Source organism: Pomacea canaliculata, linkage group LG13 (genome assembly GCF_003073045.1).
Source record: "Pomacea canaliculata isolate SZHN2017 linkage group LG13, ASM307304v1, whole genome shotgun sequence".
NCBI classification, from domain to species: domain Eukaryota; kingdom Metazoa; phylum Mollusca; class Gastropoda; order Architaenioglossa; family Ampullariidae; genus Pomacea; species Pomacea canaliculata.
In genome coordinates this window covers 13,877,309-14,021,487 of record NC_037602.1, presented here as the reverse complement: position 1 = coordinate 14,021,487, position 144,179 = coordinate 13,877,309, and the positions used below count along the sequence as shown (strand labels likewise).

The window sequence follows — 144,179 nt, the reverse complement described above, 5'->3', positions numbered from 1 at the left end:
GGTACTTGTTACTCTCTAGAAAGTGATTGAAAACGAGGCTACAAGTGGTGAAAATGTAACCCTCCCATCCTAACCTATCCACCACGAAATTTCGGATTTCTGGGAACTAGGTGGACGGGAAGACGACAATGTTCAAATATTAAATTAGTCAGGCAAAATACGGGAAAGTAAATTGTTTCTCAGGACAGACTGGTTACTATGCAAAACAAAAGAAACACACCAAAAAAAAATTAAAACACATTTGCTCTCATTGAAGTAGATCCTCCCCACCTACCTAAATAAAGTTAAGTAAATATGAAGTATATAAACCTGAAGTAACGAACTACGATGTCCATCGACATGTTTTCTGTAAAGTTAACAAGTGAAACAATTATTAATGTAGGTCTTCATCTCTTTTACTATGATTCTTTTCTCTCTGTTTAAAAACCAGGATTTTTTTTTATTTCGGCGATGATTTATTAAATTATGGATTTAAATATGTCAGTGCTAAAACTATTTATTACGGTCTGTAGATTTCGCCCACTCTCGTTCCTCCTCATTAGAGAGGAGAGTTAGGTGAAAGAACAAAACCTTTTCAAACTTTTCTGGGTTAGAGTTCTTTTGGGTTTTCTGGAGTCCAAGCAGAAAGAGCCTTGAAAGGTCATCTTAGAATTCAGTAGGATTTTTGCTTTTTTGACATTTAATGTATTTTATTATTCCGGCAGCTAGCTTCATGTGAGAGAGAGAGATGGGAGAGAGAGAGACAGAGAGGGTATTGGCAAACGAAGAAGGAGTTGAAATTCAAATGAAAAAAGGTCATTTATATCCTGCATTGTTTTAAGGAAGAAAGAGAAAAGAGAAAGTGATCAGAAATAAAGGAAAGGAACGAATCACTTTAAGAAAGTGATTTTATGTGAGGTGATATTGCCAATTGTTTTCTATTTACAACTTTCTTTGGCTTGCTATTATTTGTTTTTATTTTTTTTTTTTAGGAACTTTGTCGATGCTCGACATGCACGTGTCTAGACACATTTATGCAGTAATTTTTGGGATATTAATTTGTTTAACTCACGTTTCTAAAAAGACTTTTGCTTTGGAAGACACAGCTCCCTTCATCTTGTCTAGTTGACTCGATAACTTTTCTCTTCTTCCATCTTGTAAACTTTCACTGCACCCACCTTAATGTTTGAGGATTGAGTGTTATCGAGAGTGCTTGTCACCCTGTCTGACCGTTCGTCATGCACACCCTGACACTTTATACTCTGTGTACATCAACACTCACAAAAAGCCGGTTTCTCCACACTCTCAATCACCAGAAACCGCGGATAACTTTTGCTTACAGACCTGATCAACAGTGAGAGTTGTCGTTGCTGTCCGTCTGAGCGGCGCTGGTAGCTCAGTGTTTCCCCTTCCTCTTCCCCTTCTCCTCCCTCCCCAACCTCTCCCGCCTCTTCAGACCACTTTCCCCGGCACGTGACATACGGTGAAGTGTGTGAGCAATCAACAAAAACTACCTGTTAGCCGCCTGGCCTGTTTAATGAAATTGGGAAATTGCCTTCTGTACGACACTAGTCGTCAACCACAGTTTGCTGCGCCGGCTTCTGTGTGGAAGGCCATGTGACAGGGGGGTGACAACTCGGGAGGATATGCAGACGCTTCAACTTTGACTCCTGACCTGGACCTCGGTGGTGGTGGTAGGGGTAGCGTTCAGATTGTCCTATTCTCTCTTTTCCGAGCCTTGTGTGTTTTAAGTGGTTTTTTTTTTCTCTTCTCCACAGTAAAAACGTTTTTTTTTCAAATGATTTCTGGCGTCTCGGGGACACATTTTTCAGTGACAGAAAAAAAAATGTAAAAAATTACTTTGTCACTCTTTTACAATGTGTTTTTTTTGTGTGGATTTTTTCCCCATCTCAGTAAGATCCTTTTAAATGGATTTGCTTCTCCTACTTTAAAAAAATTAAAAGTCTCGATCATGTGCTATTATATGCTTAGAGCCAATTAGTGGTGCCAGTATTTGACATGCCTTCCACAAAAACTTTTTAATGAAATAATACTTTTTATTTATTTTATCAGCAAACTCGTTTGTGACTGACTTCTAAGTAATAAAAAGTACAGAATGTTTAAAAACTTTACTTTTGTTACAATCTAAGGATTGCTCACATACTGATGATGTTTGTGTTCATGGTGTCATTTCTTACCATTAAGTTTGATTTATCAATTTACATGGTGTTATTAGTAGTCATCGGCCTATTTCGAATATGTTTTTTAATGAAAAAAAGTGGCGAGAGCACACAAACTTTCGTGAATTCTTCTGGTGACACGTTTTCAACATGTCACCTGTGCTGTGCAGCAAGCCGTTGAAGATTGCATCTTGCTGTGGAATCGGCAGCAAAGTTTGCAGTCATTGTCATACATCCTCATTATATAAGACATGGGCTATAACAAAATAAAGGAAAATCGGCATTGGATTTGTGACAACTCTACTATGTACATAATAATGAGAAGGGTGTTTACAAGCAGAAAAGACAATCACACACACAGAGCCAGTATCAGAAGATAAAATTTTATTCAAGCTTCTTTGACGGTGGATGGAAAGTTCAATAGGTTAGGAAGACCCTTTTCAGTTGCCCTTTTTCTTCCTTGCAATATTTTGTCTCACCCCTAAAGTAAAGAGGTTTTGTAGTTCATTCACAGTGAGGTGATCGACGCCATTGCTGTGCCCACAGTTGAAAGGGGAATGTATGGCACGTGCCACCGCTCAGGACCCGAGGTGGTAACCATTAGCAACGAGTCAAAGAAAACTTACAAAATAGAAGATAATAGATTCAAGTAGTTATCTCTGTTGTGTTATTAACAGTCACAACGTGGAATGTGCAAAATACATACATGCTCGACATACATGAGTTAATAGTAAGATGAAGAAGAAGTGTTTAATCAGGTTTTCCTCCCGCTGTTTCGTCACTGGTCCCGTATTGTCGGCTCACTCACCGTGTTTCCAGCTTGCTGTTTTCAATTTTCTCCAAGTACCCAAGGCACTCCTAGGGACAAGGAAGAAGTGTGCGAGGTATCAACTTGCTGATTTAATCCGATCGACTGCAAACTAAATTGGAGGAGCGTGGGGGAGGTGGAGGGCTGATGATGTGGAGGCAGGGGCAGTGAGCAGCCATTTTACAAACTGTCTTAGGACACGGGATCAATGGCAGCTCCTCAAGACCAAGGGATTCGGCCACGGAGAAGTTGCCAACCCGAGGTGTCAGAATGCGTTGGACGGTGTCTGACAGTGACCAGGTCTCGCAGGGTGTCATCACTGGCGTCCTCCTCGCTTTATCTGGAAGTGGCAAGCAGAGGGAGCGGGCAGGAGGAGGCAATTCTGTGAAGAGCCTGCTGCCGGTGTCCGAGGCGCCATTGTGAAGATTGAATGCTTCGGCTCCGGCCCAACGTCTGTCTTCGTGCGTCACATCATCGATGTTCACGATCTCGCTGTCAGCAAGAACATTAATGTAACTGACAACGAATGATGTGTTAAGGTCTCCGATGGTAAACTTACAAAAGCACTTTCTAGCGAAACATTTTTGCAGTGATGCTTTGGGCAAAGGCCATGTGGATCCGGTAAATTAAAGCCAAGCTGCACTAGTATTGTAAACAATTTATGTACTTTGCTCAATGCTAGAAATGTCTTTTGCTATGCTTAGGATATAAATTATTTCTCAAAATTCATTTGCAGGTTGAGTCAGGATAATGAGCTTTGATACAATGCAGAAAGAGAACAATAATATGATAAAAGAACATACATACTTTAACATGCGGAGAAACTGAGGTCACTAGCGACTGAGATCGAGACAAATGTCCGGTCGGTCCAGGGAGGTCCGATGGCACAATGGTTAGCACCTGTCACCAAGACATTGAGGACTGACTGTCTTGTGTTCAGATCTCGTCTCGGGCACGCTGTTCTTTTTTAGCACATGGCTTTTGTTTATAGGTCTGTATCCTTTCCCCTAAAATAGGATTAAATTCTGGCTCAAAGTAAAACACCCGAGACAAACGTCCTACAAATTATCATTTTAGTGAATCCTCCTGCTGTTGGCAGATTTTCGAATGAATGTTAATGATACACACTCACAAATCGAAAACATCAGATGATTAAGTCTGAAGCAACATTTATAGAAGGTGGATGGCAAGTTCAATAGATTAGTAAGACCGGGTAGACTTTAGTCATTATCTTCCACACTTCTCAGCAGACTTTAAGGAGTCTCTAAATGACTTTATTTCAAACTCAGTTGCCCCTATCCCCTCCCTCCCATCCCGTGCAGCTATCTTCAAACAAAAGTGGGCCGATTTCTACATCAGACACGAGATCAAACCGGAGAATAAAAACTCAACGAGGGTTTAAAAACAATATGACAAACGCGAGTCAACAAAGATCGCTCCTGGTGTCATGACATCATCGACCGAGACGTCACGGTTGGCACCCCCCTGTGATGTCACAAGACTGCTCGTGCGGCAGACTTTGCTCTTTGTCGTCTGTCTGCCTGTCGGACCCACCCGACGTACGGCCTGTCAATCTGCGAGGACGATGACCGACAGTGTACAGTGTCCCAAGATGCATCGCAGGTCCTGTCTGACAAGTTACCAAACCTCAAACCATGCGCAGTGCGCAGGACACACACGTCACTCAGGACCGGAAGTCCGTGTGGGTGAAGGACTTGTTGCCAACCTGACCACCCTGACGTGTAAAGGTCTGTGGAGGGTCTGCATAAAGCAAGCGGCCTGACATCTCGCCGAGAAGCGCAGGCTGAGATCAATGCTGGAACATTGATTCCAACAAACCTGCGTCCAGCGGGGGGGAGAGATGGGAGGGGCATCCTTTGCAAGAAATTAAAGCAGGGGGACGACTTGGCTTTCAGTTTATATGATAGATGCAGATTTTATTAAACTGTTTAAAAATATATTAAGTTTCTGCACTTTAATTAAAATTTTCTCATTGTGTTTGACATAACAAACAAACGAATTTATTTACCAGACTTTATGGGATTGGATAACTTTTAAGAAGATTAAAGTTAACATTGTATTTCTGGTTTGTTTGTTTGTTTGTTTGTTTGTTTGTTTGTTTGTTTGTTTGTTTTTTTTTTGCAAAAGGTTGCTACTTTAAAGACTAAAGATACGAACCAGACCCGTGTCCTTGCTTGATAATCCCCATTATCCTCCTCCTCCTCCTCCTCCTCCTCCTCCTCCTCCTTGTGTTTGTATCAACTGTTTTCGAGTTTCGTCTACTTGTTCCTTCTGCTCAGCTATTGTAGTCAACACAGTAAATTTAGTCGTTACGAAAACTCAATACATATACCAAAGCTTTCATGTTTGCAGTGTCATTATTACTTTTGTGATTAGTTTCCTTTTTTTAATATATATATTAAACGAGCTGTGTAGATTTTTCTAGGTTCGAAAAATGAAGTGAGATAAACGAATCTATAAAAATGCTTTTACCAGTATAACATTTATCTCGACATAACCCGACTTTTCATCCACAAATTCGATCTTCTTGGATGAATGTGAACAAGGACTGTGTCTGACCAGCAAGACGAGATCAGTGTTGTTTGGTGCCCGCGTCACGTGACTGGCACCAGGCCCAGAGTTTGGGTGCGACTGGTGCTGGAAACAAGTCAATCTTCTGTATGCACCGCCAGTGCACACGTGACAGGCTGAAAGCCGTGTGTAGCCTCATCACCAGCCGGCATCTGCCAAACTCTCAGTTTTCCTTGGGTCTGACTGGTGTGAAGCACGCACGCACTCTGCCTGTAACGGAAAGCACGCACGCACACTCAAACACTTAACCAGTTACCCGTCTTCACATCCACACTCTCACACACAGACACACATACACACAGACTGTGCAGCTTCCCTGTCTTTCTGGAGTGTCGCAATATTTGCATCCTGACAAGTCTCTTGCTTGCAAGTTCTCAAATTCGTGCGCATTTGTCCCCTGCACCGTCATCCGGGTGCTGACACCCTGTCATATCCCTCACACACTTGTCCATCAGTCAGTAAACCCCTGTTTAACAAATATCTTGTTTCTAAAGCAGCGATAACAACGGACCACCACGGACCAACACAGTCATCACCAGGTTGGCGTTAAAGGGAGGAAACTTTAGCCAGGGATTATCTCCCTTGCCGCGTCCACCCGTTATTAGTCCGGTCCTCTACCACGCGCTAATCTTTATACTACTACTACAACAGCATTCCCTTCTCCACCACCACCACTACAACTTTCATCCCGTCTTCCTCTGTCCTTTCCTTCCGCGATGGCTGTTGCCGGACAGCGCGGTATTAATTTCCAGCCATTGATCTGCTGTGGTGCAGGACATGCTGGTGTGTCGGGTGACTGACCGGCAGGGGGATGGAGGGCGTCGTCTTTCAGATGAACGGGGGAGGAAGGAGGAAGGTGGGGTGTAAAGGACGTCTGTATTTCAGCCTGGCGAGGTTCGAACCATAAATCGTGGGGTAGCAGTGGGTGGGTGGGATGGAGAGCGGGTGATGTCACGCAGACCGTTCGTCTGCCGTTTTTTATTTTATTTTATTTTTTGCAAACTGTCTCTTTTTCAATTTCCTGGGTCAGACGAGCGGAGGTCCGTCTCTGCTTTCTGGCACAAGAGTGAAGCTGATTGTTTGAGTCCTGCATTCCATGTAAAGCAAGCGAGAGTAGTTTTATTTTTGCCTTGGTATACCAATGTAAAGCAGATGCTGTCAAGTTTGTTCCTCCACGCAAAAGAGTTCAGTCTCTTGCGACTGGGGTAGCTCAAAGCCTTGGAATTGGGGGTGGGTGAGGGCTGCTTCATTTCGTTTGCTTCTTTGTGTGTTTATTTTTTTTTTTCTTTGCCAGAGAAAATGCTGTAAACAAGCTGACGAACTTAAAATGTATTATGTGCTGATTCCAGCGCAATAGCGATTCGGAGGAAATTAACCGTTGACCCTGTCTTAGCCTATGCACCTCCAGCTTCATCAGTGGCATACAAATAAGCATACATTCACACAAACAGACATGCACGCAGGTAACTCATGATAGTGTAATAGTGAGTACATGAGGGAGGTATACAGGAACAATTTGTTCACACTGGCTGACACTTCACGCAGTGCTCCACTCCCACACTGAACCTGACCACCTGCCCTGTATTCTCCGTTTCTAATTTTGATTGAGAACTTTTTCGTGGCTAAAGTAGTTCTTTTTTTCCCGAGATGTGTGAAGTGGACATAAGTGACATATTGGAAGGGTTCTTTAACTAGCCAGCACTGACCAAGATGTTCTCGTGTCTTCCAGAGAGTGTCCTGCACCTGTAGCCTCGTACTGGTTCTTGCCGATCTACCGTTCACTTGCAGGCTTGGTTAGAGTGAAGAGACTTCTATGTTACAATCTTGGTTAATTAGGGTGAACAGTATTCACTCACAGTTACAGACAGGAGTACTTAGCTTAAATATTGTTTTGGACCTTGGATGTGAGCTTGGCAACTCAGTTTGAAACGAATTTGTGGTCAGAAATCGGAATGCACTGTTTTTATTTTGGTAGATATTCCTTGAATATTTGTGTGTGAGTGTTTTTCCGTTTGTGTGCGCATGATAAGAAACACGAAGCAGTGACCACGACCAACACTCACCCAGCAATCATTTAAACAACAGTGACTAATGTTAAGAAGGCCAAATTTTTCTTTAATTTTCTGATATCGTGCTCGTTTCTTATTCACGCTTCCTGCGTGTACTGAGCTGTGCAATGCACGTGCATAGTCCTCGTGAGTGGCAGAATGAAAACACTGATAGTAAAGACCTTAAAGTCCAAGTACATCATGGCTTGTCTTGTGCTGTGATATCAATGCTTCACAGATAGCATTGCGATATTAAATTATCTTTCTTGCTTGTTTTTTCTTTATTTATTTCCCGCTATCTTTTTAATTTGATTTTTTTTCCTTTTTGAGATCAGTGGTCGATTAATCAGTCTGCAGTAAATGTTTTTTTTTTTTAAACGAGAGAGAAATATATTCGACTGTGTGACCACTCACAACAGCAGTCATTTACCTACACTTACCTCTCTCTCTCACACACACATCAGATAATTCTATTCTTACGTGTGTTACACACGTGACATATGTTGGCAAGAATCACATGTCCACTAAAATTATATTCTGCTTTTTGTTCAATTAGATGAACTTTGCAATGTTCGTCTATTATGCTATCTTCGTTTTTTACATTTACACCTTCATTATGTATTGAAAATTCGTCTGCAGTCTCTGGTTGATTGCCCTGCGTCACACAAGATCCATCTTCACAGCTCGACTCGTGCCAAAGGCTTAATGACCTTTGCAATTCACCTCTTTAGTTTCTTCACTTTGCTGTTTTTTTTTTTTTAAATGTAATTCGACATTTTTCCTCTTGCAAGTTTACGGCAGTTTTAACGATCGGGGGGCGAGAGGGAAGCCAGATTTATGAAGTATTTTGGGGGCGAGCTGTCATGTTTGGCTGAAACGAATGAATTATACTTAAGGTGGATCAGTTCTCGGCCCATCCTCGCAGCAAGCACGTGTAGATGTTGCATGACGTGAGTCATGTGACAGGACAGATGTGACGACACCTCACACTATGGCTGCTGTGTATATGCTGCCATTGGCTTCGCTGATCTACCAGAGCATTTTCTTTTGCCAGATACATGCATGTAAACGGTGTCCAGACACTTCATCCCCAGACACTTCATCCCCAACGCTTCATCCTTAAAATGAAATTTTAACTATAAAAATTATGAAGCCGGCGAAAAATTTAATTGAAATTCAAATAATTATCTTCATATAAACATCACAATAACTTTTACAATTAAAATACTTTAACTAATGTTGTAGAGGTTCAAATGACGTTGAAGTTAATAGCATGATTTGAATATTATTAATGTGTTTCAATACTTATTTTAATTGTAAAACTTATTGTGATGTTTATATGAAGATAATTATTTGAATTTCAGTTAAATTTTTCGCCGGCTTCATAATTTTTATAGTTAAAATTTCATTTTAAGGATGAAGCGTTGGGGATGAAGTGTCTGGGGATTAAGTGACTGGGAACCCATGTAAACATCACTGTGCAAAAACAAAACAAAACAAAATAAATAAATAAATTAATAAAAACAACAAAAAACAAAAAACAAAACAATCACAACACAAATGAACATGAAGAATGTTGTGTCGTCAAAAGTGGGAACCAATCGTTGATGAGGGCTATCGTTATTCGGTGATCAATCGTGTGTTTTATTCTCTAAATTTCAAAAAATATTGGTTTTGGGAAACGTTAGATTATTTACTGAGCTCTAGAGAAATAGTTTCATGCATTAGGCTCAACTCCATTATATCTAAAGAAATGAAAATGCACTACATGTTGACAATGAGAAGAATGGCTAAAGATGGAAGATCGGTACACAATCGACTTGGCCTCGATTTATTTAAACCGCATTTCTCCTTGACTGACTCCTAGTTCAGTGACAGAAGTGTTAGCTAAGGCTATAGTGTGACTATGTCGGTGTTGAGAACTTCCAGCCTCTTTCCCAGCACGGACTGCAGTGTCTGTAAGGGATGATGGGGGTCTGGAGGATGGGGAACTTTGGGGCAAGACAAGACGGCCCCGGCAAATGAGCGAAACCAACATCATTAGCCTTTCTGTATGTGAAATTACACCGTGGTTTACGGATATAAGCCCAGTGGCGGTTACGGAGTCGCAAGCCGCTCATCATCAGTCGGAGCACGACTCGGCGCCGCGGTGTCGCACGTGCAGACGCCAGGCCAGGGCCGCAGCACGTGCAACCCGCAAAGGGCAGCAGAGCTGGGACAACATGAGATGACAGGGGGACAGCCCAGCAGGCCGACCTGACGAGCACAGGCCGTGACTCTTGTGTACTCAAACCTCATTTACACGCTACGTGCGGCTGGCCGAGTCTGGGGTAGATAAAGTACTCACGAGAAGCAGGACGAGCAGAGGTGTGGAAGGGTCTTTGCTGGTAGACATTGATGGGCTGTAGCTCTAGGAATAACTCTAGGAATATCGCCAGGGAAGCATAAATGTACTCTTAATGTTACTTTATTTTGTGTAAGCGCGCACGCACACACACGTACGTACGCACTGAAAGCAAAGTGAACACAGCTTGCGGTCAATGATGAACTATTCTGAGGAAGAAGAATGTTCTGCTCTTTTCACAGTTCTGTGACTGCCATCTCACTGAGGTCTTGAACACCATGTCTCTGTGTCTGTGTCAATCTGTGTCAGTCTATCTTTCGATTCTGTCACTCATCAAAGCTTCACCCATGAGTAATATTTTTTTTTGCTTTTTGAGATCATAGCTATTTGCTTTTTTGTTCTATCTCATCTATTTCATTTCTTTTACCATAGTAACTACAGTTGTTGGATAGACTTTTAACCACATTATTCATATAAATATTAATTAAGTTTATGTTATTAATTATACAGCTAAGAAATCACCCTGTTTTAACCAACCTGATCACCATGAACTACATTTTTGAGACACACCACTGTGTCAACAAATAGTCTTGAATATTAAAGTTGAAGGTAATTAAGATCACATATTTTATGTTTTTTAATGAGAAGAAAAACACCATTAAAGAAATTCACATTTAAAGAGTTTTAGGCTTTTACTTGACCTTCTCAATGAGGTTGTAGAATATTTCTGACATTTATTCAATCTCCAGCTCTAAGACTGAAGAGTAGAATTCAGCTTGGTTGCTTCAACCTTCACCAGCGGGAATACACCAGTCTTGATGCTTCCTCTTCTCTCTCAATTTCTTTTTTAATTCTTCTCCTTTCTTTCTCATCTTTCCCCTTTTTGTATTATCTCTTCCTCGCTGAAACAAAAGGAAAGAAAATTGTGAGACTGGTGAATCGCGCATGCTCTTCATTAAGGGGTCAGCCCCTAGAGTGTTGGGGTCTTCACAGTACAGTGAGCGGGTTAATACGTCTATCAAATTTGCCGGCAAGACTGGTCGTAAAGTGAGGCAGAAGGCTGAAGTGGGTGTCAGAATGTGATGTTCTGTTCCAACATCACCACAGACTACTCGGGCACACTGGGCTGCTGGGTGGAACTGTTACACATGCAGCGTAGGGGCTTGCAAGTCAGGGTGGAGAAGCAGGCTCCTTGCTGTTATCATCCATGACATAGGTGCTATGGGATGCAGGTGTCCTGGTCGTAAACTTCTGACACTTTTAAGTCCCTTGAAGTCTTCCTTGCCTTTGTAAGACTGCTATCAAAATGTTTAATTGAAATTGGAGGCAGCTAAGACGGATCACTTGATCTGATAAAAATTGTGAACTGCACCCTGTAGCACGGGAGTAAACATCGGTTGTTTTCTGTCTGCGATCGTCGTTTGTAAAGTGAAGAAAGGTTATTTGATCTCGTCGACGGGGCTCGGAGCCATTCCTAGACACAAAGCAGAAATGGTTAGGAGACATCCACAACAACGAAATCAGATAATTTAATACTATACAACAGATCTTATATTTCGTTCAACGATAAATTATCAGCAGCTGTACGTCTAGAGTCGTCTCGTCGTCAACAGGGCAAAAACAAACTGAAAACTGATTTATCCTCGCCTTACTGACCACATGTTTCTGTTTTTAGTTTTATTTCACATAATAGTTCGCGCGGACGTACACACACACACATCCACCAAAACCAGGCATATGCATATATTTCTCAGTGCTCTATGGGCTCACTTCTTCCGTAATACGCGCGCGCACACAGACACACACACACACAAACACACATGCACGCGCGTTTTAACTTCTCTGTTTTTACACAATTTTTACAGCGCCCTCCACAACAAAATGTCTGACACGGAGCCGACACCTCACCAAGAAAGCCTGACACTAATACAAGACACTTTTCGCAAACACTTAGTACACTTTGATTCTTAATCAGATGTGTCGTTACATTTTTGTAAATGTTAATTCGTAAGAAAATTTAGCAGAAGAACATTTTGCTTTCCGGCAAAAAAAAGGTATAATTGTTGGAAGAAAGAAACTCTAATGCCGTAAAGATGCACTCCATTTTGGAGTCTTTATTCTTTTGGAATTTGCAGGTTTTTTTTTATTGTAGTCTGTTTCAAAATTACAAACTGATCATGCTTCATTTTAATTTTTTTGTTTTATTTTATTTTATTTTTTGCAGGAGACACTGCTTTGTACTCTTAGCAAAAAGCTTTCTGAATGTAAGATATTAAATGTATTTAAGAAACGTGCGAAGTGTGAAGTACAAGTCTCTTGATGAAAGGCGGATGGGTGAGGCAAAATGGCCAGTTGTCTCAACTCTTCCAAAAAGGTTCTTAAACAGCTGCTACAAAAGCAAGCATTGAGATGGTCTCACTGTATGACCATGTACACACATGTACACAAACAAATAAGTACACACAATCACAGTAAACCACATTGCCTTAACTCAGGTCCAGAAAGTCAACACAAAGCAGAAGCACAAAGTGTGAGAGCTCCCGTGTTGACAGAATCATGTGTTTCATCTTTATTGCACTTCATCGGTATTCTTCTTGATCGGCCTGCACGAGTTTCATTCCATTTCAGTCGTACAGGGGGAAGTCTAGTTTAAACATTTCTACACACTTTTAATGCTGCAAGTGAGATGAAGGAAGGACCTACACCTCTCTGACGGCTTCTTCACTGTCTGAGCATTTGAGTTTGTATGTTTCGAGACATCATGTTCGTGAGTTGCGAGACATACATCATGTTTCCAGACTTCATGTTTGCCAGGTCCCAGCCAGGACCTGCTAAAGCCAGGATCGTTCATCAAGACATATGTTCACATGGCTTGGTCATGTGTTTCTTTCAAACTGCTACCATCAGGGGAGCTTATCGTTAAATCCCACGTGTCCCCGCCATTATCTTTCCTGAAGGCGCTCCATGTATCAGACGTGACTTGTGTTTCAAACAATCTCCTTTATTTCACAGGCGTATATAGATATTTAACATGCTCATGAAGCCATCTGATAAGCATATCGCTAGTCACAGACATTCCTAAGCCCTATGTGTTTATTGCTAATCTTTTTAGGTTTTATTCTTAAGATACTGTGGTCGGTTGTGTTTTACTACGAGCCAGCAACTAAGGCTATATCATGGTGAGGGAAGATAATATAGAAAACCTCGAACTTGACGAACACATTCTTGAAAACTAATTTGCAAAGTAAAGATGTAGAGAGCAAGCAGATTCATGAATGATATTTTTTTAAAAAGGCACATTTATGAAGAAGAGGTTCAGAAGAGAAAGCCCACTAATTTTTAATGATGTGTGTTATTAAGGGTTTCTTAGATGAGTTGAGGTTTAAAAAAAATATTTTTCCAATACGCCAATGACATATCTTTTGGTTCACTTCAAAACAATTGTGTTCTCAGACTGACTACGACTCACTGCTGTGTGACAGGGAGTAGTTTTACATCCCACAAACAATGAATCGTATTTAAGGTAGGGGTCAGACCCTGTCTGACTGTAGCTAGCAGTTAGTCACAGGTCTTGTGGCAGTCAGCGTGAACTCTCGTCTGTGTCCGGATCTCACTCAAACTGCTGGATAACTCCTGCGACCGTTCTGTAAGACAGCTTCCTGAAATCCAAAACTAAATCAGCTGAAACAAACAAACAGACAAACAAAAACAGAGACATGGAAGTTTCTGGACAATACAATGATACAGCAGCAGGTGGGACTGAGGCAGCATCGTCTGTCAGTCGTCAGTCAAATGGCGGATGTTGGGTTCAGGCGGCACCAGCGAGGGTTTAGTCATTAGTTCCAGGTCACTGATTTGTACAACCTCCATCCTTCATCTCTGACTATCTCAGTGATGGTAACTTTCCGCTTATTTATTCGCAGTGCAGAAAAAATACCGATACTAGACTTGGACAGTCCACTGAGTGAATGGTTTGAACAATATTTTAAAATGATTTTCGAGTTTTCCTCCCTCTTATCTTTGAGCAGCACAATGTGTGGATAATATCGGTCCATGAATCTGGCATTGATGGGATCTGTGCTATAAATAATAGAATATTTCAGTAGAATAAATTAGTAATAATATAGCTGTAGCTAATTAGTCTTATTTCCGTCTTTATCATATTTTTAGATCCCTTCTAATTTCAATCCATCATCCAGCTTCCAACACTTTTATTCTTGTTTGTTTGCTTGTCTGCTTCTGATGTGCTGACTGACTCAAACAAATTATCCAGTGATGAAGAAAATGTTTTTCTAACCTATCCAAGTGGAATTTTATGCCGATTACAGCTCCTTGTCTAATAAATTAGAAATAAGATAACTTGCCAGAGATAAACCTCTTATCGTATAACGCATTGACAGCAACTTTAAGACGTGTTTTTATAAAATATAATTCGATTTGAAAATGAGAGTGGTGAAAGGTCGAGGCGCACCACGTATCTCATATTTGTGTCACGCTTCCAATTTTGAGTTGTTGCAGCTAGCTTAGTCACGTGACGAGTTCTTTATCCATTGATTGGTGTCCAGCCAACTGTCTGGGGGATACCTTGGTCTGTATTCACTGTAAATTCCTGATCCATGTGACCTATTGAGCTAGAAGTGTGTGTGTTAGAGTATGTATACAGTGCCGGAAAGTCAGCTACAGCTTCTGTGATAGCGACCCGTTGACGTCACTACCGGTTTCTGTAGAAGGAAAGACAACTCCGCTAACAAAATCTCTACGAGAGCAATTCTTGATATCACTTCTGTACATTCTCTGCATATAATAACTACTCAGAGTTGTTACAAATAATATTAATTAAACAAACTCCATTTGTCTCGGCCAAGAACTGCATGTCTCAGCGTTGTCTCATTGTGTAAGATATTCGTGTACAAGACAGTAAGAACAAGCACACGTTCCGCTGGTAATCCTCTTCATGTTGCATGCCTCCCTGTGTCAGGAATGCAAATTGTCTTTCGTGAATGTCAATAAAAAAAGAAACCGAGACTCCTCTTGACCTCTTGAGTAACCCGATCGTCTCTCCGGAAATTGTTGCCTGCATCACAGCCAGCATCTGTTTTTTTCTGACAACCATTCACAGTATAGATAGATAGACTTCTGTGTCAAGACAGATAATGTTTTTATTTAAATATGTTAAATATTCTGTCATTCAAAAAGCTCTTGAACATTACCGAGTGCTGTCAATGTTTCTGTAGCATCCATATAATGACATTTGATTCGGCAGTTTTGTGACCCTTAATCAAAAGCTGTGCATCATCATCATCATCGTCGTCGTCGTTGTCGTCATCATCTTCATCTTTTTTCTGTCTAAATTTTTTTATGCCTAAGAAGAGACTCTACTGAAAAGTAAGCTTTCTCTCCAACCATTAATTCGTACATTACAACTCAGCAATTTTAAACACTCTGCGGATGAAGGCTTTTCACCCAGATGTTCCCAAGGCTTGAAAGCCTTTGAACAGACGTTGCCATAGCAACTGACGAAGCCACCCATTAATTTTCCTTTTTTAAATCACAAGCTCGATGACGATTTGTTTCTATTTTATCGAGCTTTTTGAGGCAGAGATTTGGACACATGCAGGAAGGCAGTAGAAGACAGTCGGTAGAGTGTTAAGTCAAGATTTGCGAGAGAAACCAAAATGGCGGCGTGAAAGCAGTTAATTACCGCTTGTCTCGAGTTCACCTGGCCGCCATCAACCTCACGTGGTGTCTGCACTGCCACTAAATCACTCAGTGCCAAAGCTTCTCTCCTTCTGTGCGACTGTGGAAGTACCAGACCTCATGCAGCGGCAACAGAGTAACCTTTCGACACGGCGTCGGGGTTCTTGGGATTTTCGACGAAGCGGGATCGATGCTTGTCGCAATATTTCTTTTAAAATATGTCACGAGAATGGCTATACAATGGCTTGCCGCGCGTGACATCCACTGCAGCGTCGATAAGCCGAGATTTGAGGAAAGTGTCCTGAAAAGAGAGAAATTTTCGCCAACAAATAGTAACTTACTTTTATGTCAGGGAGTCAGTTTGTGCGCATGCGCAAAGCTAGTAATTAATCTCAACTTTTACTAGTATCATTCAGTGCAACAATTATAGGTTACGAGTTTAATGTCTGTATTTATTATTTTATACTTTGCGAACACCACTAATCAAAGACCAATAATATTATCTTATTCTAAAATCTTTTCTTTAAGGTGGCAATGCCAGCATGTGTTTGTGTACTTGACTGCTTGTATTATGTTTGCGCCTTCAAGATGTTTTGTTTGTCCATCAGCTAAAAGAGACTCGGTGGGGGAGGGGGAAGAGACATGGAGAAAGGGGGGAAGACAATTTTATGACAGAAAGTGTTTCCGGTGTAGAACCACGTAGCCAGAAAAAAAATGTCTGCCGTCTGAGACAAGAAGTGAAAAAGAGGCTTATGCCAACAGATAGTCGCGAGAGTGGTCTTCATGATCATTGGCTATCATCCCAGCTCAGCGCTGGATTACTTGCCCCTCTTTCGCGACAGCTTGGGATCAGGTGGAGATCCCTGCTAATCCCGCTAATCTCCATTGGTCGATAACTCTCACGCTGTTGACCGACGTTCTCGTGAAGCGCGAGACCAGGAAAGGAGCTGTCACGTGCCGGCGAGGGCTGCACAAACACGCGCTCATCCTACTGGCGAGTATGTCTATGTACTTGCGCCATGTGTCTTTAAATGTGCATGCCGGGAAGGGCTTAGCGAGCTAGGTGGGAGACAGAGGGTCAATGGTACCATCTTTCTCGCTCTAGTCTGGGCGCATGCGCGTGGGGAAACATGTCTGCGTCGCACGATCACGTGGACAGATTTGCATCTATTTTATTTCCTTACGTCTAGTAAAAAAAAAAAAAAAAGTTAGGAGATTTAAAATTTAAGTATGCCTGGGTCGAATAAGCATAAATATTCTTAAAATCTGTATCTAAGCAAGACTGTAAGAAGTGTAGAGGAAAGGGGTTATCATCATCCTCATCATCATTATCATCATCAGTCACAGTCGATGACGATGTATCTCCCAAATTACTTAAATGGAATCAAGTAAAAACTTTTTTTAATACAAAAGGATAGTCCTTCAGGGATAATTCACTAAGCAATAGGACTGGCCCCGGCTTTTTCGTGCTCACTGTGAGGTGGTGATGCTCACCGGCGAGTTTGCTCGTTTCAGTTTCCACAATAAAAATTTCAGAGTTATGTAAACAAGGCATACACGTTTGAAACTCTTTTTGTACAAAATACATTATAGATAAATATACAGACACAATACAAAGTTAGCATGAAAATGAAATAAGTGAAAAATTATGTTTCGGTTGGAATGTGATAGATCTTTTTTTAAAAATCCGTTTTCTTCTGACAAGAGAAGAGTACAGGAAGACTCGATCCACTTGATGAATATAGAATGGGGCCTGGTGTTGTCAAGGGGTAAGTGAAAAGCACTGTTCTAGCATCAAAAACGACAGCATTATCGGACTTGTGCACTTGGCATCGTCGTGTGTCAGCAGGGGGTCACAAAGGCCACATTTTTATTGTTTACGCCGAGGATTTCGGAGCAGAAAAAAGTGCAAACATGGGGGCTAGATATTCCTGCCTGGCTCCTTTTTCTGGCCTTGTCATTGGAAACATGGGGCAAAATGATGGACAGAGATGAAAACTGAAACTGGTTCGAACGAGTCAAACAAAGGGAAGGAAAGAGGTAAGAAACTTAGAAGCAGGAGATGGACAGTTAATGTGATTGTTGGGTGAAAGTGATGGTCGTAGTAGAAGAGCAGAGAAAAACGGCGATAAAAACGAGTGCTTGAGGTATTCTTGCGAATCTGGTCCAATAATAGTTCTGGGAAGGAGGAAACGACCGGAAATACACAGCTGCTGACAAGACTTGCCAGTTAGACCTATCTTGGTGAGCAGGTCTCGAATGGAACGACCGTCCACGTCTGCGTGTTTGGAATTCACGAGGGACACGTGCAGTCTGTCTATGGTAGCAGACCTGAGGACGCTGCTGTGTCAGATGCTGATAAGCCCGGTCATCGTCGCTATCGTTGCTGCCATCATAACACGGATGCTGGTGCAGCTGTCATCTTTGAAAAGGGTGGCTGCCAAATACTTAAAGCTGCTTACTTCCTCTAACTGCACTCTGTTCATGTCGGTCTCTACTTTGTTGTTGACGCCAGTGTTGACCATCACTCTGCTGTTGTCAGTGCTGGTCTCCCTTCTTTCCGTCTATCAGTCGCTAAGGTCTTGCAACTTGATGTTGGTCTCTATCATCGGATTCAAAGCGCATGTTGTATAAGGACTTCTCACCGATGGAAATGAAGGAGGGATTGTCGTGAAAAGTGTATTGCTGCTGTCTGAAAGAAGTCTTACACTTGGCTGTTGACTTTATTTAGCTCTTACGTCGATGACTTGGACAAGGCCGCCTTCGAGGTCGAATTTTCGCATCACTTGCCAACTGAGTCCTCGTCATCGCCAGGTAACTTCCTCCCTTTAAACTGCGAATAGTTCTCGCCTCGCTCCCTGAATGTCCTTCCGTAGTACGGATAGGTTTGAGTTTCTGGTTGTAGTCTGGCCTCTTTAGAGGACAACCGGAAGTTGTGTAGCGTGCTGCAATATTCATTCCATCAGCTTAATGCAGCAGTGCGTTCTGTGTGAAGGTTGCTTTTCAGAGACTGAAGTTTTGTGTTGAACTGTCTTGGAAAGGATGTTTAGTGGCTGGTAGACATTTCTGCTGTCGCCTTCTTGTATTTCCTCCTCTATGGTCTAGCACTTGTCCTCGAACCAGTTCTCCTTATCTTTCATCTTCCCTGTCATGAAATAAAAGTTCACTGCTTTGTACTGTGAAGTTGCTTTTCTTATCTGCTTTTCCCTTCATTTGTCAAGGCCCTGCGTGGGTGGCAAAGATCTAGGATGACATTTGTGATGCAGGACTGTTTCTGTTTCCTCCTCCTCTGTAGAACGTCTTCGGGTCCCAAAGGTAAGACATCTTTCTCATTTTCAAGGAAAGTGTCTACATATCAGTCTGTTGAGCCTTGAACTCAACTGGCTCCTGAAACTTTCAGAAGTCAAAGCGAATTCAGGAAGGTTAGGGTCATATTCCCTTCGGCGACAACTTCAGGCTCGTTAAGGATATGATCGCTGCCCATGTCCGCACCTGGACATGACCTAGTTGAGTACATTTGGTTATGGACCAAATCGTCTGAATAGTACCAATGTGCCTGGACTTTTTGTGGAGATGGGGGATAGCAGCTATCGTAAGTCAGTGGCTCTGTGTAAATTCAAGGTCTGTCAGGCCACACTCGCTGGTTTCAAGTAGACCAAATCGACCTACCGTGTCTGTCCACTTTGGTATGTAGCAGTAACCTATCTGTGAGTTCCAGTCACCGAGTACGACTAAAATATCTTCCTCGCTGCTGCCTTTAGGAACTTTCCCAATTGATCATAAAACTCCTCCACTTCGTCATCTTCGTATGTCAAGTCGGAATGTAAACTTGGACAATGGTGACATCGTGAGGCCTGGTAGAACTGCGAATGATCTATACCTGTTGGAAAAGGATATATACATGATGATTTCTGAGACCACTTCTGCAATACAAGAAAGCACTCGTCATCAGAATCCAGTCATACGGCAGAAGAATCCAATTCCTTGCGCTCGCAGATCATACCTCTTTCCGGCAGGACACCACGCGAACCCCACTTCCTGCCATTTTCTGGCAGAACTCTTTAATCTGGAAGTGGTACCCGCCACCCCTCGACGCCGCAAGTGTCTCCTGCAAGTCTCCTGCAAGTCTCCTGCAGGCCGGTCCCTGGCAGTCTGCATCGCCAGTCGTGTGTTCCACCATTCGTCATCAGTCGGGCCGGCCTGACGACAGTTCCCTGCTGCCAGCATTGCCCACACATTTATTCTCTTTCCTCTTTCGTCTCATTTTTCTTCTGCAGACGCGCGCGAGAGGAAACGGCTCGCACGAAGGTAGTTGGCGGCGATCAGCACAAATCTTCACATGGATGAGGGCTGTCATACAACCCTCTGCTTCCTGCCCTCCCCCTCATATTTATGTTTGGACGTAGGGGGCAAACCCTCATATTTTAGGGACACGTCTTTCGACCGACCAGTCCTTATCTTCTTATGAGGACAGGATAGAAATGAATTCTCCTCTGTGGCAGAAAAAAACAACAAGAGGAAGAAACATTTTTAATCAGAGAAGGCTAAAAAAAGTTGTCATTTTTGTCAGTAGAGAGGTCACTATTCATGAAACCTTGATACATTTTGTACTGATTAGTGTATGGTTCTCCTATCTTTGCTTCCATCAGACATTTACACTGCACGTTAAGAGGTTACAGAGAGGTCGTTAAATGTTTCTAAGCTGCGCAAAAATAAAGAACAAAACCTCCAAATATCAGTTATTGATTCAGTTCTGCAACTGGACAAAGAAAAACAAGTCAAAGTCGAAAGCTATACGGAAATGGAAGTCTTTTCTCTAGAAGTTGTGCAGGTGGATGAATATTGTTCAGAAAGGAACGCAAGAAGAGTTCCAGCCTGCATGGATTGTACACCAGCGAAGTTGCTACACACAGGACTGTGGAAATGACTTGGACAATATTGTGTTATTTGTTGAGCACAGACTTGGGCTGTTTCGGCCAAACAGTTTCGCCAGACAAACTCAGTTACTGTGGCCGACGGTTGAACAGATTCTTGACCGCTTCTTTTGTGGAAGCCACTTTGTGGGCGAGTGAGTGAGCCTGCGCCTGGCTGCCACCGTCTGGTGCGGGAAATTGGCCAAAGGATTAATCAGGAAACTCCCAGTTTCTTGATTTCTGCCGCATCCAGAATTTGTCCCCGTGTCTTCTCTGCCTTGTATGAAGGACTTTTGAGGACAGCGCTTGTGGCCAATGAATGCATAATTCCTCCAGAGTGTAGTCCAGAGTAGGGAAGTGTTTCACCCGCCGAAGATGTCTGAGAAATCTTATTATCAATCAAATTTCAAGGTTCAGACCTATGTGTATTTTTAATGTATTAAGCTGCTGACTATGATATGCCAAGTTTAGAAGGTAATTCATTCTGTATTCAGACATCTGCCTTACAGGGTCTTGGACACTCTTCATGGTAATACCACCAAATCTTTCATTCCGACATTTCTTTTCGTCGTATTCGTTGTGATTTGGTCTTGATGCTCAAAAAAGTCTTCGTCTGCCATTCCTCTCTCCCTTTTTCACTCTTTCTCATTCCATATCTCCCCCATGCCCATCATGGTTTTTTTTTTCTACAAGCTCTGTTATTGCTCTTTAAGTAAAATACGAGAAAATGGAACCCCTACGGCACGAAAAATTCGTCTAAAATATTACCTCTACCTTTTAATCGAGAGTCTTCTTTGAAAAATGAGTCCTGGTGTCACAGTCCACAGTGTGTCACGTGACACGTTATTGCTTCCAGTGTCACGCTTTTATTCTTAATTCTCCCATTGCGCATGTCTTTTTTTCTTTTTTCTCCATCCTCCATTTTTGCTTTTTTCCTCTTCCTCCACCCCGCCCCACACATACGCGCGCTTGCGCACAAGTCCGACCCAGGAAGGAAGGGTCACGTGTTCTCGACTCTGCCCACCCACCCCCGCCCTCCCGATCGCTTCTCTCCCCTTATTTCGCTCGCGTGCTTGCGTCCAAACTACACTTTTGCAGCGCCAGGAGCCGGAGCCCGGAGAAGGCAGGAAAATAATTTGTTTTTCTTCTTCACCGAGATCGATCGCGTCTGTCATAGCTGGCTATGTCTTTACATTGAGAAATATTGCAGTTCAACTTCTGGAAGCGATCTCTGCCGGCAGCTACCGACAACGCTATGATATCCTCCGACTCTCAACCTCTCCTCCTCACATTTTTTGCTCCGGTGCTCCGCTTTCGCCATGCGGCTCCCAAGAACAATATGAGTCCAAGTTTTGTTAAAAGACTTGGACAAACGATTTGCGAAAACTAAGTTCATAAGCCACACTAGTAACTGAATTAAATGTGGAAAAACTTCATAAAGTTTTGTTCAGTTAAAAAACCGGTGCAGGTTAATTACTTGTAGTTTGTCCCCTGCAGCAGTTTGTTTATCAAAGATGACGAGGTTGGTAAAGATACGATACTGTGTTTGCACTTACATCTGTACTCAAGAGAAAGTACAGCCAACTATGGATTTTAAGTACAACATTAAAGATAAATAGAAGATATATGACATTATCAACGAATCGAATTTCATGCACCGGTAGATTTGGAAGTTTCATGGAAGTCACAACTGAAGAAAATAAAAACTTTTGTCTAGATAATTTATAGAGAAATTCAGACAAGCTGCTCTCTCTCTCTTGCAACAAAACCAGGATTAGAAATCAGAGACTTGAAAAATAACCAACCGAGACAGTGCAACACAGAAATAAAAGAAAAAAGTGATTTGGTATGTGTATGATATTACTATTGACTGCTTATCTCGTGTTACAGTAAATATACAACAGGTAAGTTTCGCCAACCCCCATATACTCCTCTTTCTACTCCTTTTACTCCGTTTCTCTGTTAGTCTCGGTGTATCTCTTTAGTTTCATTGGCTTTCATTTTATCTTATGTAACCTATAGACTGAATGAAATTTTTTGAACTAGTCAGTAAAAGATGCAAAACAAAACCAAAAAAAGCATTGTGAGACTGATCTCTAAACAGTGAAATTAATACTCGACTTCTGGATGCACTTTGAAACTTGTAATGATGGTTACCATCACATCGAACTTTTCATTTCACTGTAGCTTCAGATGCAAATGTTCATGTCTCTCAAGTTACCATAAAAATAGTTTCCCAATCAAATTCACAGAGGATTATCTGTCAGTCGCCTGTTCATATACATTTCTATTTCCCTCCACAAGAAGTTTTTCACTCTTTCTGCCCATCCCTGTTTGTTTCATTATATCACCTAAAAAAATGTTTGTTCAGACAGACACTCGCGCGCATACACACAGAGACAAACGAGAAGGAAACAAAGGGAGATTCTGTTATTTGGACAGTTACAATTTTTAACGGTCACAAGTTTGACAAAGTTTCAATATGATACTTTATATTTAAGTCAAAATAAATACTTTTCCAAACTCGGTCAAACATTCGTCTACATTTATTCAGTTAAGAAGAGCCGTTAGACAGCGGCATGCAAGTCAAAGACGAAGATTCATGGGAAGGAGGCAAAACACGGGGAGCACCGCCTGGGAGTGGAGAGAAATGAAAGTACGTGCATATTAAATTTTACAGGCGTTCTCTCCTTCCCTTACCACTTGCTCCATTTCTTGCGAGGAAAGGAATAAAAAAAGAGTTGGCATGGCTATCAGGAGCGATTGTAGGCAGGGAGCCTGTCTGTGTCAGGCGGGGGACGAGCGGGCGGGCCCAGCCCCAACAAGCGGGCCTTTAATTAGGGGAGGACGTTGTGGTCGCACACAATGGCTGCCTGCAATGTTCGCAACTACCACTCCCGGCATTTATCCGATTACATGGGTCGCTAAAAAAGCGAGACACATAACCCCCCTCGAGGTTGAGGTGTAAGACCCGAAGGGATCAGTTTGATAACCATAAATCATATCTCTCCGGGGTTTTTTTTCTCTCTTTTTTTCCTCTTCTCCTAAAGGAATGGGATAGTGGGGTGTTCATGGGTGTCAGCCCTTCAGACAGACAGGATGGTGTTCAGGGTGTAACTCTTGCCATTCGCCTGCAAGTCCGAGTGATGTACACCTTATCTGGGAGCAGACTGGTGTCCCAGTTGTAACAGTTTATGTGTGGAAGGATGTAGCCCCACTGCCAGCAGGCTGCCGTTGACATTGTGTGCATCCTTTTCACCGAGAGTGATGACGACACTCTGGAGGTTCTAAAGACATGGGGAAATCACTCTTGTTACTCGTTCTTATGGCCACTGGTCTTGGACAAGATTAAAGTTTTTCCATAACTTTGTGTCAGATAGCTGTCCACAGAGATTGTGTACACTGTTGTCATGCATCCTGTGGAAGTGTTCACAGTCTTCCTATTCCCTTATTTTGAATACTGCTTCCGTTCCTCTTCCTCTTTTTTACTCGTTCATTCTCCCTTCAGCTCCCAGCTTCCTTTTCAGTCCTTAACCTCCTCCTTTAAGGATTATACCCCTTTGAGCTATCAATCTCCAACTAAAAGAGTATAATAAGAGATGTTCCACAAATTTGTACGACAATACACGTATTTGCTTGGTTACCAAGATGTTTGGTCGCGAGCTGCCTGACCCCGAGGTCAAGAATTTCATTAACAACAACAACAGCAACAACAACAACAACAACAGCAACAACAACAACACGAGCAGTTGTCTAGTAGGAAGAGGTGAGGCAGGGAGAGTGTGAGTCAGCCTCACTGAAAGTTGACGAAGTATGAACGTTTCATAAGAGCAAGGATTTCGTTTTTTATGTCCATGTCCTCGGCGTCTCCTCTTCCCCCATGCGTTCTCTCTCCACTGAGGATCGATGTCTGTAACGGCACGCAATCGAGAAGCCAGCCAATCTCAAACAAAAATAAACGCTCGCCCATTCACACCGCGCAAGGGATGACGGACATGGATCAGCCTCCTCATAACAAGAGGAGCAATTGACTCGGACCGAAGACCGAGGGACAAACACCCATCTGCGTGAAGCAAGTTAACGAATAGTTTGCCCAGCTCTGGCCCAGCACCGGACGAGAAACCATCTTCCACCGCCTCCCAGTGGCTGCTGCGGCCGCAGGGTAATGATGAAAACAAATTCTCCTGACTGGCAAGCGTGACATAATAACCAAGAACTGCAGATGGGGGATTTTTCTGATTAATGGGATAATTCGGTGTGATTGCCAGCGATCCCGTTGCGGTCTTTCTTACTCTCTTTCTTTTCGCTACATTTCCTCGTAGCTGTTTCATTTTTCTTCTTCTCATCTTGTATCTTTGGCGTTTGATCATACATTTTCGTTCTCCTAAAGCAAGTGAAGCCATATTGTCGTAGATTTTATACTTTCACAGCTTGATGTACTGCTAGGAATTTGACCTTTGGTCTGTTTGGAAGTTGCACCTGTTAATAAAAGTTAGCATGTATCTGCTGTATATATTATTGCATTGAAAGTAAAACTTCATTGAAATTCCAGCGCATTTTGCGCCTGATTTCTTGACATTGTTTATGTCCCACGCAATAAGTTAAAGCGTCAGATCAGTTGCAGGCGTCAGGTGCGGTCAAGCGGAAGTGACGTCAGCAGAGAGCAAGTCCTCCCCGACCAGTCATAACTTGTTCTGCTGGGCAATGTTTGAGGACATTAGGACGTCAAAGCGGCTAAGATACTAGGTGCTGGCTCGGTGTCCAGCGCCCCCTGGGATGTGGAGAACAAGTCACGTGCATGATGCAGCGTTTACACACTGCTTGAGTAACTTCCAACTTCCGGTTTTAGTCTGGAGGTTAAGCTGGTTGTGGTGAGTGGGTGGGTGACATTAACCTGATGGTAACGAGGAACCTCTAGACAACGATGTTCCTTGAGATTGATATGTTAATTGGAAGTGACCTGATCTGGGGTATGCTGGTCTACAGCTGCTGGTGAGTTACAGCTGCAGTAAGCTGCTAGTGGCGTGAGGTCAGTCATGTGACATTGACTTACAGCTGCACTACAACCGTTAGGGGCGTGAGGTCAGTCGTGTGACACGTCTTTGGCTTGGTGCGCCACTTTATTCCCATTTACTGACACCACCTCCTTTACACTTGTCGGGAGCGTATGTTGCGATCGTTTACTAAACTCAACCTCGATTGTTCCATGTCTTGCGACTTCCGACTTGAAATGTTTCCTGAATCTTGAGGGAGACCCTCAGGCCGTCTGAGCAATGTTAGGGACTACAAACATAAAACAGTTTGCAGACGCCATTGCTCCATTGTGTCTTGTCTCTGAGCTGGCGACTCTTCAAACCATTTTGAAGTAGAGTGGTCTCTCTTTGTCTCCAGACCGGGATCTCTATCTTGACTTCTTTGACATATCCTTTCAACACTTGAAATATTGCTCTACAATAGTAGGTTTTGTTCTCATGCTTTTTCTTCGTATTTAGTTTATTCGAGACACGATTATAACTTCAGAGGCTTTTTTCATGCTTAGTCCATTTACCCATTTATGCCTCACGTGTCATTATTGGAACAATTTGTTTTTCTCTTCAAATTCTTGCTCATTTAATGCTTGTAGGTCACACATGAAATATTATGGATAAGTTCAAAATTTTCAATATCGGGCATAAATGGGTTAAATTCCTGAAATTGCTAGAAAATCGTTTGGTGACATCCAGCCATAGAGTACATGTCATGGTGACATTATTATAATAGCACTGTAATACCGACTGGTACACTTAATTTAAAAACTTAAAAAAATGAGAAGATTTGCAAAAATGTGCTCCTCTTGAAATCGTTTTCGCCACTTGCATGCTCGGTCTGTTTTATCTGTTTCCATCTCATTGATCCTTCATTGTTTGGAATGTACTCTGGCCTTCTGGAGATTCAAAAACTTATTTTTTTCATTTCACGCAAATGTCGATGCAGGAATGGGAGTTGCCAGACAGGTGCCAGATTATTGTGAAGAAGATATAATGCCCAGTTCTTGAGTTAAGTCGGCAATCGAACAAATTTTCAAGAAGTTTACAGTTGTAAGAAACCTGCTACGATCTGAATGTCAGGACTTGTGTGTTGCTATCGCAATAAACCAAAGTAGCATCAATTAATCAGAGCATCATTACGAAGAACTGTGCACCTACCACCCACACTTTAATCTGGAACACACACCCATGCATGCACGCACACCAAGAAAGAAACAAAGAAAGAACCAGAAGACAATGAGAATATATTTAAAAAAAAAAAGAGTGGCAGTCTTAGGTCTGCTACGATTTGCATATTTCACAAGGGTTCTTTTCATCTGGTGTTTCTGACAGCTTGCTTTAAAGGTCACTCAGTTGTAGCTTAATGAAAAATAAATCTTATTTTGTTACGAATTTACATTTATTTGTATGTTGACATCGACATAACTCCCTGAAAGTACCGAAAAGTTACGTTTAAGATATTGCATTCATTTCTTGTATAAGTGACTAGACCATCTTGTAAGCTCTTTTCTCCGCAGGCAGATTAATAAAGAGTTCCAGAAGGGAATTCATGAATTCTTCTGTTGTCAAAGTCTTTTAGGCTCTTGCCACGGTACCAGGCGATTTCCGTCTGGTCTTCAAGGACTGACGTCTGTCTCCAACGGCGGAGACGAAAGCGTTGCAGAAAAGAATTCACTCGTCCTCTTTTCTAGAAAATTCGACACCTTCACGACCACACGCCCAGCCACAGGCACTTAGCTTAGTGATTATGCACTGCCTACTTTCAGAACTTGCAGACCGATTAGCATAGTGTGAATTATAGCGGTTTCTGTTCACCTCGCACAGGGGACTTAATTCGTCACCGTAGAGTCCATTGATCTTAATCAGCTGTAGTTATCGGCCCGTCTGGTCGCATATAGTTAATACACAATGTGTTACAGCCCGCCAGCGGTGCCAGCTAGGAAGTAGTTCTCACTCAGACTTTGGAAGATGAACAAACGAATAAATCAGCAAACAAACGAACAAACAAACGAACAAATAAATCAACAAACAAACGAACAAACAAACGAATGAACGAACGAACTAATGAACAAACGAATGAATCTTGCTGGCGATCCTCGAGATGTACATGGGATCAACGAAAGGTTCAAACAACTGATAAATATTACAAACTACAATGTTGCTGTTCACTGACCACACAGTCTGTGTTCATGGTATCTGAAAGCAGTTGAGTACACGGTTGTATGTAACTGAAAATTTTAAAAGTCTACCTTTGTCGTGAAAGCAGAGCTGACATATACTGCAATATATTGTGATCTCATGATGACATACTTCAACAGTATGATCCACTTTCAAAGCAAATAAGTCTTTGTTGTTTATTTATTGATCCATTACCAACACACAACTATTCCTATTATGGGTGTAGGGGTGAGAGTGTTGAATATGTTATGTCTGTGATTCTTGTGGCTATGAAGTTATGGACCATCACAATCCACTTTAATGCTCCTGATTTCAGTTCCAATGTTTCTGCTAAGCAAACCTAGTTAGTTTGTGGATGAGTCCTCATTTTTATACCTTTAGATAAGAAATGTCTGTCAGTATATTAATGTTATATTATTTAATTATTATATTATAAATTAATAAATTAATAAATTAACAAAGTGTCGTAAGAATTCTGTTTGAATAATATCTTTTTTTTTCATTTTAGTGTCAACGACCGTTGAGCCGACTTTTGACATGCCAAGTGTCAACGTCACAGTGACAGAAATGGAGACTGCCATCCTACCATGCTCTGTCAAGTTCTTAGGAAATCACCAGGTGCAGCACCTGTGTGTGTGTGTTTATATGAACTTGTATGTGTGTATTGTTGTGTAGTGTGTTTGAATACAAATCAGTTACCGTATTTCTCATTAACTTGATATTTGATCACAATTAAAAACATTATTTGAAGTCCAGTGAGGAGCATTTTTTGCCAACAACAAAATGAAACTAGGTGCAAAACACGATTTCTCCAAATCTTTAGAAACTCGCCTACAAATATCGTTGTAGATAAGCAGCTCTTGACACTCCGAGTGTAAAAGGTTTGAGGAATAGTTGTGTTATCTTTTGTTAGAATGTTTCTTCTGTTGCTCTGGCATCGTCCCCATTATCATTACATTCATTCATCATTTCACTTTTTGTGATATGAGCAGCGAGTTGGTGTCGACACGGCGTCCACCCGATGTTTTGTTGTCAATGTTTCAAAAGTCACCTGCAGAGCGTTGGAGAGTTTGTTTCTTCTCTTTCATCGCGCGGTCTGCGAGTTCGTCTGCAAGACCTCAAGGTGTCGAGACCGGAGGATGCAGGACTAGCAGCAGGCAGCCACTCGAGCTCATACAAAGGAAAAAACACACACACATACACACGTTCGGGACTGTATATGGAATAGAACAATTTCAGACACCTCAATAAACCTGGTCTGTTTATGTTACCAGTCTGATTTCCTCCCCCGACCTCAATCTTAAACGAAAAGTTGTTAAGTAGTTAATTGTTTGCTTCGTTGGTTTGTCTTCCTTATAAAGTTCTTTTTAAAATTAACAGATTAACTTAATTTAAACTTAATTCAGTTATGTTCTTCAACAACAAGAGATCCCCTTTTGTACTAAATGAACTTATACCTCGGGCTTGGAAGAGAGCTTACTTATAACTATATAAATATCTTTAAAATTGCTGATAAATAAAACAAGAAAAGTATTATTTAAAAAATTCACGAAATTATAAATTTATAATTGTTAATGTATAAACCAATTAAACCATGCTATAAACGCTAAACCCGTAAACGGTAATACTGTAAACATTTAAACTTATTCGCGTATTTGTCAGACTTCCTCTGTAAACAAGACAGAGAAGGTAGAAAGGTTACTAAGGACTTCACGAAATTATTCAAGTGAGATTGGGCTGGGAGTCGTGGTAACAGAACTCCACTACAAAGCGTTCCTGCTTTTCTCCTGCACGAGGGAGAGAATAAAACCCGGGGCGGACAAATGTAGAATATGCGGGAGGAAATCAATGTTGCTCAACACGGACTGCGGGAGTTCGTTGACAAGTAATGGCCGAGCTCACCTACACTGACACACCAGCCGCACGGGAGGCAGTCTTTAGCAAGATGAGGCATGGAGGCAGCCCAGTAATGCGTTTGCACTAATGGACCACTTGTGCCCGCCTGAAAGGCCCGCTACCCGCCGAGCAGTTTTTTGAGCCCCGCTGGTCCCGCGTGCAGCCGTGATCTTTGACCCCTGCAAGGTTCTTTGGGGTACGCGTCTTGCCCCCGGGTGAAGCATAATCTCCACATTCATTGCATCTTCCTCGTCCAGCGCCCCCTCGCGACTGGGAATCATGTAAGGGTGTAGCAATACGTTGTGTACGACTGGGGGCTGGGTAGGGATGCAGTTTGTTTGTCTCTTGCCAATTACAATAACTACACCTCGGTGTGGCTAGCTGCTCCTTGGACAATGGGAATAATTACATGTCACTATAACTTGGCCGTCTTTCGGCAATTACTATGATTACACGTCAAAACCGCTAGAAACCTTCCGTTCTTTTTATGTCCAGGAAGGACTGGGGGGGGGGGAGTTTTCAAGAAAGTTCTGTTACGAACAAGCCATGCAGATTTTGCTGTTCGTGTAAAAAGTTTTAAATTGAGTAGGAAGCAAAGTTTACGAGACAGTCTCCAGGAAAAAGTAATCCAATTTTACTTTTACTTTATTTACTCCAGCATATGTCTGGTCTTTCCACCAGTTTTGCAAAGCTTGTTTGTATTTGTACCTGTTTGTTCTAGTCTTTCTATTTGTCTGTCTGTTCGCAAGCATTTATTGGTCTTTATTCTGTTTTTGCCGCATATCTCTTCTTCTTTCCATCTTCTTCTCTCTCTGTTTTTCTTTCTTTCTCTCTGTCTTCTTGCTCTGTTTTTACTACGACTGCAGTCTGTCTGTCTAAATGTCGTTATCTTCTACTGTCTGTAAATACTCAGGCTTTTCTTTACTGGTGTCTTTATTTGTTCGTTTGTGCCCCGCGATCGTATTCCTTGACCAGCAAAAGCTCTCCCTCATGGAGACAGGCGGGACTAGCGACTGGCATATGAGACGCCGTATATCGACTTAATAATCTTTTAGGGACAGAACTTATCTATCCCAGTGTTCCTCAGACGTCTTGAGGCGAATCATCTAGTAGATATGTCTATTCATAACATACAGGCCTGCATCTACACTCGTTCTATCACCAGGTCCGTGCACACGCGCGCACAGACGCACATATTCACGGAATAATTATGCAAGTCAGTGACTTGGTGTAGATGTTTCCTTGTTTACTTTGACTACTTATATAATAGCAAGGGTCAGAGGTCAGCACTGTCCGTGAGATCAAATCAACTTCGGTCGACTGAAGTTGGTTTATCGATCTTCCTGTCCTCTCTACCCGGCTTGCCTTACTTCCATGGCGTATCTCGGATGACTTTTTCTTCTGTTTTGTTTCATTAGGTATATAAACATCATCATGAGACACACTTTGTGTCATGTTTGGTGACACGGGAGGTGCTGCATCCCTCTATAGAAAAGCTAGTGACACAATGTTTTCTACAAAATCTCATAACAATGTAAATTCCAAAAAAACACAATTCTCATCCTCTCTCGTGTCTCAGATCGTCTGGACTGACCACTCGTCAACCCTCCTCACATTCGAGGACCGGCGCATCATCGACGATGAGCGTCTGTCGGTGGAGCGGCCCTTCACCAAGGACTGGAACCTGCACATCCGCCGCGTGCAGTACAAGGACCAGGGTGTGTACAGCTGTCAGATCAACACCGTGCCGGTCAAGATCAAAACCGTCAACTTGCGGGTGGAAGGTGAGAGAAATGTTACCTTGCCTTCGCTTGCTCCTGCATGCGTGGCTAAGCTTGAAGCTATTTTCATCACTAACCTAAAGAAACTAAACAGACCCTGAGTGCACCATAAGAGAACTTGCTGAACCCATCACATAGCCATCCTGACATTCACACACTCACACCACGACAGATTGACACTTACCCCCAGCCCACAAAAAGTAGAACAAGAAACTAAAGAAGGTCAAGAAAACAAAAGGCTTGAAAAGTTAACACTGCACAAAAAAATCAGTGGCAAGAAATTTCCAATAATGAAAAATCTCTTCAATATGGTGGCTAGTCGGCATCAAACAGGGTGGTCTATAAATTAGTTTCATATCAGCGATTCTAAAAGATTAGAAAAAAGTGATTTACTTGCTGAATGGACAAACATGCAAACGGAGGGTAGACAGAAACACAATCACACAGAAAAACGTTATGATAAAGGTAGACAAGACAGAAGATACACAAGCATACCGACAGACAAAACACACACAGAGCAAGTGGACCCACGGAAGCACGCAGTAAAGCAAGTAATGTAGAGACAGAAGACTCAGAGAACTGAGTGTGAGATAATGAACAGCCAGAAACTCATCAAAATTGTGACCTTTTCAAGAGAGCGAGTTCACTGGAGGAAATTTGCACCGCGTGTCCCCAGCTCTCGCGCATGGATGAAACTCAACCGTAATAAAAGTTGTAGACGATATTGTTCAGCATGTGGCAATACTCAGGAGGATATTGTTTACCATGTGGTAATACTCTAGACAATATTGTTCAGCACGTCGCAATACTCTAGAGGATATTGTTCAGCATGTGATTGCTGAAGCAGACGTTTTGACTGACGCGTCAGACGGAGGCATTTATCTGATGACTGATTCAACTCAGTTACTGGAATTTTTCATGAATCATGTTTAGTTAACTTCGATAGACATTGGATCAAATCGACGCGGTGAGGAAACGTTCAATGGAAAATTAAATGAAATCTGCAGACTGAAAGCTGTTTTACTCGACTTGTGGTCATAGCGTGTGCCACCGGCTTTACTCTTCAGCTCTGTACATGGCGTGCGTTCATGTGTGTGTGTTTGCTAGCTTCTTTCTCTTTTTCTATTTGCGCTTTGAGCGCTCATATATGCATGTGTGTAAATGTTTGTCATGTATATACGCATATATATATACGCGCACGCACGCGCACACACACACACACGAGCACCATCACCACACTCTCTGACCTCATACTCGACCAGCTGTTGGTTATCTCACCACACAGCATCTCTACAGACGAGACTGCCCGGGGCTTTGGGTGTATGGCATTTGACAGGCAGAGACCCTGTAAAGCCCAGTCGCTGGACGTGGGAGGTAAGGGGTCTGACCACCGGAGGCGAGGTGCCACTCGCTGTGCTAACTCGTTTAGCCATATAAGCCCGCTTCTCGGGCCCACACCAGGGACAGTCTGGACCTTCAGATCCCCTACTAGTCTATCTTTGCTCCATCACGTGCCTCCGGGATCAAGGTTCTTCCCAAGGGACTTCACTGGTCGGGAATCAAAGAGGCAGAAGGGGAGGTTATCTAAGAACTATATGTAGGTCTGCATGACACACAGTACGGGAAAACCGTCTGTGGTTCTGAAATTGTTCAGAAACAGTTTGGCAGGACTTCTGTCGAAACCCAGGCTGATCTTGCTTTCCTGTTGGAGAAACTGTTTTTTGAAAGTTAAAGTTTGCTATAAGTGTGGAGTTTAATTAACAGGATTTATCTAATTTTTGATGATGATTGTGAACTAGTCTAGTAATTTGCTAAGTGTTACATCCTCTTAATAATAATTCATTTACTTTTTACTTTAGTTTCTGCCATCCAATATTTGCATCTTTATATATTTTTTCATGTAGTTGCTTTCACACAGAGTTCCCCACGAAAAATATATTTATCTCGAAGAAACACTCGGTTCAAAAGATCATCATGTGTAGACAGATGTTTATGCTATAAACAAACATTAGGATACTAGTTTTATGGTATGAGGCTGTTGAAGGACTAGGAGAATGCAATTTTTAAATTATTGGGTAAAGCTCCGTGCGAGATACTGTTTCGCCCAAATCTTTGAACGCATTCCTTTGGTCTCGGGTCAAAGAGGTCAACACCATAGACACCAGGATTAAGTTTAGGCTCTGAGGTCTTCAATCATGGGAGAGCTCGGACTTATGAGAATTAACTGTTTCTAGGGTGACGTCACGATTGGACTTTTTTGCGCATGGTGGTGTTTCTAGGTGGTGTCTCGAGAACAGGAACGGGTATATCTACCCCAGTTTTGACGAAATAACATCTTGTCGAGCCCCCTACTTACACAAAACTGCATTCAGTCCTTTAAATGAACCATTAAAAATTTAAAATGAAAACAAATAATAAATGATCAAGTGAGACTTGTTTGCACATTACAGAAATAATGTACATTATATAGAAAATAATGAAAGTGGCAAAGAAAGAGAAAGAAAAGAAACTCAGACGCAAACACGCACACAGAAAGACAGACTAAAGACAGATCTGTCTGGTGGCGAGACAGATCTTTACTTGTAAACTCACTTTTTCTTTTATCTCATTAGCATATTTGATTAAGTAGCAGATTGAACCCTCTGATATCAATGGGGTTTTTTTCTTTCTATTCCGAGAAAAAAAGACTAACTATAGGTCAGAGAAGAAGTCGGAGCACAGAGCACAGAACAGACTGGTTTTATTTGAAATGATTATACATTTATTTTTCAGTTCCTGCTAAAATCATCGACTACTTGTCTTCCGAAGACATAACCGTCCGCGAAAACGAAAAAGTAACGCTGGTCTGCAACGTCACTGGCGTCCCGCCCGCCGAAGTCACGTGGTACCGTCACCTGACGGACCGGAAAGGGAAGCAGAAACAGAGTGAGTTCTGCCCAGGCACAAATCGTAAGATATCTGTGTTTGCGATTTCTTACTCCTTGACTTGTCCGTTAGTGTCAGATGCTGCGAGATCGAGGAAAGCCATCAGTAATTTCGGGAAATTTGTCGAGGCCACCCCACCTCCCACCTACGATATTATCTTCCAGGGTAGAAAGGTCAAAGGTTACGTTGGATCGAGTAACCGCTTCTACAGTACGAGAGTGTGTGACAAACAATTGCCATCGATACAACATCTGTGAAGGTGCTTGGAAATAATTTGGATCAACGATTATTTGCAGCAGAAAATTAAATTAAAACTAGTGACAGACGAGTTTTAGCTCAAAAAGGGAAAGAGGGAACTTGGGAAAAGAAATATAATAGAAGGGTTAAAGAAAGAATGAAAATGAATGAAAAATGAAAGCGAGGAAGTAAGAATAAAGCAAAGGAGAGAGAGATCGAAATAGGAAGATGTAATGAAAATAAAACAAAGGAGCAAGGAAGGAGTAGTGAAACAAATCGATTAATGCACGCGAGAAGAAAAGAAGGAAGAAATATTGTGTGAAAGGAAACACTAGCCGCACGCTGCTTCCATCTGTAGTTGTTCTCCCACCGCTTGTTACTCGTTATTCGCTCTACAGTCTGCAGCTTTTCTTGTTCATCCTGTGTCCTGGATGCTTCTTTCTTCACTCACACTGACTACCATCTCACATTGTGTCTGGATTTTTTTTTTATCTTCTCTGACTTTCTTCAAATCACACCTCAATGCAAATTGTAGCTCACTTTATTGCTTTGCGAATGCAAGATTGAGGACTGGCCATCACCCGGGCGCACAAAATGGAGGGCTACGAAGCATTGGGCCCACACTCATGACACATTGCATGAGACACCCATGACACACCCCATGACACACCTCATGACACATCTCTCTTTATAGCTGCTGGCCCCCAAATTTATATGTTGGTCCACCAATATCTTCCCATCTGCTCTCTCTTTCTCTCACACGTTATTCTGTTTTCCTTTTTTTTTTCTTGTTGACAGGTCTTCCAACTTGTCTCACGTGCATGTTTACACTGGTCTAGTATGTTTTTCATTTCATTAGCGATTTGACAATTCATCTTCGCTATCATTATTAGGGTTTGTGGCAGTGAAAACGTGAGAAGTGACCGTATTTTGTAGAGATATAATAATAATAATAATAATAATAATAATAATAATAATAATAATAATAATAGAATTTGTACAGCGAATATGTATTTTCTTATTTATTTCTACTCGTTTTTGTCCCATGATGATGTCGCACCCGGCATCTTGAAGTCCACCCACGGGTACAGATGGCGCTTTTCTCGATCTCGTGCAGCTGCTGTGGCGCGTTGCCTCCGTCTGTACACACTGTTGATATTATGACAATAAGACATGTTGCTTTGTGATCTTATGCTTGTGAAAACTTACAGAAAGCCACATCTCTGTGAACATCGTATTTAACATCTTGCGATTTGTGAAGTGATATTTTTCCCCCAGGTAATCACAGTGTACATTCTAATTTGGCTAGACTACTCAATAAAGAAGATGTAGAAGGTTTAATTAACTGATTTTGCTTATTTCCTTCCTTTCTTTCTTGCCATTTTTACATCTTTGAATTTCTTCTTCTTCTTTGGTTATCAATATTTTTGGTTCATCTGTTCTGCATTTTAAAGCTGTAGAAAATGCAAACAGAATGTGTTGCCCCCTGCATCGCAATTTCGACCATTTTGGGGGATACATTGACCTGTGTTAACCTTAGAACTTGTAGAAGTACTTCACCTGTGTTGACCTTAGAACTTGTGGCGGTACATTGACCTGTGTTAACCTTACAACTCATTGTCGCTGTCCGACCTGACGAGGCGAGTGAAACTGTTTCCATCATCGCTACTCAATCCCTGGACTCGTCTGCACGACCGAACAACCGTTATAATAGCATCAGCTTCATACCCGCTGAAAGGTGGTGTGAATCAAAGAACACGACCTATATGCTATTTATTGCAGCAGTCCCCGCTACTAAAATACTTATCTGATCGCGTCTGACCCTTTCCCTTTTATGTCCATGGCCTCCAGTGCTGTGACCTTTGTCCTGGAGACGTGGACGTTCAACACGACACAACTGAGCATCTCCACTTTATACACACTTTTTGCTGCATTTAGACGGAAATTCTACTGTGACAATGTGACAAAGTACATTGTGATACTATTTCATTTCGGCTAAAAATAAAGATTACTGAAACCTGAAAAGCTTTAACATCAAAGCAGACATGATGGAAGATGTGCAAGTATAACTCGCGTACACACCCACACACACACACTTGTGGTGGATTAGACGCAGCAAGATACACACTGCCGACATATTTTATGTCTTTGTTTGTGGTCTTGCTGTGGATTGTAGGAAAGGTCAGACAACATCAAGGCCAGTGGAAATGGCAAAGTAATGCTGGCACTGATGGTCGTTAGTCAACAATACAAACTAACCTATCGTCGTCATTACACCGTCCAACGCTCGAACATGCCAGAAAAGCACAAAAATAAACTTGAAATATTAGCCAGAACTTGAATGCAATAAAATAGTAAGAAACCCGAGAAGGGTAACATAATCATGAAAGCTGCTACATTTAGCTGTCACGTGTTCTCCTGCGTGTTGGTTGGAGATACCCACGTGACGAGTTCGTCGCTTATAAAGGATGAACTTTTTCTGATTTTTATTTTCTTAGGCTGTTCTTCCGGGTTTTTTTTTATCATCGCAGGGTGGGGATGGACTTAGAACGACCCCGTCTTCCTCCCCGTACAATTGACGGGCTCCCCCAGCAGCCAGCAAATCGTATTTTTTTGACATTTTATCGCCAACTCAAAGCCCATCAGCTGCGCCCTCGTCACCTGGACTGGCGTAGACCTCCACCATGTTTGCTTTACACGAACACTTTCCCAGAATGATAGTGTGGAACTGCTGCCAGCTCCGTATAACATGATGATGAATGATTGCAGGCTGTAACATAAAGAGTCAGGCGGTGATTGTGGTTTTCGTTTTACCCTCTCTGTGCAAACACATAAACAGCGGGGAGAGGTTTGTTGACATGGCCTCAGACTGAGAGCATTGGGCAAAAACTTATTTATGTCCGAAGAACCTAAGACATTTTGTTTGTACACCTTTCACAAAGAAACTTTCGCTTGGCATGTCTCGTGCTTACAGACAGTAATATCCCCACTCTCCCTCATTTAAAAAGTAAATGTTTCTTTTTACAAAACCATGTTATTTCTTCGTATTTTCAAACCATAGAGGACGAATATAAAACGGGGAATCATTAAAGCGCTTTCAACAAACTTTTCTGAGATTCCATTGCGGCGGTAGTTTGATTGTATACGAGCTTAGTTTTGGAACTTTCTACATGTTACTTGGTTTAGTAGTGTTAAGGCAAAGTTAGTGTGTTCGTGAAAGTATGTTTTCTCGGAGTTTTTCGCCACTCGTGTGTTTTCGGACCCATTCGGCAGAGGTCGGAGTGAATGGCGAGGTGCTGATCATCCACAACATCACCCGCTACTGTGGCGACAGCTATGAGTGTGTTGCTTACAACGGGTCCACCTCGCTGTCAACCGCATCATCAAAGTGTCGGTGGAGTGTGAGTTTGTGTTTGACTTCAACTAATTAATTGTTGTATGACATTTTTATGTAACTAAACATCAAAGGGATTTTTTTGGGCGGGGGTGTAGTTCAACTAACTTCAGTATTAACTAATCCTGTTTCAGTAATGTTGATAAACGATTGAGACTCAGCATTTGTTGGAAAATGAATGGTTATGTTAAAATTGTGTTTAAACTAACGGATTAGTTCACGACACCAAGTTCTAACGTCTGAAAAATGTCCTGTAATATATTTTTGGATCGACTGATGCAGGCTAAACTGGGACATCATGGTGGATTATCAATTAGTCTCTGTTGTAAGAGCAGCAGCTAATGAGAGAAGGGTTCAAGTGTCTTCTATGGAAGTCACCAGCTGATCTCTGTAGGAGTATGAGGTCAAAGTTTAAGGTCTCCGTCGTAATGGCGGAAAAAACATTTTCCGGAAATTCATATCTTGTAATCAGCGAAAACTAAAACATTAAAAAAAAACATTTTTCTCGGGGACTTTTGGCAGCATTCGTTTAGAACTATCTTTAATGTCTCAGATATAACGAGTAAGTAAAATATTGGTTTTCAGCAGCTTCGTTTTTCACATAAAATATAAATGATTAAAGAGAGGTTTCTTGTTACACCTAACACTAGATATTAAAACAAAGTGTCATCATTTAGACATTTAACTCTTCAGACTCGTAACTAATTTATAATATTTAAGAAATTAAGGACATTTTCGTAGTTCTAACTCTTGTACTTACAGAAAGTCCGGTATGGTTTACCTAAAACATGACTGTTCAGCATTTTGTTTCACAAGAAATCAGTCAATACTGCTTACACCAACTTCTCGTTATATTCTATTAATGTGATTTTTTACAATGTATTATAGCAGGATCTTCATAAATAGTTTTCTCACTCAAGCCTTAAGTTTGGTCAATAATTTATCAGAAGAGTCAGTCATCAGTCAACTTTGTGGGGTCGATTAGAAAATCCAGGGCCTCTTCACCTGAGACTGTTAAGTGATATTTAATCTGTGTCCATAGTCTTTGTGTCCATAGTCTTTGTGTCCATAGTCTTTGTCTCTATATTGAATTATTTTGAGCAACATCACACCAGAGAAAACCTTTTCAATAACGGATAAGTACCAAATGGTAAAATGTTAGTGCTGAACTGTTTGTGTGGCAGCAATCTATTTAATCATTCTGAGCAGCAGCACCCAATTAATTAGAACATCTTATCTACTAAGCGACCTACTTCTCCGCTTTGCAAAATGTACAACTATGAGCTTTACCATGTACTGAAATGAACTATTTCCTGTCTACAGTTGCCCCAGAAATCTACTTGCCCAACAAGCGGATTGGTCAAGACTTGGGCAAAGAGACCATCTTGGAATGTACAGTAACGGCCTTTCCTCACGCTGTCAGTATCTGGATGAGGTGAGTAGGCATAGGTGAAGTGAGTAGTAGATGAGGTGAGTAGGCATAGATGAGGTGAGTAGGTATAGATGTGAGTAGGTATAGATGAGGTGAGTAGGTATAGATGAGGTGAGTAGTATAGGCATAGATGAGGTGACCAAAATGAGAATCAGATGACTTACGTGAGTCAAATGGACATTGCCGAGTGAGCAGATGTTACTAACGAAAGCTAAGGTGTGAGAACTTTATCAGTCCAGCTTTTTGCACTCTCAATATCTAGTTACAGGTAGACACTAGTCATTACAGACACAAACAAAGTTTCTATCATTCAAGGCTTGGTTGGTGTTTTAGTGATTACATAACAGTTTGGAAATTGTGGAGTCGTCCCTGTCCTAATGGCTTGTGAACATCACAGACTCCTTTTGGTTTCTCTGAATATAGACTAGTAACTTGTATTCACTAAAGCGAAGAAAACAATGTAGATATACCACATCAAAAATTATATTTCAATGAAACTTTTGCAGATTTGCGATAGTCAATAAAGGTGTACATAAGGTCATCCTCGTAGATGAGACGTGTAACACTTTTCTTCAACACTGCCGTAGACAAACATTAAACGAGTTTAAAACTTTGTTAAATTATTTAGTCTTTGTATTCCAACCTGACGTCCAGATGACAAGTCACATCGGTATTTCAAAAAAGCAGAAGGAATAGAATGCATCATGGTGCCCTGGGAACAAAGATTGTCTCGCTTAGTCTCGTCTTTATCTCAGCACAAGGACATCGCCGTGGTCAACACACTCAAGGATTAGTCTGTCAACAAGATGAGTAGAATCACAGGAAACACATGGCACTGGTCCCACGACGACAGGCAGACATGAGGCACAGCTGCTAGTGCCATCCTCCTCACCTTCTCGTCCACTCGGCAACAACATAGGAAACTACAACTACTAACATTACAAAGTTTTATTTGATAACGCCTGGTGGCTAGACCACAAGAGAAGTTCATACAAACAGTCTTATATGTTATTGCTAGTATTTTCACATACAACGACGCAAACAATTTCACGATGGACATGATCCTGACATTCCTCAACCACGTGACATCGACATTCAACTAGTTGTTACAGTATTCATGGTAAATAATTCCCACACTTAGATATCTGTTGAACGCGTGCAAACAACCCATACATCTGTAAAGCTGCCTTCTCGAAGGCATCGACCTGGTAGGTAAGGAAAATTTAATGAATAATTCAATAATTTGACACATTGGAACATCTCCGACAAACTTAAGAATGTCTTTATTATAAGACAGCTTTAGTGGATACATTATAACATTTCAATAGGTAGTTACAAAGAAAAATGGATGACTAAAGCCATTTGTACTCTTACACCTACAGGCTTTCTGACTTCTACTTCACAAAAAGTCTTTGGTAACACGAATTCTTAAAGGTGATTGGGATTTATTTCTAAACTGCCCATGAAATATTACAAGTTCTGGATGAAATATATCACTTTTTTATAAAAGCATCTAGTGAGAATATTTTCTTGTAATGTTTTCGATATCATGAATAAAATTCCCCTTCCTCTTCTGAACCTTCAAAAGTATCTGCTTGTAGTGGTCCCGTGACTCAATATGGCGGCCGTCTGTCACAGGAATGACGAGCGGGTGAGCACCCAGTCGCAAAGTACCGCACGGAGGCCTACGAGGAGGACCACAACATCATCACCCTCAGTCTGCGGATCTTCTCCATCGAGAAGCAGGACTACGGCGAATACACCTGCGTGGCGTCCAACAAGCTTGGCAAGGACTCGGAATCCATGATCCTCTATGGTGGGTCGTCTCACGAGAGGGGCAAAGCTCGCTTGTACTTATCATGCATGAACTGTGATACATTATTAAAGGGAGAAGGTCATGAAGTAATTATTGTGGGGTTTTCGCCGCACTTACAATTGCTGCTGTGTTTTTTAACTGGCTGGCGATGCATGTAAATGAAAAGGAGAGAGGGAGAAAGATTGAAATAAAACAGAACTTTGTCTGGAGAATAGTTGGAGGGCAGCAAGCTGCTGGTTTAACAGATGATGTCTCAACAAATACTAGTAGCATATCTATTATTACCATCAAGTAATTCTTAAACTTAAAAAACTTCGTCTTGAATTTTCTAACCAATGTTGATGATGAAAGAAAAACCTTTGTATCTGCCGTAGAATATTCTGCCAGCATCAAGACCACCACCCTGCCCAGCACTACGACCACCCCCAGCGGACGAGTAAGCAGCTGGTGGTGCAGCAGCCCGAGTATGTCGGGATATCCCCCTCTGGCGGGGGCGTCGTCGTCCCGCCGTCCAGCAGAGATCAGCTGACAGGTCACGTGGAAACGTACCGACCCATTACTTATCCCACACCCGTGGAAACCCCAACATCAGGTAAATTATTCCTCTTTAATCTCAACTTCTCCCATGTTGCTTCGGTTTTATATCGGTATTTATTTGTTAAAATCTGTGATTACATAATTCGACGATGTAGACCCTAGGCTTACCTAAAGGACTAAGCTTTACATCTGACAGTGTGTGCGTGTGTGTGCGTGTGTGTGCGTGTGTGTGTAAGGGGGGTTAGAATTGCAATGTTGTTTGATTGTCATGTTTGTGACTGGAAAACTAAGTTGTTCTGTCTAATGCTGTTCAGGTCCACGCTGGGAGTCCAACAAAGGCACAGGACAATCAACAGGATCTGCATCAGCTGTCTCCCTCTCTGGACTTGTCGCCGCCATATTGGTGTTGGTCTGCTGGCTGATCGTGACCTCGTGACACACTTCTGACATCATCGCCTTGCCGACGCTTTGATTGGCTCAGCAACTGAACGGTGGGAGGCACAGAGCATGGAATGGTTCCCAGCAGCAGGAAAGGATGTTGGCAAAATCATGTTGGTCCCTTCTCTGACGACAAAATGTCTTCCGACAGACTCTGGGGACAGAGAGGATTTGACAGAACAAAGAGGTGCCTGGACAGCTTTAATGTGACGAAGCTCTTGTGCGAATGACAATGTGCAAGTGTATTTTGTAGACAACAAACTTAAAGAACATTTCATCTACATGCTGTCGTCGTATTTGGGTGTAGGGTGCACTGATGGTGTTTTCGCATCTCTAATTTAATCCTCTCATGTAAACAAGAAATCAACAAGCTTATCATTCAGATTTCAAAAGCGGATACAATTCTTTTGCATCTGAAGGAACTGTGCAGAAATTGCTTTCTTCTCAGTCACACCTGTTAGAAGATACAAAAAGTAGAGCAAGTATGTTCAAGAATTCATAATGGATTACTGGAATGAAGATTATGGCGGGCACTCTCTCGACCAGAATGAATACACTGGAGGCGATAGAGTGAGATGGCGGATAAAAGATTGTGTGGACTTATTTAAGTACGAAGGGAAATTTTTCCTTTTCTTCTTAACTGACTGCAGTCTGTGTTTCCTGTTTCTTATTTCTGTGAACCATCCTGCTGCTTAAAACAAATCCTCCCATGTTGTCCCTAGATATTGTTTGTTAATACCTCCTGCCCACACGTCTTCAGTTTGATGTGATGTTTGCTGGTAGAGAACTGATGGATTGTTTTCATTAAGTTATGAATCACAAGAACTTTCAGACTAGCTCATGTTCCCAAGGGACTGTCTAGCAAAAACATAAATGAACTCGGAAAAAATGAACGAAAGTGGAAACCAGTTGCATTATACCTTGGGAATGAAGTCTTTGTGCAAGTGTGCAAACTTTTCCTTTGCAATACATGTATAGAACAGTATACTTCGTCTAGTTATATATACATACACACAAATAACTTTTGTTAGGTGTAAATGATTAGTTTGTAAAATGTATTAATAAATCACGGTTGTCTCAAATTACTCGAAAGTAACTGAGCTCTCTACGTTGTTCTGAAGGAAAAGATTTAGTTTCACAAACATCCAAGAAAGCAAAGTTTGATTTTCTTCGAGAGAGATGTTTTTAACGACGACACAGCATCCATCTAGGATCCTGGTTCACAAGTGCGAGGAGCAATGATACAAAGACAGAGCATCAAGCATCCTGTACTGGACACTGTAACAGAGAGATTCAAAAAGCTCGCGGGCAACAGGTCAGAAAGCATCGGGTGTACATTGCGCCAACAGAAGTTTCAGCACCTGTGACCGAATGAATCTTTTCAAAGATATTTCAAACTTGTGGAAGACAATACTCCAGTTTGCGGCACTATTTTAGACGACATGTAAACAAGTTTCAGAAGATGAGATCGCTTAACAACCGTCGATTTCCTGTTTTTATGTTTCTACTTGGACTCATTTCCCATTGCGTCGGCGGCACACTCTCCTCCAAGTGATTTACAGTTGCCGAGGAACGGATTTATTTGAACGGATTCCAGTGACTTCTGCCCATGTACAATGTATAAGTGGGATGAGACTTTAATGAAATGTCTTCTAAACTCTGCTGGGGTGTAGTTTTTTCTTAAGGGTAAATCTGAGTGCACATTATACTATCCTCGAGGTAGCTACTAACATCACATGCACAGAAAGAGCTCAACCTTACCGAGGTCAAACATATGCACACGTTTCCGTTGTCTAAGCTACATCCAATCGAAGACCTGGCACTAACTGTTAATTAGAGATACCTGGGTACAAATGTGACCTCACGAGTTTGACCTCTTTCTGTCCATGTGGGTGTTTGTAGGCGTGTATCCCAAATTTTTGGAAGTAGTGTCTTGCTGTCAGCTGTACCTTCAGTAGAAAATGCTTCTCACTAGATCTTCTAACATGCGAACATCAGAAGACACCGATGCACTTCTTGGGCAACCGACTGTCCTTGTGGTCTTCGCTTCAACATTGTGGAGGCTGTCTCACTCTTTCTTCAAGAGAACAGCATGGACCAAACAGTCGTTCTTAAACTATGGCATTGAACTGTTACAGGGTTCAGGCCTGTGATCCCGAGACAGAGGCTACAGGCTGCTTATTGTACTATGTTCTGAACCATAGGAGTAGTTTAAATCTCGTTCGTCGGAAATATTGAATATCTTGTGATACATTCTTCTGTCTGTACAGTTTGTCTTCGTTTCCCAGTAATAGCCTGGTCTTGTTACAGAATTTATTTAAAACATGAAAAGCAAATGAGAACTGTGTGATACACCTGTAAATGTAAAATATCCCGCATGATATTAATATACTAGAGATATTGTAGTTATTTATACAGAGGTTATATAGATAGACAGAGATTAGACACAAAAGAGTAACCATTGTACCGTATAGCAAATGGTGGACACATAAAGATGAACAGAAAACAGGATGCCGTAACCAAGTGGACAGACCTGGTTAACCTGCTTCATACGTCAGTGGATCGTAAGAAAGAAGGAAGACATGCATCCTTTACAAATGTGGACATCTTCGCATGACAAAAGGCATGACTGATCGTATGAAAAAACCACGAGAAATCATAAGAAATGGTGTTGGCGGTTCCTTTCAGAGCGTAAGCACGACACTGGCAATGGTCTATGTAGCCTTTAGCAACAAAGAGTGTTTGCTGATACAGGAGTCATTTATTGTTCACAGCTGGGTTTGAAAATTTTTATCGCAAGCCATTATACGATGTTTGTGTAATCAATGGTTTCAGTTTAGACCTTGACTCCATAATGAACTTCATCAATATGTATCGGTTGCTGCTGTCGTGGAACTTTGATTGGATCTCGTTGGAACCAAGGCAGAATTTTTCTTCAGATTGGATTTCGACTGATAAAGTATCTGACTCAAATCCCGACGAGTTCAGATGAGTAAAGTCACAGATGAACGAATTTGACATCCTAGTTCATCGGAATCATTTCTTGACAGGCAGAGGACTAACATGATTTCTCGAATGAGAGTTCATCAAAAATTTCAATAAAAGCGTGTCATTGGACTGGCTTTTACCCGTTGATCTACAAGTATATCAAAAAAAAATTTATACCTTCAGAACTGTCTTCAAAGGCAAAGATATCTACCAGGGTGTGAATCACAAGAGTTAAAGACATAGAAACAATAAAGCTTTTTAACTGGCTGTCATTTCTGACAGAAAAATGCACGAATAACAACACACATACACAAACAAAAGTGAACAGTTAAAACAAACAGTGGTACAACCAATTTTCTACACTACAACATCAATCTGTCCACTATTGGAGTGTCTGTCTACCTATTCTGGGCGAGAAGCAAGCGCCTGCTGCTGTAGCATTCATTGGGGCACGAGGCGAGCTGAGCCCTGGCCGCCGTTTCGGGGATGGAATGCAAATGGACAAAGTGGCGACGACAAGACCTGCCGCGATAGGCGGCTTGGTGGAGACCAAGAGGTCATCAGGGAGATGGCAGCGGGCATCATAAGGCAATCAAGCTTCTCCACCGCGCGTCATGCCTGCATCTCCGCCTGAGCCCGCCCTTTAATCGTGGGCATCAGGCTAAATGGAGGCAGGGGCCCGGCTGCAGGGCCCCATCTTGGCTGAAGTCTCGTACGATCCCATCAGAAACTCGAGCCTCATGTTTGGGGCTTCGTCGGCGTTTTATATTTGTGAGAGAACGGGTCCTACACACCGTGCATGTGCGTAGAATATGTCGTGTGCTTTTCCTCGCTGTCCTCTTTTGTGCATCGATGAGGATTCCATGTTGTGGAGACAGCAGCCAACTACTGAGTCGAGTCTTCGGTGGTGTTAAGAGTAAACATTGTTACTACTTGCTTTACTTCCGTGTGTCTTGATCTGCTTTTATTCGTTTACTTTTTGTTTCATCGCCTGTTTCGTTTGGTTGTGTATATCATCTGTGGGTATAGAAGCGTGAAATGAGTAGCAGTCAAACTGATGGCTTTTGTTAGGCCAGTATTCCACGAAGCCAAAACACGAATAGTTTAGTGGTTTATTCCTTGTGGCCGCTAACACGAATAGAAAGAAAAAAAAATTAAAAGCTTGCACACCACACAACGCTGTAACAGTGTATGAACACAAATGCATACATTGTTGTGTTGAGAGCGCGTGATCACGGCCTCCAAGGATGGTCGTAGATCGTACATGGAAATCGATGACATCGATCTGAGAATGGGAAAACAACGGCCATGATTGTGTCGTCATCAGGGAAAGCCCGCCGCCCCGCGTCCTCTGCCTCGCGCTTCCTGTGCAGATCGAAGTGCGGGGTGGGGACGGCGGGGTGGATGGGTGGGTGGGTTGCGTGTCTCGTCCTCTCACATCTACCACGCTGTCGTGGGCTGCCATGCTGGTGTCTGATGATTAGGCTACAGCCCTATAGTCACGCCCTTACGCTGGTGTCTGGCGACTGGGCTATGTAGCTATGTAGCCCTATAGTCATGCTCCCGTACTGACTGGGTTGATGAACGTTTTACAGGTAGAGTGGAGGTGTGGTACAATGACTGGGACATCAGGTGCGAGTAAAACACATCTCTGGTCGCACTTAATTGCTCACAGTCCAAAAGGGCATGTTCTTGTTTGTTATTTTAATAATTTGTTTGTCCGAGAAGTCACACCATGAGAACGCGGGCTTATCTATATTTTAAAGTTTCAAGTTCGTTCCATTTCTTGATGCTACTTCACATTAGCATTTTCCTTGATTTAGAAGCTGGAAAGTCGGTGCCGAATGTAAGCCTGGTATAGATGCCGACACACAGATGTGAGATCGTGACTTAGTCTTCCATTAAGTGACTTGCGTTTCCTAAGTTAACACGTGCCAAAAATGTCTTTGAATAGCCTGATAGACGCATCCACACACACACGTGCACAGACACAAAAACACTCTCTGGCATCTTGTATTTTCCCCCTTTTTTGCCTCCCTCGCTTCATTTTGGATTGACTTAAGCGAACTGTCTTGATGGGCTTTCACTTTCCCATGTCAGCAGCACTCAGTAACTGCCACTAGTCTTCAACTTACAATGTTAAAAACGTATAATATATTACATTTTTGGTTCCCGCGGAACGGCATTCCTTTAGTCTGAGGCTCATTTTTTATTGTATTTTTAAGGTAGAACGTGTAGCGTGCAAATCCCAGACTCCTGGAAATGTACACGAGGACGTGTGCCCTTGATAGCCCCTGCCCCTGGGCACCCAGTCTAGGACAACTTTTGCTATTCAAGCAATACTTGTTCACGTCCCCTGCTGTTGAAAATTGCCTCCGCCAAAACGAGATCCAATTCCTCTTTTACAGTTCCGCCTTGAAAGCTATTGAAGAGCCAGGTTTGCCAAAAATTACTCTTTCTCAAGGGGAGACCACCACTGAAAGGGCACGCCAGTCTGGTTTTTTGAGAAAGCGTTTTTCTCTCCCCTGCAACTGCTTGTGTGCGCCAGGAGAGCATCCCTGTGTAAAACATTTCCTATATTTGCGAGCTTCGTAGCCGGCGGGCAAGGTTTTCTGTTCCTGAGATTGGCTACAAGTGTCAACCTTTTCGCTTGATCGTCTGCTAAAACACAATGATCAATGCCTTTGTGGAGGGGGAGGGGAGTGACAGGCAATTACAGTATTTTTTGGTGTTCCAGTTTAAAATATTGTCTCATGAACAGGTTGACATGAATATTTAAATTGACTATTTATAGTCTCGTTGCAGTCTTGTATTTCATGGTTTCACCAGAGCAATTTCTCTCTCTCATTCTTTCTTTCCAGGTTTTATTATGTAACGAAGAACTAGAATCTAAAGGTTTTACAGTAATTTTGTGATGTATTTAGTGGCGTCAGCGTAATGATACAAACCGCTTCGCTCAGGAACCATACTTTGTGTTTGTGAGTTGGATGTTTGAGCCTGTAGGCAGAGATGAACAGATGAATGTCTACAGTCACACATACTTGACTGAAGACATTACATGTGAGCGAATGTGTGTGAATATGCATGTGTGAGCATGTTCGTTAGATATGTTTTACCTAGCTTCCTGCTTTAAACGGATGCATTACCTCGTCAGTGGTCCATTCTTATACAGGAATTTAATTTATAAACGAGCTGGACTTCCACCCATGTGGATATGGGAAAATATTGTACTAATATTGGTAGTTATTGTACAGCAAAACTTCTTTTATTGTGTCTATATTCTCTGTATGAGTTTTGATGCCTGTCCAATGATCACTGAACTTATTTATTTTACTGTCATTTTGTTGTGGTACTTGCCGTGTTCAAAGTTTATTGTTATTTTACGCTCATTAATTTTGACTGAGCATACATAAGCGGCTGAAATCCATTCCAAACTTTAATATAAATTGTTTACTGTTAAAATCACGTTTTTATATTTAGGAGCACGATTGTATCATAGTCAAGAGCATAGTTGATATTTAGCAGTAGCTTGCCTTAAGTCTGTTATGTCTATGTTAAACACATCTAATTATGTGTGTGGTTGGATATGCAAACATTTTTGATGAATGGGCAGACTGCATCAGAAATAAAACAATCTGCTGTAACTTTCTTTGGTTTTCCGAGTCTGTGTGACACACACTGCGAGAGAATGGGGGAGAGGATGATGTTCCATACCCAGGGTCATGTTTGGGAAGGGTTAGTCATGATACCTACTCCTCACACCTACACCAAACCTTGAATAACCCTAACCCACAGAGTAACCTAGGCTCCACCGCAAACTTGTCCAGTAAGACAGGAAATAGACATTTGGACGTCACGAGCTACAAACAGAACAGTTACGTAAGATGTGTAGCAGATAACAAAAAAACAAACAAACAAACAAGACAATTCTGACATGAATTAACAATAAATGTGTAGTGGAGGACAATTAGACCCCTGATTTTAGCACAAAAAATCTGCAAAGTTGCTACCACACTATGCAAACGTTAAAGGAACTGTTTTGTATATATATCTATATATAGAGAGAGTTACTTGGCGGGAACAGGAAAGTCTCCACCCGGCGATAAGCAGTTCAAACTCTAATTTAGTCCAGAGAGTGAAATATTACCGAGATATCACTACGAGATGTGACTTTATTTTATATCTTATCTAGTCTACCTTTCTCCGCATAACAGTCGAATTTCTATCAAATTTGGCGAGTAACATATTGAAAAACGTCTTAGTACATGAAAAGCGAATATTGAAAGTTTGAGCATTTTCACTAACATCAAGAGAGAGAGATGATCGCTACAGATCGCTATTGTTCTGTTAAAGTTGTTTTCTGAAGCAGTGCTTCGACATTTATCTTTATGATTAGGGAAACCAGATCTGAAAAATTCTGAAGTAAATAAACTATATAAAAATAAACAACCAGTAACATGTCAACAAGAAATGAAGAGATGACAGAGAAATCCAACTCCATGAACTACAATACACTTTGTCTCATGAGATGTATGTATTGTGCTGCCAGTTGTATAATAAACAGGACAAAAAAGAAAAATGCATAGTCTTCCTAAACTGAAATGTTGACACTTATTTTACTGATTACTTTTTAACTGACACGTTCACAAACTAGATCAATATAAATCCTTTACCGCACTTATCCTATACAAACTCACTCACATCCGAGGTCCTTCTTTCTCTTTATTCCTCTCTCTCTCTCTCACACACACACACACATGGTAATAACGGGTTAATTATTTCTGGTTTATGCACGAGATTAGCATGTTTTTTAGTAATTATAGAGGGAGAGTACTATGCACAAAGAACATACTTTTGATTAGTAACAGTTATTTCCCTTACATGACTACGTTCTCCGACAGTGATAGTTTGAACATGACTAAGCCATGCAGGCCTACTGAAATATTTCACACGTTTTGATGTTGAAAGGTGCATGTTTGTTGTAAAAAGTCAACAATTTGTCATATCAGTAAGCAAAGGTTTCTTTGTCATCTGTAATCGTAAACGTTATTGAAAATCTGATTCGACGAAGCTTCTGAAGCAACGGTTACACCGTTACAGTTTTGTCTTTCGCTCTCGGGAAAATGGTCGTTACATCCATGAAGTGGTACACACACGCTAGCAATGACAAGTGGGTTGGATGTGGTCTACTAGAATTTATGATGTATTAGTGACTGGGGGAGGTAACAAAAGCAGTGTGAGATTGCATAGTGCAATTTTTCCTAACCAGTAATTTTCGGTTTTAAGAGGTCAAAGTTGAAATCTCCCAACAGCATGTACTCCTCGACTTAAACACAGCGTCTATCATAGAATTGAAAAGTCGATCCCTTCCGTTTTCTCATTAGGATTTCTGTAGATAAACTCTATGACAATGGGAGCCGTTTGATTTCAAGTCCAGACTGATTCAACGAAGTATGTTTGGAGATGATGTAGGCGTTTAGCTACGATAAACCAGCTCATGTAAGTAACTCATCCAGTTCACAGTCTGCGTCGTGGGTGTCGTCGTTCTAATCGAAACCAGAGATACAGATGTTGTTATCTGAGACTATCTCAGTAACTAGAGCTCCTGATACTCCAAACCTGTGAATGGGAGTTCCAGAGTTGTACCTATACCTATTAGAGATAGTACGAGTGTGCGTATGTGTGTGTCTCATATATATTGGTACATTTTAATTTTCCAATATACTCAGTTCTGTACAAGGAAATTCAGATAATGATGTTAGTTATTATTAATTAAGTTTCAATTCTTCGTTATTTTTACGGAGAGGGGCTCACTAAAATACAGTTTAGTGCATCTAATCATTGCTCTCTTCCATTCTAAGCTGTAACTATATTTAGAACCCTATTTTTAAACTAAACGCACTTCTAGATGTTAAAGCTGAAGACATATATTCACTCTCCATAATATGCTCATTAAGACTACACGAGTGTATATATATATACACAAAGATGTGAATTAAAACTAGGAACTTTTTGTAAGTATATGACACGATATATCAATATTTCTACCACGCTTGCACTTTCTACTTGTCTTTCTGTCTATCATTCACTCACTTATTCATTCTTTGTCTAAAAAGCCGAAAAGATTTTTTTCTGATATTGAGAAGTTAACAGATAATCCAGAAGCCTGGACAAGGGGAGGTAGGCGCGATCGTACAGCATCCTTCAGCCAAGAGCGATACCGAGCCCCTACACTGGGGCGTCCACCTGGCCCCATCACACTCCACGTCCAGCATCACACGTTCCAACGGATGTAATGCATCACGTGAGATGGAACTAATTGAGTACTAAGCATTTTGAGAATAGTAGACATATGGAAACCGTCCTTTAAAGGCTAAATACAAACGGACAGATTTTTCTTGTAAACGCCCTACACATTTTATCAGTAATTGTTTTATGCACATTTAATTGAGCTGGTTAAGGCCTGATTACTGTAATCTGTAGCTAGAATCAAGCCTGTGTGTTCCATTGACACCACTGCGCTGAGAACAATTCGCCGCCAGAGGACGCCAAGACCGATCGTATCTCATGACAAAAAGTAAGTGCAGTAATCAATTGTTTTAGTGTTTATCCTAACAGAAATAGTATGCACTTTATTGCGCACATAAACAGAAACGGAAGAAAGGAGCTCCATCGATTCTCGATTGTATCCTCGGGAATCAGAGATGGCTTGGCTTTCTCTTGACAACAAGATGTAATCCTCACCTGTACTGTTCCCAATGTGGAGGGCGTGTTTAGAACTAAGGAGGTAATAACAGCAGGTTTGGGGAGCAGACCGTTTGATAGACACGTGTGTGATGTTTGGATGTCTTAGTCCGCCTACCCGGGAGTCCTGATTGTGGAGACTAGGGTGTAGGTATGAGATATGTATGTACTATGTGTGGCGTTGAGATGTGAGAACAAAAAGAAGACAGCTTCTTAATGGACATTAATTGAGGCTCAGCTTCTACGTGATACGGATAATAAAGTTATTTTTAGAGAATAAGAGTAAAATTATCTCTCTTACACACACATACACAATCTACACATACAAATGTCCCATTATCGGCAGATAATATGTATGTCAAGATAATAGTCGATAATAGGCACATACGAGGATAAAGGTCCTTGGGTTGCTTCAGTCATCATCGGAGGAAATACCCACCCACCCACTTTTTTCCAAACATAAAAAAACGAATCACTTTCTGAAACAAATTTGTGCATCTACACTTTTTAACACACAATTCACCTAATCTTGTCAAATCACTCGGCGATTACCTATTGATCACTCGTCTTTTATGACTCGCGTCTATGACAGAAATATTTCCGAAACCTTTCCAATGATGCCTATAGCAGCCCCTGCCGATTAATAGCGCGCTGTGCATGCTGGGGCTGCAGGTGGAGAGATGTAACGGGGGAGAGAACTCGGGTTTGATTCGTCGCGTCGCTGAAGCTAGGCGGGTCAGAGGTCAGCCGCTCGTCGCGCGGGCAATGGATGAAGAGACTGCCAGAGGGGGCGGTGTTCGCCATATTTCACGAGAGCCACAGGAAACGAGCTCGAGTGATGCCAGCTAAGCGATGTTTGCGAGCTTGGCGATGACTAAGTGCTACTTGTGAGGTCTTCTACAAGAGCGGATGTGCAGGGAAAATACGAGACTCGCGCTTGGTGCATCTTGACTACTTCATCCTTTACCCATCAAGGGTGAGGTCGCTGCTTGCTTTCAGCATCCATGAACTGCTGTCTGTGTCCCTTGCTGTTTAAAAGCTATTAAGGTCTTTGTCTTGATGTAAGTCTGATTGTGTGGTATGGACTGGGGGTGATCAAGTATATCTTCTTTCTTCTTCATTTTATTTTCTGTGGCTTAATAATCTAGTCACTATCCTTTTGTTGTGGGATTTTCTAGCAATGCGTTCCAGGCATTTAAGGGTTAATTACGGACAACATAGTCATAACAAACAGGATGCACACAGTTTTGATGTCTAGAGACAACTTTAAAAGGGGCGGATGCAGACACAGACTAATTTGTTAATGATGTTAATGCTTTGTCGGAGATAAGAACTTCCTGAATTTTCCTTTTAAGTCTGATGTGTTTGTGTGGGAGGGAGGGATGGAGGGGCGAATAGTGTAGTGGTTACAGTACTAACATCTAAACTCTAGATAGTTACTATCATTTTTCTTCATCAGCTTAGTTATCAACTTGTAGCTCTAGTATTAGGAAAACCTTGTTTGTAACCGCCCACATCGTGGACATGGTCATCGCGCAGGACTTTGGAGGATCACGACTGTATAAAGTGTATAGTACAGTGGAACCTCGGTTAACGAACTTAATCCGTTCTGGAAAGCTGTTCATCCGAAACAATTTTTTCCATAAGAAATAAAGGAAATAGATTTAATTGGTTCCCAGCCCCTGTTGACTCGCTATTTGAAAGTTACAGGCTGTATATATATAGGTATTTGAGAACAGAGTTAAATAAACATAAAAACATTAACGAAAGCATTTAAACATAAGAAAACTTGCCGTTTTGACGGCGTGGTTGAGCAGGTGTGGGGAGGAAGGTGGAATTACTGCTTTGAATCCCCCTCCATGAGCACACGTGACATTATAAAATCGGGGGTGACTTCCCTTTTCTGTAGCTTTGAGGTTAAAGAAAAAAACTTGTCCAGTGTCTGCTTCTTCTGCCTTTTTTTGTAAAACTCTTCGGTAAGACGACATCACATATCCGACAGACGCATGCCGCCTTCATACTTTGAAATCATTTCCTTTTACAATTCATTTGTTGGCCGCGTCCTTGTCATTACCTCACTACTATTAATTGCTCTTAATCTTCTTTGGAGCCATGATTGAGGATTATCTTATTAAGATAAAGCACAAAAATTACTAAATAAGAAGGATGCGCACAGGTAAGGAACGACTGATCGTAACTGTCTCGAGCGTGAATGATGACATTCTGGTCGGTCACGTGTGGTTCACGTGGCTGTTCGTTATCCGAAATTTTGTTCGCTATCGGAGACAAATTTTTAACGAAATTTTTGTTCGTTATCCGAAATTTTGTTCGCTATCCGAGACAAATTTTTAGCGAAATTTTTGTTCGTTAACCGAAAAATTCGCTATCCGAGGCGTTCGCTAACCGAGGTTCCACTGTACTCAATTTCCGACAATCCAGATGCTTCTGTGTAGAAGTCAGGGTGAAGGGTGACAAGTTCTAACTTACGCCATCTTCGTGCAGCACGACCCACTCTTCCTCCCCGGCGCGGGGCTGCAGCCGGCGTTTGGTTTGCGGGAGAAATTTAATTTTCCACCTGACATGTTTTGTATTTCCACTGGTGGCAGAGCTGTGTCTGCTGCAGGAGCGAGTTCTGTGGGCACGCCACCCAGCGGTCCGTCCAGCACGCATACTGAGGGATGCCAGGGAGCTCGCCTGCTGATGCTGCTGTCGGGCAGATGACACCGCATCGGAGACAAAGTTCACAAGTAACTTTCTTTTATGGCCGGCTTCCAAGGAAACCTGGCGCTGCCAAGGACTAGATGCTGTAAGTCGTAGGATTTAGGGGGCAAACAGGGTTGTTACTTACGTAAGATTGAGTGATGAGAGGACGGGAGAGGTTTTTTATTGAAGGCTATTCTTCTTTTTTTTAATCATATTTTCACTTTGATGAAATGAGTTTAGAGTTTGCAGAATTTCCGTCAAGCGGATTTTTTTTTCTCTTTGAATTAAGATTTTTCATAAGTGATTGCTGTCAAACGTCCCTTTTCTTTTATTCAGTATCGATTGTTTAACCTCATTCTTCTCTCTCTCCCTCCCCTGCTTTTTGTGGCTATTCAACTCACTGTTTACGCTTTTTCATTTCTTTTACTTTTTAGAACACTGTCAGTCATTGTTCAACATACGTGTAAACATACGTGAAAAAAAAATTAGCTGCTCCAAGCGAATAGGCTAACTGAATTTATATCTATAAACTAAAGTAATTATTTTTAAGTTTACTCTTTTGCATTATTTATTATTGCGTGTTACCAAAATGCATATTATTTTCAGCAGCTTTCTAGAATTTCGACAATGAGATTATCTTTAAAATGCTGTCACCTGCTGTGAAGATAAAGAATCTACTGTGTTTCGCATTTTGTTGTCTAGCACGTGGACATCTTTGATTTCTTGTCTCACCTCTTAATACCCCATACTTGCCTGTCATATCACCACCCCGCCTTCCAGCGCTCGCGTACCCGGGGTGTGTATGGACTTGATGGCGTTAACAGCGTAGTAATATTTTCCCAAGAGTGCGCGCCACTGTGTCTCTTCGATCAACTCCGAAGTTATTAAGTTAGAGTTGCAGCTGGACCTGTCTTGATATGATTAGCTGTCCTTAATGTTCCGCCGAAGAACGGGCCTGGCACCCTCAGCTGTCAGGTGCCGTGACACCCTGCTCCTTGCTCACGGAAACGATCACCCAACGAGATATTTTCACCACCTTCAGCCCGAGACCTCGCATGACAAGACGAGCGCTGGCCTCCACAAGTCACGCCAGGCTCTTGGAGTCTTTGTGGAAGTTGTTGCCGAGGATGTGCCATCAGTCCCTGCTCACCCCACCCCATGCTACACTTGCGCAACGACTTGATCTGAGGAGAGGTCAAAGTGCGACTCGAGTGCTTTATAAGGCAAACAAGTCGTCTTTTTATAACCCACGTGGGAATGGGGTGGGGTCGGGAGGGCAATTGAATTAAAAAAATTCAATAAATAGGAATATATATTAGAGAACTTCAAAACACACTTGAGAACTATATAATTAAAAATAAAATTATAAGCAGTCAAAGTCTTCTCACACCTCAGTTTCTCAGCTTCATCCAGGCAGTTTGTTTATACGCTTCCCAGGTTGTCATCCGTACCCCGCTGCTTGTATTTCTTTGTTGTATGTAAATTGTCAGTTTGAGCTTTTTCGTTCCACAACAACAATAATAAATAAATACAGGGTAAATTAAATAGCGAGGCTTTGTCTCAGGGTCTTTTCTGTCCAACCGTTGCCAGAAGCCCTGCTGCAAGACAAACCCTGGGCATCCCTTACATCAGGGACATAAACTTAGCGAGGGCTGTCAGTGACTTGATAGTCTGTACAACGGCTGATCCTGTAGACCCTGTGGTCACTACATCGTCCCTCCGCTAAATGAAGTGCGTTTGCCCTGTGAACACCTGTTACCCTGAGATTAATCTTGATGTCGGCAGTCTGCTCCAGTAAAGCATCTTGATTTACTCTCAACTTTTAGTGTCATTGGCATCTGCAGCCAATACCTGAACTCATACCTCTAATAATAAGCTACATTAAAGATGAGTCTATGTTTTCATAAAATATGTTTGAAATTCAATAATTAAAAATGGATTGTGTTGACTGAACGCAAAGATTTTGAGAATTATTACATTATCATGTATTTATCCCATCCCAGTGACTATAAACATCAGTGCATTCAGGTGGCCACTTAAACTCGACTGAAACCCTGAAGAACTGTTCTGACAATTGAATGGAATAGCTGTTCGGTGTTAACACTTAAGGACTTGTTTACTAGATGCAGGCCATCGATCATCGCCGGACACCAAACCCTTCCTGTCAGTTAAGAGAGGTCTCAGAGGAGACAATTAAGGACCCTGTGACTAACCCCTGGTTGCTTGCTCGGCCCCTGGGACAGTCGCGGTCCTGTTCCCCCTCGCATCCTCACGTGACTTAGTTCGGCCACTTCGCCATTTACTTTTGCTGCTGTCGGTGACATTTTGTAAGAAAATTAAGCATCGCACGTGAGTCAACGCGAACATCCGAGAAATGTAACCGACCGTGAAACTCGTTTGTGGAAAGTGTGCTCACGCCCTGAGACCAACCCCTGAAAAAGACAGAAGAAATTGGATATATATAAATGATAGAGGCAAGGAAACAAATCAAAACATCAGAGAAAATATTGCAGATTCACGCAAGTGCGCTTGCAAGCTTGCGCGCGCGCACACACACCAACTCCGCCCACCCCACCATGACCACACCCAACACACACAAACAGATTGAAGACAGTGACCCAGCTAGCCAACCACGCCGAAGTGCAAGCCATCTTAGCAAAACTTAAAAAAATGTTTTCTTTCCTTAAAGAGTTCCACGCCAATATGAAACAGGAACCCACTCGAGAAAAGGGGGGAAACCCGTCAATTTCTCACGACCCATCTCTTGCGGTTTTCAATTCTGATGCGTTTTTCTCTGTTAGTTAAATTATTCTGTCCATGAAAAATATGTTCAAGCAAAACAGTGCCAGCCTGTTCGAGTTGATCAACTGCGTTAAGACAAAAAGAAAAAAAAAATCCGTTTCTGCGACAAGTCTGAAGAAGTACAAATGGAAGAGAGTGTGCACACCACACACAGAAAACCTCACATTTGTTAAGTGTTTCTGAGCCAAGTGCTGCATTTCCTAGTTAACACTCTTTCCGCTGTTTCTTTTTTTTTTAACACACCGTAAAACCTTCCTTCTTTTTTTTTTCACTTATTTCCTTCTCTTCACCCTCCCCCCTCTCTTCTCTCGGCACACGCTTTAGAGCCGCGATGCCATATTTCTCGGGATATTTATATCGATGCGCCCTATCCTCACCAGGGTGTGTGATAAAACGTGAAAAACTCTCTCATCCCTGCCCCGATCCGTATGGAGAAATCTTAAATGGCCGAGAAGTCTTGGCGGACGTGGCATAATGAAATTGTTGAATTTGACCGCACACCCGCATTAAGTTTTACACCCCGGCGCACCGGCGCACGTGACCTAGAGGAGGAGGGATGGGGTGGAGGAATAGGGGGGTGACCACATGTACTTGCTGAAAGGTATAGCCTGTATCCCCACCCACCTCTTCTTCCCCTACCCTTGTTCGATGAGCGTTGTGAGACACTTCAGGCGGTTGCCATAGCTTTGTGGCGCGCGTGCGAAGACTGCAGAAGAAAGAGCTTCCGGCGTAAGACCTCACCGAGAGATGAAGTGGGCAAGATAGCTCTCGGGATTCCCCCCAAAATCGGCTTAATCTCTCGGAGAATTATGATAACTTTTATTTCGAGGATGAGGGTAGCTCGGTTTAAATACAAAAGAAAAAGAAGGAGGGAAAAAAGTGGTTAAACCAACGTTCATCGAAGCAACAGAACGAGGCTGTGATGTTTGGTTCCAGCGGAACACTAAACCTGGGCACGGCATGGCGGACACATCGTATGAGACTCGGTGATCACAGCCGAGATGGAGTGGTGTCACTTGTGAAAATTTGTTCCAGTGGCCCTTTCCTGATCTGCAAGAAGGGGGAAGGGAGATGGGGGGCGAGAGGCAATTCAATCGCTTCCTGCGACTCTCGATATCCGGCATTGTGAAAGAAAGGAAGAAGACTCGGAAGAAGAGATAGAAGGAGGGAAAGGAGAAAAACTCGCCACTTGCCGTCTTTTATCACGCGCCGCGCCGAGGCAGCGAGCGGGCCTCGAAAGCATCGATCTCCCAGCATGCAATGCGCATGCACCCAGCGTGCATCGGAACAATGGCGGCCACATGCTTCCGCCCGGGTCGCTTTTGACACGGGCACGGTTCGCGAAGCGCCAAAATAGAACGGTTAAAGCTCGCGTAATCTGCATTAAGCTTGGGGAAACAAGATCTTCTGTAGCAAACAAATGTTGTGCTTGCCCTCTCCCAGACCCAGATTAATATCAATGGTAAAAAAATGTTAGGTTCCCAGCGTTTCTAGATTTGTAACATTGATTTCTTTCAGCGTAGTAACTTAAGTCATTTATAAATTGATTGTGTCCACGCGCTTCCTCGGCCATCGCGGCTGCTGAGGAGGGTGAAACGGGCGGGGAATTTCATCTCGAGGATTACGGATTGTCGGTGATGTATGCTGGGGCGTCGACAAACATCCAGAGGGCGCTTACGGGCTGGAGTGGTCAGCCGGCTACCAGCGACCATCGAGCGTGAACGAGGCTGTTTACTAGCACGTAGTCATGAAGCAAATTTAAAATATATTCTCGACCATGCGTACACTGTATGTATTCTTTTCATTTTTTTTTCTCTTGGCATTGTCTGTTAGGAAGTCTTTGTTACTTAAGGATTTCCTAACCTCGCACATCACACGTGACTGTTTCATAAACCTTTTTTTCACTGTGAAAAAATTTGCAGTCACATCTTCTAAGAATAGGCCACTGCTCACGTATGGGAGCTAAAAGTAAACAAATTACCACTACAGTTTATTCTATCTGTTGTGCAATGTCCATCTAGCACAGTAAACTCAGTGACGGCCATGAGGTTACCGGGGCGCTGGTGTAACGGGTGTGACACCTGGAAGGCGGGCGGCAATGATGTCCATCTGCCAATCCTTGTGAAACACACTTTCGAAACTTAGAAACGTACAGAAAATACACAACATCTACTAAACTGAGATAAATGAAGAGCCATTGTTATAAAGTCGTTAAGAAGACGGTGGCTGTAAGGCGGACCTCACGCAGCACACAAACAGGAAGAAAGACAAATATAGTTCTGTGGAAATCGATGACACGAAAATGCGAAGAAATGTAAAAATAGAACAAGAATAAGTTTAGATATTACAGAAGTATTGTGAGTTTAAAAGTATATCAGTATAACAATGGAGGATATTCCGTACGAAGATACTAGCTTATACATGGCATAAAAAGGAGGACAGATCAAAAAGAAGGAGAGAGTATGGAAATTAGCCAACCCCATTACTGAAGTAGTTAAGGGGGAGATCACTAGTGGTCGCTTGACATTCAAGGGAGATGATTCTTACAGCATGGAGCGGGCGACCAACAAAGCGTGTCTGTCCGTGCGACCTGTGTGTACCCGCGTGCTGATGATGCATGCGGACGTGCACGTGTGGCTGGACAGGTGGGAGGCTGCACACGTGTCTGTGTTTCCATAACTTTTGATTCACATTCTGCAGACAGGAGTATGCTTCTCTCTCTCTTTCTCTTTCTCACATACACATATACATTCTGACTTAATCTATGATGATTAAATACAATTTAACTTTATGAGCTGTTGATTTCCTTTTGTGTATATCTTCTTGGAAATATATAAATATGTATTTGTGTAACATCCATACATGTCAGACTAGATAGGCAGGCATGGTAATGTTATTTATACATATTTCATTACCCCTGCATCCATTTGTATTATTCTGACCCAGGAATACATCTTTATAATCCATCCCATTCTGGTGTTTTACATATAAACAGGCAAGGTTATTTTTATTGTGGAAGATCCATTTATTCTCCTCTGTATGTACATATTCTTGACACAGAATAAACGGCCAGACAAACGTCTTTTCTCCTGTATGCTCGCCGCTGTTTACCAAACCTGCGAGCGACAGAGTAATAATCCAAAACTGCAGATTCATCGTGTCGGCCACTCTTCCGGTGTCGGCAGCCCCTTGCTTGTCCTATTGATTGTGGATTGAACAGCGGGGCTGAAGGCCTTATAATGTTTTCCAAACACGTAGCTCTTCCTTTAAAGTGCCAGCGTAGTGACGGGTGATCACTCGCGAATAAACAAAAATACTCTTGTAAAACGGATATGAAATACAAATGCTGAGTCTCTGTTCTGGGAGGTTCTTGGTGAACAGGAAGCATGTTGTTTATAGCCAAGAAGTCAGAGAGCGATTGATGAACGAAGAAATAGGATGAAGAGAAGGAGAGATGGAAGAAGACGAACGGCGGAATGTGTGATGGAGAGAAAGAGAGAGATGAGGGAAGTACGGATAAAGTCATGCAGGGAAAACTGTAAGGAATGAAAAATGGAAGAAAGAAAGGGCTCAATGGACAAGATAAGTATACTTAGGAAAAAGAAAGGAAATACATTTGTCTGTCCTCGCTGAACTGTCATTCCGTCTTTCTCTCTATTTCTTAAATCCGTCTTTCCCAAGTATGTCTTTGTCTGTCCACGTATCATGCGACTGATGTTATTAGATTGTCTGTTTGTTCCTTTCTGCTGCCGTCCACAGCCTCCTCATCCTCTTAGCTACTTTGTGTGTTTTTGCTGAAATTTATCTTTCACCAGTTTTTCTGTTTCGTGTGGCGAGCTTTGGCATTTGTCTATAGTTTAACTATTTTTAAAGTTCCAAGCTGATTTCTCACGAGACTTTCGCTCTTTGTTTTGGCGGGAACTGAACTGTCAACGTATTTTGTGGAGACGAAAAATTGTGCAGCTGTTCACACGAGTCTCTGTATGGAGGCAATCGAGTCGCTGACATTTCTCTCCCTCCTTTCTCTCTCTGTCACTCACCCCTCTCTACCTCTTTATTCGTTTACTTTTTTAAAGCTGTTAGCTGACTATGTAATGTCCCGGAAGTAAGGATGCGCATGCGTAGCTTCAGAACTCGTCTGAACGACGTCTGAAACGTGGATCAGACCAACTACGTACGTTGGAAAAATTGTTCCATCTACCTTTTGATCTACCATCCCTCAGCTGCATGGATAAGTTGGTTTATTTTAAACATGTTATTATGCATGCTGTACTATCCCTAATTTTTATCACCACCACCTCCAGCCTTTTCTTTCTTTTTTTTTTTTAAATATATATTTTTATATATTTCCTATCTTATAATATTTATGTTTCAGTTCTATCATTTTATCTTACCGATAATGTTTAGGTTTAAGATCATACATGAACACTGTATTTCGGCATTGGCTGTGTAGAGGACTTAGAATACATCCCATGATATATATATATTTAAAATATTAACATGTGGTCCCAAGTTTGGCCCAGCTTTCACAACATAAGCTTATCCATGCCAATGCAGGATGACATTCTGTAACCTCTGTCCTCGTAGAGTGACATTTGCAGAATTCTTTCTCCAAATTGAAAGAGCGGTGTTCACCCCGATTGTGCCAGACACTACCTGTCTTTCTCCTGCACGCGCTGCCATTTCATTCGAAGACAAAAGTCGCTCAGTGGTCGACCTTTCCAAACTCGACTTTGGCGGCTGCGCACTGGTCACAAGTGGAATGTCGGGATATCCGCTAATCAGCACTTGTCGCCCCGCATGCAGCCTCCGCATCTCCCCCGCCACGTGCAGGCCATCAGCCGCGGCCCCCCGTGCAAGTGGGAGGCGGGGCTGCTGCGGGTACCGATGGTCTTCTGCTGGGGCGTCAGCATCGTCCTCCTTATTGCCGGCGCCTCATGGCAGTCCACTCGGTACTCTTTGTTCTTTTCTCCTTAAAAAATGGATGTCTGTCCTTTAATTAAGGAAGAACTGAACTTCGCAGCACCTGAGATCAATAAACGAGACTTTTTCTTTCATCCTTGATCTTGCCATGCTCATTTTAGAGATAAGTTCTGGAAGACAAGTTTGATGCAGCTTTTGTCAACAGTGCCACATCATTAAAAGTGCACACAAAGGTTCACCGGGAACTATGCACTGTTCAGAAGCGTTGCTAAATAACTCTCTTCATTAAACATTAATTGAATGAACGGTGATTTTACTTTAATTGTTGCACAACAATCATCAAGTTTCAGCAGCAATGTTATAAAAGTACCAGCTCTGTGTCTGAGCTACCAAAACCTTTCCAAACCCCATGTTTCCCTCTCACCACAAATAAAAACCCAGCCTCCACCGCCATGGGCTTGAAGTTCCCGGTTTTATTGAGCTAATATCGTTCACCCGAGGAAGGTTCAGCTTCATCAATGAAATCCTAATTTCATAATCCGAACCTAATTCCTCAGAGACCTCTGCGTCTTAAAGCCTCACTTTGCCAATATCTATTGTGCATAAACTTCCATAAACTTCCATTCTGATAATTATCGACGGAAAATTGTGCTTAGGAGTAGAGAGCATTATATCGGCCCCAAGGATTTCCTTTGGTTTTCCTGGGATTTTTTTGTGATAGATGATGCTTATTTACAAGACGAGTGCAGAGGACGGGGCAAACCGCATGAGAACAGTGAACTGTAGTCACGCCTGCAGTCGCACGAGGAGTTGGAGGGCAAGTGTTTGCCTTGCCACTTAATGACTATGTTACCCGAGTCAACTGCACCCAAAAACTCAGCTCTTAAGGGCCGTGTTTTCTTGGAAACGTGCAGACATCGTTGGTGCTGTAGCCCCATAGCAAATTGACCAGAAGTGTATCAACACTAAGTGTTCGTCTTCTGCGAACTTGCGGCGAACTGGCTTCGACATGTGGACATAATAAGTTTTCACTTGATGCTGCTGCACAGACGCACCCCAATACCAAAAAATAAAATAATAATAATAAGATAACATCGTTTTTATCGTTGCTACCATGAAGACAACATTCAGCCATGCGTCTTCTGTTCTACATATGATAACTATTTCTTTCTCTCTGTCATAGTGGAATGTCAAATAATTGTTTTTCCGCGTGCGTGCGCGTATTTCATTTTGAATCTTCGTTGAAGTGTGTCTTCTTTGGTCTGTCACTTAAATGATTATTATTATTATTATTATTATTATTATTTCCTCCATTTCTTAGTTTTCTTCTATTGTTGTTGTAGAAGTCTTTGGAAACAGCCACACGACATTCCACAGCACAACATATTTTGACACGATGGAGAACACGACACCAAAATTGTTGAAGGTTTGGAAAAAGTCCAGCTGTTGTGGCTTTATCAGGGTTATTTTTCACACGAATGTGTCTTTACCGTAATCCTGTCAGCAAACACACCGCCGTACTTGTGCTCACTCTTATGGAATGAAGTTAAGTGTTATTGATGGAGGTCTTCACAACGGTTAACTCCACCTGTAACCGTTTTCCGTGGATTTTTTTCCAGACGGTAAGTTTTACCTCGGTGCCTGACAGAACAAGAGCGCACACAGCTTTCTTGGTGTGGCTTTCAGCAAATACATAAATAAATAAGGTTAGCTTTGAACCATAAGCGTCTGTAACAACTCAACTTCCCATTGGAACAAGGTTGTGAAGAATAACAGTCATGGAAGGAGTCAAGCACGCGCTGGAGTGTTCAGACTTGCGAGGCATGGACCGCTGAGAGCACGATCTATCAAGCCACCATACTTGCCGTCTTGCTACCCGGACTTTCGCTGTCTGAGCGGCCAACGGGCTTGAAAGCGGACTCCGCTAACAGGTGTTCACAATCACAGGAGGACCGGCGACATCTCTCTAACTGCTGTTGTCCAACGGTCTCCGAGTATTGGCCTGAGATCGTTTATCAGGTCTGTATGGCGTCTTAGCCAGTGCCCCTTACTTCGCTTCTGTGGCTATCCTTTTCATGTGGTGGGTAGCCGGTCATTACAGAACTGATCTCAAATGAACAATATGGTGTCTTGTTCACTTTAACAGGGTGGTGAAAGGTGGAGATGGAATGTAAAATTGGTTTAGACTGCTTGCGCTCTTAAGCCATTGTGTATTCATTTTTATTAGTAGTAGCAATAATGATAATGAAACAGAGCAAAACATGTCCTTGCTAAGCCATGAAGAATGAGCAAGGCATTGCATAAATTAATATATCTCGTACACGCACGCGCACACGTGTATATATTCGTCAATTTCTGCAATAAAGGCGGACTAAATGCAAACCTCGTGAACTCGCACACTACCAGCATGAACTCAAGGAATTTGGTGAAACTTAAGGACTACCATACGGAAGCATCTGCTTTCTAGAAGCTACAGCAGCAGGCAGTAAAAAGCTTTCCGCGGAAACCTATGAATTACCGCCGCGCGGAGAGAGAGAGAGCCTGCGCATGCGCACTGCTCACAATTTCCTTTTATTCCAGCGCACCAAGTCCTTTCATGCGCGCTCCTTTTTGTGTGTCGAATCTGATCCTTTTGATTGAATAATACAAGATAACAACCGCAAATAATCCCCAAACATTTTTAAACAAATATCATGACCTTACTGGGCAAGCAAACGAGTGCAATTTCTTACCTCGTGGTTCTATTAGAACAATTACACTTAGTCCCATAATGAGAGACAGTCAATTATGTTGTCTGGCTATAGTGTGTGTGTGTGTGTGTGTGTCTGTGTGTCTCTGTGTGTGTGTGTTATTCATGGCTTGTCCACGGCCACCAGGTGTCTGACGACACGTGTGTCACACGCCAACTACCACTACAGTGTTAAGTTGAATGATTCCGGTTCTCGTAAATCAGTGCAACAGTCTTTTACGTGTTTATTTATGTTTAGTTAATTTAAGGTTTCGGGTGTTTCGTGTTTATTATTATAAATAAGGCTGTTCGTCTTTCTTCTCTTACTCATGACCTACTGAGCAAAAGGTTTTGAGTGCTCTCTCATTCCTCCGCTCTCTCGTGCCATTTCCTATGTCTTCGGTTTCAGAAACAGACCCATAGATCTTGTTTAAATATCTCATTTCTGTCCATAATTATCTCCCTAATTATCATTGTGCCTGTCATGATAGTTACTGCGCCTTATTTCCGTTCCTCCATTTTTTGCGATTCCGAGCGTTAATGTAACGCCACCCGTTGAAACGGAGGGTTTATTTTTTTGGTAAGCGCTGCTGGTGTCTTGGCCTAACCCCTCCACATTTCTGTCAACATCTTCTCTTTTAAAGGACCGAGAGTTTGCCTCCCCCTCCACTGGCCATCGAGCGAGACAGAATAGCGGGATCTTTTGACTACTTGAGATTACGTAGGCAAGACAAGAGCACCCTCCTTGCCACCCCGTGCAGACAGTTCTCGCCGCCCTCGGGCTGTGCCGGCCGTTCGCTTGACTTTGATGTTTACATGAGGCAATGAGCTATAGAAATTGCCATCCGAAAAGTGGCAATTTGAAGCGCCCATGCAAAATGCAGAACGAACACACATACTTGCGCGGTGTCCAGCGCCCAGAGGCGGTTACAAGATTAAAAGAAAGCTCGGCACGGTTGGAAGTCAACCATATGTGGTTTCTTAAGGCTGTCTCTTTGAGTTTTCCGATTGTGAAAATTATAGAGAGCTCTCGATTGTGACGAGCAGGTAGAAGTGAGGAGGGGTAGTCAACGACGAGGGTGATTTGCCGCAAATCCTTGAGCAGCTCGTGAAGTGATGCGTTGTTGGAGTCCTGCCCTGCCATGTGCATGCCTTGTCTTTGATGACAGACCGTTCGTGGCTTGCAAGTGTTTGGAAAGTGTTTGGCTGGCGATGTGAACGTGGAGTGTTCCAGAGTAGCGCCCCCTTTCTTGGGCTGTGGGTGGACAGGACGTATCCACAAGGCCTGGGGGGCTAGGGTGACCGAGAGCATCAAGGGACAAAGGCCTGGATGTGTACTCTGACGTGGCAATGTGTGCGGTTAATTGTTAGTATTTGTTGTAGAGCTTAACTACCTTGTTGTTAGCCCTCGTCTTTACGACTGCTGTCACTCAGCACTGCTCTCGATCTTACAAGAAAGAGATAAGAGACATTGTAAATTTCCAAGCGGGACATTTATTCTCTCCCTAACTACCTCCTTCTCCATTGTCCTCCTCTCCCTCCTCATCATCATTTTGCACGCGTGAGTGAGTGAGTCAAATAAAATATAATTTTGAATTTGAACCATCCCCACATAATCTTCAGACAGTTCCTATTTCTAGAGAGGATGTCTCCCGACCTCCGGAGCCCCAGTCCTCATTGACTTCCGTGGAGGACACACATAATTAAGTACATAAAAGGAATTCCTGGCATTGCAAGTTTACGCATTTTTAATCCTTCATTTACCCTCACTGAAGCAGTTTCCAGGTCAGTTGAAAAAGATCTTAATTTCTCTGGTTGTGGGTTAACAGCAACACTCGGCAACAACCATCAACAGGAGTCAGCAGCAACAGTAAGTAACGGCCCCTGCAGCCAGCCACCACCATCAGCAGCATCTGCATGCAGCAAGAGTCAGAAGCAGATGCTAGAGCACCTTGTAGTTTCAACTACTTGAGTATGATGTCCCTTTGAAGGTGAAAGCCCTTTTATGGCATCAGCCTCATCCTGGGCCGTGATTCTTCTCAGACGATGAGCCTGACATCGCTTTACTGCCATGAGGCATCCAGAGACAGCTGGCCATTGTGTATACTGTGTAACAGCCTGAGATAACTATGACACCTGTCTCAACATGAACCTTTTTGAAGATCTTTGTTTTATCCTCCTCATTACTTACAGACACGACTTCTCATCGTTTTCAACTTATTTTACTACATACTGCGGTTGTGCTCATCGAGGGTTGAGTTCATTTGATTGCGAAGCCAAATTTCCTAATTTAATTAATACACGTGACAAACACACCCACTATCATGATATGCACCTTCATACATGTACACATATAAGTAAACACACTGACACACATTCATACAAACATACACCTTGAAACACACGTACATACCAGCAAGAGCACACACTCACACCTACTCCACTCAGACTTCACAGGATGAAAGAGTAAAGCAAGAGCAGGGGTAGAGACAGACGTGCTATGCCATAATGATTGTCTAAATGTAGTGTGGGAGAAGCAGGTGGAGTTGAGACAAACTGTTCTCGATATAACTTAAATCCAGTCTGGTATTAAACCTGTTACCAGAACATTCTGTTAGGGTCCACGAGGGGTAAATAGCTGAAACTGGAAACAGAGTCCTTGATGACACTAGACTGAGATGACCTGCGACCTTCTCTCTCTTGCCCCTCCCTCACCCTCCCTTGGTCCGTTGCTGATGGTGACAGGTACAGCGACAGACCGCTGGGGTCCAGCACCACCAGCTGATTGGTCAACCCCGCCGGCGAGCGGTTCCCAAGGAGCCGCAGTGAGACACACGGAGTCCAAACCCGCGGCCACTGCGATGCTGAGGGTTGCTGCCACTCAGACCCAGCATCTCACGGCGGGCAGCAGCAGCAGCAACACAACATCGGCGGCCACACAGACGTGAATACTTCACTGTGGTAGTGGTGGTGGTGGTGGTGGCAGTGAATGTGATTGTGGTTCACCTCCAGTGTAGAGAAAGCGACTTCACAAGTGTCCTCATTGGTTGCCAGGCCTCAGCGGCGCTGACATGTGTTCGTCTTAAGCCTTTCACTTCAGTTGAAAAACTTTTCCGCTGCTTTTTTTTCTTTTACTTTACCTTCTTTCCATCTTCTACTCGAAGCGACTCTTCATCGATTTTCTCTTCCGTTCTTCGCAACTACCACGTGCGAGAAACCATCGACAAAAGATGTGATCGTAAACAATCCTTTTTCTTCACATGCCTTTCCTTCCATGTCGATAAAGATCGATGCATCTATCGGAAACTGCTCTCTGCACACCACGTGACTCGTTCACTGCCTAATATTCAGATATCGGAGATCACGTGCGTGCACCGAAGAGTTCGCAGTGGAAGGTGGGAGGCTGAGGGTGACCTGCTCCCAGGCCCCAGGCCCTCGACGAAACATTGCGAGTGACGGACTATATCTTGTGTTGATGCTCGACTGTTCTGCGCCGCTTATTCCGCACATTCTGTAAGTTAAACTGACAAATATTAATACCCATACACACATTCATGACCAACCGGTATTATTTTTTCTCTCTTTTATCTCTGAAGTCTTAGATCTTTTTAATTCCCATGTTCTTTCTTTCTTTCTGTTTTGCATGGAGCGACGGATAAGTAGATTGATAAAATGTAAGCAGATATAAATAGGTCGATAGAGAAATAGATTGATACTAGGCTTTTACAAAAAACCTTTTTGTGAGCTCTGGAAGACACTTTCTCTTATTCATTTTGTCTACCTGTGTATTTTACTTTTCATTCCTCTGTCTTTCATTCGTTCCTTCATCCATCAGTCTACATGCATATCTGCATATGTATCTATTCTGCCAGATGATATTCTTTTATTTTTAATCTATTTCTTTTATACATGGGTAGTACTGGGTCAGATGAGAATGGATAGGGTGTGTTCGTGCGTGCGTGTGTGTGTGTGGTGATGTTATTGCTTTATATGCCTTTCATCTGCTTTGTGAAATGTCTAGCCTTGTGTTGAAAGGGCTTTCTACAGTCGAACAATAAGATCTCAGGTCACAGAAAGATTTTCATCGAGCCACTGAATTTATCCTTTAGTGAAGTTTCTGTTTTTATTGCACGTCAATGGCCCTTTCAGCTCATTTTTATATATATAAAAATTCAACTTTCTATCTCGCCCCTCTCCGCTCTGTCTCCAGCTCTCTACCTTCCTGCACTGTGAGTCAGAGAATAAACCTCCGTCCCTTTCTCTGCCAACATGCTCTCTGTTCACATAAGTTATTCTTCACAGCTGTAATCGGAGACTTCCAGGCAAAACAAAGGTCATCCGCAGACATAAAGTAGCTGACCCTTAACACCAAAACCCTCTGGCAGGGGACTGACTCGGGATATACTTCGGCTCTTCATAGAGACCAATCTCCGCTCCAAAAAAAAAAAAAAAAGAATCCCGCCCCCACTAAAAAAAAAAATCTTTGAATCGCAGCTTCATGAATAACTGTCGGGTGTATTATACCGCGACATCGACATTTTGCCGACCCGCTCCGCACCGCGCCAGTTTACGCAAGCAGTTAGTGGAGCTCTTGGCGCCGGGAAATCACAAACCGTCAATATCATAATGGGAAACTTTCCATCTTTCGGCATCCGAGGAAAAGTTTGTCTTTGATATCTTGCAGCCCGATTGAGCTCCGCATCTGTTCCGAGGTACAAGAACTCGAAAGACAAATTTTGGCCACGCCGGGGGAGCGATGGAGGAGAGGGGGGAGGTTTGGGGGGCTTGGGCTTGAGGGGGTGTGGAGCGCGAGACACGGACAGAGCTAGGGGCTGGGTGGTGGTGGCGGGCTGGGGGGTGTGTGAGTTTATTATGACAGTGAGCTATGATGTTTTCATAACATCTGTATTAGGCCATCCATACATCTCTCTCGGCTCCTCTATTTATCTACAGTGGCGGCGCTGCGGTACCAGCACTTGTCGCTTATGATGTTAAGTGACTTGCCTGTTTCTGTTGAAGAAGTTGTCAGATAGAGCGCTGATCGATCTTTTTCGCGCAGAAATCCTGTAAAAGCCTTTCCCCTCCCCTATCCCGTTTCACAGAGTTGCACAAAAAAGTCGGTGAAATTACAAGGCTTTTAAAACACAAAGTTCTCTTACCATCCTTTAATTTAGTAAAACCAAAGGTTGTAGGGTACTTGATTTTTATAATGTTGTAAGGATATAAATATATTATTTACGTTTTTACTTTTTATTGTATTAAAGTATTCGTCGTGATATTCCATTATTTTTCTTTATCTTCCTCTTCATCAGTCTGTTGCATCGCCTGATGTTGGCAGATGACTGATTTATTTGCGGATCCAGTTATGTGTCACGATCGAATTCTTACTTTTGTTTTCCTCTGTTAAATGTGAGATTTCACTAAATGTAGGGGTCCACTTTCACTCCATATAATAAATCATTCCTAATCTTCTCTGGTACCAAAACTGCCATTTCCTTTCTAGAACCACTCTTCACTACTCAGTGGCTAATACGCGACATGCAAGATGACCAAACTGTAAAAACTCATGTTAACTCCAGACGAAAAAAATTAATCATAGTTATCTTCTTTTTTTTGTGTTCTCTAACTCCCCCTTTTCCTCCCTGTTCCCTCGCCTGGGGTTTTTTTTTTCTTTCTTTCTTTCTTTACTATTTCTCACCTTTTCGCTCTCATTTTTATTCACCTTCTCTCCCTTCTGATTTGTCCCTAACACTCTTCTTTGTTCATATTTTCTTTTGATGTCTATGAGTATTTCTTTTGGTTATTATCTATTCTGTTTTTGTATTTTCTGCCATTTTCTCTCTTTTCTCACACTTTCTCTCTTACCTCTCTCTTATTTTCATTTTTCTTCCTCCCTACAGTATTCTTTCTCCGTTCTGTTTTTCATTTCTTACTTGCTTCATCATCCGGGTGTTGCTCGTTTTAGCACGTGATCTGTCCTCAACTCTAAGTGTCTTTTAACTCTCCAGAGCGCGTGGGCCATAAAGAAGGAGGCAGTGACAAGCAATGGCACGCTCCCTTCCTGCGCGCACGTCCATGCCCACCGTCAGCAGCGCCAGCCACCACACAGTCGCCTCCCTGGACTTTTAAAGCCGCGACGATCCTGAAGTCAACAAGAATGGCGCTGCCTCTCTTATCGACAGACCTGCTGGACGGCGCTGTGGATAATATAAGAGAACAATAAGTACCAGCGGTGCTGTCTTCATTTATTTGTGTTGCTATTTTTAGCTCTCCTTGTCCTCGCCGACGACCGAGACGGTTGTTATTTTTGTGGGACGTCTTCCAGTCAAAGTCTCTGCCAAGCACTGGCTGACAGGATAGTAGAATGTTTATTTTTTACCTCATTATCTGGAGTAAATAAAAAACGGTATACAAACCTGGTATTAGTGGCAATGACATCGACAAGGCCAATGTTTGGAGACTGAGAACCTTCGTCCTCGCCATCGAGCATTGAAGACCTGAGCTGCTGAGTCTGTGTCTTCAAAATGAGACAAACCTGGACATACGCTTTCATCATCTGCTGCCTTGTAGTGCATGGTAAGAAATTATTATTTTATTATTATTATTATTATTATTATTATATTATTATTATTATTATTATTATTATTAAGTTGCGTGTGTTTATGGATTTGGTTGTGCGTTCACTTGTACGAAAGGCAAAAGCACAGAAGGTGCAATTTGAAAATAATTTCTTGCTCCTCGATTTTCCCCACTTTTTATTACTAATCAAACCTCACCCCTTGGAGACTGTACCTCGTGATGTATTAATAGTCTGTACCTGGCGCCATTTCTGCCACTTCGCTGTTTTTAAAGAACTCGGCTATGCAGTCAAGATAGCTGTGGTCTGAAGATGCAGCTATCCCTGAGGTACCTATGGACAAAACATAAACAGGCTTAGATGCGCAGGTCTGGTGATATAACCTGACTTTATTGTGTTCAGTATGAAACTACGGTTTTCATCCTAATGTTATCGTTGCGTATTTTAATGACAAGTACCTTGGAGGTTATTGTAAGTCCCTGCTTGCGATGTATTTTATCTCTAGCTCATAGTGCAGTCTAGTCATCTTTGGAAGGCATCTACTTTTCAAAGGCTTGATTTCTTAAAATTTTGTAGTCGGTAGTTATCAATCTATCGACCACGCACTATGTTTCTCAAAAAGTCCATACATCATTTATAGTGAAAAAAATTTCTTCCTTTTCCTAAACTTTTATACGGAAGCCCAAGGTTTCTAAAGACAGTGACCTGGATACTTTCCTTTGAAAATTATTTTATCGCCTTCTTTTCCAAAAAATAGGTCAGCTGACAGTGACGCAAGCGAATTTGCGTCAACGGTTTTTTATGAAAGATTTCTGGTCACAAAGCTATTTATAGACTTTTGTTTTATTCAGAGAACTGTCGCGACCATGTGGTGCTGACCCTGGCGCCATCTTGAGAGCACCTCGGTACGTCTCGTGAACCAAACTCACCCTGACCTTTACAGGTTGACCCCGCGCCGTCAAGCGCCGCTGTTTGGTCTCCTAATAACGGAATGCGACTTGCATGCAAATCATATTTTTAACATGGACGAGCTTCGTTTTAATACATCTAAGGCTGAGATGTTTTTAATTTAGCAAGAAAATGTTGTCTGGTAATGGTGTTACAGCGCAGCTGTCGATGTCGTCTGATTTAATCGTACAGATGCAAAAATCTGTTTCATATTATTTAGCAAATGTACTTTATGGAAATTGGAACTGCTTCATCTATTACTAATGACTGGATGTAAAAGTGTTTTTCTGATTAGAAATCTTGAGTGTAAACAACCACATGCGTCAGTGTCAGATTTTTTTAATAGAAAATTTATCTTGAACTTGATATTTTTTTAAACAAAAAAGTTTGAAATACTTTCTGCATGGATTGAAGATATCTTTCTGTCATTCGCTCGCTCACCCTTACTTAATTCCTCTCTCTCTCTAGCACACACACACGCATATACACCCACACGCATGCACATAGAATGGAAATCTAGCGCGAGGGGGAGAGAGAGAAGGAGGCGAGCGTAGGCAGAAAGCTAAAATTTGGCAAAAAAATTGAAAGAACTAAAATTACAGGAAATGGTCTATTTTACTGAAACGCACTCAGACTCTGTTAGAGCCGCTGATCTCATCAGTGTCATTTGAAGCTGGGTGCACACTGCGCATGCGCCACATGGGTCACGTGCTGAAAGTGCACTTCCCGCACTCAGACGTGATCTTTGCTGTTGAAAGGTTGGAAATTCCTACACGACACAACACTCGGCGTCAGATAAGTGGCTATCAACGGGCGATGTTTATGCTTTTCTCATCTGCCTACCTTTCGGAGGCCCAGGGATGGAGCCTCTTTTTTAAAGCCGAGATGACATTTAAACTACACGAAAAAAAGCTTAAAAGTTTATCAAGTTCTTTTATTTGCTTTTGACATTCGGTAAATGTTTAAACTGCAAAGTGTGGCAGTGATGCTCGGGCTGTAAGAAGATTGTTGTGGTAGATAGGTGGGGAGAATGAGACACGGCTTGCATGTTCCTCTGGTGATAAAAGTACAATCTTCACACTAGGTTGCTATATAGATATTATATATATAGTGTGTGTGTGTCCATAGCAGGCAGCACCAGAGAGATACATTCCTACTAGCGCTAACTCTACCCGGTCGATACCCGGGTTGTGCAGCAGACTTCCTCAAGTTAACCAGCTGCTAAATTGTTGCCTAGTCTTAACACACATCATTTTTTTTATTTCTTTTTTTACAGATATCGATATAAGCTGACAGCTAAATCTTCTTTGTAAACTTCAGCGTCTTAGACACAAACGTTTGTGAAAACCGTTATGGGAAAAGAAGGTATTTTACACCTGTAATTATCCCTTGGCACAAAATCTCGAGCGCGGAAAATTGATGTTTCAGCAGTGTACCCGGAAATAATTAAACAATAAGTCGTCTGCAGCAGCAGCAACCTCACAGCTATTGCCTCGAACTTTCGCTTTCGACAGCTCGTATTATTTTCTGTACCTCACCTGACATTTTTTTTTCTTGTCACATACGACAGAGGTCACTGGCGGGTCACCAAACTAACTTCCGACTCCTGCTCGGGTAGTCTACGGGCATGTTTATTAAATCTTTTGTAAATTGTTTTGACTTTGAGACGTCCATTGGTGATTTCAAGTCAGATCTTTAAATCTGCTTTCCTCCTACAGTCCAGTATTTATTTAAAGGTTTGGGAAAGGACGGCAGGGAGGCAGAGGGATTCATAAAATGTTGTCCCCTAAACACCGAAGGAATGGTTATTTCTCTTCTTCATACGGTTAGTCATGAAAAAGGAACACATTTCACTAGACGAAATCAGCTCCATTCCTTCCATTTTGCACACGCTGACTCAACTACCCCAATTTCATATTTTGTGAAAACTTTTCACCGATCAAAAAGTTTATCTGATCTCGTTGCACGTTAACGTGCTTAATGTCATCACCAACCGTCTTTCAAAATTCCGGTAAAATTACAACACGAGAAGATAGTTGTGGTGTAAGTTCATTTCTCAAAAAGGTCCTGCTCATCCGATGTGAATTAAGAGAAATAAACAGTTTGCGCTCACAAGCTACAGGGGAGACAACAATAATGTTCAGAACTCCAACTAACTCCTCAGTTGTAACGACTTTGTTTAATCACATGCTCATGGCTGATTTTTTCCACCTATTTGATTTGCTTTCTAGAGAGGCACCATAACAAACAAACGGGAGACGACAGCGGGTACATGTGGCTGCTACCCTCTTGTCTTCCTCCAAAGGCACTTGGCCTTTTAACGGACGCGCCACGAGTGAAATAGAATCTTAGCTGGGATCTCGTGGCCCCTAAAGGCTTTGTTTAACCAATATGCAAATGAACCCGGTGGTAAAAAGGGTGTTTTACAAGTATTCAAATGTGTGCTAATGTAATCTTTACATAAGCCAGCATTCAAATTGCCCTCGCGCTGCAGGTTTGATGTGGGAGCGAAAGCAAACCTTCCACCAGCCGCAATTCTCTGTCTTTTTTGGTGGCAGACTCGCGAAAAACTAAATTCTAACTTCAGTGTGTAGGCTGCGTGTAAAGTTCCTCCACAAGCAATTGAGACTTTTTGCCATGTTCTTAATCTTGCGAGCGACCTTAAATCTTTTAGTGATGGTACCTTTATTCCGAGCCCTAAAATGCATGATGTTATCTAATCAACACATGCTGAGTGCTTGAGAAAAAAATATTGTATCAAATAAAAATCCGACTGTGACATTTCAAAATACTTATTGTGTCATCTGATACCGGGATTTAATAATGGGGTGAGCTTTTATAGCTCAATCTCCCAGACAAAGCCAGGCTCTCTGCACATTACAAACACAAAAACACAATACAGACAAAATGTCTGTGGTTCTGTAAAGTTAAAGGGAATGCAGGTCGTTCTTCTGCTGGATGACATTCATGGACCAAGATAATGATGAGACATGTACAATCATTAGATTGGAGCAGAATAGATAAATAATCAAACTGGTCGATCACATCGTCAGGATAGTATCCAGATGATCACAAAGCAGAAATTACAGTACACTGTTGAAACACATGATGCTTGGCAAGTCTACCCCGGGGTCGAGTTGTAAAAAATGAAGAAACTGTCATATAGTGTTAGCCAGAGAGGATTAACGGCGATGAGAGAGCTTGATGTTACCAGAGGAACAAATAAAAAGCCACAGGCAAGTAAACAAACATGATTATGTCAGAAAAAAGTGCAGGTGGGAACAACAAGCACTACAAGCACAACAAATCCAAGAAAACAAAAGTGCGGAGAACTGACCCTCTCAAGCCTCTCTCAATATTTAGCATTTAGCACTGAGTTCACATAGAAAGGTATAATGATCGTTCTCTACAGGCTGAATGAACATCCACGAGACGGTAAACGCTGTCAAATGAAAGTTCTAGAAAGTTGCCACTGGCTTGTGTCGACTCTTTGGATTCGTTCACTCATGGCTAAAGCGGGTACCGTGGTTTATTAATGACAGCTTTAAACTCATCTCATGGTTACTGTGGCGATGCTAAACGCTTCAAGACTTACGGAAGAGCTTTGTTTAAACAAATTCTTTGTTCAAAATTCTTCTATCCGTTCTTACATGCGTTCATGTTACATGAAGAATTTATGTTTCCTGTTTCTTAGAACTGTATAAAAGCGATTCGAAGAATGGATAAGAATTTCCGCGAAGCTAAGCCATGATACTTTTAAGTTCTACTTAGGAACATTTTCTTAGAACAGATGGTTACATTGGTAACGGCAAACCACTGGTTTGTAGCCAAAGAGTTTTGTTGACATGCACTTTCGTGTGTCAGTCGTGACAGATAACTGTTCATCATCCGGGCTGTACCTGGGAAGCGAACGCATGCCCCTTCCTACGCCAACTGAAGAAAAAGCATCATGTTTTTGAAGTAACAAGTGGTGTTCAAACCTGTGAACATTCCATGCATCTTTACCCCACTGCCACTTTACCACCGCTGTATAACTATGACTTCAGGGGTAAAACATCTCCGAGGTCTGACCACCGCTTATCATTTTGTATACAAGACCCTTGTCCTTGCGTTCCCGGTGTTGCCCCGGTACAACCACTTACCCTCACTTCATAGCCAGCTCCTCAGATTTTCTTTCTTTTATTCTATTCTCATTTCCTTCAATCACTATTTTCAATGTCATCTTGCATATCCTTCTTATGTTGTAACCTTTCTGATGTTTCCTTTTTCCCCTCAGATTTCGGAGGTCCATTTCTATTTTCTAACTGATGACAATAGAGGATCTTTTACACAGCAGCGTGAGCGATACGTTGATTAACATGTAAAATGGTTTATTTTATTTCTTGTGTTGTGTAGAATATGGTAGATGGTAGACGATACTCTAGCAAAATGGAATTTTTAATGGAAAGAAAATAATCCAGACTGCTGACTGAGCACAGTCTGAAAAAACCAGATGTGAGTATGCGAGCGAGTGAAACAAAGAAAAAATATTAACACATGATCATAGGACTTTCAGTTGCTGTGCAGCAGAACAATGGATTCTTTCCATTTCTATTTCCGCCACCTACTCACCATCCAATCCTTTAAACGATTACTAAAAACCACATCTCTTCCGTGAGCATCACTCCTAACAGCCCACATAATGCTAGTCTCTTTTCTAACCTTTCCTTCACTTTTTCGTCTTTTGACTAGTTCGCCTGCTCGTCTTCCTCTGCAGATTCTCCAAACTCTCAACCTTTTTATTGTTTGTAATCCGATTCCTCTCTGTGTCTTCTGTGTGTTGTCTGTTATTACCCAACAGTCCTTTGTTTATCCTTCTGTCCTTTGTATTCTGTCCATGTCTCGTTCTTGTCTCAAGCGCTGAGAACAACTTCATGAGTGTGGTGATGCAATATTATTACTAAAACTGTGATCAGCAGATATTTCTTTCAGGAAATGTTGTTGACCTTATATGGCTGCACCGATCTTACTGTGTTCCCTTTCTTTGCTGATAGTCTGACCATTAAGTATTAAGAATTTGTCGAGAAAGTTTTTTCGTGTAAGCTGACGATAGATTTTTTTTATGGCAATAACAATTGTTGCATCTTTGTGTAGCCGTTATTATTGAGTTTCTCCCTTCCCTGCTCCCCTCGTCTATCTCTCTGTCTTTTCTTTTTGGATCTTGCTTTTTATTCCGGCTGTTCAGCCACTCACAATTATGTGTAATGATGCATATAAAAGTAAAGTGTACGCTTGAAGTTAGCTGGAAAATAAGGGACAATGTTCCATAGCTGACACGCATAATTGGCTCCACACCGACACTTGTGCTGCGGCTTCAGAAACATAAAACAGGCAAACTAGCTGTTAGTATTTACTTGACAAAAGAAACATGCTTCTGGAATGATAAAAAGAGGAACACACTTATCCAAAGAGACTATAAATAGATATGATGAGGTCAGAAAATGTAAACCAAATTTATTTATCGTATGCTATATGTATAAATAAATATTTAAAGAGAAAACTTTTAATGTAGTATTTTTCCGTTATATTCTATTAAATAACTCTAGCAGTTTTAGAAAACAAATTTTTACTTATATGACACTGACAAATATAGTGACAGTGTGTGTGTAATTTCTAGGGATGCGAGATGGTCACGTGACGATGATTGGATAGCAGCTGCAGTCTTGATGACGATGGCGTGCATGGAGTCTCGACCTCTCAGTCTCATACAGGCTATTTGGAATTATCCGTTAAGTTCATTATTCGTCAAATGAAATGCCCTTTTTTTACAGCCAGAATCATTGATCAGCGGGCGATGTGTTGCCTGTTATTTGAGGACAGAGATGCCGTGGTGTGGATGCGCTGGTCATGGCGCCACTTTACACCTTCAAGGGACTGCACTCTGCTGGCACAAAATGAGTGAATGCGATCAAAGTGCATTTTAGAATTCGGCTGCTGATAAGACACAAACAATAATTCGTGTAAAGAATATTTTCTCATCCTGTTCGAAGCAGCTGGAAATATAAGTTATATATCACTTGCGGGCAAGATGGCCAGAATCCCAGGATCTTCATCCATAAGTACAAACAGACACAAAGACAGACACAACTCTGTATTTTCTCTTATTTGAGTTTCAGAAAAGAATATCTACAACATGCTGGTGTCTGATATACATACTAAAGGCTAAAGTTTCCTTGTCTATAGTTTTTTTTCTTTCTTTATTGTTGTCGAGATAATTGAAAACAAGTAAAAGAAATGAAACAAAACTCAAATTCTTTTATTTAGGGTCTTGTTCACAAGTCTCCTTAGAGACTTTCTGTGTTAGTGTGTTAAAATAACAAGAAGGAAACGACGGGGTGTACGTTGCCATGGAGACGTGATTTCATCTGAACCCGATACGAATATTGTGCTGCCACTTCCTTTTTCTTTAAATTGATGAGCTACTTTGGCTAGTTGGAGACGAACAAGCAAGGTGGACAGAATAAAATCTCAAATTTAGTTAACATGGATAGCAGACGACTTCAAGTTGAGGATGTCTAGCTATGAAGGACGATCTGCCTGGCCTGTCACATACTTTGCCGATATTACACCTTGAGAATGAGCTCACGGGTCTAAATTCCTTTCCACACAACAAAAACACTGAAGGTAAAACGTGTGTTAAAAACTAAATATAAATCTCCTTATTCTCGCGTTCTAAACCTCGGCATCACTTATCCCAAGAAGTTGATTGGCTGCTGTCAGTGCAAGTCCGTCCTCAAAGACAGCCGAATGTCCTGAGCACCGCTTTTTGTTAGAACATTAAACCGAGATATTGAGCTCGTGGAGGCAAGCACCAGGAGTCTGGAACTGTCGGTGGCCCAGATAAGCAGACGCTTCGAAGTGTAGTCTTCACGGGGGAAGGCGCTCCACGGGATGACTTCCGGTCCGGTAGACGATCAAACATCCTTCTCGAAATTTTCTCCAGCTAGGAGTGCACCTGCGCCTGCATGAAATAGTCCTCTCTCTACGTGTTTGGACAAAGTACTTTTATGATAAGATAACTATATAGACTTGCTTTCTTTTAAACCTTGTTCAGAAGTCTCACGTGAGCTGTGTGCTTCCCTTTATGATATGGACATGCGCAGCCGCAGAAAATTGCAAATAGACTTCGAATTTTAGGGAAAAAAATGCACTTTTCCTAAAGAAACTTTTTAAATTATAAATTTAATTAACTTTTTACAAGAAAACGCGCTTGTTTTGCAGCTAGAGCATGATCAGTGTTGGTCAGGTCAACGTGCTTAAATAACAAAAACTGAGGTGGTTGGCCTTTCTTGCGCCGGCACGAAGCTGGATCACGTGATTTGAGTCAGCTGACCTTTAGGATAGTGCAAATGCTGCTAGCAAACCATGGACTCGAGGAACTGATAAAAAATGACTGTACAAATGAACATAACAACTTAGCCTTTTATTTATTACTGAGCGCTAAGTAATTAAAGCGTATTTAAGTCCACAAAAAAGTTTGTCTATCTTTATGTATTTCTGTTAAAAACTAAATTTGCGGGCTTTTTCAGACTTTAAAAAAAGTAGTATCCCGTGTCAGCCCAGAGGATGCAGATTTCGGATAGAAACCCTTCTCGCCCCAAAAATCTGAAGGAAATAGGAAACACTGTAGCCAATCAAATAACTTGGCTGTTTCCCTGGTCACGGGTTCTTCGGACTTTAGATTTTATTCAGGCAGATGGTTGCGTGAATTTTAATGAGGACCCTTGTTAGAGGAAAAACAGCTCCAGGCTCTGGTTCGTTACGAACCAAAAGCCATTTTCCTTTTTTTCTTTTTTTTTTTCTCTTCTTGTTTCTCCCTCCTTTCCTATCAGCGGAGGTGACGTCGATGCAGACGCATGCTACAGAATGACCGACTAGTCGAGCCTCCACGAAAGATGATCGAGACTACAAGAAAGTGGATGTTAAGGTCTGGGACACTCGAGGTGTCACCTTAGCGCGATCCATCGCCTTTTAAGTTTAAATCAAGATCTTCTTGGGCTCTCCTTTTTACCAGCGCACTTTGCCAGCGATGTTAGCGGTCGGCACACGAACCAGACCTGGCATCTTTTTGTTTCCATAGCAGAAGTTAACTCCAAAGAAGTGCGAGGAAGGGGGATAAGTGATGGAGTGGCTGGTGAGGGGAGGAAATAGTTAAGGAACATGTTTTAAAATATTTCGCTTTTGCCCTAACCGTACGTCCCTGTGCGCCATCCACACAACATGTTTCATCGTGCCAAACCTCGCAGATTCACAACCCGGCTATTTGATTGTGTAACCAGCTGATTTTTAAGCCGTCTCCAGCCGCAGATCAACTGGACCCTGGAGCACAGCTGTCAAGAACCATATTTCTCCACCTTCTGTCGCCCACACACTTGTCAAAGGTCTGCTCCAAAGCTTAAAACTACGTTTACCTTCCTTCTCAATGACAATAAATAAGGATGCAGAGTGCGCTTCCTGACATACAGTTCTTCATATCAGTTCCAGAGACTTACTCGTCCAGTTTACTACCCTGAAAAACGATTTTAAGTGTCAGAAAATTAATATTAATATGATAAAACTATAATAAACTTAATGCTAATATAAATGATAATATACAACTAAGAACGATTTTGAATACTTTTGAAAATAATAAAACGTATTTAAATCCCACATTTTCAATGGTCAAATAGCAAAAATATGTTTGTTTTTTAAATTTTAAATAATGCAAATGATACACATTCGTCAAAGATTTTTAAATGAGTAAGTCCTTCGTTAAAAAAAGTGAATGAGATACGCAAGTTTTACTCTCCTTTTCCCTTCGTTCAGAGGCTGAAAGACAGAAGCCTTGTTTTCTTCTTTACTGCGGCGGAAGGTTCTTTTATATCGTTTCCCGTTAACTAAATTTTGCCATGGGGAAATAAGGCAATGTCGGTGCAATTTGCGAAAACGTTTGTGATGTTGTGAGCGATGTGGTTTCGATGCCAGGGCCACCGTGCCTTTCCCATCGCCTCTCTCTTGCCCCTGTCCCCACTGGATCGCCGCCACTCTTCGTCTTCAGCCAGCGTGTAATACGTTTAAAGTGCGCAGTCAATGCAATTTCATTTTCGGATGATAGCAAGTATCTTTCATAAACAATCGGATGGATAAGAGGAATCTTACAGAGCGCATATCCCATTGCCTGTTGGCCGGATTCAAGCCATTTACTCGGAGCTTCAAAACCATATATTCTTAATCTGCTTTGACTAAGCTAACAAATATAAAAACTATTTCATAGACTGTAAAATGACATTTTGCTTTTCGTCTACTATTGATGGTACTTTGATTTGCATAAAATTTCAAAATTTTAAAAGCAAATTTGTTTTTAAGTTATCTTTTCAAAGACACTTCAAGTCCTAAAAAGCACATCTTCCAAACAAACTTTAACATTTTGTAATGGATCTTTGAAAGGTTGTGTAGACCTTTGATCATAATTTGTTTTCTTTGTTCTTTTGATCTTTTCCATCCATCTCTTATTGATACTTTACTTTTTCTCAGTGTTTTGAATGTAAGCATAATTTTTGTCTGAGCCCGCACTTACCCTAGCAGCACAGAGCGCCGAAAACATGATTATGGGTCCCATAGAAAGTATGTGGACCCACGTCCTTCGCACCAGGGGACCCATGTATGTTTGGCATTCTTTGATGCTAGATTAAAAATATGTCCAATTTTCTTTTGTCATAAAAGTGTTACCAAATACCATTAGTCTTTAAACAAGTAAAAGTCAAGTATTCACTGTTTAAAATACATTTTCCTATAATTAAGTCCTTATTTTTCTCAACTTTTCTTTCATTTAACATTATTCATTTTTATTTTAGTTTTTCCATGCAAGACAAAATTACTCACTTTAAACAATTTCTAAATTATTTCTAAATTTATTTAAATCAGCAGCTGTTTATATATACATATCTCTCTGCTATGATGGTCCTCATGTTGTTATACTCACATCTTTTCACTATAGCCCAAACCCAAACCGCGGCCAAACCTATCCCTAACTAACCTCGATCCTAAGGCTAACTTTTATAGTAACCCTTCTCCAAGACTTCTCAGAACAGCATTCTGGCACACACACACACACATAAAACGCACTGAAAGCAAACAAGTCAACAATAAAGATGCAAAAGTAAGTCTTATTTTTTTTATTAAAAAGGTACATTAAAATCTAAGCCTTTACTTTCGAACAGAAACAGAATAATCGCTTGTTTGTCACTGTATGACAGGGGCCTCACAAAAGCAAAGTAGCAGTGAAACTGTTTCATTGTATTCTTATCGGCAAGTTGCTCAACAATAGGAAAATGAAAGTCTCCAGTTGTCATCATTAACTAAGGGCTTTCAAGTCAGCAGCACACTGCAAGTAACCTCCGCATCTTGTCTACAGTATACAGCCCGCGAGCACAAAGGTGGTTTAGGCACAGAAGAGCTTTAGATGTGTCCCAAGGGATTTGAAACCCTTCAGCTCATCTTGCCACAAAACAAGATTTTGTGAGGACTTACAGCTGTGTTGTATTAGTCGAACAAAGAAGGAACTCGGACACATGTGTAGGCTGCTAGACAAACACTGCAATAATTACAATTCTGTCCTGCGAATCGTGGGGGCTGGCAGAGTCGATGTGGGTCACCGTTGCACCCAGCACTGTTAGCAAGTCCAAAAACACAAATGAGCCCTAGCTCCCATGGCTCTTCTGTTCTTGAAGTCGCCTCCCGCTCTGGGAGACGTCACTTCCTGCAATCGATGGGCGGAGGTGCCAGGGTTCACGGGACCTTCACACGAGACCACAGATTAATCTTTGTGAGCTGTGAACTCTTCCCACCTAACGTCCACCACGATCTGCCGCTCTTCTCGCTGGTCTTCCACCATGGCGTCCCCCCGAGGCCAGCTGTGCCCACCACGCATTCCAGCAGTCGCGGCGGATGTGGCCACAAACAGCGGGACATCATCGGTTCGTATGAAGGGGAAGATAATATCGAGCAGCTGAACTGTGTCAGCAATCACTTCCAGTCATTGCCCGGTTGGCGACTCTCCATTTCGCTATCGGATGTAGTTTCTACAAATTGTTTCTGGAGCAGTAGAGGGGACTTTTATCTTGTCCTGTGTTTGTTCATTCTATTTTTTTTAACCAAGAGCTTATTTTGATTCTTCTGGGTTATTATCCCATTCGCTTGTACTTGATTTTAATGAATTTACGGGCAGATTTTGCTTTGTTCCTAATTTGTTCTTGTGATATTTAAATCATTAACTATTAAATCATCACACGTTTATCTAAAGTAAATAAACGGATCTTTGCTAGGGGTTAGCGATGGGACGCTTCTCATGGACATACTAAAGGACAAAGACATGATTGTTTATTTATCGATGGCTGAAAAGTGCAAGACTGATTTTCACTCATCCTTCGTCCTCATAGAGGGAAATAAAAAAAGATACGAATGCATAAAATGCAGATGATGATAAGGGTTTGTAAAAAGGTGAAAATCATCACATTTTGTAAGCAAGATGTAATTCTTATATCATATAAATGGAGGCAAAGTATTAGCAACGGAAATAAACCATCTTTGACTAGACAAGGATAAAAAGACTTTTAACATTTAAGTTCCTTAAGATTAGACAGGATTCAAAAACAAAATATTGTTAAGTGCTGTACTATGAGGCAGAGGTCAAAGACATGCAATAGGTGGTGAAAGAGAAGACAGAAGTCAAAGACATGTAATATTATTAAGTGTGATAAAAGTAAAAAGAAAAAGAGGAGAAAAAAACATTTGTCGGATTTCATGTTTATCGTGTTCTGGTGATGTCCGCTCACTGCTTCAGCGCCAACGAACTTTGTGGACACTACACACGGACACAGGGATGCGCAACCGCCTTTTCTTCTGGGATCGTCTTCCCCTGGCCTGCCATAAAGCGGCGGTTACGACACACGCAAGCATTGTCGGCACACACACCAAAAACATTTGTCGAGTGCTCGTTCCAGCAATCGAAGTTAACATTTCATGAATCACCATTTTGTTTTGTAATCTGAGGTAAATAAAAGGTCATAAAGTATCACAAGAAATCCATAGCTGTGCCGAAGAGTTGTGTATAAACAACAAATATGTGGACAGAGAGACAGATAGAAAAAAACATGAGTGATGTAAGGATGTTCTGGGTAAAATGTTGCCGCACATTAAATCATTGGATTTCTCCTTTGTAACCTCAGCCTTACAGTAGTGTACAGTGTTGTTTACTTCACCCACAATGACGTCGGCAATATTGCAAAGTCTTTCTTTGGTTCTGTTTTCTTTCTGTTTGTCCTTTCTTCGTTCGTTCATTTATTTCGTTTTTTTTTTCTTTTTCTTTTTTCATTACATGTTTATACTTTCGTCTATTTGTTTGTTTCTGTTATTGTGCTATCTTTAATGAATTTTCTTTTTTCTTTCGCAGTATGTCTCTCTGTTTGTAAGCACAGTGTCACACTTTCAAACTTCAATGTCATACCTCTACAATGTTCTCAAAAGTTTATGTTTGAGGCTTACACTATCATTTAGCGTCTTTGCAGCTGTGGATGGAGAGACTCTACACACCTTCATCTCCGTTCACTAGCCTACAGGTACATAAATTCGCTTTACATGACGAGCTTTGAAAGGTGATGCCTTCAGAGCCTCCATATACCCTTATCTCCAGTGTGTGGAGACTAGCACTCAGAGACCCCGGGTAGCGATGGCTTGTACTTACTTGCTTTATCTCTCTTGAGTTGTGCTCAGAGTGATCTATCCTGACCACCTTATTAGACTGCCGAGTAAGTAACTGCCATTTGAAGGGTTTATTCTTTGGTCTTAGCGACAGTCTGTTTCTGGCCCTCGTGACGTCACCATCACTCGTTTGGCACCTTCACTCCCTGCTTTTTGCTCTCCATCCATTAACACTTGCTACATCACATAGCTAAAAATAGCAGTTTCCTCATTGTCGATACCTTCGATGTCACCATCTGATCAACTCCCTAGGTCTGATGCTCTGTGGTTTTATAAAGCGCGTGGTTTCTAGATGAAAAGAAGTTTTTCGCTTCGTCATGCAGAAAAAAAAAATTCCTCAATCTCCGCGATTTCGTCGATCATAAATCTAGGTTTTACTTTCTGTTTTATTGTTTTACGCTGTCTGTTGCTCTTTTTGGTAGAGGGCAGCACTGGCCGGCAGTTCTATGGCGAGTCTTACGTCACTGGGTCAGAGTGCGGGCCTCGTGATTGGCTAATGAGTGACCTACTGACAAGCAGTCTTATTCAAACACAGGCCTGTCGGTTGAAATGTTGCTTAATTTGGGCTCTAGATCTTCAAGACCTCTTACATGATTGTTGATGTTTACAATAAAGGTTTATACTACTTTTATATTTGACCCTGTTGTTCATTGCCATTCATCTTTTCCAAGGAATTCTCCTAAAACCAAGAAAATACCGATAGTTTATAAAAGAGTTCTTCAAGCAACATTTGTTGGCTTGACTTTTGATCAGTCTTAAACATTTTTGATAATTTTTCTGATTTTTTTGACAAAGTATGACATAAATCAAATTATTCCAATAGTAAACACATTGCTTCTAGACCCATGATGTATATGATTCTCAGATTCTGTGGAGTGGCTATATCAAGTGTCATAGTTTCGTAGCTTCATGAATTCCACATTCAGACACACTGAACTTTAAAAAATTGTATTTATTTTACAGTTTAATTTAGAATATCTATTTCATTACATGTATTACATTAAAATATGCAGATTAAAATTTGATTTAAACAGCAAAATAGTTGCATATAAGAACAGGGAAGGATGGAATGCATACCAACACACAAAATTCCAGTCACAAATGAATTTAAACAAAGTTTAAACACAGAACTCATTATTCATTGCTTCATTAAAAATTGACAACGTTAGAGCAATTCTTACGTCTTATAGAATGGTTTTAATAAATTATCCATATCAAATTGAATTGCCTGTACACCGCAAAAAAAGCACAAGTTTCATTTCTAGTTATAATTTTTGGAAAGTAATTTGACACCTCTTAAATAATCCAAAAGGCATTTTCTCAAACAGATTTACCGACCTACATCTGCCATAACTTATACTGGCGTCTTAAAGGATCACATTTACGAATCTTGCACGTGCAACACGTGACCATAGCCTCTGTTCTGTTCTGGTTTTAGTCTGCTGGTCGTCATACCTACTTAAACATTGGATATCGCACTAAGTGTACATTTATTGCTTCTGAAATTATTGCGTATGTTGTATGGTATGTGTGACATTATATGAAGAAATAAAAATATCATTTAGCGCTGTGGTCAGCAGTTTCCGCCCATCCTCCTCTTTCGCATGCTCTTTTTGTCCTCTCTCTTTCTCTCTAATATTTTGTTTGTTCTCTTTATCTCCCTCCCTCCCTACTTTATCCTCCCTCGACTCCCCTTTCTCGCTCTTTGAGGCTTAACAAAGAAATAGAAATAAATCTGTCTGATGGTATCTTTTCCCTCCTCCCCTGCCCCCTGTCCATTTAATCCTTGTCAAGGTGGAAACACTGTCAAGGAGTTATTGTGTTCATTTGTCGCTGAGAAACTGAGACACATCTATCCACTTAAGCCTCATTACCTTCAACAGCGTCAACAGGCACATCAAAGCGGAACTCTGAGAGATGTTTTCCTTTCCTCACCCCGACCCTACACCTCCACCCACCGTCCCCAGGTGGTCCCTGATCCTCGAGACCTACAGTCGGCATTCCTGTCCTCCCACGCACTTTTCGTCTTTGTTTAGATGTTGATGGAAGTCGCCTTAACCTCCACTGACTTCTTCATAGTTTGCTTTGAGCATCTGGTTCTTTTTGTAGCTTCACAGTGATTGACTCTGCAGATGCCAGAAGCCTAGAAGACATCTTGTATCTTTTCTTTTTTCCATTCTTTTACTCTGGAAAGCAGATAAGGAAATGTGCAGTATAACATATTTTGGTTTACGCTTGATGAATGATATGAACACATGAATTTCGTATAACATATGAACATGCTGTTAGAGTAAGTATGATCAATATGACTGACACCAAAATAATAACAAAAACAATGTGATTCAAGCGTGCCATCATAGTACCCGAACATGTCTACTATCACTGGGAATCTACAGTCTGGGTTGCAACACTTTGCTTCTTTCCAATTTACTAAATAGGACAGCAGGCCTCTTCAGGGGGTAACAAAGTTGGTTTAGCAAAACGGAAGTACATTACGATATTTGCCTGTCCCTTCTATTTCACAGCTTTGAGAGGTTTTTTTTTTTTTTTGCCTGACAGCTTCTTCTTCGTCTTTGCCATATCTACGGTGCGGTCATCCTAAATACCTTTCAGTATTAAAAAAAAAAAAGCGGGGATCTTTTATTGACAGAATATTTTCCGTTCGCTCGATAATATGTTTCACCGCCATTCCAATAATACTGAGACACACTCAGTGACGGAAAAGACCATTGCCATCAGCGCAGGCACTTCGATCTGCGCTCTCTGCCTGATGTGACTGGCAGCTGGCACGGCTGATCCCCGTGGAGGACCCTCAGCGGACCCTCAGCGGCCAATGGGACCTTCAGCCGGCTTCCAGCAACGGGTCTCGGGTCCTTTGATATGGGCTGAGTGACAGATGAGCGGACTCAAACCCATTGATTGGTTTCTCTGCAGATTTTGCACTGGCCTAGCACCAGAACGTCAATGGTTCTGCAGTTCCTGACAAATCCAACCCTGTCTCAAGTGTAAAACTGATTTTATCTGTATTATTTCCTTCTCTTTTCATTGCTTTTTACTATATTTACTTATTTATTACCACCCGAGCCCTTTCTTTCTTCTTTTTTGTTTTTTCCCTCCACTACTACTGCTGCTACAACAAGCAGCGGCAAGACAAAGTGCATCTTCATTCAAGTAGATGTGTAATTGTTATTTTCCATGAAAAGTGTTGCGATGCCCGTAGTCCTGACACTGCTAGTGACATGTCATTATCGTTGAGGCCGCCTTTGTTGCGAAGCAGCCCTCGGCGGAACACTCAAGCTATCGGGAGTCCTTCAGATAACGAAAAAACGTATTCCGTGTTTATTACCTTCTTGGCAGGCTTCTGGCATTCATTTCTGATAGGAGATTTTTGCCCTCTGACACAGGAGACAATAGAAACAGTTTTAACAATGGCTTGGGAAAGATGAAGCTGGGGGCAGGCTGCAGGCAGTCTCGCTCGCGCCGTGAGGAAACGCTTTGGCGATCATCGCTTGTAGAAAGCAGGACTCATATGAAACAGCTAATAATTACATGTGAAAAAACCTCACAAATTAGACAATATACTGACACTGACAAAGACATTCTTGGTGAACGACATCTTCATTCTTGTGGCGCTAAATATTTCGCATTCAGCCCGCCTTCTTCCCTTGATACTTGGCTACAAAGATGTGTATTCAGACTGGACCTTGGAGCTCTGGAAAATTGGAGCTCTGGAAAATTGCTTCCTTCTGCACATTCTATAATTTGCGTTGTCACGAATTTTTTTCGAAATTTCAAGAGACTGCTTAAAATAGATACAATTTTATTCCATGGTTCAACAACATCATGTTGACTTGTAGTGATGTAACTCTTTCTGTCTGCCTCTCTTTGCCCTTAAGTCCTCTCTTTCTTTTCTTCTCTTTATCTAAATCTCTCTCTCGTTGAATATTGCGAGGCACCTTGAAAACCTTTTCTTAAGTATTATTATTAATTATATTTTTTAATTCTTGTTCTCTCAATCTCTCTCTGTCTCTGTATCTGTCTCTCTCTCTCTCTCTTTCTGTGTGTGTGTCTTTGAATATTTCGAGGCACCCTACAGACGTTTGTCGAATTATTATTATTATTGATTAGTTCTCTTTCATAAGTCTGTTGAATTTTTTTAGGTAACCAATAGACCTTTATTCAGTAATTATTGTTGTTATGATTATAATACTACTATTTATCTCTTTTTCGTAAGTACTGTTAAATATTTTAATGCTCGTTGTTTTAATTTACTTGAGCCACCATGTTGGGGTAGCTTTGCTAGATTTGACAGTATGGTCAGTGGTCAGGGCTACAGGTCTCATTCCTGTCCTTTTAAAGAAGCCGACAAGGCAGCTGTATCAAAGAAAAATACATTTACATATCTTCGATCGCGACCCCAGCTGGCGATAGCGTGAGGGACGCCCGCGGCAAGAGGTTGGGTGGACCGAAGCTCTGCCAACACGTACTGTCGTGTGCCTGCACGTGCACACCGCGACCCGCGGTACTTCCACCAACCCTCCCGGGCCCTCCCTCCTCCACAGTCTGGAGACCATCACGCCATTTTCTTTTTGACCAGAGCGCCGTTTTGCGTTGGAAAGTATGTTGCCTTCAGGCCACAACTCGAGCCCTGCCATCAAAACACAGTTCTTCACTCTGCCTCACCCCCACCCGTGTAGAAACACACGCAACCTCAATTCCACCTTAGACTGGGAGGGGGTAGCCATAGGGAGGTAGGAGGTTTAGTCAAGGGATAAGAAACGATCGGAGAAGCGAAATCAATATGACGTTGTGAGGGACCAGCAAGGAAATGTAAGTACTTCTTAATATCCCTTCTCGTCCCTCACACTGACAGCCCAAAACTTAGTTAAAGGCGCCACCCACGTGATCGTCGTGTTGAAGCCAAGAGTCAGCAGCAGAGGACATCAAGAGTTGCCGGTGTTGCAGGACCGATGCTTCCCGATCCTGTCGGCTTTATGATCGCTGGCCCCAAGGGGAAAAGGCAGATAAAATTTCCAGTTTTGCCGCCATTACGTTTGGCCGTGAAAATATAAAGCGATAATTGCTGGCATTGTACGAGCAGTAAGCTATAAAATCACCATTTTGCTCACACGGAGACTGCATTCTGTCTGGTCCTGTTTAAACGATCCACAAGAGTTTGTGTAGTTAATGCACTCGACTTTAGAACAAAGTATCGAAACGAAATAAAATGCACAAAAAGTGAGATGCTCTTTCCAGCTAATCGCTTCCTGCTTTTTCAGGGAATGAGAAAGACTCCGAGGATAGCTTCAGACCTCCTTCTGTCGTGCCCTAGACACAATGAGCCAGCTAGAGTTCCCCGTCCCTGTAGTCCTTGTCCTGGGGCCTTTAACTGACCTTTGAGTCAACATCAACCGAAGAATTGTTCTGAATTTTATTTATCTCGGTTCCCGCGTGACAATAAACGTTTCACAATTTCTCTTTCATCTTTTGAGCATTTCACAAATAATGAAGGGGGAGCGAAATCAAATGCACAGCGTTGAGTGTAGACAAGGGCTAGACAGGATGGCGGTTCGATCCCATAGCTTTTAATGATTCATGGTTGGCGGTCAAGACATTACTTGTCTCAAAGGCATGCCGCTTGTGGCGACCTCGCGAGGAAAATACTAGAAACACAAAGTTTTCTCTTTAATTTCTTTCTCAAAGTTTTATGAGTGTGCATATAAAAATGTTCATAATAACAAAAAATTATTTTATCAAACCAAAATAACATCCTTCTCTGTCAAATGCAGTTTTTGCTATTGTTTAATTAAATTTTTTTAGTGATTTTTTTTTTTTCATGAAGGTGCACTGTAAAATTAAAAGTACATAGAATGTATATAGACATTAATAGGAAGCTCGGCATATGTACTGCACGTTCAACTCTGAGCTGTCGAGATCGCCTTAGGATGAACCGAAAGGATGTACAAATAATTCTCGTGTCGATCTAAGTGCAAGGCTTCTAGTGGTTATAGCATTGTCATCGTCTTCTTCATCAGCATCACATTCTCATGTACAAACTCATCATGATTTTTGTACACATCTGAGAAACCTAGAGCTCATGCCAGGCTTCTTTGCTGATTTCTCTTCTGCTTTTAACAGGAGCCTCACCTGTGGCAGAGTCTAGTTTCAGACTTACATCTATCCCATCAACTCCGAATCGTGGACTTTTAACAAACAGGCAGCGAAGGTCTTTATCTTATCAAATCCTATTGTCGCCTGTACAGATTCCCCTCAAGTCTGCTATGCTCACTACATCTCACCCAGTTTCAGTAGCGCATTAGATAGAAACTTTATTACAAAATTTGCTGATGACACTGCCTTACTGTCACTGTTGCTGTCACTCGTGTAGTAAGTAGCTGTCTTCCTGACTTGTGAAGCTGATGTGACAAACATTTCCTGGACTTGAATTCCTCAAAGACACACGGGATGATCTTTGACTTTATGGTGACCACGCCTGATGTAGTCATCAATACTATCTTCGATAACCAGCTTTAATGAAACATCAAGACTGGCATCAACCCCAGTAGGTCAGCAAAAACTTACCTCCTAGGAAACTCAGGTCTTGCTTTGTGGGCTCTACTTGTTACATCTCTTTGTTCCACAGCCTCTTCTGTGTCTCTATGCAAGAATAATCACCGCAATTCATTAATTGCACGTGCCATACACGTGATCAGTTCTACTGTCCTTGATGCTGTGTCAGTCTGAGGTGGCCTAAGGCAGTGCACCTACTGTACCTACTTATTCTGTGTAACATAGCGAACTATTCACTGTAGTCAACATTTATACGTGCACTCATCTGTATAGTACCAGCGCATGAACACCTGTAATGCTTACCAATGATAACCCGTGCGAATGAATAAAATATTAATATAGTAGTATCAGATTTATTGTATTGTATTGTTGCATCCGTCAAGCTATACACATACACAAACTCACGTGATAATTGCTTTGTCCGCCATTGGCTTATAAGAGTTTGTATTTCTTCTGATGAGGGTGTTGGTCGTGTGGTTAGGTTTCTTTTGAATTGGATGCTAAATCAGTCTGTGAATAATTTTGTTTTATATTGTATACATTGAAAAAACCTTTTAATATATTTGTCGGTGTGATCTTTTTATCATCTGAAAAGCGCGAGAGTTTCTCCAGTACTTCATAAAGGTCAGCTTTAAAGAGACACAATATGTTTTCTTGTCACCGATCATCAAATAGCTGTCTGGATAACTTACATAAGGTTAAAAATGAATTATATTTACATAGTGATCCTTTTAAAGTAACTCTATTTCAGCTGTGAATATTTTTACTGAATACTTAATAACAGAAAATATAGCTTTCAGATTATGGTCTCAGCCACCTTCCAAGGGCCGTGGTATCTTTCAAAATATTTTTATCAAAACAAGTTTTCAAAGCAAGATCCCTTGTTATGTAGGCGGTTTAAAAATTGTCTCCGCAGCCTGGTTCAGCCTGTAGTGTCGCATTGTGCCCTCACTTTGAGGTATTATACTTGTTTAGTTCTTGCTTCCTGCTTTTTTCCCCTGGACATTAAAAAAATCTCTCCTCAAAGACAACATCAAAGACGCCGTTTTTCTCCTCTCGTTTCTCCTGGAGTAAAAGTGTTTTTTCTGGCTGACACTGAAATAAAATAATAGCACTGAATTGACTTGGCTGGAGTCATATTCTGTTACTTTCTTTCTGTCAAATCAACAATTTACTTGAACGATCACCTTCTCGAGATACATAATAATGTGAGCAGGTGGTTTGTTTGCTACAAACTGTGGTAACACATCAAATTATTAGTGCTTACTATGAGCAGCATGTTCCTAAATGATTATCTTGCTGGTCTGCAAGTACATCCTGTCAAATCGTGCCTGCATCAGTAGATTTTAATGAGTACTATCATTCTAATGATAGCACTCATTTCTTTTTGAAAAAGATGGGGTGTGATTAAGGGGAAGAACAACTAATGTGTTTTTTTCCCCCGAACCAAATGGAAGAGAGATAAAATGTGAACCCAGTACAGCGACTCCTCACAGAACTGTCACCACACCAGACTTTCCCTTCCAAGCTTGTTGATAACCCAGTCCAGTGAAATCCTTCTTAAAGTAACAGCTGGAATTAAAAGCATGTAAACTTTTAGAAACGGCGTATTCATCTGTCATTGCTAAATTAGAGAGGGACAAAAGAGGAGAAACTAAGAACACCTAGGTGCCGTTAAACACAGCCCACGTTGGCGGCCATTGTGGGGAGTGGTTCACGGGTTTCGGGGGAGCGAACTCCTGAGGGCAGATGAGCAGCAGCGAAGGCGCAAGGCCCATTACCGGTGAAAGGTCTCCATTAGACACCAGACCGGTAGTGGGGACTACTCCGTCAATAGTTTTAACCTGACACCTGCTTGCTTTTGGTTTGCCCTCGATCAGTTCTTAAACTCCAGAGGGGATCGTCAGAGACCGCGGGCCCCTCCTCCCGCGCCCAGCGTGCGACTGGGGACAAGATCCTCATTTGCAAGTCCTGCCTGGCGCTCGGCCCTCGCTGGCGGTTGTTGTTTCTTGTCACGTGGAGGACGCGTTACCTCTCAATTAGGAGCTGCGGCACGAACACCCGGGGTGATGTTGTGTAGTGCTTTTATACAAAGCCATATGCTCCTAGTGGGCCTGACACTCTTACAGCTAGGTCATCCTACATCCCTACACCTCAGTCCTGCACTCCTACACAGGGTTGCTACACTTTTTTGTTATTAGATATTGTCACAAGCAACATTACAAAAATAGTTATTTCTCTCGAAATGCCCACACTGTGTTTACAATGAAACAGATCTATACTTTGTTTATATATATCACAGAAATAATGACCCGCCAACTGTCTATCTCCCTAAAATACATCAAGAACCCGTATAATTTCGTTTACCTACATTAAATGTTAATTCCTTTATGTACAGTTTTTGTGCTTACAGGTTCACGCTCTGTATGGGTGTTAATATATTTGCATTTCTATAAGGGTATCGGCGCGAGTTTAGCCGAATACAGAAATAATACTTCATTTTATATTGTATATAATATATATAACTGTCTGCAAGCGGTCAGTCAAATAACCATACGCTTAGTTGTCCATAACAAACAAAACACACACTATATATACTCAGTGCCAGAGCTCGAATTATTTTATTTTTTAGTCCCAGCCTGAGCCCAGACACAACTGAATTTGTGTTAAAAGTGAATCTTTGCTGCGTATTTCTTCTTCGAATTATTCATTAAATGCTGAAGCAATAGCTAGCGCAGAGTTGGAAATTTGCAATTCTAGTGTCATTAGAATCATAGATGATTTTTAAATTATTAAAATGTAAAGACGAAGAAGGAAAACGGATCCACACACATTACTGTACCTAAATATTTGCCAGTTTCCAGCCTCTCATCGAATTACATCCACGTTATAAACAGTTTTCGATGAAATAAGACGATGGGCAAAGGAGTGCAACTTAGCGAAACACAAGTCGAATGCTCGGGTTACCAACATGCAAATGTTTTTCAAAATGTTTTGCTGTTTTGTTGTCTAGAGTATTGATGTCGCTTAACTTGCTGCCTGTAATGTATCTGATCTTATAATCACCGATAAACAATTACTCGACAAGTCATGAATTTGCCAGTAAAGTGTAGTCTGGTCGCTTATTATGGAAGATCCTTGGAAAAGCGGGTGGTAGACCTTTCTCTACCCAGCAACAGTGAGCTGCGGCAAAAGGCTGTAAGACGGGAGGATTGGTCGTTGTCTTTAATTAAATTACCTCCTAGAGACAGTGGACTAGACTACTCACAACTCAGCTGCTCCACTCCTCCTCTCTGCCTACTGTTACCCGCCTTCTTGCTCTTTAGATTTCTACCTTGTCATCTACCTTAGCCACACTGTGTGAGAGAGAGAGAGAATGACAATACACTCGATATTTTAATGCTTACTAAACCATACTTTTCATCAACCTGGGACACCACCTGACCTTAAAATTAAGGCTGCCTTTTTTAAGTATGAATAGAGAGAGAGAGAAGAAAGCGCGTGCATTCTCTTGCTTGTTGATTTGCTTGTTTGTTTTAAAAATTTGTGCTGCTCACCGGTCTTATCGACGTGTGCGTCAGAGTGTCGACAGAGATTTCCAAAAAAGTTTAGAAACTTAAATTGACATTTTTTTTTTAGTTGGATTTGAAGGGCATGCTGCTTTTTTTATTATTAAAAAAATAGAGCCTTTTAAACAACAAAGGCATACTCTTGTCTCACACTACTGCGCATGTGTGCGTGTGTACGCGCGTGTGTATGTGTGTGTGTGCCGCCCACGCAGTTGCCTAATCTCGCTCTATTTCACTCTTCTCTCTCTCTCTATTTGTCCAGTGGTCCCTATCTATATATCTATGTCATTTTCTGCTTTTTTACGCCCATACGTTTTACTTGTAACCAAACACTTCTGCACTGCAACAAAAATTAAACAAGTTCATCACTGTCGCTGATCCCAGCCAAGTCTCCCGCTCTCTTCCCACCTCAAAAAATATACCTGTCCCTACATGCGCCCACTCTTTCTCAGCATTTATGTTTAAATATGGAAATGCTTTCAAAGAGTCCGTCGTTTATGTTTACAACAGAAACTTTACATTTTTGAAAATTGATAAAATAATCATATTAATGCAAGAAAAAAAAGTAAGTTATATTTCCCCATTCTGTCACCCAGTAGTAAATGTCTAGCAATGTTTATCAAATATCTTCTGAAAAACAAGACTGATCATGGAGTGAGACTCTTATTTCCAAAATTCTTAATGAGTATTTTTCTTCTGTTCTTGAAAAATAGTCTATAAGGGATGTCTATGGACCGAAAGGGCTTATCCCTGACCTCGTGAATGTATGTTGATCCACTTCTGTAGTCAGCTCTGTAACCAATGGGAAAGCTGCAAACCTAATTATGTATGCATATTAACTAAGTATACTCGTGGACATCATGACATATGGTTGAATCTTTCTCTCAACTGAGCTTTTGGCTCTCACTGAGATGTTTCTCTCTTTCACACATTTCTCAGATTCCAAGTGGCGCTGATTTTCTCAACTGTTCTCCTCTCTCCTGCCACTCCTGTTCAATTTACTTCGTCCTTCTATTGTCAACTTGCAAACCATTTACTTTCAGGAGTAGAATTTGCCGTTAAACAGACACGCCGAAAGCAATTCCTTCAAGATTCAGCCACTTGAGCATGATAAAGTGCACGGCAGAGTTTAACATAATAATTTACAGTGCAGCCAGTCGTGAATGCCGCAGCCCAGCAGTTCGGGCAAACCACTCACAGTAAGTATATAATTCACTACACACCACCATCTTCAGGAGGAGGCCACTCCAAACCATCAGGTCGGTCCAGTCCATCATGAAGAAAGAAAGAATAGAAAGGAAGAGGCATCGTGCATGGTTTTTGCATTCCGGAAACCAAGTCATGTTAAGCATGTTTTTAAGGTGGCGGCTGTACCACTGATTTCCATATAGATATAGTTCCTAGACTTCAGCCAAATTGTGTCAGAGGGGAAGCGACAAAGAGCAGGAATCCGCGCCGTCCCATACCTAATGTCGTCTGGATCAGCATATTGGTTGACAGAATGTGATCTCTCGGACAGAAGATTGTTTGGACAGGCTTGGCGGAGTGATGGAGGAAACCGTCGGGGTGCGTGGGTTTGGGGTGAGCGGGAGGGAAGGTCGAGTACCATCTTTCAGCCCTGGAAGTGCTGTGATGTCTGAATTCAAAGCTGTGTGCGAACCTAAGACAGCTCTTGTTTTTTTGTTTTTTGAATTTTATTTAGCAGAGCTGAAGGGTTTCCAAAGAATTGTTTCCTTGGCAGCGGTGTTCGGTAGCTGGTGTTGCGAGACTGTGTGAAATAAATCTGGAAATAAAATTGGCGGAATTCCTGGAAGAGAGACTGAAGGGGTATCGTCGACTCCTGCTTCCAGGGATTTGTTTCCCTTATATAATTTGCGCTTGGAAATTAGTTCCTGGCCTGTATGCATAAAATGAGAGCCTGGAAACTAGAAACCGAAGGTCCGGAGAAAGCCCTAGCTAGAACCCACAAAAAGTGGCGGTCAGGATTAGTCGCAGCAAACAGGGCTTGCAAGTCTTTTAGACTTTAAGATGAAGGCAGGACCTGGTCTAGCCCTATCTGCGCAATGCATTTCTGGCCAACGAGAGAGGTCTTATATAGAACCAGAGTGATTTGCTGTCACCTCTAGGAACAAATTGTTCAAACAAGCATTTTTACCCTGTTTGTTCATCTTTCAGTTCAGGTTCTAACCCCAACTAACCCGTATACAAAGGAGTTAATTCTAGGGAACAAAAATGTCAAAATCAGTCGGCCCCATGACGATACCTAACCGGGGTGAAGGCTCTGGTCTGATGCTGACGTCCTATAACCTGTTGCTGGGTCTCCCATTGTTTTCCAGTGACTCAATAGTAATGGAGTTCTATTCAGCACGAAAATGTGGACCAGTTGTGTGACTCAATGTAAAAGCTATTTACTTCTCACATGTGGTCACCTTCTACGAAACTGTTTTGGTCTTCCTATGAACTGAGTTGTACAAGTATTATTTTGACTCATTTTTTGACTAAAGAAATATACTTTGTTGTCTTCATGTCCATAGACGCCTTCAATGCACAGTCCATGCTTCAGACACCAAATGTTGCACATTGCACAGAGTTGGTGTGAGATCCTGCTCTGAAGATGTAGTCGTCTGGCGGCAAATGGCTGGTCCAACCACTCACAACTTTAGCGTTTATTTCCGGCTGTCAAATACTAGATTCTAGATAATAATAGTCATCTTAGCATGGAAGGTTCTCCATCGAGGTTTATGTTCTAGATTGTATCTGCTGTGTATGCAAGTAATTCTTGTGGTGGCAGCCAGAAAAAAGTCCGGGTAAAGATGGTTGCCAATAAATTTGTCTGGAAGCCCCGAAAAGTTTTCTCTTTAAAAATTGGATTTCACTAAGTCGGAGAGTAGCTTGGGTTTGCACATGTACAGCGGCTCAGTTCTCAAACGACGGAAGTTAAGACTGTTGTATCTTTAATTACATTCGCTTTATGGATGTGTCAAGTTAAAGTCGTGGGGTGTTTCCGACAGTCAGTGTTGAAGTTGCAAAGTTTCCCATGATATGGAATCGAATTATTGCAGCTTAGCTTATTTAGGCTGACCGCCACTGGTGTGGATTCAGTGTTGAGGCTGATGAGAGTATCACAATGTAGGCGACAGACAATGGCCTCCAGTGATTTGCTTCATTTCTGAGGTAAATGCAAAGGTTAAAGTGAATGTCAATGGGTTTGATCTTCATTACTTAATAGAATAATTCATTCAGCACTGATAGCAGAACAAGGAAGCAACGTTTAATCACAAGCAGACTTCAATTTGGGGGTAATATATATGTATATTATAATATAAACATATTCATTCATTTATTTATTGCCTTGGCCTGTGGTGAATGACCTGTGATGGTCATGACGCCCATACTGGCTGTCGTTAAGGTTAGGGGGAAAGTAAGGGCTGACAACTTCGTTGCCATGCCTTTCGTTAGGGGCGGTAAGCAGTGTATGTTCGGTTCACTCCCTTCAGTTCACCGTTCAATTCTTCCTCACTTTTGCTGCTCAGCATCTACATTTGTATAAAGTACTCATCCACATATACATGCATGCTTGCTTGCAGAAACATAGTCGTGTTTTATCTTTCTTATGTCGTTTGTTCGCCCTCAAGCCCTTAAAGCACTTTTATCGCTGAAAAGCGATCGAAAAAATTCCTAAGCATTTGCGCTCACGTACTTACCTACATCTTTATTTTCAATCGGTAGCCTTTTGTCATAAATCCATTCTGAGTAGGCGGTTCAAAGCACTGGGTGTGCCACGACTTGAAAGGGAAAGTAGAATGGTGAGAATGACAGCACTGAGTTGAGCGACTGTAATTAGGCCTCAGTGCTCTCCCCTTGTAAATGTCTACATGGTAATTACTGACCTAAAATCACATTTTTATGTAATGGAGAGACACGTTTTGAGAATGTGGATCGAAGAGTCGACAACAAAGAAGAGACAATCGCTAAGAACATGGGATGCGCAAAGGTGAGGCGAATGTGTGGTTCTCGCCTTCAGTCAAGCCGGTGTACACCTGACACTATCTACCCCAACCTGGATGTCAAAGAAATTTAGTGAAACAGTGTACGTTAGTTCATTTTTAAATGAAGGATGCTGAAGTTCAATCCTTACCTCCATCATAAACGTCAAGTGGCATGATTGATGTTTAGACGATCACGACTGGGCCTGACCCATCGAATTCTTTGCAAAAATTGTGCGATTCTGTCTGAATAGAATTTAATCTCCATTTACCTTATTCTATCAAAGGGACTTCTGCAAAAATTTAGCATTTTGTGGTTATTTAATGATTTTCAGAAATTATTTTATCTTATGTGCGCCCAATAACCAAGGCTTTCACTTGCCGATGTTTTTTTTTTCTTTTTGCTGAATGCTTTGTAGGCCGTGAACCCCAGGGCTCTGTGGAGTGTATGTCTGGCATTTTATTATTTTTGTCTAATGCCAAGTGATGTGTGTTTCGACAGCCTCTAGGCAATTGTTTTGCGGTTTGTTATGAGAACACGACAATGTATGTGTATTGTACACCACGACACCAGTGATTCACACTGCGATCAGACGAGATGAGTCCTCCTCATACCATCCGCCATTCATGCTGACACCACACATAGATGAGCTGAAAATGTAGTATACCTCAGTAATCTTGGAGACACATGAGTGACACTAACGGAAAGAAGAGACGACATGACAGATAAAGTTGAAAGAAACACTTAGGTAATGTGAGGAAAAAAAGATGGCGCAAATGACTATACATGGTTCTACATTATTTCCGGTCTCACTAGGCTCCATGCAACAGATGAAATCTCGCACCAGAAGTACACCACGCTTCTGTCGAGGCGACCGACAAAATATTTATTAAGCCACATTCAGAAACCATCTTGTTATTGTAATACCATTCAGCTTATCCTCGGGGGAAATGCCATCTGGACTCAGATGAAGTTATACACCAGACTGTTTTACAGAAACATCGTATGAGAATGCAACTCCGGGTTACTGATGATAGTGAGGAGGAACCGAAACTTTTAAAATCAGTTCCCTGCGAAAAAAACGGAAGGCTTCCACTTACCACACAACAGTGACAGAGCGGCCAGGACTGCGGCCTGTCTGCTGGTATTTCCACCGTTTCCGGTCTCTTTTTACCCTCCCCTTGGAGACTTGCTCTTTTGAGCCATAGGCACTAATTGGGCCCCATGTCTTTGATTTTCTCTGAAACCTTTTCTATTGACTTCTCGAGACCCATTCTTTCCGTTATCCTGTCTTTAGGTTTGTCGAAAACGGTCAGAAGATTGTTACCCGGAATACTTTAACCGGGTACAGTTTTATACAGCGACTCCTTTGAAATATTTCTCTCTATATCTGTCTATCTTCCTGTTGGTTTTCCTCAAAGTCTCTAATTTTGTCATTTTTTTATCACTGCTGCTCACTGGAACACAGTAATACCGTAATAAATGATTACATTTTTGTCTAAAACATGTTTCTTTAATGAACCTATTCCTGTTTAATTAATCTTTCTAGCCCTACCCATTCTCACTGATATATTTTCACATCACGCCTAACACACACTTTCCTTCGTGTACTTTCAAACACACAGGCACCCGACACACACACATCCATTTCATGCAGTCACATGCACAATCTGCAAAAAGGAATTAGAAAAAAAAATGTCTTAAAATAATGAAAAACAACACTTTAAAAATTCTACATTTGGAGCCGAGTCACAAAGGGAATAGGGAGCGAAAGTGCCTGCTTCCTCACGAGAGACCCTAACGTGGCTGTCAATGGTGAAGATGCCGGCATAGACTACAGCCAAAGCTCTCACCAGTCGTCAATAAAAACATCCTTCACCATTTTAATCAGGACAATCCATCACAAAAAACTAGAAACACTGATGAAAGAGCAAACAAAGTATTAAAATAGCGCCAGAGTGAAGGACTTCAAGAAATAACAACCAATGACGACGACAACGGCGATGACGATGATGATGTAGTGACCCAGTCTACTATAGTGACAAGCGACATTAATAATGAGACTATATACATCGTTAGACCAACAAGCCGCCGTTCCAACCGCTAACCTAGAAATTGAAAGAAATTATTTTTTCAAGTTCATCCTAGTCTGACGAGGCAGTGACCGTATTACTGGTCCCTCAGGGGCTGCCCGTCAGCTCGTGGCCACAGGCTCCCTTCTCTGCTTACGATAAACTCAGTGGGTTTGTCCATGTTATCTTCTCTTGCACGCTCCTTCTATCCTAGCACGTGCTACCCTCAGCTCTTCCCAGCATTCCTTGCACTTTATTCTCCCTGTACTCCCATCGCTCCCAATCGGTCTTTACAATGGGTAAATTCATTTACATGTCTTTACACGACGTATAAAATATCCATACATAAACATCCGAAGGTAATGTACATATAAGGTAATCCAAATAGTCCTTTACACAGGTAGACAGTCAAGCAAGCATCTTGCAATAATCACCCACTGCCTTACGCAGCAAAGAAATACCACAGAAAGGTTTACAGGTCTGGCGCAACTAGATATACACAAAGGAAATAAAATTTTTAGTTTTGTTGTTTGTGTAAAATACATATTTCTACAATGTCCAAAATTGTTAGAAATATGTGGAAAATGTCCGCCAGTCTAGCAGTGCTCTCTGAGCCTACAACATACTTATCGATGGTCAGGGACTCTCGTCTGATGGAGACTCGTCTACAGTGTCATCGTGAGGGATGAAGCGCACGTGTGATGTTATATAGGTTATGAACTTGAAATATATTTTCTTCATTTATAACCTTAAGGACTAGTGGTAGTCACTCCTTTTGTAGTGATTTGGTAAAGTTCAGTGTAAGATACTCTTTCCCTGAATTTGTTTAAATGCCACAAGAATAACGAGCTGAACTCCTCCCACCACGAAACACACACAAATATCGGTGACTGTTAGTGGCAGCCCGGCAACACCATTGTCAAAGTCGACCAGAAATCGAAATGCAAGATGGTGCGGCATCTAGTCATGTTCTATCAAGAGAGAAATACAGCAACACAAAATGATCTGATATATTTTCTAACTGCAACAACCACGAGCTGACCAGGCGGTTGTGTTTGTAATACCACAACACCTTCGACCCCAAAAGCAGATGTCACGTGCCTGTTGGCCGTACCCGTGAAAGCAGGAAAGTGTTGATCACTTGAAACCCCCTCCCCTACTCCCGCCTTCACCTCCACCCCCACTTGCAAGCACCTAACCACCTTGGAAGAACTCCTGGGAGATGGACCCCCAGACACCCGTGCAACGTGGCGGAGGGTGAAAAATCCGCTCGTGTTACACGCGGTTTGAACACAAAACAGGGCTAACAGGACGCCGAGGTGACAAATCGCAGTGGTGGGTGACGGGAGCTGGGGTGGGGGGAGCCTTAGTGCAGGGTGGGGGATATCCTGGCGACAGCCTCTGTCCTGAATGTTGCGAGACGATGCACCGGGAGAATTCAGGGGTCGCTATGGTGACGCTTGCCTGTTGATTGTTGTTTACAGAACACAGACACTATTAACATAATGATGTATACAGTCCCTACAGCTCGATGCACAGTCATTAAGGTATGTAGTAAAAACTAATTAATATTATCACTATTATTGCACATCATAGTGGGTTATATTTGTAAAGCAAATCATTACACTTGCACTCTCACATATCGTAGGGACTGCAGACCACATTCCGTGAAATACACAGGACTAGTTGGCTTATTAATTTAGCCAGGAAAGTGTTTGTATATGGCTGAGCATCTTTGATATACAATTCATTTCCTTAACACTAAACAACAACTGTTTAAGCCACACACCTTGAAAGGCAGATCACATCCTGGTTCTTGATATCCCTCCCTGCTCACTATCACAGGGATTAACAACAGGAAGCAAATGCACTAATCTACAAGAACAACTAACGGATCCCCCCCTACACCCTCACAACTCTTTGGGGAAGGGAGCTCACTGTGACGACACAACTGTTTCTCTTCGAAAGGGAGATAACGCGCTGTGTGCGCTGTAGCTGTCGTGTGCTGGGGAGAGAACCCAAATCCCCTGTAAATAACAAACCGTGGGAAGAGGCAGTCAGTGGTAAAAAGAGAAAGCTAGTGGTAAAAATGGTAATGTAGGAGACAGCGCCGCATGTCGGCTGTGAACTGAGCCAGCAACTGCCGGTCATGGGAGGAGAGGTCTTCACCATGGACACGGACACAAAATATGGTAGTTAGGTAATGCTACACTGTACTCAGGCTATGAGAGACACGAGCTTGGTGTAGAGTGTAGACCACGACCCAGTGTTCTTGCTCACATGGGCGGGATTTTCACGAATTATTTCATGTCTGATACTTATTAGTGGGTGTGGCAGCCATTGCTTCGCCGACGTGAGAACGAAAGATTACTACGATTTCCACATTATATCATGCATCTTTCTGTGGGTTTTTTTTTTTTTTTCTCGTGGAAGCTTTTTTAAAACTATTTTATTTTTTGTACATTTGGTCAAATAAATTTCCTCGTCTTTACTCTTGGAGCGGTGGAGGATTATGCTTGTAACAACTTTTGTTCTTATCTCTTCTCTACGTACAATTGAACCTGTCATTCTTCAGTTTTGTATTTCAAGAGGTGAGCTGTATTATTTTTAATTGCACCGGCAAAATTGTTCTTGAAGATGATCAATGTTTGGCACTCTGGATAAAATAGTGATTTGTAAATAATGGATTTGATGACTGTCAATTATTCGTAAGAGTACATGCATTTAATATCATTTTGGTGAAACATTGAGCTGAGATTGCTCTTTAATGTCTTTTCTATTTTTGTGTGAAATTTGTATCTGATTGTTCCCTTGTTTGCTTGCTTGCCTGCTTGCTGTTTTCTCACTTGTTTCTACGTTTATTTTCCTGTTTTATCGTTTCGCATGACTTGTGCTGTGCTAGTCACGAAGAAGAGATAAAGCCGCAAGGAATATGTCTGCTTATAACCAAATGTCACCGCAATGTTTGCAATCTTCCTGCGAGGAAAATTTCAGGGCAGAACCTTTTTTTTATATGGAGAGGGAGGGAGAGGTATAAATTGAGCTCTTAAACGAAAGGTTTCGTGGACTCCCCAGTGTCGAAAAACAAATTTATCGTCTCAACAAGGTCTCTAGCTGTACGCAGAAGGTCACTCACCAGAGATGATTGAAGGAAGTGACGCAATAAGGTTATGGCCAGGTCAGTCGGTTCGGCGACGGGAGAGTCTAATGCAGGCTGCGATAGTCTGTCAGGACGGTTTGGCCGCGGCCATCTTGTTCATTATCCACACGGACGTGGAGCCTGTCGCCTATTCAATGGCTGAGCATGTTTGTGGGACTGTACGTGAGATGACACGCTGCACAACCCACAAACATGCTGCGAAACACATGGGCGCTTGATTTGTTCTTCCAGCCACTACCCACACAGGCACCAACCCACCCACACACAGAAGGGAAGAGGGAGGAGTGTAATTGGTCCTATCCTCCAGGAACTAAGGTGATATCACGGCAAGGCAGCCAGCCATGTAAACTGATGCCACATGCAGAGAAAAAACAGCATGGCCGAGACGAGATGTGAGCCCAGGACAGCCAACACTCACTGTACTGGCGACAGGCGCTAATCGTTGGCCTACCCACAGACAACTGGTGGGAAACGGATGCCTAGTGATTACAACAGCAGCATTCGAACACGAAGGTGTGCACACTAGCTGGTCCAATGCTGGTGTGATGTAGTCTACATCCTCCAGTTGACCAAGATGAGCACCAGATATCTGATTCCTTAGAGGGTTTGGAAAGGCCAAGTACTTAGTAGAGGAGATTTCATCAAAAAAAAAATAAATAAATAAATAAAAGCTGACCTCGCGAAAGGTAGGGTCTCGAACACCTCACTCCCGATCAACTATGTCAAGGGACTACCTTGACCTTTTGTACACAGAAAGAGGGTGGGGGAGAGAAAGAAAGCTCTGCTAGGCCCCTCTAGATCGCAAAGTAGATTGGTTTCACTCAAACGTACCTCAGAGGGTCTTCGGTATATCCATTAGTTCGATAGATATCCCAGTGTTTGCCATGAGGTCACAATGTAGATTGTTTTACTCGTCCTCAGTCGATCCATTTGCTTGCTGAAGATCACAATCGTCGTCCTTGAATGCGAGTTTCTGCTCTATCCATAGTTTGTTTTGAAATCCTTTTGGCCGAACCAGCAAGCAGATGTGGGAAGGTGTGTTGTGAAGTAGTGTTGTGTCTGCCCGTGTGAGTTGTAGTACAACAGTTGTGGTCTGTCTAAGTTGTAGCCAAGATGTCTCGCAAGTCAGATTTCCATGGCGCCACTGCTTGAGCCGATGTGTTTGTCTTCTGGAAGACATCCTCCAAAGCATTGCTTCACCGAATAATTATAATGTCATATATGGTTTCATGAGTAAGAAGGTTAGATATTTTCTAGAACTTTGATTCTCTTGCGTAAACTTTTCCGTCTTTTAGTTGTTGATAACAATTCACCAAAGATAATATTAATCTCGAAAATAATTCAGAAGAAAACTTAAACCTTTAAGGTGACATTTGAAGCAGATCAATCGTCTAGTGGACCTTTCGTCCACCTGGTCATTTTTTTTTTTTCTTTTTGGCATCTTCAACGACCAGCACTGGCTTCAGGAGATGTGCGTGGGTTTAACGAGTGATGCCGAAATTGCAAACCTTAATGGGTCTCAGAACCCATGGGATCTCAGGCCTCAGAAGATATCATACTTCAGAAACTCTCCGTCGTGAGAAGCGATCAGAGTTCCTGTATATCACAAGTAACTGTTCCAAAGGTTAGCCAATAGTATAGGCCAGTTAAATAAGTTTTACATATTCTTCAAGGTATTCATCATTTACATGTTTATTGCTATGAAAACAAGAGATGGCTTCAAGGAACTATAATGGGATGGATAAAGGGTGTTGATGATACTTTGTTCACCGGCCACTGATAATCACAAGATAATAAATTCTGCATGAACAGACATTAGTGGAAGAAATGATAATCTGTATGCAGATATCGACAAATATTCATCCCTTGACATTTTGACAGATCAAAAAGTATTTTGTTCAATCCCGTTTACAAATTTATTATGATTAGCTAATTTTTTTTATGGTCCATTGTTTAAAACTGTTGAAAATCCACCTTATTTTTCATTTGACATAATGGTTTAAATTATTGTTTGAATTTTGGAAGACTAAGTATTTGCAAGTGTATAGTTTTTTAAAAATATTAACAGATGTTCTTCTCTTTAATTGGTTTTAAAATAAATATATATAAAATATTTGTTCAATTTTTATTTTATTTTTTTCTTACCAATGTTTTTCTCCGTTTTAAATATTTAGGAAAAATAGTTGCCCTAAATTAAACATTTTTATATTTAAACTCGACTTTCTCGTTTTAAATAAAACGACAGGGCTGTAACGCAGACAATGATTAAAACCAAACTTTTCTTTCAGTTTGAATTAAATTTGCTTCGTCATTTCCACATGTTACTGCATTTTTAAGCTGCGACAGTATAGGTCACCTTCCTAACTCTGTTTTCGTTTTTCCGTTGATTGTGCGACTGTTGCCCGTGTTGTGGCAGACTCCTATTGTTGTTCTGCCCTTTCACAAATTTCTTTTATTTTATTTGTCCTCTAGAGTCTGAGAATGTTTATAACTGAATCGTAATTTGCGGACGACTAGCATTTCTGGGATTGACATTCCGGTAATAAGCACCGGAGCAAACGGTAACCATTGTATTTCTGTCGCGGAGTTGTCTTCGCCTGTTTCATGCTTGTTCTGGCTTCCAGATGGCGCTCAGTCTGAAAGTACAGAGCGCTACTCAGAGATTCCGCCTGTGAGAGATAATCTCGCCTTCATATTTATTTCTTCTTTCTTCGCTGCTCTTTCTACATTCCTTCCCCATGCCTTTGTTCGGACTCTGTATGCGTGTGTTTCATCATTTGTTGCTTGTTGTTCGCAGTATCTAAAAATCTCTGCATACCTCAAACCTGTATAACCTATTCCATTTTAGGACCATAAAGACCAGCTTGGTACTAAAAAGAGTAAAAACCCGTAAATTTTAAAAATATCTGTTCACAAAAATCTTCAATTTTTAGTTAATGTTATTTTGTTTTAACGTTCCATTTGTATGTATTTGTGTGTGCGTGCATGTGTGTATCTCCTGTTCTTTGGTGGAGCTGTTTCCATACTTCTCACATGTGTGCGTGTGAGAGTTTGTATTCTTATAAAATGAATGTTTGTCCCTTTAATAGATGTACACCCACATGATGATGATGATGATGATGCGTAATTTTTTGTAGGTTCAAAGACAGATACATTTCAGATTCTATTTTAATTTTTTTTTAATTAAAGGTAGGTTTTCACACGCTGTTTCAGATTGCTATTGTTGCTGTCTCCTATCCTCCTTTCCTCCTACTCCGCATGCATCTATGTCAATCAGTCTCACACACCCACACCCGTACCCACACCCACACCCACACCCACAACCACAACCACACACACACACTTGCACACACTTGCACACACTCTCTTGCAATATGGTGAATTACTTCTACTTACTTATTCATTCTGGTTTCAAACCAGACAGCTGGGAAATGGATCACCACTTCCACATGTGAGTTCTTCGCAGCTCTGAGACTGAACGTTGAGACAACAGCAAACCTCTTCCTGCTAATGAAAAAGCTTTTGTCCACACGGTGACCCGTCCTTCAGTAACAATAGTGGGCAACAGGGTCAAGCCCAGGTCAAGACTGCAAAACCCACTTACTTATCACTTAGGGCTTATTGGCAGACATGAGGCTCGCATGTCACACCCTGAGAACAGCAGTTAAATTTACCTTTCGGGTAGCTGGACTTACCTGGGGTGGATGTCGAGATTTGATGTTTAAATAGTAAAATGCTTAGTTTGTTGAAAGGTTTGAAATCTTCTACTGTATGTTAAAACTATTTTTCTTTTGATGTCAGAGGACCCACGTTTCTCTCCATCACTCTTTCTTCCTCTCAGTTTTTCTCTCTCTTTCCTCTCCTTTTTTTTTTTTTTTTGGTCGCTCAAGGGATGAACAAATGGCGTTCATGTCAACTAGTCCTTGTTTGTGTTGCTTTTGGATAGATGTCTTAGTAAACACTACTTTTGTAATGGCGTTTGTGTAAAATGGTTTGCTTTGTGAATGTTTTGAGGGGTTTTTAAAGTTCCAAAACCAAACTGTTTTCACACGACACATATTTGCACTTCCAGTTTGTGCCCTTTCAAAAATAAATCTCATTTTAGTTTACACAGCTGAGGCTTCATCAGCGAAAGGTCACATGCAGCAAAATTACGTGACCTCACCAACACCTTAACATTTCAGACCTTCTTTTTCCTCTCCGTTCTCTCAGAAATCGTCTTTTCTTTTCCTTCCAAGAAACATCCTCCAATTTGGCAGATAACGGAGCGGAGTCAAACGGTGAGAAAAGAAAGTATTAGAAAAATGTGCCTTCAAATAAAACCTTAGATTAAAGTAACAAGTGTAACCGAAAGAAATAGTTGACATCCCCCATTTTTTTTAAGGTGAGGGATATTTCTGTCCTTTCTGGCTGGTTGACCAAAGAGAGGGGGTATAAAACTTTGCACTTGCTGACTCTTCGCGCTCAGTTTATTAAATAAATTTTGTTTTAAATTGTAAATGTCTGTAGTTTTAAAAAACGGAATTTTTCAAGGATGCCTTACCGAAGACGATAAAATATGAACTGTCAGGAAGTACGATAGGTGGAGATGAATAATAGGAAGCATAACCTCGACTGAGCTGAGAAGGTCCTTACATAGAAAGTAAGGGAAGAAAAGTGTGTTGTCTTGATGCCAACTTACAACGTGGTGTGCACTCAAGTACCCAAGCAGTTGGAGCAGTTCATTCCTCCGCTTATGTTGGTGATACAGACTGTCTAACACACTCACTACCCGGGGTACTCGGTGATAGCCAAATTTTGTTTTGTTCACATTCATGTTCAGTCACATGAAACTTTCTTGAGAAAAATTTTCTGCAAATTAATAAACAAACTGTTGAGGTACAATGAACAATAATTAAGAAGACCACCGCGCTTTGCTCTCTGTCTTCCGTTGACAGAACTAAGAGCCTGCCTCTCTTCTTCTTTCTTTCTCTCTCTCCTCCCCCTGCCCTCCACCCTTCCAACTCCATCTTGCTTGCGCGTGAAATGCATACAGATGGGTTGTCACCTTCATCCTCCTGCTCACCGCATTTCCATGTTTTCCTTATTTCGAGCTGTTTGGGGACCACGAGGTGCAAAAATAAATTAGAAAACGTAAAACTGAGACCTTTAAACTTGTTCTTGTTGTGTTTTTTTGTTTTTTGTTGTTTTTTTTTTTTTGTTTTTTATTTATTTGTTTTTTTGTTGTTTTTTTTTTGTTCTTGTTCTTGTTCTTTTTGTTCTTCTTCCCTTTTCTGTTCTTCCTCTCTCGTTTGTTCGTGTCTTATTTCTCATCTCCATGTTCTTTTCCCTGATAAAAAATTCCAATGTGCTCTAGAGCGCACTCGTCTGTTGTGAAATATGTTAGATACGGTTCTCTAGTCTTAAAAAAAACAAAGGTCAGGCAAGGAACAGAGGAAAGGTCTAAGGTTGCGGTCTTAAACAAAGACCCACGACCATTACTGGGGCCGTAAATTAGCCCCGGAACACAAATCCTGCGCGGTGTGCACAGGCCGCTGTTTGAGCATTGCTTTTATGAGGCGGCACGTCGACGGACAGGGGTGGGTCTCGGGGTGTGTGGGTGGAGCAGACGTGGGCTGGCATGCACACGACCTCGGAGTGGACTGAGGAGAACATGGTTCCAGTCTTAGCCACCGATGCTAATCTGTTTTATGGCGGCTGTTACGACACTCACTGCGTATCATTGATGTAGAGTGTGTGTGTGAGTGTGTGGTGAACTTCTTGACCACCACGGAGAACAGACAGCATGATTGTTGTGATTGAACACGTTAACAGGTGTTAGCAAACATTGACATTTTGAACGAAGAGGCCTTTGTCCTTTGAACCCTTTCACACCAACAAAATCTGTTCATTTTCGCATCCATGTCCATCTGCATTTTAAAATTATTAACCACAAATTGTTTGTTGCATTGTTCTGATGATCAGCGTGCAGATAGATAAAAGCTCTAAACAACATATTTACATATAGGTGTATTCTTTGAAAGACTTGTTCGCACCACATGAATAAGAGAACCATGCAACACTGTCTGCCCCATTTATTGAAGTCTGAAAAAATAATATTTAGTCCAGCAGGTATTCGTTCTGAGCAGCTATTGATTCTTCGTGTGTTATCATCTTTTCACCAGAAGAACTTTTTGTTTGTCCTTAACTGGGATCTCGTGTTATTTTTTTCTTTTTATTGAGTACACTCTCTTGTTTGAAAACTTACAAAATATCCAAAGCTATTTTACGGATTTCTACAATTCAAAGGAGAAAGAGAGAAAAAAAAATAAATTAAATGACTCAGCTGACAACAAATCGCACTCATAATCGTCTTCACTGAGAAATGTATGTCGTCATAAGGAATCCCTTGGGATTTTCATTATTTCATAACATTGTATGTTCTTCAAATTTCTCCAACTTTTTCACTTTATTTCTCTCTCACATTTGCTGTCTATCCTAACTTTCGTCTGTGTCGCTGGCTGTCAATATTTTTGCGGTCGTAAGTGTATTTTTGGTGAAAATTGGACCACAAACAATCAAAAGAAACAAGAATCTAATTGTTTCGTTGTCTTTGTCGTTGCCGTTGTTTAATGTGTTTTGAGGTCTGAATTTTTTGTATATTTTTCTGGTAGTTTTGTGTATAAAACAACATGTAGTGCTATAACTATTTGTATAACTGCTTCTAGATAAAACTAAGATGGACACACGAATTTTGATAACAACAATCTTTCTGTTTCAATAGCCGAGAGGACTTTCCCTGTTTCGCCGGCTGTCTATGGGGACGGCGACAAGGCTTCTGATCGGGACGGTAGGGAGTTTTTGGGCAGTTCCATGTCGATCTCTTTCTCTTTCTCGTCATTTTTGTAAATAATATTTTCTTTTCTTTCCAAGAAGGCGATTGCAGTCATGTTTGTATCTCTCTGGCTTTCTGCTCGGCACGCTAACTTTTTTTAATTGCATCTTCTCTCATTCATTGGACGCTGTAGATCAGGCAAACATTCTTCATTCGTTCTTAATTCTCTCTGCTTGAGACGCTTTGTCTGCCTGCTGTAATATATTCTGTATTTTCTGTATTTGCATTGGGTTGAACAGCGTGGTTTTTAATTCTGCTTCCTAAAAAACTTCGTTTACTTAGCATTTTCACTGCACATTGCATTAACTTACCTGTCTTGTTATCTTTATTCTCCTTCTCTCAAAAGCGTGCACGCTTGTAAACTTTATTTTTTTTAAAGTTTGTTCTTAAATCAGCCATTGGAAGATATTCCTTCAAATGAAAGCAGCGGACGGAACCGAATCAGCGAAACCTAAGAGGGATGAGAGAAGTTTTGAAAAAAAGAACTGCAAGGGATTTTGCAAGAATTTTTACATCTGGCTTCACGGGCAGCTGAAAATAAATGATCACTGCCAGCTTTGGTGACCAACTCATATGTCATCCGTCACAAAAATGGCCAAGGCCCTCAGAGCAAGCGATACTGTCTGGAGGAGAATCAATAGGAGGCGGCTGGCCAGTCCATGCTCGCTGTGAGAGATAAAGACGACGATATAGATAGGCCAAACTTCACTTATTGGCTGCAAATATAAATGCTTTCTCTCCGCACCGTGAAATTGGCAAAGTGCAAGCCGAGGGAACGCCATTCCAAGTCGCAATCAATGGGCCGAACTATTTCTTGCACACAGTTTCCAGTTGCCAATGCTGTAAGGTAGAGAAGTGGGTAAAGGTTGGTAGATGGTGGGAGACGATTCGCTGAGTGATGTTCCAAACTACTGCCCCACGACAGCTGGAGCAAGCATTGCTCCGGTGATTATCTCGGGCCAATAACATGATTTCATTATCGAGTGAAATGTGCCTGTAAAAGTTTGAATGATGTTTGTTCGAAACTAATGCAGTTTTATTGGTGGGGGAGAGGACGAGGGAAATCTTTTGAAAACGTACGTATTTTGTTATTTCCCTGACAGCAAGCATGAACTGTAAAAGGAGCAGCTGAATGACTATAGAATCGGTATCTGAGGCTGGAGATGCGTGAAGAATCCCTGTGATGCCACGGACTTCTTTCTTCAACACTTCAGTGGGTCCCGAACTCTGTCGAGGGCGGAGGAAGAGAAGAAAATGAAGAAGTGGACATCTTTCCCTACAAAGCTCGCCATGGAAACGTGCGGTCTTTAACACCTCCTTCGCCTTCCACCGACAGACTGGAAGACTCCCTTTACCTTTTATTGCAATAGCGATTAAGTTCGTCTCTCATTCCTTGTATTTCCGATTAATCCATTTAAGGTCTACAAGTATATTTATCTTTGTAATACTAGACTAGCATCGGTAGAAGGTTTTATTGGTTTGTCCTCTGAATGAACCAAAAGCTATCGTTATCGAGAGAGGAAAAAAAATGTAAAAAAGAAAAATCAAAAATGCACTGAAAGAGGTCAAAAACCCGAATGGACATCGATATGACATCGATACGTTGATGATGCCATGGTTACTGTTAATGCGATACTAGGACCGTAAGTATTGTGAACATTTACGACCTCAAACGACTTCATGTACTACTTCTGCCTGTGCTTTAGGACTCACATCAAGGCTGGAGAGACGATATTGGGGAGGGTAAACGGGGACAGTCACTAAGGTTTCAAAGAAAATCACTTTTCTGGGGAAACAGCCTATCCATTTAAAAACAATTCTGTCCTTCTGGCAAGTATAAATGTTATGTGATTTTCGGACTAGATAGAAGTTTTCTGCGTTAATCGCAATATAGACATTCTCTTTAGGATGCATTCTGTCCATGATAGCTAATAACACAAAGTACAATACTGCAGTCTTTCTTGTGGACACAATAAGAAATGATAGGTAGTAATTTTTGCAAATAATGTTCTTCTTCTTTTACATTACACATAAGATTAAAATCAAGACACAGAGAGAAAGTGTGTGTGTGTGTGGTGCCTATATTTGTGTCTGGGTTTCCAGGCGTTTCGTCAATGACCTTAACTTCCCCACACTTTGCAGTTAATTCTACTTTTAATACTTTTAATCTTACATTCTGTTCCTTCGATTTGCGTGGTTACGGCCATTTTCCTCGAGCTTCCCAATATGCCTTCACAATAAAAGACGATTCCAGCTTAATGACAGCATCATGGCTAGCGGCGACCGAAAGGTGCTCTTCTGCCTAGATTGATTCCAAATAAAAAGGGACAGTCATACGATCAGACCCCGCTCTTCTTGCCCAACTATTCTTAGAAACAGCTCTCATTAAACTGAGAAGTATTACAACAGTTCTCTCAAGCACGAAGTGTGTGGATAGCAGCAAGCATAGCATAGTAGTACGATGAAAAACTGTATCATACTGAGAAGACAGTGTAGACAGTGTATGGCAGAACAACAACCTGCAGGCAGACCATCTGCAAGAGACTGTGGTATGAAGCAAACGAGTCTGAGGGATTCCAAACAGGGGATTTCAGGGGGAGTTAACTTTCTGCCCCCTTCCCTAACCCAATACTTCTGGCTGGCCTCAGCTCGCGGTCCGGTCAGCACGATAAAGAAAGCCACTTATAGGCTGAGTGATGTACTTCCGGTCTTGATCAAGATCGTGTTTCGCAGGAAACGCGCACAAGAAACTGGTCTTGGTTGAGGAACTGGTCTTTGTTGTGTGCAGTCTCCTCTGTCGCTGGGATTTCCAATTCCCATCTTATCTTCCGACTTGTTTCCCTGTCTTTATTAACCTTTTCTTATTTCTACTTCCTTATGACCATCCTCTCTTTATGTTATCTGTAGTTCAATATTTCGACTCTTATCTTCCTTTTCTAAGTTACCTTAAAACTCTCTCTCTCTCTCTCTCCCTCCCTCTTTCTCCTCCAAACCACACTTGTCGCGATACTTCAGGTCTTATGGTTTGGGTTCTCCATAGCGAATCAGGGTGTTTGCTTCCGGTTCGTGAGCGCTACCTAGACCTGACACTAGCAATGGCCTTTGACAAGGCCACCAACGTGAATTTCCGTCTTCAGTAATGTCTGGAACTCTGAATTTATTTGAAAGAGTTATTGCTCTTTGGACTCGTGTTGCTGACAATCTTCCAAGTACTTTGGGAGCTTAGTTTTCCCTGCACCAGGGGCCCTCACTCGTTTCGAAATTTTACATTATATTAAGAATACAAAAGTAAATGCACGAGTTTAGTTATGTTGCAAACTTTAACTTCACGTTTCTGACTGTGAACTTGAAAGTTTCACCACTTCTTTATACATTGTGCATCCAACACCACAGATTATTTTCTCATGCGTTATTTTCCTTTCAGACTGTTCTGAAGATTAGAGAATTGCGAGACTTATCTTTCAGTAAAATCACACGAAAGTTTAATTAATTAATAAATATTACTCCACTCTTGCATACAGATATATATTCGAATGCAAGACCGGTATATAGATGATTTTAGGAGCGCTGAGATGTTGTAATTAACTACAGGCATTGTACATTGGACTCTGTGGTGTCTATCTGTGTTTTGATGGTATTAGATATATTCATTTTACTTCTATTATCAACCAACAAACCACACAAGCAGTCAATGAAGCATCCATGCAACCAATTAATCAATCAACCAATGATTCAGTCAATGAATGAGACAGATAGTCAATCGTGAAGCAAACAGTTCTAAGGACTACAGACCGGACAGTTAGTTTGTCCCCTACTGTTGCTGCCATCTTACAACAGCCACGTCCAGAGGTCTGCTCTGTCTCCCGTTTGTGGAGATGGTGTTGATGTGAAAGTGCTTGACCTTTGGCACGCGGCGACAACGCGCGGCACCGCATACATTGCCGCGCCCCTTGCGGCCGTTTACACAGCGTCTAGGGGCAGGCGGCACGACGCGGCAGCCGCCATTGTGCTGCGGTTTCCGTAGGTCCATGGGTGGATAGCTATCAACCCTTTACAACTCGCTCTCCCTTGCCCAAGTCTTAACAAAATATTTGGTCTTAATGAGGCCAAGTGCTGGAGGCTAGGCCGCGGGCATTTCCATTTTGAGTGTGAGCGTGTGTGTGTTTTTGCGCGTGCGCGCGCGGACGAACATGCCTCACAGGCATTCACGTTTTGAGAGTTAAATACACATTTTATTTCGAACAAATTATATATTTTTTAAATGAAAGTTAAAATAAAATGTGCGAATTTTATAGCTAGAGAATTCGAATAACACTGAGCTAATCAGTCATAGCGTGTGATCAAACGAAATTGTCGTGACTAATCTCTTGCGGAATGTTCCTGGATCACGTGACGATGGTCCATCAGAAATATAAGTTCGTGGATATGCTTGACCGAAACCAACTTGAGCTTAGTATTACAGAGTCACCACCGGCCAGCGCTTCTTGCTTCCATTTCTGTGTGTGCACGCGTGAGTTTTCTTAAACAAGTTTACCGTTCCAACAAGTTGTTTAAGGCAGTCATAGCTGATTTGCTTTAATCTTTGTTTCATTTAATGGCAAATGGAAAGGCTATTTTTTGGGGCAATACATTTCAGCTCGAGTTAAGGCAAGCGTTGCATTTTCAAACGGCAGTAAAGCCATCAGGCGCACCATCTTGTGTTGGAGCTCCTATAATTGACAAACACGCGTCCAGCTTCATAATCTCATCCCAATACGGCAGCATGCTGGCTGACTTTCGATTTCACAGGAGCCAATTAGGATCTCCGATTATCCGGCAAGACACGATGTTTGCCCTTCACAGAAACTGGTGTCCCTTCCATCGCTTTGTGCTGGTTGAAAAAAAAAAGTGCGGATTCTACAGCTATGGATTCTTTTCCCGAACCCCCTGCGCGCAGACGAGCGCGAAAAAGTCGGATGTAGCTGCGCAGGTCGCGAACCGCCATGTTTGCTTTTTTCAGGAGCGGCCCCTGTTCATCAGGAGTGTTGAATGGCAGAACATGGCCACAATTCCCGCCAGAAATGGCCTTTTTGGTCTTGCTTACCCAGCGGGGTAATCGAATCAGCCGTGTTGATGTTCAATTAATTCATGATTCTCGGCATGTGGTCGCCACCAGGCACGCAGGGGTACGAGTCGCAGCGGAGTTCATTTCACACGTTTTCCTTCATCGATCGACCCAAGGCATCAGACAGATTTGTGCGCATTGATCCTTGCGCTGAAGAAAAAAAAAAGTTCCGGCAAAGCGCAAACCCTTTACAATTCTGTCCACCCGGCCCCTTTCGCGCCACCGCTTTTACTTCACCACCTTCTTGCGCCGCAGAAAAACCCACAGATGTAAATCAGCACTCGTAGCCTCTTGTCGAAACGATCAATTTTTAACTCTTTTGGATCCCCTCCTTTAGGTCAGGGCCTTTTTTTTTCTTTTTTTTTTTTTTTTTGCAGGGTGATCATCGTTCGTCTAGTTAGTGACTCTCTGACACTTCTCTCGACCCATTCTCTCCCCCGCCCTCCTGTCCCCCAATCTTCTCCGTCTGACGTTTGGGAGCTGTTAGAACAGGGGCAAGTCGTTCTTCAAACTGTTTGGAGACAGATGCCCAGTTGGAGTTATGCTGGAACTCATCTTTATTCATGTCACGCCTCCTTCTTCAGCCAGCGGAAACAATGCCACGGTCCATTTGAATGCCGCGAGATGCCGCACGGAGCTCTAATAACCAATTCTCATCCGCGGCCTCTAAGCACCCCTTTAAAACCTTCGTCTAGCCCCGAAGCACTATTTTAAAACCCTCGTCTGATGAGCAAAGGCTTTCCTCCCATCTAGTTCGATTATCGCATGCAGTTATTTCCCTTTGTGTTGTAATCGTCTCGGAGAGATGCTAATCTCAATATGGAATCGTCTGAAGGACCGCGTTTGTGACCACCAGCGCTACTGATCCCAGCTCATGGCTACTGAGTCTTGTACGTGATGATGGAATCCTGCTACCACGATACATATGGAATCTTCTCCCCTTTCTGGATAAAATGATGCTGACTGGCAGTCAAATATGACTGAATGAAAGTCCCATGAAGTGTATCAGGTTTTTTTTCTGTTAATGATCTCGAAGTTGTGACGGTAGTCTTAGTACTACCACAAAAGAAAAACTGCCGAAAGCTGATTTGCACTCGAGGACTCAACAATAGAATAAAAGATTCGTCTCCTTCCCTACCGACTTGCATCAAACATATTTCCGATTCTATTTTGCAAAATCTGGATCCCCTTTCCTCTCACATCGTTGTCGAAGGGTAATTAACCATACCTTGACATTATTATGGTCATTGTGGAAATTTGTGAGTTTCATAGTTTCATAGCAGCCAGCAAGGAGTTGCAGTAATCAGCTGTAACATGTCTATCATAGTAGGCAGACAGACAGTTGTAACATTTCTATCATAGTAGGCAGACAGACAGTTGTAACATGTCTATCATAGTAGGCAGACAGACAGTTGTAACATGTCTATCATAGTAGGCAGACAGACAGTTGTAACATGTCTATCATAGTAGGCAGACAGACAGTTGTAACATGTCTATCATAGTAGGCAGACAGACAGTTGTAACATGTCTATCATAGTAGGCAGACAGACAGTTGTAACATGTCTATCATAGTAGGCAGACAGACAGTTGTAACATGTCTATCATAGTAGGCAGACAGACAGTTGTAACATGTCTATCATAGTAGGCAGACAGACAACTGTGACTTGTTCAACAAGATATCAACAATCCCAGATACCTGATGGAGGACGCAGAGGTGATGCTGATTTTTTCCCACCTTGATGTGACTTTGTGGACAAACGAGTGAAGATGGATTTCTACTTCTAGAACATAGATCATCCACGTTCTCTTTTCTCTCGCTCTCTCTGTTAGAAGATTCTAATATGTATGATGCAAGGAGGGAAGAAGAAAAAAAAAAAAAAGTATTAGAGTCTACACACACACGTTCGCAGACAACCGCAGAGGAAGAAAGACTCATAGAAGTACAATTCAAATATATATCCACACACACAGGTAGGAATTTCCAAAAGCGCGTGTATCTCAGAACTTCCCACGATCACATTTACACTGCCAGTGAGACCAGTAAAAGAAAAGTGAAGACTGAAGAGTTCAAACCAGACTCATCAAAGCTCGGAAGCTGCGGCTCACTCTAAACCACAATTGCTTTGTCTTTTGCCTACCTTGGCATTAAATTCCAGAGATTACTGGAATCTGGCAATGTTGGTATTATTATTACCATCACTTTAGTCCCTACACAGCGCCAGTGTCTACGTATTTGCATATTTACGTATTTTCCAGAAAGATTCATTCGTCTGAGCAGCTCTCGTTTATTGGAACCTCCAACACACCAGACTCGTCTCGTAAGAGCCGATAAAACCTGAGTGGAACAAACTTCAAACTTTGCTGCGGATCGGTTTTTGTATTGAAATTCGTATAGATGGATACGTTTTCTTTGAAAATTTACCTGAAAGTATACGGAGAAAATACAGTGCTTGTGAGGGCGTGGCTGATAGGAAGACTGTTGTACCTCGACACAGGCCATGACTAGCACTTTCAGTCAACCCAAAGACAGCGGAGAAGCTGAAATTGGAGAAATCAGACTACAAAAGATAAGAAAGAACAATTCATGAAATGTTTCTTTGAAAAAACATGAGGGTTGTCTTAAAGATTGATTGTTTCAAAGTAATGGTGATGGATGTTGCTGTGGCGGTGCTGATGATGGTCGAGATGTAGTACTAAGATTATGGAAGTAGAGGCAACGAAGATGATAAGGCAGTGACGACGATGAACACAGTGTGTTTGGGTGACTGACTATGATGACAGTGCTACTCCTTATGATGGTTTCTTGAACAGTTTCTCTCTTGTCATTCTTCTCAGTTAAGAATACAGTAGAGCTGCATTTTAGCATACAGCTGTATTTCATTGCACAATGTACTCAGTGTACAGTGTACTGCTGTATTTCAGTGTTAAGTGTTGTTTCACGCATAACAAACACAGGGATATAACGCAGAATGTTTGTGTGCCGACATGAACCTAACCACCTGACAGATATTTACGACCAAAAACTTCCGAAGCAGCATGCAGATGCTGGTTTTTGCAGGTTACGAACCAATTAAAATCAACCTTCCAACTGGCAGCCTTGTACAAAACTGACAAACGGCGGCAGGAAAGGCAACAGATTAGGCGGTAATAGGATCAAAGAATGTTTTCCTATCAGGTCTCGATGTTTTGAATATCTTAAATGTAAACAAAGTCTCAACCACTTTGCGAGCGGCAGCTCAAGGCAGAGACAGTGAACTAATTATCTCGTTTCTTGTTAATCGACTTGAAGCTGTCTCTAAACTTTTATTTGGGTGCTGAAAGAGATAAACTGCAATAAAAATGGGTTTGAAATCTCCTGTTTATTAACATGGCAATAATAATAATAATATAATTTTTCATTGTGATAAAGCGACTTCCTGGAAATAATAATAATATGCATGTGATTTATATAGTGTATAACAATGCTCACGAACGACCATACTGTCAGCGCTTGAGACAAGTACGAGACTTGGACAGAATACGAAAGGAAGGAGGAACAACTGTACAGACAAGTAATAAAAGTGAAGATACAAAGAGTAATCAGGAAACAAACAATAAGGATGGAGAGTGTCATAAGTCTGCAGAGGACGACGAGCAGGTGGACTAGTCAATAGACTTTAATCACAATTATTAACAAATATGTTGATTAGTGTAAATAGTACTGAAATATATATTTATATATTAATGGATTATTCCTGCATGGTGTACTGAATTCAAATGAAGACGCTCGTGTAAAACCAATGACCAGAAATGATTACATCCCCTTCAACCAGTCTAAATCATCTTCTAGGACATGTTAGGGCTATTTCAGTAAATGTTTATGAGACAGAGATATAAAAACATATCTTAACCATACCGCCCATCAAGAAGCAAGAGAGACAAAAACATTTAAGCTTACATTCCTGGAATACAAGAGTTACCTGCCCCACCAAGCTCGATTAGAGCGGACGTACTTAAAAGGTCATGATTTTTACCCCATGATTGGGTGTTCTTAATCACAATACATCACGGCAAACTTGCTGTCAGATTCTGCCATCTATTGAGACAGAAATGGCAAAGGATAACTATAACAAGAGCTGAGTGACCTCCTCCCTTAAGGTCTCGTGAAGTTACCTCGTTTCTAAATGTCACGTGAATAGTTATTTCTTTCTGGGCGTGCGTGCACGTGTGTTGATGTGTGTGTGTGAAGACAGTGTACTGAGAACGCATCTTTATGTGAGAGACAGAAGAACAAAGACAGAGAACGAGATACTATTTCTCCATGGTGCGCGAGGATGGTCGAGGTGTATATATATTTATGTCATTTCACCATCACTGCCAGTTCTAATACTAATGAGTGAGTTTCATTTTATATTTTCTGTCATGTACATGCTACGAGAGAAAATTTATACTTATTATGTTATTCAGTAGTGATAATGCATAAACTTACTTAGTACTGCTATTTATTTTTAAAGCCCTTAAGAGAGTAGTACATACTAACACTTATTCACCTTTTATTTAATTGACACTATCGCACGTATACAACAGTGCACGCATAGTTGTGATAAGGTAAAGCCGATCAAAGTCATAAAATAAAAATCAGGAGCATTAACCAGATCTCAAAAGCGCAATTAAATAAACATCTACAGCAAAAATTCAAGCGATTAAGTAAACAAAAGAGCGCGCTAAAATATAGTTGCTTCTGTTGCTGCCTTTCCATTTTGGCATTGTATTCGACACGTATGGACATACTTTTGTCTGAGTTGTAACATTTTGTTTCTGAGTAAATCTGCCAGAAATAGAACGGTATTTTTTGCCAAACCTGTTGACATGTACGTTTATTTGCTTTAAATTTGATCAAGTGGTTAAAAAATGGGTAGTGGATGAGGGCAGAGATGCTATTTTCGCATGAGAAAGTCATGTTTGAAACACTGCACTCGTCCGACACACACCCGCCATTTATCTGAACACACGAATGTATCTTGCGAGGTCGAGGCCCTCCGATATTTCCTGATGTATAGAATCCGATGACGTCCTCGGCGTTCGTAGCTGCCGTCCCACAAGCACCGCGACACGAGACATGTCCCTTGTGTCACCACGTGCCCCTCCCGTCACCTCTCGGCCGTAGCTGCTGTTTGGAGACTAACAGCGACTGATGAGGGACCAACACTTATCTACCAGCCTCCAGACTCTACGTACATCTTGAACTAACGGTCTGCGGTCACGGGTTTCCTCGCCTGTAGACATAACGGCAGTTCCACATTCCGACACCCGGCGGACAATAGGGCGATCGCTGTGTTCGACTACCAGCCTACCCGTTATCCCGTTGTCCGTTCAACCCCTCGTCCGCTCGGCTCGTGTGGGAAGCAGAAGTGCGGCACCACGCCTTCATGGCTTTCCGCATCTTGCGATGGACCTTCCGGTACCCAGCAGCTGTCTCAGGGTCTTCAGCGTGTCACTTCAATTGTGTTCCTTTGTAGCCACCTTTCATGAGTCAATTACACTACTCTGCTTCTGTCTTAAAAGTCCTTGCCAAAAATGTGTCTGGTGTATTGGATATTAACTTGCTGTCGTATTGCAGAAAACTTGGTCTAATTAATAATAAAACAGTGCGTGGAGTACGTGGTGGGAGGAAAGTGCGTGCATGTAGACTTGCTCATTCCCGTTCAGACTTAGTGCAAGTGTTAGCACCAAGCTCTGACACCAGTGAGCCTCCAGGACTTGCTGCCTCTGTGGAAAGTTTGTCTTTGGGACTACGGCTCTGTCCCTGTACTTCTTCATGCTCCAGTGCATCTGTCCTTGATGGCCCCTTCACCACTGTGTTGGTGAATGATGACAACCCTGTGCCTATTGACATCTCATTAATTTCTTGTGACACCAGTGTTCCTGCTGTTCCTCCGCCCTCCTCCCCTACTCCGGCATTCCCTTTCCAGTTTACAGACCTGTCCCCTCACTGTACGTCTATTGTGAATGAAGATGGGTCTAGTGTTGACCCCCTTACATCAGAAACGCTAGATATTACAAGTTCATCTGAGAGTCAGATAGTTCAGACTCAACTGTTATGTGGCCTCCTCAACGCCCAGTCGGTCGTCAGGAAGGCTGTGGACATTCACGATATGATTATTGACAAGTCACTGGATTTGCTGTTGCTCACTGAGACGTGGCTTAGGGAGGCTGGAGATGAATTTGTTATTAGGCAAATCACTCCCGTGGGATATTCGTTCATTCACAATCCCAGGTCTGGAGATAGATGTGGTGGTGGGATTGCTGCTGTATATAAGAAATCCGTGCTTCTGAGGCCTTTGGTGTCAGAAACGTTCAAGACTTTTGAGTCACTCAGTTTTGCCCTCACTCGTGGTTCACTGACGTTTCATGTCTTGCTTCTATATCGCCCTCCTTACTCTAGAAACAACAAAGTGACTACTTCAGCGTTCTGTGAAGAGTTTATTCCCCTGGTCTCCAACCTAGCTGCTGCCAACAAATACTTGTTAATTCTTGGAGATGTGAATATTCATTTTGATGTGCCATCTGACCCTGACACTAAGAGACTTTGTCAGCTGTTGGATTCCCTTGATCTTGTTCAACATGTCAACTCCTCTACCCACTGTAAGGGTCACACCTTGGACTGGGTTATTGCGAGACCCGGCCATCACACTGTTAGGTCTATTGTTGTGGAAGACTTGCAACTTTCGGATCATTTTCTTGTGTTGTTTACTACCAGCATGTCAAGGCCTGGCTTACCGAGAAAGACTGTGTACACTAGAAATGTGCGGGGCATGGACTCTGATTCTTTTCGTACTGCACTTCAGCGTTCGGCTCTCCTGGTCTCCCCTCCTGACAATGTGGATGAGCTTGTGGCTCTGTACAACAGCACCCTGACTGCTCTTCTTGACAAGTTTGCACCTGAGAAAAAGAGGTGCATTACTGAGCGTCCTGATACCGCGTGGTTTACTCCAGAGGTACGCCGAGCCAAGAAGGTCAGGCGTCAGGCGGAGCGCAAATGGCGCAAGAGTAGACTGGAGGTGGATCGTCAGATTTATCGCCATACAAGGAGCCAGTGTTCAGCCATCATTGTCAAAGCTAGGTCGCTGTATGTTATGAATATTCTAAGCTCTGCAGTTTCTGATTCTCGCAAGATGTTCGCAGTTGTGAATGGTCTCCTGGGTAAAGATGTGACTCAGCCTGTTCTTCCAGAGATGGATGACCAGACCGCTGCCAGTACATTAAGTGCTTACTTTGAAGACAAGATAAAGACCATCATGGACAGCTTCAGTGACTCCGTTGATACTGTGGAGCAAACCAGTGACTTGTTTTGTGGCACGCCCCTCTCTACCTTTCAACCAGTGACAGAAGATGAACTATTGAAATTAGTTCGGCGTTGTCGCCCAACCACGTCTGTGGATGATCCTATCCCCACTGGTGTTCTTCTCCAGCACCTTGACATTCTGCTTCCTGTACTAGTTCGCATCGTCAATGCTAGCCTTTTCTCTGCCTCTGTACCCAGACAATTTAAAACAGCCGTGATCAAGCCTATCTTAAAGAAGCACAACTTGGACCCTAGCTTGTGTAAAAACTATAGACCTGTGTCGAATTTGCCTTTTGTTTCGAAACTTGTGTAGCGTGTCGTTGCTCAGCAGTTGACATTCCACCTGGACCGCTATAGCTTATTGGATAAATTCCAGTCGGCGTACAGACCCAAGCACAGCTGTGAGACAGCCCTTCTGCGTCTTATGAACGATCTTCTGTGCAGTGCGGATGCAGGGAAAGTGACTCTTGTGGTCCTCCTTGACCTGAGTGCGGCCTTCGATGTCATTGATCACTCCACTCTTCTGACTCGTCTCCAGATGGAGGTGGGCATTGGTGGTTCCGCCTTGCAGTGGTTCCATTGCTACCTCAGTGATCGCACACAAAGGGTGATGGTCAATCAAGCTTCTTCAGTGACAGTTTCATTGCTGTGCGGTGTCCCGCAGGGCTCTGTTTTGGGCCCAGTTCTATTTTCTATTTACACATCTCAGCTTGGTCCTCTCATTGAGAAGCATAATGTGAACCGTAAGATGTTTGCAGATGACACTGAACTCTATTTTTCATTTAGTACTGACAGTGAGTCGGTGAGTGAGGCAGTTTGTGCTGTAGAAGATTGTTGCTTAGAGGTCAAGTCATGGATGCTGAGGAATAAACTCAAGCTTAATGATGAGAAGACAGAGGCGATGCTATGTGGTTCCAAGTTTAGCCTTAGCAAAGTCTCTCTAGACTCCATCCAAGTGGGTCAAGCTAGAATCCCCCTCTCCAGCTCCGTACGGAACCTTGGACTCTATGTTGACAATCTTCTATGTCTGATCATGTCAGTTCTGTAGTCAAGGCATGTTATTTCCATATCCGCACTCTTGGACGACTCCGACCCAGTCTTAATAAGAAGACTGCAAATGCAGTTGTTGTGTCCCTCATCGGTTCTACATTAGACTATGCCAACAGCTGCCTCTGGGGGATTTCAAAGAGCGAGTTGTCGAGGCTACAGCGAGTGCAAAATACGGCTGCGAGGATAGTTACAGGAAAGAAAACAACTGACCATATTACTCCTGTACTTCGTGACCTACATTGGCTTCCTGTGGAGAAGCGAATTGAGCATAAATTGTTAACCTTAACCTATGGCTGTCTTCACGACCTTGCGCCTGTCTATCTGCAAGAACTCATTCGCTGTTACCAACCCCAGCGGAACCTTCGTTCAGCAGCACACTTCAGACTTGAACGACCGAGTGTTCAGTCAGGGAATGCTAATAAGAAGACTGCGGGTTTCAGATCCTTCCCCAATGTAGCCCCGCTTTTGTGGAACTCGCTTCCCCTCTCGACCAAGGAGTCTGATAGTATTGGATCCTTCAAGAAAAATCTTAAGACTCACTTGTTTAAACTTTTTTGAAGTTTTCATTTGACCTGCAGTTTGGTGGCTGCTGGGATCACTGCGCATTGAGCGCATCTTTGTGATGCGGATACTAGCGCGTTATAAAACTACATCATCATCATCATCATCATCACTCGTCAGATTTCAGTGTCGGTCACAAAGCTCCTGGAGAGCTTTCTTCGTGACCTTAGGGTGTTTCTTCGTCTTGGGTCATTGGAGAACCTTTTCGGCAGAGGTCAAGAGCACCTCCTTGATGTGGTCCGAGAGGACGTCCACATCGCAGTCGATAAGATTCAGGGCTGGAAAAAGGTCGGCAACCTTAGGGCCCCGTAGATTCTCTGAAACTAGAGCCACCCATCGTTTTCTGCGAATTTGTTTAACTTCCACAGTAATCACAGCATGATTGCTTGCTCTGTTTACAAAATTCACGATAAGCAAGGCTGAACATTTTAAACCTAGCTGCTAGCAATAAGCATTGTTTAGATACTACACACAGCAATGAACCTACATGAAAACTAGAAGATGTGAAACCGACCATTGAGATTAAGACTACATACTACCTTAATTCTCCGAAAAAGTGGGTAACCACCCTGGTGAAATGAGCTTCTTTCTTCCGTTCAGTCATTTATTCGTTCAATTATCCGACTCACTCCTTAACTCACACACTCATACACCTTCTGTCATGGATATATGAAGGCACTAATAAAAGCGCTCTGTCGAAAGCGCTCAGAGATGATATTGAAATGACACGTGACTAGAGAAAAGGAAGTGATGAAAGAGTCGCTACATCAAGAGCACGAGGCCGTCGCCTGCTCGGGTCGAGTTGACTCGCTGTCGGTGCACGCTCTACCAACATGGCGCACGACCTCCTGACAAGGCAACAAAGACGCAGGACGAGGCGCAAATGTTCGAGGCACCCCATGGGAAGTCGCAATGATCTCCCTTGATGAAGGCATGCTTGGAAACGGAGCAGACGGCACAGGGAGGGACCACGTTGCGTCCTCCACGGAGGCCTCTGCCATCTCCCTCAGGGGCTGTCACTCGTGCTGCGACGGTCTCGCGGAGTTTTTCTCCCTTTCACGTACACCCATGCGCACATCATTTGTAGTTCTTTTTAACAGGGGTAGCGCTGTCCACATTAAGGTTGCCGAGAGTCGCAAGTGATCCAATGAAATGATATTAATAGCTGCTGATGAGTGAGAGAAGTGAGGAGCGAAGACCGCCACACAACTCAACCGTACATGTTGTCACGTTTGTTTATTTGTCTCTTATCATCGTGATTGCTTGGCATGCTTTCTGTCGCGGTCGTTTTGCCATAATCATTCAGGCATGTTTTTCACTTTTTCCCACGTGAGTTCTGCAATGTCAGTGTGGAATGTTTGTCACACTTTACGTCACGTGAGTTCTACCAATGTCAATCTGGAATGTTTGTCACGCGCGACAGGTGAGTGCTGTGCTCTGTAGAGTTAGCGGCAGCAGGCAACAAAGGTATTGTAGACATGTAGTGCTTCATGTAAACGATAAATAACACGTTTATTCACGTTACTTTGTCTGGTACTTTACAGGTTGCTTGAATTCAAGATCCCAGTGGGATGTTCCGATTACCCTCATTTTTAGAAATTTTTTTGTTTTAATGAACTAGTCAAATACATTTAACGAATCCGAATCGACTGCACCAAGCGTCGCCAATTATATATATAAATATATAAGTCTCAAGTAGGTTTGTGAAGTCTGAACATCGTCAATAAATATATAGCCGAGTCGTCTATGAACTAAAATGTTAAATGCAGGCTGTTGTCTCCCGGTTTCGCTCGATTGGTTGTTAAATCTTTCCATCGATATTCCGAAATGATGGAAACTATCAAATAGTGACAGCTCACATTTAGTCGTCCATCTGTGAAAGCCCGATTGTAGTCTGACCGGGTGGCTTGTTTGACCATCTCCTGGCTGAACGTCTACCGGAAATAGAATTATACTTGATCAGACTTTCTCTTTTTTCTCTATTTTTCTTTTTCCCTTCCCTTCACATTCATAGTGAAAATGATGGTCTAAAAAAATTATTTAATCTAAGGGGAGCGACCATTTGAAGAGGATGGTTTGTAAATGGTAATAATAAATAAGTAATACCAGATGTTACAACTTCCTTTTCTGATCTCACGAGCCTGTCATAGATTGAGCATTGTGAACAAAAAGACCCTTTCCCTTTTATTTTATAGATAATCATTCATCCAGGACAACAAAACAATTTATGAAGCAAAACCCCGCAGACTTATAGTGTTATCTCTGAGAAAGGTCTTATCCATATAGGGCTTCAGCACGTGTCCACGTGTTGACTGATGGATGAGCGAAAGGCCGAGCACTCCGAAAGCCACATCCGGAACGTGTAGACAAACATTTATTTCCACAAATTCTCTACAAACGGTGTGCATGTCTTCTAATGCTTCTCTTTTCTCACAGTATGTTCACACACTGTCACAACATCACTCTGACATAGTGTCATCTGGCACAGTGTCGTTCGTACGACAGCGTCATCACCAGATCGTTTCTATGACGTCACCAACATGGCGGAAAAGAACAGTTTCGCGCTCGCTTGCCTCGCTTTGGTTACGCGGTTGGGACGGACTACTCTGACTCATCTGATGCAATTTGCCCTGATTACTCCTCCTACCCCACCCTCTCCCGTCCGCGCGCGCGGAGTGCCGGGGTGGGTCGCAAGGTGAAAGGGAAGCTGGGTTGGAGGGATACGCTAAGTGATACAGGGCGCGGGGGTCACGTTGCGATCGAAATTGACTTAGCTTCCGGACCAATCAAATAATCGTCTTGCCTTGTCGCAAGGTTTTGATGCACTCGGGCACAGTCAGCATCATAGTCTCGTGATGCTGCACGAGATGCTCTGTCAATAACGGCAATACACCCGCTTACCTCCTTCCCTCTCTCAACCCCTTCCCTCACTTTTGCTTTCTTCAAGAAACTATTTTTTCGGTTACCATGGGTATCTAATTGTGATAAGTGACCAAAGGTCGTCCCGTGCAGGACCTGCTCTCATTGCCCAAGATAGGTGTGAGAAGTGAGCCCTGTCAGCTGCCACTTGCACGTTGTCCCCCACTCACTCAATTCACCAATGAATGAAGGACTTTGTCATCAGTGCGAGCACCAACTGGCACCTGGTGAGGGGTGTAGCATGATCTATTTTTTGTTACAGAAAATACTACGACCTGCATTATTATGAGTCTGTCCATGAAGTACATGCTGTTACCTGAGAAGACACAAGGGAAGATAATAAGATCTCTTTAGACTGTGCTGTGGTGAAGAGTTGTCCGAGAGTGCTCTCCGTTTCCGCGGGTGGGAGGATATGTGACCATAGCCACACATTCTGTAAGCGAATCAGAAAATTGCTTGAGTCATTTACCGGCCCTTCGAGAAAATCCTATTAAGTGCAAAGACTAGCTCCTGCCACTTGACCAGAATAATTCCATGCTCCCCCCTAGCTGACTGCTCTGGCAGTGCGGGTCTGCTAGCCTGCTTGCCTCAGTAGGAGACAGCGGGTACGCTCCTTCATTAGATGAACCTCAAGATATGTCTTTTGTTTTTCATTTCTTCTTTTCTTTGTTTGTTTATTAGTGTGTCTGCTTGTTTGCTTTCCTTTTTTTTTTTTTGTTTGTTTTGCAGTATTTTCTGTGGGTTCATTTTATGCACTCTGGTGCATTATCAAGACACTGTTTTAGTGTGCACTTTCTTTTTGTCTCGTTATTTCTTTTTCTTCTTCTTTTAAAATCCTTCTCTAATTTTTAATTTGTTGTTTTCTTGTCTTCTTTCTTTTTTTCTTTCTTATTGCTTTTTTTAATTTTATCTTCTTTTCTTTCTTTTTGTATGTTTATTTTATTTTTTCTCTGATTTTTTTTCTTTCTCTCATTTTTATTTTATTTATTTATTATTTTTTGTTTTGTTTTGTTTTCTGTCTTGTTGTGTGTTTGAATGCGCCTGTAATGTTTTGTCTTTTTTTTTTTTTCTTTTTTGTCTGTCTGTATCTGTTTTTATTCCGCTTCATCTTTCCGAGTACAACTCATATTTAACCCTCCACACACACTTCCTTCCAACCACCAAAAAACCACACTAACCCATACCTTACCATCACACATAATAGTAGTCGTTCCTATAACAACAGGAAAATTCCTCAGGCCTTCTGCGCGCGGGACCTTCTCCAGCAGCACGGCCGGCAGTTGGAAACCACTTGGCCTTCACCTCCGATACCTTTTCCTCCCGCACAGCGGGATCCGATCTAATCGTCCGTGACCGTCTTACTCACGCCAGTTACAGGGGAGGCAAGCCACTGGCGCTGTGTCTGCGTGGAGAAGGTTGTTGCCGAGGGAGGGAGGCAGGCGCTCAGCCAGGCGGAATAATGACTCAATAAAGTCTCTAGACCGCCGGCAGGGTTTTTTCAAGGTGCCTGGAAAAGGGCACCGGACTCGATACATTCATCGAATATTTTGACAGATGCTATGCCGATGCTGATAGATAAAATGAAAGATGGCGGCCTGCGCTTCCATCATCGCATTTATGTTGCTGATCTTTTTTTCCTGTATGACCAGAAGTGCTCAGTTTATTGATGGCTACGTTATCTTAGGGTGTACTCCTTGAGTCGTTATTACTTTACAGGCGTAAACCAGTGTAAAATGTTGGTGGTTCAGTGCTTTTGATCATTGAGTGCCGACGTGCTGACCCTCACTTTACTGGGGTGGGGGGAATGCTTTGTTTTAGTTGAAGGTGTGAGAAAAAATGCCGTTCTAGTAGTGAATTTCTTAAGACTTGTGTTTAGAACTTTCGCCAAGATGCCTAAGTAATTATTCCCACCTGTATGGTACAGTACTTTTCTTCTTAAATTAGCAATAATTGATTTAAATACTCTGTCCATCCCAATGGAAGTGTTAAAAGAAGCAAAATGACAAAAAAATGTCGGACAAAAAGTGCAAGCTGGAATAAACAACTGAAAGTCTGGAACAGATGCACTGCAGCGAGGGGTGGTATCGAGAGAAAGAAAGAAAGAAAAGGAAAAATTGCTTAAAGCTTGTCAGTTATGAAAAGGATTAACGAAAGAAACGTGTCTTCGGCTCTCACCCTCTTTTACCATTAGCTTCCCCTGCATCATTCATTTCATTGCCGAGTAGATCTCCCAAGATATAAAAAGAAGAGGACATTAAGCAGCATTAGGCGGGACGTGGTGACGCTGTTTTATATTCTTTGCAGATATACGATCTTTATTTTTGTCCAAAGCGGAAGCAACGAATAGAAAATAGTGGAGCGTAAAATGCCCTCAGCAATGTCGTCTGTCTTTAGTCAAAGAAAACAATGGTGAACCGTAGAAGTAGTATTAGATGTGTGACGTTTTTTATTTATGCTTTTTCTCTCTCTCACTCTCTCTCTCTCTCTCTCCTTTTTGGGCTCTTTTTATTTAGCGAGAGTAAGTTGAATTATTTTCAATGCAAATGTGATCCCTTTAGTTTAATACATTCCCAACTAGTTTTTGTAAACTTAAATACAGTTTTGTAGCTAAACAGAACCCCCGCACAGGAATTTTTTTAATATTTTTCTGCAAATGTGTTGCTTGCTGATTTGTTGATGTTTTGTGATGCACAACCTTACGCAACATCTTCCACGTTTATTATAAATTTTTCAAAAACCTTCCTTCGAATGAATCTTGTGACCTTGAGGAATCTGAGACCTTCTAGAATTGCATGACCTTGTCTAAGTTGTGTAGCCAACGCTGACTTGTGACTTCAAATGAATCACGTGACCGTGTGGTCAACAAACGTGATTAGCGAGAGCGTACAGGTGACTTTTACACAAAAATGTCCGTGAAATTACTTGTGCCCATTCCGATGGAGTCCTTTTCTATGGATGCATTATTTACCTGTGTTTCCGTTTCAGAAGGCGCAAGTATTGACCTGGAGGACGTGACCCCCAGCTTTGACTCTCCCATGGCCAACGTGACGGTGAAGGAAGGGGCGACAGCAGTCCTGCCATGCTCAGTCAAATTTCTTGGAAGACGACAGGCAAGCAGACATTAATGCTGACACAACCTGGACAGAATTTAACATTTGGTCATAGTCATGATCACATGAATTGTTGGTCTTAACTCAAGGAATCTTCCAAAAAAGCTCCAGTCTTTAAAACTTCCTAATTTCGAGGTTTAATTTCTGAAACTGAACGCTGTACAACATTTGTTCACAGGTGGTGTGGACTGACCAGTGGTCAACGCTTCTGACTTTTGAAGACCGACGCATCATCGACGATGAGCGGCTGTCGGTGGAAAGGCCTTTCAGCAAGGACTGGAACCTGCACATCAGGAACGTACAGCACAAGGACCAGGGACTTTACAACTGCCAGATCAACACCAGCCCCGTCAAAATTAAAACAGTTCACCTCAAAGTACAAGGCGAGATTGTCTTGTCCTGAAATCTTAGACTACTTTATCAGAAGCCATTGCAACATTATCTTCTTAAGGTTAGACACCGGTCGAAAAAAAAAGTTTTTTGTTTCATGGGATAGCGCGGATTTTTTTGTATCAGCTATTTAGCCCTTGAATGAAGTTTCAAAAAATGGTTTTACTGCACTCGTCGCGCTATCGGTTGCCATGGAAACAATCCAAAATGGCGCCAAAACAAACAATTTTAAAAGCTAAAAACTTCTTCAATTTTGTGAGTAGACACAAAATTCTTTTTGAAATAGTTACCTAAAAGACAGATCTACATTTCTATGATAAAGAATTTGCGAATTCCTCTTAGTTTGTTTTTTTTTTATTTTTTTCTGTAAAAAAGTGTGTTAAATTTTAAGAAATTTTGATGTAAAACGGTATAACTACCAAACTACTAAGTTATTTTTAAAAATCTATCATAGAAATGTTTAAATTTGTATGAAGAAAAGCTCAACCAAATTGCAGATCTATATCTCTTGTCAAAAAGTAGGAGTTAGCTTTTGAAGTAAACAGTCTCTAACCAAAACAAGGAACTGAGAAATCGCGGAAAGAAAAACTGAAAGCTTAGTAACTTCTAAACTACTCAATATTTTTTAAAAGCTCTCATAGAAATGTTTAAATATGAATAAAGAAAACTTCAACCCAATTTTAGGCCTGTATCACATGCCAATATAAAGTTATAAGCTTTTGAACTAAACAAGCTTACTAAAACAAGAAACTGAAAAGGCGAAGGAAAACAAAGTGAAAGCTTAGTAACTACTAAACCACTAAATATTTTTTAAAAAGCTCTCACTGAAATGTTTACATATGTATGAAGAAAACTTCATTCAAATTTTAGGCCTGTATCACATGTCAATATAAAGTTATAGGGATTTTAAGTAAACAAACTGTAACAAAAACAATGAACGGAAAAAGCGCGAGCAGAAATATCAAGCTTAGTAACTTTGTTTTATCTAAGCCTTTCATGTAATTTACCTGCTGAATGAAAAATATAACCATCTTTCAATGTGTTACTACATATAACTTTAACATTACTAATAAAATTAATTATTTTATTCACTTTTAGAAAAGTCAACATGGTTGTGTTGTGTACCCAACTGCTGACCAGGCTTCAGAGAAGTACACAGTAATAAAAACAATGGTGTTTGCAAACATTGAGCAACACAGTTATAGCTTTAGTTAGTTATATAGAAGTTCAGTGTCCACTAGCTTCATGGTTTTTGCCATCTTTGGTCTTTTGCTGTCTAACATTTAGTGATGATGTCGCATATTGCTTCCAATTTTTGCGAGCATCTACTGAAGTAGCAGCATTAGTAGGAAACACTCTCATCTTTCTTAGCCTTCAGTTGCAGGGTGATGGGATGAACATCAATTAAAGAAATTATTTCAAAAGCTTATAGGGGAGTATAACCAATTCTTGCAGCCCTATGCTCCACTGGGGGCAAATAGGAATAAGAATAACCTATTCATGAAATCTAGTGATACATCACTGGTGCACCAGAATTTAAGCAGCTGCTCATGTTGTGTTCCTCTGTATGCTAGGATTATTTTATGAATTACCTCTGTAGTCACATGGATTAAAGATGGTTGATTTTTGTGGCTAGGGGGTATCTTATTTTCTGTCAAAGATTTCTGGGAAAAGCACTATAGCTGTCTGGCCTTTTAGGGGGCTGACAATGATGTGCTCTCTAGACACTGAATGGCTTCAAACTTGACTAGATAGCAGTTTTCATTGTTTGTTAGGAATGCTATAGATAATTGTCTTCACATTCTGTTTGTTACATTTGGTTGGAGTAAGACCATCCAACCCCCACCCAACCTTTGTTTACTGTGCAAATGATGTAAGCTCTGTTTCCCTACATTCCTGACAAAGTACATAAATAACTAGCATTGCAAGTTGACTCAAATGTGTAAATGTTTACATCTAGTCCTGATTACTACCAAGCTTTGCAGCAGAAATGAAAACTTCGCTTTATTTTCAGCTCGCTTACCACATGACTGATGGTGTTTTCGACAGCCGAATTCGGTTCACTAAGTTACTTTTTTTAGCTGCTACGACGGTCTAAGAATGTCCACGTGGTTTTTATTTTTTTGCACGTGGTATTGTGAGAAGAAATGAGCGTCTGACAGTCACAATAAACATTTAATATCAACGTTAATGTCTTAGAAAAGAAAATATCCCAGAACTAGCTTTGACTTGCTGTCGCCATTGTTTATACATCCGGAGGCCATGACAGTTGCCTTGTGGGATACCCGAGCACAGCCGAAGCGTGTTCGTGTGCCCTATGACCCCGTCTAGGTCGGCATTAGTGAATTCTGATTGGCTATATGCAAAGTATGTTACGCATGCGTCCATATAAGGAAGTTTCCGACCCTTTGTGTCGTCTAGAAAAGAGCTTGTATCATAGCTTGGGGCCTTCTAAGGGTTTTGACTCAGCCTTTGTTTGAAAATTCATGTCATGACCTTTCGACCGATATACGATGTGACACAGTTGCCCACGTGGCGAGGTGTGTTGCTATGTCTCAAACATTCTCTATTCTCGCTAATTCTGCGCTCGGGAAAAGTAAATAGGATAGAAGTAGATGTTTTCATTGACAAAATAGACATATTTCTAGATTATTCTATGAAAAACCACTTGGCGAGTGAATAGAACAAAATATGAACTTTGACAGTATGAAGTAATCTGAAAATGGCCAAAATGAAAAATTTTTGACAATTTTTCGACCGGTGTCTGGCCTTAAAATTCTCGTTAAAAGCACAATTACACCATTCTATTAATAGACACGAATGCACAATTGTTTTAGATAATTATATTTTTCTGGTTTTAGCATGATGCTTTATAAAAAACGGTTACATAACTCTGCTAACAATCATGATTTCACAATTATTTAATGGCATGACTACCTTTTGTTTAAAGGCATGAGTACATGATTTTAATAATTATGATTACATGGTTCTGTTTATAGACATGACTTGATTGTTCTGTTTACTTGCAAGGTTGTATGATTATGTGTATATCTCGCATAAACACGAGCACGCACGCACACATTCTCTCAGCAAGGTTCCAGACATGCACGGATCGCCATTACTGACATGTGAATAACGAGTCGCGAGGGCGAACGCAGCTCAGCTCACTCTTGCCATCTCCTGGATTCGTGTGTCGTTTGCAGTCATCTGACGGAGCGGTTAGAGTCTGATATCTGACAAATTAGTTGCTGGCCCTCGCTGCCATGCTGATATGACGGGTCCTAGAATGGAGCAGCCACAAAAAATGCGAGTCGATGATTGGCCGCAAATCTCGCTTCTGCTTGGTTCCGTGTGATGAATTCGTCAGGAATAAATGACAGCATTAATCTTACCGCCAACACGTTCGTGCAGGCTCGCCGCTGTGTTTTGCACAGAAATTGGATTTAAAAGATTTATATAAATCGAGCGATGCTGGAGAAGATGTAGTTTTCTCACAGTTGTATAACAGTTTTTCACAGTTTCTCACACCAAAGGACTACGAAGACACAGAGCAGAATCTGCATTGTGACATTTTCAGGAGGGGTTAGCATCTATCACTTTATATACTTATTGTCCTCTCTTCTTTCATGTTTATCAATCCCGATGAATAAATATGCTTAAACATTTCGAAAGAAAAGCGCCAGTCAGAGTCAACAGTATTGCCACCTCACCAAACTTCCTCACATTCATAGTAAGAACGCCAACACACAGCAAGGAAAGAGAGAAAGGCGCTGGGGAGTGGAGGAGTTAAAAATGTGTTTGTCACCACTGCAGTGAGAGATGCTGGGTTCAGATTCAGTCTCGGAACCCTCTCTGTGACACCTGTTCGCAGGGTCGGTCAGCAGGAGTTTTCTCTGGGCATTTCGGTTTCCCCCTCCCTCTCCCTTCACAGTAGGAGATCACCCCTAGGTGAAAGCACTTTCCCACCAATCCAAGAAAGAAAGGGCGAAAGAAGCTAATAATACGTCCCTTAATATGAAGTGGACTACAAATTCATTTCTATTTCTCCATGAGAAGTTTGTATTTTATTTATATTTTCATTTGCCGATCATTGGAAAGTCTGTGGGTACTATTCAAGTGAGAATATCTGGACTATTTAATGAGGCTAAATTGTTTCTGTACACTCATGATAGGAGACTGGGTTTTCAGTATTTTTCAGTATTTCAGTGCCGACCTTATCGAACATTGTGAGTCTGGTGTCTATTCAGTGCCGGTCATGACATGAGAGTCTGGTTCAGTACCTATTGTGTTGGATCTGTTTCAGTGGCAGCCATGACATGAGACGAGTCTAATCCGGTGTTAGTCATGGCATGAGGTTTGTATCTTTTTCAGTTCCGGCCAAAATCATCGAGAATCTGTCGAGCAGTGACACAACAGTGCGTGAGGGCGAGACTGTGACGCTGGTCTGTAACGTCACGGGAATTCCTCTGCCAAGAGTCACGTGGTACCGACACGTGTCGGACAAGAAAGGGCAGGAGAGAGAGAGTGAGTTCTGCCCGGGCTCCAATTGTAAGACGTTCTTCTTGTTTTTGCATGAGGTTCGCTCGTGTTATCAGTTTAAGACTCTCATCATCGCGAACTATTTCTTTGTCGTTTTTCGTTTTAATAGATGTAAACAGATTTCAGATTTGTTTTACTTGTACAGTACTCGCCTGATAAGACCAGTCTTTAAAATATTTATTTTCTTTTGATAGATAATAGTCAAGCTTTTAACGTGGTTTTGTTTCCAGTCCATAATTTCTTTTAATATTTTTCTCTAAGCTGTCTTTAAGTCCCTTACTGTAACTAAGGTTTCTTATTTCTAGCTCCATTAAAATTTTATTTTTGAATGACGCAAATGATGTGAGATGCCATGACAACACAAGTAAAATAATACAACTCAATGTTTGTGTTTTGTTCCGAATTTCGGACCAAGCAGGTTAAAGTATCTAAAGGTTTTTTGTAAAAATTCTAAGAAAAAGACCAAGCTATTTTCGATGACATTAAAAGCGTTTTTCCTATCATTTGCAAGCCTACATCTTTGCAACTTTTTGCAAAGTTAGCTATAAGTATTCAGATTATTTCTTTTCTGCATAAACTTTCTTTCTTTGTGCACCCTTTCTTTCTTCCTTTCTTTCTTTCTTTCTTTCTTTCTTTCTTTCTTTCTTTCTTTTTTTCTTGATAGAGCAGTAAATAATGTGTCATTTGTCCAAGGCAACTATTTTTTTTATTCATTTTTCCAAGGTTTAATTTGCATCTATGCACAGACTACAGTTGGTTCCCCTCTTATTTGTTGTTAAGATATGAAAAAGTGTGTTTGTTGAAAAATTGTTGTGTCTCGATATCTGTTTCACGCATCGCTTGACAAGGATTTAGTTTCTAAGTGTCTCAGTGAAGGGAGCAGCTTTGGAAGTGATATCCGCGACCTTCACTCTTTGCACTAAGCAAAACCGTATTTTAAATCATCTTCTTCAAAAGTAAACAATGAAGCCAATGAGTTTTATTTCAATGACCAAGGATCAGGGCCTGAAACAGATCGTCGACACATGCAGTCTTTTAATTTTACTTGATCATAGGAACGTAAGTGAGGCTTTTGACAACGCAGCGTTAGGGCGAAGCGTTCGTCTTCATTAGGGAAAGAAAATGCAAAACCACACACACACACTGTCGCGTGTCATGATTTCGTCTAGGTCTACATTTCTCTCAGCGCGGGGACGCTTCTGTATTGGAGAGGTACCTGACAGCAGACGACAGTTAACGTGTGTTTTCAGGCTATTTTTGTCCGGTTCGCGGGAAGAGGTCAAGGCCTTCGCCCGTTGTCTGTATCAGCACCTGACGTCACAGTCTTGCTACGTCACGTGAGGTCTGCTCGAGGGCTGGTGGCTGCTGATGAGAGATTTTTTACCAAGGAACTGAGTAGAGCGGAGAGTTTTTTTGTTTTTGAGAAGACGGCTGGAGTCTGTGCTGTGACATCCAGTGTCTACGGGAGTGTGCTTCCGTTTCTTCTCGGGGTGACCGTCGGTCGTTAGCATAAGCCGTGTGGGCTTTTTGTGTATGTCCGGGGTGCACGCCCTTGGTGTGTATGTACTGTGTACTTCCTGTGTATACGTGCTATGCGTGCGTGTCTTATGTCCTGGCTCCACGCCTTTTTTGTTCGACGAGCATTCGTCTGAGATATAATCAACCATTTTTTTTTTTTTATTTTCTTTGCGGGGGTGCAGTACCTGGTTGTTGGTTTGTTTTGTTCGGTTTTGGTTTTTTTTGTGAGTACTCGCATCGGTATTTTCTTTTCCTTGGTTGTATTAGGTATTTGGGTGTTTGGGTATATATATATATTAAACTTCGTATTTGTGTCGTTCTTTTTGTCTTTGTCTTGGTTTTCGCTTGGGCACGGGTTCGAGAAGTAAGTCGCATCCTGCCTCCGGCTGAGTGACTGAGCGTGTGTGGCCTGCTGTGTGAGTGGCCTTGAGCGTGCTCCGTGGACGCTGGGGGGTGGTACGCGACACACACGCTCACACACACACACACGCACGCACAAGCACAAACGCACGCACGCGCTCGCCTTCTGATCCAACTATTAGGGAGAGTTATTTTGCTGATTTGATTATTTAAATGAAATGTAAATAACATAGATTGGTGAAAAGTTGCGGGCTCTTGGATTGTGGAAATTTACTTTTTGTCGGGCCACAGCCCTCAGCGCTAAAAGACCCAATCAAATGCCTACACGTGCTGAAGTAAAAACAAATGCACACAACTGTTAACTTTTGATGAGTTAGATTTATATATTTCAAATGCAGAAATATACTAGTCAATGTCGAGTGCTATTTGTTTTGGGCCTCCGCTGACTTTGCCTGCCAACATTAACGGTATGCACTTCTTCATAGATTTTAATTTAAACATTGTTCAGCACAAAACCACACAGTATCAAAGTTTTATTTTTCACTGGAATAGCTGAACACAAGGTTGTGTGTAGCGCGGAGTGTCAAGGCCGCTGATGTCCCGCTTCCGAAGTCCTCCTTCACTGGGACGGGTAGAAAAAACAGTTTGCTGGACTCTAGAATTCAATGTGACCACAAACATGCCAGGGATTTTCCGGTCGTCAAAACAAAAGCCCGCAAGACGAGGGCGCAACGCTCTGGTCCGATGTCTGCCATTTATTAGCCGCGCCTTATCGTCATGAAGGTTTTCCCTTCTGTCTTCTGCTCCCAAGTCTTTGGCCACTCACCTCCCTGTCATAGCTCTCCTGTGTGCAGACACATCGACTGAGCAATCTGCATGCAGATGTTACCTGCCTCGTGTGGCGCTGGGGTTGTGTGTGACTTTTAATTCGATATCGTGTGAATTATACAGAAGGAAACGCCGGGCGAGTTATGAACTATCTCGCGGACTGTGGGGCTGGCTAAACAGATTTCTATTAAAATCAGCTTTTGCTGTTGCATAGCCAATTAAGAAAGGAGTGATAGGGGGGAATCTCGTGGCGGTGTCCTGTGTGCGACTGTGCATAGCGTTGTCATGTCGCAAGGATGTGAGACATGTCTTCACGATAGCGAGAAGACAGGTAGGGCGTCCAGCTGGCACCACGCACACGTACGGGCTAGAAAGTACATTTACGTGCTTAAAACAATGTACTTTTAAAATACATACACGCACGTATGAGAGCAGACACGATAAACATATAAGAACGCACAGACTCACTCCTACACGATACAGACATAAACACACGCAATCACGCACACGTACAAACTACATGCATGTGTGCATAAAGACAATAAGCTCTTCTCTCGCCTCCGCTCTCCCCCTAAAGTTTAAAGATCGATTTTCTTTTTCTAAAGTAATTTTTCTGCTTGCATAATGGTCTAAAAATAGAAGAAAACAATCAGAGAAATACGTTCGATGAAGTAAAGTTAATAAAGTGTCCATTGTTTAACCCTTTGGCATCTGACACATTGATGCACTGCTGACTGTTGCAGGGATTGGGGTGAGCGGAGAGGTGCTCATTATCCACAACATCAGCCGTTACTGCGGCGACGTCTACGAGTGTGTTGCCTTCAATGACGTTCCACCCGCCATTAACCGCATGATCAAGGTGGACGTGCAGTGTGAGTGGCCTCCCTTGGCGATAGTCCCTGCGGAGAAAACGTCCTTGTGTGTGTGAGCGTGTGTGCATGCGTGCTTGCGTTGGACAGTGTGGGGAAGAGTGTTTCAGCTGTTATATAAACATCTGAATCCCTATGAAATGGCGATGAAAATGTTGCCAGAAAATGTGACAATGGTTGGCAAATGCTTCGATGGCGTCTTTAAAAAAACAAACCAAACAACTTTGTCTGACATTCTCGCATATTTGACAAAATTAGTTTGCTTAAGGCTTTTATAACAAATATAAAGCAAACGCTTGACCAAGCTTGGTAATAAACTTATATAGTTGGCATTTGACAACTTTTGTCAAAGTTTATCAAACGTTTATCATGTTTGTCCGGTCAAAAAACCGTTAATATACAACTCTGGTTTTTCTCTGTCGGCTTGTATTTCAATTACGGTCTAGTCATCATTATATTTACACCCTTTTCTCTTTTATAATCTTATTCCTTCCGCATAAATTTGTTCGTCAGTTCTTTGAAAACTTCACATCTTACCCTAAGCAATAAAAAGATACTTGGTTTATTAGGAAGTTGAGGAAGGTACCTTTGCAGATGTGGTAAAATAAGATTACTCTTTCTACTTGTCGTTTCCGAGTATGGGACATGGTAAACAATTTACTGTTTACCTTTTGGACGTCTATTAGGCCGTGTAACCTTGCTTTCAAAAGGACATTCAAAAGGCCATCTGAATCATTTTCAGTCAGAGAATTTTCTTCGAATGATGTAGGTCAGAATGTTTGAATTAGCTTGACCTTCCTCTATCACGATTGGTTAGAATTACTGATTTTATGGTTCGTGAATAGCAACATGTGCCCTTTCCATCTTTTGTGAGCTTAATACGTCTGTATTTAGCAATAAATTCTGTGGAGGAGGGTGAGAGGTCCTCGTATCCTTGCTCCTTCTTCTCTCCTTCATATTGAGGTAATCCTGGTAGCCAAGACCACACACACACAATCCTCGGTGACTCACTACGTATGACGTGCGTGTTCATCAGTTTCACCAGAGATCGAGCTACCTAACAAGCGCATCGGCCAGATGCTGGGAAAGGAGACGATCCTAGAGTGCATTGTGACGGCCAACCCGCAGTCAGTCAGCCGCTGGCTCAAGGATGGCGAGGAGGTTAAGACCGACGGCTCTAACTACCACGTGGAAGTGTACAATGAACACCAGGAGGCATACACCATCGTGCTCAGCTTCCGCATCATGGCCATCAGCGAGCAGGACTTCGGCCAGTACACGTGCGAGGCGTCCAGTCCAATGGGCAAGGACGCGGAGACTATGGTCTTGTTCGGTGAGCTACAGGAACTGTCTGTTCGCCTTCTGTCTCTCATTCTGTCTTTTCGATGTCTTTCTGTATAACGTCTGTCCGTTCGTCAACTCAAATCGATTAAACCTCATGGCGTGTCACTCAAAAGTAGCCTCGTTGGAGGGTGTTATGGGATTCGGGCTATTTTATGATCGCCGACACTGTAGTTTGTGGAGTAAGAGTGAAGTGCATAGAAAATTACCTTCAAGCAAACATAAAGAAAGGTAGGATGAGAGTCAAAGTTTGACTTCCTTTGCTGTTTTGCTTAGTTGGGTTTTTCGGGGCTTTGCACCACATCTATCTTTTGATCCAACGACAGTATATCACATGGTTACATGTTACATGGAACCTGTGGTGAGAGAACAATTGAATTCTTGACAATCCGACACATTTGAAAAATTATTAAGGGATTCTAGTTGTAATTTTAAAGTGTGTTGCTTTCATATTATAGACTATGAAAATATATAATGGTGTGAGTATTTGGAAGTTTTTTTCTCTGGACAAGATCATTTTCTGAAATACTTGACCAGTTTTCAGTTGAGAAAAAGGCAGAAAACGATAGAAAAATTTTGTATATATTAATTGATTTTATAAGTCGATATTACATGATTTGATATATATATATACACAAATATACTACACTATTTTATATTTATATATTGCATTATTTTCGTCGAATACATCCGATAAAATACTGATGTTTACAATCCTAAATGGTCTCAGCTAAAGTGCGCGTGCTCTCAGATACCTTTCCCTCATACAAAAGTTACTTTTTACAAAATTTCTCAGAATACAAAAAGCCACAAACGACGACTACGTCCACGACCACGACAACTGCAGCCCCGATTCTGTCGACGATAGACGTTCCCAGAAGAGGGTTTCCGTCTCAGGGTCAGCAGGATCCTTCGCAGGCCCAGATCCGCATCTTCACCCAGGGACCCCCGCGCCACACTCTGGCGCCCCCTCCAGGGGCTCAGCAAGGTTCTCCGGGTAAGTGCGGAACCCGCGGTTTTCTTACGGTTGTCTTATGTTGATTCATTCAGAACAGCTCAGAAACATAACTCAGATCAATTCTTTTTTTTTTATTTTGCAGACAAAAAGTTAAAGGAGTGAAACATTGAGTAATCGACAAAAAGTGCTGAATTTTAAAGTTTTTAAAAAATGGAATAAAGACTGGCAAAACATTTATCAGAATAGTGCTGCATTGCGTGCTTTTTCTTTAGTGGTTTACTCTTAAAGTATGCATGTAGGTTCAGAAGTAAACACTACTTTTAAAATTTATTGGAAAGGAAAGAGCGGTATACTATCTGATTTCCCTGCTATTCTTGTGAGAAGTGTCGTTATCCCAATTACCAATTGTGGTCGTCTGCTTACAGATGATGACGTCATTGACGGTGGCGTCAGGGGCAGGAGCAGAGGAACAGCGGCTGGGCCTGTTGTAGAAACGATCGTGATGTCCTTGCTGCTGGTCTTTGGCAGATGTCTTGTCGGCGGCTCCTGACCCACCACGGCTGTAACCCAAGTGAACTGACGTCATCCACCGCGTTCTTGCTGGCTTGCTTTCCATTTCTTCCTCCTTCCCCCACCCCGAGATGAGGGGCACCGTGATTTTCTTTCGGTTAATCCAAACTTCACAATCTTTGTTTATCATTAACTGACACAGTTATGACATTTCAATGCGGTGCCAGTAAAATCCAGTGCAAGCCAGTTCAATCCAGTACAATTCAGTTCAAACCAGTGTGCAAATGGAATGGAAAACAGCCGTCGTTCGAGTGGCCATAACTGGCTACAAACTTTTGTCTATATTTTCATATTTGTGCGTGGATACCTTTCTTTCAGTAATTTGATGCCGTCACTGGCAACAGGACCTTGAAAGTGAACGGAACTCACATGAAGACGGCGCAGTGTCCTCGTGCAGAGAAACAACCAGAAACACTCTTACACGGAGGAGCATTCAAAAGTAAAAGCACAAATGTTATCGAATCTTGCGGATCCGAAAACCGCTATCAGTGTGAACATTTGAAGTCGGCATTGTAAAGAGTTGTAGACACTGAAGAAGTAGGACTCACATTATGGGATTACCTTTGCGAAGAATTTGTTGCCCTCTGCTCTCGGTAAACCGATCTGTCCTTTCACATTCAAGACACAAACTTGGATCGTTATTTGAGAGATTATAGCAGATGTGGGTTTATCCCCAACTTGTAAACACTAGTTCCATGTTGCACACACCCGCTAAAACAAACAAAAAACTTGCTTAGCTTTTTTTTTTACGAATGCCAACTTGTATTTTGTGAAGCAGTTATGTTGCTTCGCGATTCATTCAGACAAATGACAAATTTACTTTTTTCATTTTTTCCCCTCTTTATTTCGTGCGCATCGCATCCTGCTCAAAAAGTGTATTTGCCGACAACAACGAAGAGGACTGAGGAGACGACGGTTGTTGTCCAGCGCTGAATTCCCACCAAGGGATCGTTCTCTCTCGACCACCACTACCATCCGTGAAGTCCCCCGGTAACCAGAGCTTTTAAAGAAACTAGGACAATACACTGTACTTTATACATAGATTGTCGAAAAGCATTTGTACTTTATAAGTACATTGTTTTTAAAACACTTGT

At 41.9% G+C, this 144,179-nt stretch overlaps 2 protein-coding genes across 4 annotated transcripts in view; both read left to right on the top strand.

Moving 5' to 3' along the window:
* The window catches only part of LOC112554462 (opioid-binding protein/cell adhesion molecule homolog), a 59,225-nt gene extending 17,005 nt beyond the window's left edge, over nucleotides 1-42,220 (top strand). The window contains 9 exon segments of the mRNA XM_025222242.1: nucleotides 28,275-28,384; nucleotides 31,242-31,446; nucleotides 34,216-34,392; nucleotides 37,879-37,968; nucleotides 37,971-38,006; nucleotides 39,323-39,434; nucleotides 41,075-41,281; nucleotides 41,622-41,839; nucleotides 42,099-42,220. Of these exon segments, the coding sequence (XP_025078027.1) occupies nucleotides 28,275-28,384; nucleotides 31,242-31,446; nucleotides 34,216-34,392; nucleotides 37,879-37,968; nucleotides 37,971-38,006; nucleotides 39,323-39,434; nucleotides 41,075-41,281; nucleotides 41,622-41,839; nucleotides 42,099-42,220 (1,277 nt within the window).
* Nucleotides 42,221-67,658: 25,438 nt separating this feature from the next.
* Nucleotides 67,659-143,393, top strand: LOC112554351 (opioid-binding protein/cell adhesion molecule homolog). 3 transcript variants are annotated; one of them, XM_025222092.1, is made up of 10 exons: nucleotides 67,659-68,623; nucleotides 71,119-71,686; nucleotides 111,534-111,599; nucleotides 131,588-131,712; nucleotides 131,891-132,095; nucleotides 136,474-136,626; nucleotides 140,091-140,219; nucleotides 141,253-141,549; nucleotides 142,354-142,554; nucleotides 142,941-143,393. In XM_025222092.1, exons 2-10 carry the CDS (start codon nucleotides 71,635-71,637, stop codon nucleotides 143,063-143,065), a joined length of 1,353 nt encoding a protein of 450 aa, XP_025077877.1. In that variant the 5' UTR covers nucleotides 67,659-68,623; nucleotides 71,119-71,634; the 3' UTR covers nucleotides 143,066-143,393. The 3 variants fall into 3 exon arrangements, with proteins under 3 accessions (XP_025077877.1, XP_025077876.1, XP_025077878.1); XM_025222091.1 differs by having other exon boundaries at nucleotides 136,474-136,650; XM_025222093.1 differs by lacking the exon at nucleotides 111,534-111,599 and having other exon boundaries at nucleotides 136,474-136,650.
* Nucleotides 143,394-144,179: the final 786 nt, after the last annotated feature.

Bases quoted from the DNA above. Each gene is read 5' to 3' on its own strand.
- LOC112554351 (XM_025222091.1), top strand. From the start codon at position 71,635: ATGAGACAAACCTGGACATACGCTTTCATCATCTGCTGCCTTGTAGTG. The intron at 136,651-140,090 runs GTAAGACGTTCT...TGACTGTTGCAG, and splicing joins GTTCTGCCCGGGCTCCAATT to GGATTGGGGTGAGCGGAGAG. The intron at 141,550-142,353 runs GTGAGCTACAGG...AAAATTTCTCAG, and splicing joins GGAGACTATGGTCTTGTTCG to AATACAAAAAGCCACAAACG.